The 113,660-nt window shown below is 34.6% G+C and overlaps 2 protein-coding genes and 6 non-coding genes across 8 annotated transcripts; 4 read left to right on the top strand and 4 right to left on the bottom strand.

Moving 5' to 3' along the window:
* Positions 1-3,096: 3,096 nt before the first annotated feature.
* On the bottom strand, positions 3,097-22,391 carry LOC117316775 (titin-like). The gene is made up of 11 exons (XM_033871546.1): positions 22,247-22,391; positions 21,383-21,598; positions 15,603-18,058; positions 13,423-13,660; positions 13,097-13,233; positions 12,438-12,632; positions 10,048-10,185; positions 7,608-7,743; positions 7,246-7,337; positions 6,425-6,555; positions 3,097-3,635 (listed from the first exon to the last, which is right to left on the bottom strand). Exons 1-11 carry the CDS (start codon positions 22,305-22,307, stop codon positions 3,485-3,487), a joined length of 3,951 nt encoding a protein of 1,316 aa, XP_033727437.1. The 5' UTR covers positions 22,308-22,391; the 3' UTR covers positions 3,097-3,484.
* A 454-nt stretch (positions 22,392-22,845) lies between these two features.
* Positions 22,846-59,321, top strand: LOC117316140 (sodium/potassium-transporting ATPase subunit beta-1-interacting protein 3-like). The gene is given in 8 exon segments (XM_033870644.1): positions 22,846-23,042; positions 24,243-24,338; positions 24,340-24,381; positions 28,330-28,410; positions 37,840-38,055; positions 38,363-38,423; positions 48,580-48,639; positions 53,810-59,321. Coding segments are annotated over 8 exon segments (1,011 nt in total). The 5' UTR covers positions 22,846-22,970; the 3' UTR covers positions 54,193-59,321.
* Positions 59,322-104,369: 45,048 nt separating this feature from the next.
* Trnat-ugu lies at positions 104,370-104,442 on the top strand. Its single transcript has one exon. It is a non-coding gene; the product is annotated as a tRNA-Thr (tRNA).
* A 697-nt stretch (positions 104,443-105,139) lies between these two features.
* Trnay-gua lies at positions 105,140-105,229 on the top strand. The gene is given in 2 exon segments: positions 105,140-105,176; positions 105,194-105,229. It is a non-coding gene; the product is annotated as a tRNA-Tyr (tRNA).
* Positions 105,230-107,172: 1,943 nt separating this feature from the next.
* On the top strand, positions 107,173-107,245 carry Trnat-ugu. The gene has a single exon. It is a non-coding gene; the product is annotated as a tRNA-Thr (tRNA).
* A 2,174-nt stretch (positions 107,246-109,419) lies between these two features.
* On the bottom strand, positions 109,420-109,492 carry Trnat-ugu. Its single transcript has one exon. It is a non-coding gene; the product is annotated as a tRNA-Thr (tRNA).
* A 1,517-nt stretch (positions 109,493-111,009) lies between these two features.
* Positions 111,010-111,099, bottom strand: Trnay-gua. The gene is given in 2 exon segments: positions 111,010-111,045; positions 111,063-111,099. It is a non-coding gene; the product is annotated as a tRNA-Tyr (tRNA).
* Positions 111,100-112,798: 1,699 nt separating this feature from the next.
* On the bottom strand, positions 112,799-112,871 carry Trnat-ugu. Its single transcript has one exon. It is a non-coding gene; the product is annotated as a tRNA-Thr (tRNA).
* Between the last annotated feature and the right edge of the window lie 789 nt (positions 112,872-113,660).

The following is a 113,660-nucleotide window of genomic DNA, read 5'->3' as shown; positions in this document are numbered from 1 at the left end:
GCCACTTTATATAACAAGCGTAATAATTTTTGTTCATTTTTTCAATATGCCACGCTTTATATAACAAGCGTAATAACTTTTGTTCATTTTTTCAATATGCCACGCTTTAAATAACAAGCGTAATAACATTAACATTTGTTCTTTTTATGATATTTCACACTTTATAACAAGTTTAATAACATTTGTTCAGATAAACAGTTTAACAATTTTTCAGTTTTACAACATGTAAATCATACATCCCAGCTAATCATCATGTATACCTCTAACAATCAAGAATATTTAAATGTTCGTAACATTTCTTCTGAACTCGGGTACATTAACATCACAATAACAAACCCACTATAACGGTTTATTTTACACGTCAAGTTTCAACAAATACTGGTAACATTCAACTTTCTGTGTTGTGTTTTTAATTTACACTGTTATCGTTTGTTACCTAAAAATATTTTCCAAAAATTATGAAATGATTTAATACTTGAAAAAGAAAAGAATTCACTCACCATTACAGAAATGTCAATATCCTTCCTGAATCCTATTTTAACATTATATTAAGATTATATCATAAACTACATGTACAAAATTTCACATTAAAAAATACTTTCCTGTAACAGGAGAAAAGAAAAAGAAAAAAGAATTTCATTTATATCGCAAAATCAAAATAATTCTGAGTAGTCCATTTCCAAAGTAACTACCAGGAAAATTTTATATTGCTTTAAAAACAACTTTCTTAGAATGCATCTTCCATCTTGTCAAGACTTAAGTTTTGATGACAATTTGTCAGTGTTCGATTAATTTCATAATCCTCAGCACTAAAGCGTTGAGTCATCCGGGGAAAACATATATAAATACATAATCCTCACTCAACAGGTTATCAATAACCCCGTAAGACAAATTATCCATCAACTAATTTTCAATCCTAAAGAATGATTGTTTTGATATGAACTGTATCCTATAAGTTGTTGGATTTTCTAGGCATTGCTCTGTGAGAATAACACTATATTATTTGGCTTTTTTTTCTTATTATTTGTAAATTTTTGTACAGTGAAACCTGACTTTACTGACCACTGACTTTAATGACATCCTGTAACATCCAGCCATATCCACCAAAACGGTGACATGCCCCACTGTTATTGTGGCCACTGTCTTTACAGACACACTGTCATATCTGACGCATTGTCCCTTATGGATCAGTTTTCTTTCTTTCTTTGTTTAACGTCCTATTAACAGCCAGCGTCATTTAAAGACGTGCCTGGTTTTGGAGGTGGAGAAAAGCCGGGGTACCGGCCGGAGAAAAACCACAGACCTTTGGTCAGTACCAGGTAACTGCCCCACGTGGGTTTCAAACCCGCAACCCAGAGGTTCCAACGGAGGGCTAGTGAAAAAGTGTCGGGACACCCTAACCACTCAGCCACTACGGCCTCTTTATGGGTCAGTAAAGTCAGGTTTCACTGTATTCCTCAAACAGTTCATGGAAAATATCTTCAAACTGAAATTTGGCTTCTACTTCTGAATAAGTACTGGTAAAAATTTCCCTTAAAACTTGTACAAGAATATAAGGATAAGCATATATATATATGTTTATCCTCAAATTAGCCCCTAGTGTTAAGCATAAGCAAAAAAGCATGGAAAGGGCTAATTTTGTAAATTGAAGATTCTGCAAGATGAAACAAATAAATAAACTAATTTACAGTGTAGACAACACTCTGCCAAAAAATAACCAATAGATAATTTAGAACAAATCTTACACTACAAGATAAAAATTCACGGATACTTCAGTTACATATCAATATAATTATATACCTCCTATTCACATTTAACTTACAATCAGATTAAAAATAGAATTTCATCTTTTCCAATCTGTTTTCTATTAATAATCAATAAAAAAAATGCTGTAGTTTAAGTTAAAATGCATTTTGCTGTTCTCTTTTGTTTACAATATAATTTAAAAAATAAAAACAAACCAACATACATGCTGCCATGGTTTTCGTCCAAACATTTATCAGATCAATTTCTAAACATTGCTGACCTAGAATGAAATTGTCAATACATTATAAACGGCCATGTATATATAGTGTCCTTCATGATGACTGAACTTTCAGTCAGTACTAACATGTCCGTAAAGTCTTACCATATAGACCAATCCTAACCCTGGTAAGTTGTTCTAAATATAATCCCCTGAAACAAGTATTCATACCCTGCCTATACACTAGTAATGCTCTCCGGCAGGGTATGAAGTCCCTCCCATTGCCTATATATAGTGTAGCAAGGCCCGATGTGATTCACATTGAGCAGTAATTAGTTATGATTATATTTTTCTTGGATAAAAAACACATTGAAATTGATGATTCTGGTATATATCATTAAAATTCAATACTCAAACAATATAACTCCAAAGTTACACGACATCCGCTATTTGTAGCATTTTCGAGGTTCATTGATTTGCGACACGATCTTCAATGGGAGGGAATCGTAGCTCTGACAACAACCATCTGTCAAAAATTGTCCGTCCGTCATCCAGAGCTACATTATCGCAGCTATAAATCAACATGTAGATGTTACTCGATAAATTCTTAATGTTCATACATTGTTGTCCCTAATCATGGGCGGATGATAGATTAAAATAGAAAATTGATTGGTTTGTCGTTTCCAATTCCGATTACTGGGGTATTAATATAAATTCTGTAATCGATATAATCAGTCTGTCAATGAAATTAAAGTCTTCAGTATAAAGTATGCATTTAAAGTCCTACTGATGTTGGAACTTTACTGTATGTCAGATAAAACTGGATAAAAAATGGTTGAAATCCATTCATTATAACAAATTGACAACAGCAAGTATCTATTTTACAACTCGTCCTATTACTGCAAAAGTAGTAGCCTCTCCTTATTTGGATGTACAGTCCCATAAAACTATAAACCAATTATGTATTTCATAATCAATCACATAAAACTGTAAACTGATTATGTAATCGCTAATCGATTACATAGATCGATAAACCAATCATGCAATCGATAATCAACCGCATAAACTATAAACTGATTATGCAATTGATAATCAATCATATAAATCTATAAACCGATTATGCAATTGATAATTAATCGCATAAACTATAAACCGATTATGCAATTGATAATCAATCATATAAATCTACAAACCGATTATGCAATTGATCATTAATCGTATAACTATAAACCGATTATGCATGAGATCAATCGACTCATTACTTCCGATTACAAACCTATTATCAATCATGATTTCAAACTGATTGCCAATCACTAGCTATTTAAATTTGCTATTAAAGTAGAAATACATGTTACTGCAGATCCATTAAGACCGATCTAAATTTTCACATACAGATATTCTGTACTCCAAATGTTGATGTTTAGCTGTTGTTTCTACTCAAAGATATTCCGTACTCCACATTTAATACTTTCCTTCGTTGTTCAGTAGATATCAGGGTCAGAATAGTCAGTAGACGTTCGATCAAATTGAAGAAAGGCCCTGCTTTGTTTCCTTGTCCAGCTGTGGATGCCAGAAATCCACAATTAACACCATCCTTGATTTATTCCCATCATGCCACACTTCATGTTCAAATGAATCATCAAACACAAATACTTTGCCTTCCTGCCATTGTCTGCAAACACAAAAAGAAACATTTTACAACTTAAGATGTGTAGGTGGTACTGTACATAGGGTTGCAAGCATACTCGTCTTTTCCCTGAAAGTCTGGTGCTTAAACTAAGTTAATGTATGCCACTTGGGCCAAGCAGGAGAAAACTGGTAGAATTTAATGAAATTCTGGACCTGCGCGGGTCATTAATTTCAAACTGGAGAATTTGATTTCTGAATTGAATATTCGGGAGTCTCCAGTCCAATGCGGGAAACTTGACAGGTATGCCGTAATTCGTAAAAAGGGCACCTGCCAAATCTGTTACTGTATCACTGCTGTAATCAAACTATCCAAAATCATAACATCATTTGTTAGAACTTGTTTCATATACATGTATTATACGAGTTAAAGTGGAGTAAAACTTTTAACTGATATAACAATTTGATTGGTTTGTTAATGAAATAATGATAGATGTAGTAATATCAAGCCTTGTCATAGACCCCCCCCCCCCCCCCCCCCCCCCTCCCAAAGCTTGTTTTACTCTCAAAATAATTTCAAGCTCCCATTTCCCCACTGTCGACGATAAGCTGACGTTATTTAAGTGCTGATTTGTTTAAAACAGCACCTACATACAATTATCTGATACAACAATGACATATAAAATGTGTTCAAGAGTATTGAAACAAACATTTTGGTTTCTAAATATATGTTTATTTTGTTCTGGTTTACATTTGTTTTTTACTTTAAGAGTAATAGGTGATATCTTCTCTATAGGTTTTTTTTTCAGTTTTAAAATCTTTTTATTCATCCTTTTGCATATTATAGGTACATGGAATACATAGAAAAAAACCCATCAATAATAGATACAGTTTTACAGCAGCACAATATCATTTTGAGAAGAGCATCAAGGGTGACAATGATTTGGTATACATAACAGAAACATTTTAGAAAATGTGTACATGTATATATATTGAAACAATGTTTAATGGCTAAAAGAAATAAAGTGTGTATTGAACAATTTAGATAAATATGTACCATTGTTGAATTATATTTAGCTTACAGTATGAAGAAGTTGATAAGTGTACATGTATAGTATTGAAGAGTTATGACATATATATTTGTATAGTTATTTGACCATCATTTGCATAAACTGGAGGTGTTGCATGATTGTATAGTATAGAATATATATAATGGTTTTAAGAAACAGCAGAAATGCAAGCTACCTGAGTATTATTTTGAGACTTGTCTCCCTTTGATTAAAAGCTATATCTGTATCTGCATATAATATAAAAAGGCTAATGAAAGTAGCTATTGTTAATTATTGATTTTATGGCATGTACTTATATAAGGCAAGTAGTGAATATAGTAATAAAACAAGAAATAAAGGATTTTGTTTCTTATTATTTACAACATTTAATACAGCTTTCACACTCACTTTCACACATTTACTGAATGCATGTATATATATATACTTATACAAATAAAAGGTGTATTTTCAGTAAGAGAAACAAATCTATTTTATATGGACCATTTACTTTCAAACTTATTGTACTCCATCTTATTTCTAAATACTACTTCTTCTATTTTCAGGTAAAAATCTAATTCGTTTTTGAATCCATTTATATTAGGAAGACAGTTTCTAAGTCTTTGTTTGTAAATATGAAACTTTGCTAATAGAAGTAAAGTGTTGAGACATTTTAAATCTTGTTCCTTGGGTAATTTACCCAATATATATATTACATCAACATTTTGTAGTTGTATAGTTCTAGTTGTCTTATTGTATAGCCATACTTTAAAATCATCCCAAAAGTTTTCAACTATTCTGCATTCCCAAAACATATGCATAATTGTTTCAATGTGACGGTTGCAGAAAGTGCAGAGAGGGGAGCCTTTTATGTTGATCATATGTAAAAATTTATTTGTACTAATTATGCTATGTATTATTCTGTATTGAAACCATTTAAGTTTACAGTCTATGGTGGATTTAAATGGGATTATATTAATTTTTTTCCACCATATTGTGTCTTTCACCAAATCAAGTTCTTCGGACCATTTAGTTATGTATTTGTTGTTTGTTTTGATATTTTTTACTAATAAACTATATATAGAAGAGCCTCTTTGTTTACTTGTTATTATATGATATATGTGAGTTGGACAGTGTGGTAGTGAGAAAGTATGGTATCTGTTTGGGAGTACATTCCAATGCTGTTGTGATGGCATTCCGAAGACCGTAGAACTGAGTAATTGGTGGATAAAATTGATGTTTTATGCAGAAAGCTTCATAAGACTGGACCAACTCTCCATTTTCATCTAATAAGTCATATACATATAAAATATTTCTTTTTGCCCACTTCCTGAAATATACTGGTTTATTATCTATTTTAATATTGTTATTATACCATAAGTGTTGATATATGTTATCATCTTCTCTATAGGTTGTTAATGTATACATATGGCGGCTTGCTACATTATCATTTTAGATATCACTGTCTCGGACATTGTATGGTGTTCAATGCAACATCTAAATCTAATTTAGTTAAATATTTCTAAATAACATATGAAGATAACACTAACTTATGTGTTTCTATATGAAAAAACAACACACCAAAAATGTACACATATTCTACCAATTTTTTTTTAAATTGTGGGGCGAGCCTAATAACTACTTCCAATACAGAATCCGGAAAGAGCACAAAGTACGGAAATAGATATCATCTCCAAGTCCATTAAAACTTATGCCTGAAAGGTCACAATTTATGAAAAAGTTTGATCAAATACAGGAACAAACCATAGTCTTATTACTAATACTGTACCTTGTTTCATTAGCGACCCGGATTCTGGGGCCAGGTGGCACCACTAGTCCCAGGTGGGCACGAAGACGACAGTTTGTTGGACCACAGTGGGGCCAGACATGCACTCCGGGCTGCATCACAGAGAACTTCACCTACAGATAGATTATCTAAGTAACACATATGTGTAAAGGTAAATTTGTAAGGTAAATTGTCTAAGTAACACGTGTGTACAGGTAAATTTGTAAGGTAAATTGTCTAAGTAACACATATGTGTACAGGTAAATTTGTAAGGTAAATTGTCAAAGTAACACATATGTGTACAGGTAAATTTGTAAGGTAAATTGTCTAAGTAACACATATGTGTACAGGTAAATTTGTAAGGTAAATTGTTTAAGTAAAACCTTTGTGTACAGGTAAATAATTTGTGAAATCAAATCTTTGTGTACAGGTAAATTATTTTGAAATGTGAAATGTGTGTACAGGTAAATTATTTTGAAATGTATGATGTGTGTACAGGTAAATTATTTTGAAATGTGAAAAGTGTGTACAGGTAAATCATTTGTAAAGTGTAAAGCATTTGTATACAGTTGAGTTATCTAGATGTCACCCTTAAGTTAAAGTTGATGTGTTTGCTTATTACAAGATATAAATGCAAGTAAAAGAAAGGTAGGCTTTCCAATATGAACTCTCTATAGTATCATCCAGATTGATACAGTATATATTTCATATCAAAGCTAGAGTTTAAGATGTCTTTAATATCATAATGTGATGATTCAAAATGATACAAACTTCATCCATAGCTACACTCTCAATGCACACTCTGTGTACTGATGAATTTGTACCTGACCACGGCGACATTCTTTAGAATCAGGAATCTGTTCAATTATTTCACAAGTCTTCGGAGCCTTGTTACAATTATTTTTGTCTTTTTTTCCTGAAATTCAAATAAAAAATATTTTGTCAGACATCTCGATATGTTTTTAAAAGATGTATAAATTGTTGTTTATATAATTCATAAACTTCTGTTTTATTTGCTGTTTATAATTCTGGCTAAAAATGTATTTAGACTGCTAATGAGATCGTGTTTATTTTTTAGGATCTAAACACAGTTAGTTGATTATGTGATTAATTACAACATCGGGATGTGGATACAATCCCTGAAATTCTTATTATAACTGATAATGAATTAACAACCTATACCTACCTCTACTGTATAAAGTTAACTGTTTCCAGTCTCCGGTTTCCCGGAGATTCTCGTCCTCTGGAAGGAAATCCTTGGTGTTAGAATTGAGTAGGCTTACAGCTTCATCTCTAATGACCTTCCAGTTATCTTCTAGTAGCTGCGAAAATTCACAAGAAATTATTGGATTAAGCTTTCTAATAATTTCTGATGCTCTACATCTGCGCTCAGTTGTTCAAAAAGTGATTAGGCTAATCACAGTTTAACAACAATCTTAAAACACTGATAATATCATTTTTGGTAAAACAAACTTGACAAAATTTAATGAAACTGTAGAACTTTTATAATTTTTGCGTGGTTCATTAATAGTCAGAATTAGTTCTCCGCCATTTTGTATGCATGAATTGTTATATGATATATATGTATCTTGGAATCCTATATGCGATGTAGCATTTGGAAATAAATTGAATTGAATTGAATTGAACTAACCTGTCTCTTCCTACCTCCCTATCTTAAGGAATACACACACACACACACACAGGATTTGAAGTAAAGGAGAAATGGGATTTTATTTTAACTAATCAAGTGACCGACCTAATTAACTTTTGAACAACTGAGAATACAACATCATGAATACAGATCTAGAGCAGATTGTGATATTCGATATTGAATGTGAAGTTAATCCTGAGTCTGTCAATCCTGATGTGATATAAAGAGTGGATTTTTCATGGATTTGGTTTGGTTTGGTTTATTTTGTTTAACGTCCTATTAACAGTTAAGGTCATTTAAGGACGGCCTCCCGTGCATGTGACATGTGGTGAGTGCGTATGTGTGTTTTGGGAGGCTGCAGTATGTTCGTGTTAAGTCTCCTTGTGATAGGCCGGAACTTTTCCCGGAATTTTCCCATTCAATATAATCCATATGACATAGCTACCAGTGTAAGATTCAGATAAAAGACAGCTGAATTTTGATTCAGAATTCTTTTAACAATGACAATCAAAGGATTTTTTTTAAATTATGTGTACGCACTTGCGTACCCGCGTATAGGAAGCTACGCCCCTGATAGGGTAAGGGCTATTCTAGTAATAAGCAATGAGAGGAATCCAAAAAGAGAAATTCTACGCATGCACAGGAGGGTACTGGAGAAAATGCATAGTTACATAGTTCTATTCGAGTTAAATCGCTTCTAAATATGAGTAGTCCCTATTTGACAACTTGGAGTCCTCCTTTTGGGTAGATATTAGCCAAACACTCAGAAAGCCTCGTGCTTTGATGATGATGATGATGATGATGGATTGTGGGAAATATACTGATATTCAGAAAGCCTCGTGTTTTGATAATGATGATGATGATGATGATGGATTGTGGGAAATATACTGATATTAAGAAAGCCTCATGTTTTGATGATGATGATGATGATGATGATGATGATGAATTGTGGGAAATATACTGATATTCAGAAAGCCTCGTGTTTTGATGATGATGATGATGATGATGATGATGATGATGATGGATGGTGGGAAATATACTGATATTCAGAAAGCCTCGTGTTTTGATGATGATGATGATGATGATGATGATGATGGATTGTGGGAAATATACTGATATTCAGAAAGCCTCGTGTTTTGATGATGATGATGATGATGATGATGATGATGATGGATTGTGGGAAATATACTGATATTCAGAAAGCCTCGTGTTTTGATGATGATGATGATGATGATGGATTGTGGGAAATATACTGATATTCAGAAAGCCTCGTGTTTTGATGATGATGATGATGATGGATTGTGGGAAATATACTGATGATGATGAAGAATCCCCCCCCCCCTCTTGGGTTGAGATCCCTCACCCAGGATTGAAGATTCTATTTATCTGCAACTACATCAGAGAGACACAGAGAACATAAAAAGTATATAATCCCATTTCTACCACAATATGTTGTGTTATTCAACTCTCCAACCATTGTATAAATGTGCCAACTGTTGGATAAATATATGTTATACCACTAGTGGTATATGACCTTCCAGTCTTTTGATTGGTCAAGAATTCGAACTTTGACCCAAGCTGCAATTGTTATTGACGTCATCAATAATCGAATGACGTCACATTACCAGGTCCCGGACGTCACCAGTACACTTTGTTTGCATACGCGAAATTATACTTGGTCACGTTTCCTTTTGATTCAAGCCGATATTATTGTGGTAGAAACAGGTCACACGACTCGTGATTGTTGGATATGGCATTTATTTCACACTCGTAAGTTATTTTGTAAAAGTTGCAAAAGACACTCGCTAAAGCTCATGTCTTTTGTAACTTTTAAAAAATAACTTACGAGTGTGAAATAAAGTCCATATCCAACAATCACTCGTTGTGAAACCTCTATCTATATGGTTCCCAAGCATATATGATATACATTCAATTTGGTAATATACCTGTATTGCGTGCTGTTTACTATACCTACCTTTATATGTCTACCATATCCGGTTTCCTCCACTGTCCACCAAGGTCGACTGGTCAATGTCCAGACATTATACAATGACCTTTGGTAGGCCGACAGGAAAAGACGTTTGGCAGCTCCTTGGTGGTAAATTTTGTAGGCCTGAAAATGGTCAGTATGTACTTAGTAACTACTTTGAAATTGGACAGAATTTATAAACTTCTAATATGAATATTGACTGACCAATCAGTAACAGATATTAGGTTACTCAAACCACAATTAGTTTATTGTATAACCCTTCCTCCATTTACTGCCAATATACATATAACCTCAACCCCCCCCCCCCCCCCCCCCCCATTAATCTGTTCAGGGATTAATGAGATAATTTTACAAACCAACTTTATATTTTTGAAAGCTGGTTAAATGTGGCTTATGACTCCCAAAATCTAATCAGTGTAGATTTTCATGCTATTTGCATGTGGTGTAAATATAAATTAAATATGTCCAGATTTTTCAAGTACTAAAAGTACAAATTTTCAAACTTACTTTTTTTTTATTTCAAAAGTGATAAAGTGTGTACAGTCAAACCTGCTCTAACGACCCCCTGTATATAACGACTGCCTGTCTATAACGACCGGTTTTAAGATTCCCCGTGAGATTTTACTATATAACGACCCTCTGTATAGCGACTACCTAATGTGGCTAACGACCGGTGATTTCGGAACGGCGGTCGCTAATTTGTTTTCTATAGCGACTGATTTCTGTCAGCCATTTTCTGCTCTCGGCAGTCATCCCTCATAAAATCCCCGGAAAATTCAGACACATCGACCCTGGCTTGATTATACAAACAAAGGAGCACCCCAACCCTGGCCTGAGTATATAAACAAAAGACCCCTACCACCTGTTAGCCTATAATTACTGTAGCTGCCCTGGCCTGGGGCTCAGTAGGAGAGGAGTCGGGTCACCATGCGTGTCGGTATTACATTACAACTGTGCACAGGTGGCTTCATTTGACCCGGTCAGTTAATTTTATGATTACAACTAGGATACATCACTTCAATAACAAACACTGGTCATATCTGTCAACAAGATTTACTCACATGAAAGCCAATAATGCCTTTCTTAATCGTAGCTGTCGGTACTAGCGTTTATACTGCCGCCATATTTAATTAGTCAATACTAATAAAAAGTCGTAAACTGACACAAATATCCGGATTTCAATTTGGGTCAGAAAAAAATATTTTGGTTTTAAGAAGTAAGACTATAACATAAAATAATTAATAGTAACACAAATATAATTAATTAATTAATTATTGTGTATTCTTTTTCTTTATTTATGAAAGAAAGGGAGATAATTTGATAGATACATATAGCATTATTTCAGAACAAAATAAAAAAAAATAAATCTATAAGACCATTTTGAGTTATATTTTGTGTGTGGGTCCACAAATCATTAAATATTAAACCCTTCAGATTTATAAAGTTTATGCATTTATTTAACTTCTGACCGGTCTTCTGAATGCCCTGTTCAATGACAATTTATTTATGGCAGTTTTAAGTAAATTGGTTGGTGCAATAATTTTGACCTGTCTATAAAGGCAACCTGTCTATAGTGACCGTTTTTCTGCCTCCCCTTGGGCGGTCGCTATAGACAGGTTTGACTGTACTTTGACCTTTAACCTTGACCTATGACCACCAAAATCTAGTCTTGTGTAAAAGTCCATGCTGTGATGTTATGGTGTGAATATGAACCCAATATCATGAGGGGGTCAACTTCAAGAGGTCAAGCTTATCATGGACAGCCAGACAAAGACAAAGTGATAATTATATATATAAACCAAGTTTACTAAGATTTCTTAGTTTTACTCATCAGCCAGATTTTGACATTTTTTGGATCAATTTTGAGTTTCCTCTATCAGCTCCTAGGTATTTGGATCTACAACCTACACTATTATATAACATCACTGAAGAGTCCTAGAAGAGGGGCAGAAATTATCCAAAAGGGAAAACAATTACATTTTGTATGCTCTCATTTTCCTCTTTTGAACTTTTAGAAAAAAATGTACCTTTTTTTTTTCCATCTGATATGCAGCAGTATCGGATTCATATAAGAACAACAGTTCATAACTAAAGAATTAAAATCTAGAAAAAGCTGTAAGACATAAATGTCCCCACTGCCAGTTGACACCCTGAAACACAGTTTGGTGAGGATCGCATCAACAGTTCTTGAGATTAGCTAGTTACATTGCATTGGGACAGGACGGGACGGGACAGGACAGACATGGGTAACACTATATGCCGCCCATTTCATGGCAGGGGTTTAAAAATAAATCATTAGGTACCTCATCTCCATCTGATACGCAATGACTAATTTTTTTTAAAGTTTAATGATTTTTTTTTTTTTTAATTATTACCTCCTCTGTATCACCTATCCTTTGTAGTGCCTCCCCTAAATGGAAATAGAATCTCCCATCTTCTGTCCCAGGCTCCCCTGTTGATATCCCCTCCTGAAGCAATGGAATGGCCTCCTTGAAGTTCAGGTCAGTGGATTTCAATATGAAGCCAAGATGAACCTTTGCAAATCCATCAGTGGGATTGATGGAAAGAACCTAGAGAAGAGACAAATCATCATGTTTTCTAAAACATCATTTAAAAATAAATGGACATATAGAATCTTTGACAAGTTTTTTGTTTCATGAGAATTAATCAAATGAGTCTAAGAAGTTTTTGTTTTTGAAAGCTTAGGTGAGCAAATTAAAACTAAAAGACAAGTTTCATAAAATCTCATTTGAAATGAAACAAATACTTTTCATCATATACCTCAGAAAACCTCCATTTTGACAGCTTTGAAGTTTGAAATGTTTCAGCTTTAATTACTCTATGGCCAGTTTAGGACGGCTAAATATGTGGAGGACAAAAGCAAAAGGAGGCAGTCTTTTAGCTGTGTTTTAAAAATTTGCCGCTCTTTTTTATGATGATCATAGTGTCGAAAATTTAGTATTACTCTTCATCAGAATGTATATCTTAAAATTTTATTTATTTTACCATTGGAAATGCGATATTGTGACCATACCTCAGAGAATGCGTTCTTGGCTGACACCATGTTCCCTGTGAGGATGTAGCTTAAACCCAGCTGGTTCCGTATATTATAGTCCTCCGGGAATTTCTCCACCAGGTGGCGCCAGGTCTTTGAAGCTTTATCTCCCCAGCCTGTGTACAGAAAATACCGGTCAGAAAACACCATATAGATGTAAACTTATTTTGAAATAAGCCCTAGCCTGTCCCCTAGTGAAAATTTCTAGTTTTGAAGTTTGTGGAGGGCTCATATGTGAATCAGATTTTCACTACTTAACTACTAATTATAAGTTGTATAAAAAATCAACTTTGGACAAAACTGACCTCTAAACTGTTGTCTCTCAGCCAAATATCTGCCACCAAGGATCAGTAGCCTGTCAGGAACATCGGGAATGTTAAGGAGTTTGTCGAGACTGCTGATGGCTTGCTCCAGAAAAGCATTACTCTGCATTTTTTCAGCCATTTTGTCCAGAACTAAACCCTTGCCATAATTAGCCCGTGGACTGTTGGGGTAGCTCTGCAAAACCTTATCATACTTTTCCAGTGCTCCTTCTAAATCTCCCTGTAAAAATAAACACAATTGCACCGGAGTGTTGGTACACACATTTCTCCATAAATTTTGCAGAGAGAAAATACTAGCGGAAGCCGCTTTCAATAAGGAAAGTGTCCCTTTAGCTCATTGTTAGGTTTGTTTATTGCCCCATAAACAGCCTTGGTCATTTTGAGGCTGGTTCTTCTTGTAGTAGTTGGTGACTACCTCATAGAGCAACATACGGGAGTCCTGACCCATGTCATTCAGAGCAACTAGGGTTAAGTGTCTTGCCTAAGGACACAACCATGACAGCACAGACGAGCCTGTTTTTTAGCTTCCGGAGAAAGAGAAACCAACAAGGGTAGGGAAAGTCAAACCCATGCGACTTGGATCAACAGAATATCAAGACTAGTAAACAGCAGTTCAGGATTTGATCCCTAGAACAGACATTGTGTAAACTAAAAGCAATACCCATTGTTCAAGTGGTCCTTGATTGAAGATCACCAGGTGTGACTTGACCTTTGACCTTGACCATCAAATCAGGTGTAAAACTGTGTGCTCTGGTGATTATGAATAACTGTATCAGAGGGATAATGATGTGACCTTTGATCTTAATCTTGGCTGATGACCACCAAAATCTTATCAGGCATAAAAGTTGATAGTATGAGGTAGTGTTGTGACTCTGTACTCAATCTGTTTAGAGGTTTATGATAAAATGAACTTCAGGACTCTTTAGCATCGGAAGACCTCTGCTAAATTATTTTTGCTTATTGCAGATTCCATGTACTGTTTTCTATGGAATGCATGTTCCACAGGTGCCTGACTCGTTTTTATAAAATAATAACATATAGAGTACATATAAATGAGAAAGGTTCTGAACTCCCCCAGGCTTGAAATCTGATGTATTTATTTCTAAGTACCGTAGCTTCGGTTGTATTGGGTGGATTTTTTCGAAGTAGGACTTAAATTAAAGAGAAATGGTCAATCTTTAAAATAAGCCATAACATGTTGTCGATTTCTCGATATTAGTTTACCAAATCGGGCGTGAAACTTCAAAATCCCCTCGATTTTGTTTAGTCGGACAAGTTGACGTAACGGGGTCACCACACTTTGACTCTATTGGACATAGCTTTAAATACGAAGTCCACGGGTTAATCACGAGGTACGCTTCATCGGATCACCGAATACAACTATTACATACACTTACTTTATGTATACGAGCACCCTATCGACGGCCCCGGGACTTTTTATGCATACTGATAGCAGATTTTCCACTTGAGTAGCCATGTTGTGTCAGCCGCGGTAAATTTGAACAAGCATTCTGATTGGTTATAGAAAATGTGTTGAACCAATCAGAATGCTTGTTCAAATTTACCGCGGCTGACACAACATGGCTACTCAAGTGGAAAATCTGCTATCAGTATGCATAAAAAGTCCCGGGGCCGTCGATAGGGTGCTCGTATACATAAAGTAAGTGTATGTAATAGTTGTATTCGGTGATCTGATGAAGCGTACCTCGTGATTAACCCGTGGACTTCGTATTTAAAGCTATGTCCAATAGAGTCAAAGTGTGGTGACCCCGTTACGTCAACTTGTCCGACTAAACAAAATCGAGGGGATTTTGAAGTTTCACGCCCGATTTGGTAAATTAATATCGAGAAATCGACAACATGTTATGGCTTATTTTAAAGATTGACCATTTCTCTTCAATTTAAGTCCTACTTCGAAAAAATCCACCCAATACAACCGAAGCTACGGTACTTAGAAATAAATACATCAGATTTCAAGCCTGGGGGAGTTCAGAACCTTTCTCATTTATATGTACTCTATATGTTATTATTTTATAAAAACGAGTCAGGCACCTGTGCATGTTCTAGTTGCCAAAATCTTATATATATGTGTTCACATAACCATGTAAGGGATATATAATGATTAACCATCATATCTACATCTAATCATACAATGTACCTACATCATCACTCAGTTGGTCAGCACTGTCTAGTCTCTTCCTGTTCCTGTAGTCACGGCTGTTAGTGATCAATAGATTGGGATATGCTGCTTTCTCCTCTGCTTTTCTTTTTCTCTCTTCTTCCTTTTCTGACATCTTACCATCTGTCTTTGTCTCTCCACTATCTGTCTGAACATCTTCCTCTTTCTTGTGTTCAGGTGTAACCTCCTCTCTGACTGGTTCTGGTGCAACCTCCTGTTTGACTGGTTCAGGAGTAACCTTCTCTCTGACTGGTTCAGGTGCAACCTCCTCTCTGATTGGTTCAGGTGCAACCTCCTCTCCGACTGGTTCAGGAGTAACCTCCTCTCTGACTGGTTCAGGAGTAACCTCCTCTCTGACTGGTTCAGGAGTAAACTCCTCTCTGACTGCTTCAGGAGTAACCTCCTCTCTGACTGCTTCAGGGGTAACTTCCCCTCTGACTGCTTCAGGAGTAACCTCCTTTCTGACTGGTTCAGGAGTAACCTCCTCTCTGACTGGTTCAGGTGTAATGCCCTCTCTGACTGGTTCAGGAGTAACCTCCTTTCTGACTGGTTCAGGAGTAACCTCCTCTCTGATTGGTTCAGGAGTAACGTGCTCTCTGATTGGTTCAGGAGCAACATGCTCTCTGACTGGTTCAGGAGTAACCTCCTCTCTGACTGGTTCAGGAGTAAACTCCTCTCTGACTGGTTCAGGAGTAACCTCCTCTCTGATTGGTTCAGGAGTAACATGCTCTCTGACTGGTTCAGGAGTAACCTCCTCTCTGACTGGTTCAGGAGTAAACTCCTCTCTGACTGGTTCAGGAGTAACCTCCTCTCTGACTGGTTCAGGAATAACCTCTTCTCTGATAGGTTCAGGAATAACTTCCTCTCTGACTGGTTCAGGAGTAACCTCCTCAATAATTGGGTCAGACACACCCTGAACATCTAACTTACCCTGATCATTGACATCAAAATGATCTTCAATGTCATCATCATTATCTAACATAGATGAGATTTTCTTTTCTAAACTGTCTATGCTTGGTTCATTTATTGTCTCATGTTGTTCAATTTGATCCTGCTGAAGTTGTTCAGATAACATCTGTTCTTTCTCCACAAATTCTGAAGGTTTTGAATCTTGTTCTGGTTTTATGGCTGGGTCTGGATCCACGACCTGTAAAGGCTCTGATTCAGTTATTTCTGGCTGTACTGGTTCATGTTTTTGTTCTTGCTTTGTTTCGGTAATTTCTGGTTGTTCTGGTTCTGGAACTTTCTTTGTTTCTGAAGCTCGAACAAGATCTGGCTCGGTGAATTTGTCTAGATCTGGTTTAGTTGCTTGAGGCTTCACTGGTTCAAGAATTTGTTCCCCTCCAGTAGCATGTACCGTTTCTGGTTCAATAGCATGAGTTAGTTCTGGTTCAGTGGATTCAGTTATTCCTGGTTGAGTGATGTCAGGTTGTTCTTGTTCATTAACTGTTTTTGTTTCATATTCATGTATTTTCACAACATCAGGTTCATCAAATTGGGCCAGTTCTGGTTGCTCAGGTTCATTGAATATAACATCTTCTGGTTCATGTATTTGTATTTCTACTCCTAATTCATCTAACTCTGGTTTCTTGGCTTCTGGTTCTACAGGTTCAGAGACCTCAGCAACCTGCGGCTCTTGTATTTCAGCTTCTGTTTCTACATGTTCATGGACTTCTGACTCCGTTATCTTGATTTCTGTTTCCATAGGTTCAGGTACATCAGCTACCTTAGGCTCACGTTTCCTGGCTTCTGATTCTACCTGTTTAGGGACCTCTGGTAGTTCTGGTTCTGGCTTCTCAGCATCTGGTACAGGTTCAGGGATATCAGCTTCATCCTGTTTCAGTTTCTCATCTTCTGGTACTACTGGTTCATGGACCTCTTCTACATCTGTCTCTCGTTGTTCTGGTTCTTTAGGTTCAGGAACCTCCAATGCTGGCCTCTGGTCATGTTCAGCAATATCAGCATTTAACTGTTCCATTTCAGAATGTTCCAAGGATTCAACATGCTCTGGTTCTAAGGTTTCCATTTTTTCTAACTCATCAGTTTCAAAATGTTCTGGTTTGAAGTCTTCAGCATATTCTGGTTCAAATTCTTGAATAGGTTCAGGTTCAGGTTCATTTATATCCATCTCATCTGAAGATGCAACTTCTGATTCCGCTTCAATTTTTCCTGGTTGTTTGCGAGCCTGTTGAACATCTTGTTCCATTATTATTTCTTCATTAATTTCTTCAACTACTTCCTCTTCTGTCATTTCCTCAAAATCTTCTGTCTTTTGACCTGCAGAATCTCTCTTCGGCCTTTGACTTTTTTCAGATTCAGGCTCTTCAATTTGAGACTTAAGCTGTAAGAAGGCTTTGTGTAGTTGAAGTTTTAATGACTCAAGCTGGTCATAGGCCATAAGCAGCTTATCTTTCACTTCATATTTCTCTAATGTCCTTTCTGAAAAAAAACCCAAAAAAACAGATGAAATCAAAATGATATGAATGAATAATGGATTGCAACATATACATTCCATCTCAATGTATACCTGAACGATATTTTACAGGAACAATTCAGTGAAGATTAGCTATAGGGTTTTATCAATCATGTTACAAAATATTTCATAAAAAAGTCTGATTCTCCTATGATCAATTCATATATATATACCAACATACACAAAAAGATGTAGAGTACACTCTATGTGAAGTTACTTAGCTATATGCCAAAAATGATGACAAAATTATCACACATGATAGCTGTACATTAGTTTGTGGCTCATCGTACATTTGTTTGTGGCTCGTTAAAACATTTGTTTGTGGCTGGTTGTAAATTTGTTTGTGGCTTGTTAAAACATTTGTTTGTGGCTCATTGTACATTTGTTTGTGGCTGCTGGTTGTACATTTGTTTGTGGCTCATTGTACATTTGTTTGTGGCTTGTTAAAACATTTGTTTGTGGCTCGTTGTACATTTGTTTGTGGCTCGTCGTACATTTGTTTGTGGCTCGTTGTACATTTGTTTGTGGCTGGTTGTACATTTGTTTGTGGCTGGTTGTACATTTGTTTGTGGCTCGTTGTACATTTGTTTGTGGCTCGTCAAAACATTTGTTTGTGGCTCATTAAAACATTTGTTTGTGGCTGGTTGTAAATTTGTTTGTGGCTCGTTAAAACATTTGTTTGTGGCTCATTGTACATTTGTTTGTGGCTGCTGGTTGTACATTTGTTTGTGGCTCGTTGTACATTTGTTTGTGGCTCGTTGTACATTTGTTTGTGGCTGCTGGTTGTACATTTGTTTGTGGCTCATTGTACATTTGTTTGTGGCTCGTCGTACATTTGTTTGTGGCTCAATGTACATTAATTTTGTTTGTGTCTGTTTGCTGGCACTTTGAATATAACTGAAGCTAAAAGATGATGGAATATCTGCATCCGACAGATACCTAGACCTAACTTCTTTTCAATGTATAAATTTGCATTTATTTTAAATGAATAGAAGCTATAAAAAATCTCTCAATTATCTGAATGAAATAATCGATTCCCCTCAGATAAGTCAAAATTTAAATATTGTATGACTTAATTTGAATTTGCAATGTAGGTATATTATGTGTCAGCAGTCATTTCTGTAATTTCAATCTCATGTTATCAACAAAATGCCCATGATTCCCTTGATTGGTCAACATTTGAATATGGTTGCATTTCAGTGAAATGATACATAGATGTGGTATTTGGCATCATGAAAAAATTTAAGTTGGTGGATGTAGGGGTAGACTAGTTGTGGGTCAAGAGAATTCTGATATTGCTCTCAATTTCAATTCTAGTTTATTTTACAGTTAAATATACTTAGATCCTGAATGGTACCAAAAGTTCAAATTCTCCCTACTGGAAGATCGTTTATTGGCTAGCTACACATACCTTGCATTGGTGCAGTGATTTAGTGTTTATATACTGAAACGAAAAAGAAACGCAACTTCAAATTGTAGGTTTAATAAAATAATACTTGTGAGCATTATGTTTAAATTTCATATGTAATAGTTAATATTGAATATTGATGTAACATCCTTTAAATGTTTAGAGATTTTTAAGAACAGGTCACTTTGCTAGAAGGTCATGATTGGTAGTACCCTACGTGAATCCAAGTTGAAATGGCAGCAGTTTTGAAACCGTGCCCTAATATCGTGTGTGTCCTCCTCGAACAGTTATCACATCTCTAATTCTTTGTTGCATTGAGTTCATCAGGGCATTGACTTTCCGTATTGGAATGTTATTCCATTCTTGGACGAGTGCATTTGCTAACTGAGGGAGGGTATTTGGGGGGTTACGGCGATTTCGAATTCTTCTGTCTAATTCATCCCACAAATGCTCGATTGGGGACAGGTCGGGGCTATATGGAGGCCAATCTATAGGAACAATGTTCTGTGTCGCAAGAAAGTCTCTACAGACTCTTGCAACGTGTGGTCTCGCGTTATCTTGCTGAAAGGTTAGATGATGCTGCCTAACAAACGGCACAACATGGGGCCTAAGGATCTCATCCCGATAGCGTACGGCCGTTAAATTCCCATTGACTATCACCAAAGGCGTCTTCAAACCATGGGAGATTCCCGCCCAAACCATAACTGATCCACCCCCAAATCGGTCGTGTTCCAAAACACAGGCGTCAGCAAAACGTTCGCCTCGACGCCGGTACACACGTTGACGGCCATCTGCTCGAAATAACGTGAATCGAGATTCATCGGTGAAGAGCATAGACCTCCAACGTCTCATAGGAAAACGTCTGGGCATATGTGCCGTTGCCCATTGCATACGACGTGCTCGACGTTGCGGTGTTAGTGGTAAACCAACGTACTGTCGCCTTGCACGCAAATTAGCCTCACGCAGTCTGTTGATCACTGTTTGGGGATGAATTCGACGGTTATGATTATCAATCGTATTCCTTGCCGTTTCAGCGGCCGTTAATCTCCTGTTACGCAGGTGTGCCAACCTAAGAATCCGGTCTTGACGTCGCGACGTTACGCGTGGACGTCCTGATCTCGGCTGGTCATCGACTCTTCCTGTTGCGTTAAGACGTGAAACTAATCGACTAATAGTCGATTTGTGAACTCTGAATTGTCGAGCGACGTGAAGTTGCGTGTTCCCTGCCAGAAGCATCGCTATAGCACGTCCTCTATCAACCTTTGATAACCGTGGCATAATTGTAAAAGGAATTATTGTTTGCAAAAGTATTGGCGATGATGTGGCTCAATGTTAGTGATGAATTGATACTGGTTTGAATGAAAAAAGAACGCATATGTTTGTACAGGCACGGTTTTTGATGTTTTTACCGCGCCGGAAGTGCATAGGTCTCTAGTCACACTTGGGTGATTTTGAAGATTGGTATGGGTGTTAGGCAGGGTGCATGTTTATTTCCGCGATTTGTATACAGATATGTATATTTAATACAAAATTAATCACAATTTTCCATGTTGCGTTTCTTTTTCGTTTCAGTATATATGTAAGTTTTCTTTCATGCAAATAAAAACATGTCTTTACTTAGATTATAAACAAAATATTTTTAATATCAAATTCTCATTTTTACTGGCAATTATATATATATATATATATAGTTGTTCCTCATGATGACACAGAGACCAAAAAAGCCATAAAATGAAAAAAAACAAAACAAAAAAAAACACCGTTGATCAAACTGCCATATGGACTATATCCTTCACCTTTTCTCACAACTTTCAACCGAAGGTTCACAAACAAAAATTATCTTTTACATTTTAAGCTAAACAGACCAAGATTGAATTCTTACCTATCAAAATTTGATATTCTTCATTAGCATAAATAACTGCGCCCACAGCCACCATTGAGGAAACGATAAACAGTACACAGATAAGTGGGAAGCATGACCGACTCTCATGCTTTTTGGTAGGTTTTGACCCCTTTTGAGGTGGATCCGCTTTCTTGGCCCCATTCTGTGTAGGTTTCTGTTTCTCAGGTGTCACCTGCCTCTTCTTACTGTCATTTTCTGAAAAAACAAAATGACAAAATCTGTGACATATGTACACTGCGATGACAAAAAGTGTGCAAGAATATTTATAACATAAACCAGATTTCCTAATCTGTATTTTATAAATGTTAATTGGCAACCAATATCACTCATATATATTTCAGATGTATGTAAGTTGAGTATTTTGGGGTTAAAGCTGGAAATGATATATATTACATTCATGAATTTAATATCATTTTACAATTAGAATTTTTTGCAGAGTAAAGTAATTTAGATTTTACTAATGGAGAGGGGAATAATTGGTACATTGCATAACTGAATAGAAGAATGACTGGACCTATTCCCGTCTCACTGCAGGCTGAGCTGCCTGCCATTAATTGCTGTTAACATACAAACACCTCCATTCCAATCGTAGGACATAGCATTGAAGATAATACATGGATAATGTAAAACAGAACACGTTTGGCATGTATTAGCAAACAAAGGATGTTAAATATAATAGATCACCTTCCTGTAACGTCAAGGTTATGAGGCTACATCAGAAAAAAGATGACAAATTGTTCGATCAACTTCATCACTCAGTTTGACATTTCATCCGAAATTCATGTCAAATTTTATTGATGTCTATAATCAACAATGCACCCTCAAAATGTAATCGATTATTACCGTGATAGTAACTATTCTTCTGAGGTTTGTTTTTTGCTGCCTTTTTCTTCCCGCCTGCCATTTGTCACGTTTTGTCTTCCAACCTAACACTTAATTTCAGTTTCAGCAACTGCTGATGGACCGGTTTTCAACGTGTACTTTAACCTCGGAAGTTTTTGTCAGAGTTCATCACGCATGTGCATTGAATAAAAACTGTCAGTCCTCATTTCCGTAATACCAGAAGACGTATCCAACCTTGAAACTTTCTTACCCATGTTATAAAAATGTTATTTAAAAAATCTTATCTGAAAGTCAATCTACTTGTCGTTTGTTTTGTTTCTTTTTATTTTCGTACTATGCTGAAGGGCTAGGTCAGTGCTCCCATATATTCATACGCCATAAGATTATTTGCTTATTTATTTTCGAAATATGTTTTTATGTGCTTGGATGAAAAACATTATTGGTACACAAAGACAAATGATTTGTTCACTTAGGTTAGCCAAATATTTATGTTGCATGTATGTGTTATGGATAAATAAATATTTTAGGGAAGCTATCGTGATAGAACTATTTTTTGAGGTGCGGGCTCTTCCGATGACTCAGTGCATTGTTCGGTTCCGTTTACGATAATAATGACAGCAACTCGTCGGTATATCCATCGAGTTTATTTCCTTTTGGCGATGTAATCATAGATGGATATCGGTTCTAAAGTGATGTAATACACACAGAAAATAACTTTTAAAAAATGGGGAGGCACGGGAAGTGTTTCAATGCTGCCTTTTACACAACTCTACTAATAATTCTGATTCTTCAGTTGGTAAGTTATGAGTCTAGTCAACCGTGTTGTGTATTCAATAGTGTGTCGTAAATCCAGGAAAATATTGTTATACAATTAATACAATACATATCGGATATCAAATAAACGAATAAGGATTATCATACCAATGATAGGTATGTGTTAGTACAACGGTTACAGTAGTATATTGTGTTGGTGCTCTAAAACTGTCGATGTGACTGATATGCTCTGCTGACAGAAACATGTATTTCCCCTTGGTTACACAGTAATCGGATTTTAATTTTTGGTGTTTGAAATAAGAGGAACATTTAAACCATCAAGTAAGGCCATGTGAGCTAAACATGTACACTATATTCAACAGCTTGTAGTTTTTGTTTCAGATAATTTCTACAGGTTTGAAATATTGCCTAGGTTCTAAATATATAGATCTATGTACATGTACAGAACAGCAAGGATTTCCTTATCATGAATCTTTATTCCTTCGGTTACAGAGAAGATGTCTGATGAATATTTGATTGAGATACGTCAATAGCCATAGGCCTATTTAAACAAAGCTTCAAAATACCTATTTTGTTTGAAATATATATTTCTGATGAGATCCAGTAGCTTAACGCAGCAAGACCACAGGTTTTTGCCTTGTCTGTCATGTACACCCATGCCATATATAATCATTTATGATATAGACAAAATAGATTGATAGGACACATATATACTTAACTTAATATAAATGGATAAATCAGAGATATTTATTGATAAGCAATTGTCCCATATAAATGTTTCTGAAATCGAATCACTATTTCTAGACATTTGAAGGGTCTGACAAATAAGCAAGTCCCTTAAGCTTTAATCCCATGAAGTGTCTAATCTCATTCTGGTGAATCAAAAAATACTCTCAATGGTCGACTGCCAAGGTGTCATCCATTGTGTTTATTGATATAAGTAATCTGAACCTTTGCAAATCCGGAAACTAAATATACCGTACATCAACAATACAACTGGACATATATATTCACATTATACATGTATGTACTCCAAACTAATTTCAATACATGTTCATTTAAAAAAAAAAAAAATTCTGGTTATATTTGTTCAATGATGTCATTTTAATTACTATATGTTTGACATTTGGTTGTCAGTCTCATATTCATACATGGAACATTTTACATCATTTGCGATTTGATGCAACTTAACACCAAGATGATAAAATGTTTTATTTTACAGCTGAGCACCCTGGAGAGACAGGTGTTCGATTTCCTGGGATTTATGTGGGCGCCCATCATTGCAAATTTCTTTCAACTAGTGTGTGTTATTATCGGAGGGATTTGGAGCTTACCAGTACAGAACAAAGTTCATTGCAGTGGTAAGTGTGTAAATTTAAAGATGACATCGGTCATAGACACTACAATATTGATGGGGGTTGGTGTCTAGGACTTGTACACAGTCTGTCAGAATATATATTTAAGTTAAATAAAATTATGTAATGATTGTAGTGAAGGTCAACAAAAGACTCATGTTATGCATCTTTATAAATAATTGTAGCTCATGCAGTTTGGATACATCCAAAACAGTGGATGTATATGATATGAAATAGGGCATGCAACCCTTGATTTTCTGTAATTTCAGAAGTCTTAATCAGAATTAATGAAGTGTATGTTGAATGAATGAATCATGAAATTAATGAATTACAGAATGAATGAATGAAGAGTGAAATTAATGAATTATAATTACAGATTTACAGAATGATATGAATTACAGAATGAATGAAATGTGGTGAATGAGAGCCCTCTTGCAAGAGGATCACTTATTTGTACTGATGTATATATGTAAACTTTATTTATTTTACATCAATTGCGAAACAAGTTATATTAACATATATATTAATCATGCTTGTTGGCCCGGATAGAAGCGTGCGAGGGGTCTTACTGTGGGAGGAAACCGACTACCTATCTCTATATGAGATCCAAAAACCCACGTGGTCGGGCAGGTGACCACAATACCTTTTCACTTCCGATCGGCTTAAGTCAAATCACTATTTCTCTGAAATTTGAAGGGTCAGGACACATGCCACTTCAATCTCAAGAGTCAAATATCATTTTGGGGAGTCAAAACATATTCTCAAAGGTCTACTAGATGCCCTGTTAAAAGAAAAATCAACAAGCAAAAAATCAAGGTTTTTACGAGTCTTGAATCATTTCAAAGTGCAATGATCTGATTACAATGAAACCAGTTACCTCATGATCATATTAATTCATATTATAACAATGCATTGATTATTTGATACACATGCTGTGATTACTATATTGCACCATAATATATATATGTAATACACAGTCATGCATATATCACTGGAACAAAATCTGAGATCTTGCAGATTTTGTTGCTAAATCAGAGAATCAGAATCACCAAAAAAAACCACAATGCAATATATTTCCTTGGAGATTAAACATCAGTCCTGTTAGACTGATGATCCTGATCTTACAGATGATAATTGATGAGCTCTCCCATGGAGTATAGATATCATACAGACTAGGGGTCTCGATATTAGATGATAGATCATTGAGTCTTTTTTTCAATCCTCAAGCAGCAAACTTTGAATCAGGATCTTGGAGTTTGAAAGGTCACATGTCTATTTCACTATTTGAGTTAACACATATTTTGACTCTAAATTAAAGGTGAATTTTTATGTGTCCCATGAAATGTCAGATCTTGAGGTTAAGTAGTCAACTGAAACCAATATCACAAATTCAATACATTTAATACATTATAATAATGTAAGGGTCATTTCAGCTTGTAAGCTTATATATAAGTATTATCTTAATCAGGATTGATGCACTGGCCGCTGGTTGCATTTTGAAGATGAAGATCTGAAGGATATAAGTGTTTGAGCCATCTTCTATTTGGTCTTTATCAAGTGCATGTTGGGTACAAAATATAGATAAATATACGTTTGAGAATATATATGAGAGAGAGCAGGGGATTGAATTGGTTATCTAATAAATTTGATCATGCCATCTAGTTATAACTAGCTGGTGAAAATAATTAAATGCAATTTAAACAAATTGTAATTATATATTTGTTTAAGAATTATTTCACAAAATTTGAAAAAAGATGTTTTGAAGTTATATCATTTGATCTAGATCTTTCGCTGGAGTCTTGATCTGACGAAACATGTACATGGTTGTTTACATGATTATATAAATTACTGTGCCATTTATTTTGTATGTGTGTAGTTCACACATAAATGATATCATGTAGAAGGAATATGATCGTTATATATCATGTACTGATCAATATCACAAAGGTCGGCTGCTGATCATTGAACACAAAATCTTGAGTTGGTGATTATTCTAGCTATAATCAATCACTATACTATTGTTGCTGAATTGAAGTGGATCTAATTACATCAAACACCAAAACTTTCCGTTCTGTTTTTGGGCCACGAAATACAACTGGAAACCAATTTTCGTGAAAACTGAAGATTCTAAAGAATTTTAATTTGAAACGAAATACAACTGGAAACCAATTTTCATGAAAACTGCAGATTTTAAAGAATTTTAATTTGAAATTCAATTGATAAAGACCATGCACTGGAGTCCAAAGTAAGTGTTTGAATGATCAGAAAGCAGCTAAAGTTCAGTACGTATACTGAAGCCTATATAGTTAACGTTACAGCCATGTAAATATGTGTGATGTAATGTTATGCCTAGAGACCGATATATGTACAGTATGTACTCCAATCCCCCACAATATATATCTGTTAATGTATTCATGGGCATGGTTCAGGGGTCAAATATGTGATGGAATTGGAGCATTACCTATATTTATACAAAGACTATATATATATATATGTATATATAATATATTTAAATACATACAGAGTTTCTGTAGTAGAGAAGAAATTGGATACACACAGACCAGACTAGTTGATACCTATATTGTAAAGAGTTTAGTTCTACTCTGGAGTTATCTAAAGAATTTAGTGATAACAGCTATACGGTTACTAATATATATACCCTTGAGAGCTAATTTAACAACTTTGTTTATGGACAGGAAGCTTAAAGTCACTGCATAGGAAAACCTGTTCATTTCAAACGTCTGCTACATAATCATGATCATGTACATATACGTACTTTCAAATTTTTAGTTGATCATGATTTTAATGCATAAATGCATATCAGTGTTCTCAATCTCGATCTCCCCAGGCTGTTCTTGTGGTATTTATATATACAGGTATACGTATGTTACATGAAGATTAATTTTATTCATGATCAGATATGTATATAACTCATGATCATTAAAAGACATCAATATTCCCTTATTAAGCTCCCGAACTTAAAACTTTCCATATACATGTATATAGGAAGCAAATTAAACTCATTACAGAATTTAAGAACGTTCAGGTTCCTTAACTAAGATTTTTTCCTTAAATCTTAAGGAAAATTGAAGTTAAAGACAGGGTTAACCCTGAGAGTATAATTTTGACTCCGATTATAATTAGACTCCTAAATTGTAAGGATTCAAAAGATTATGAAGTCTTAAATTATTTTATGATACTCTAAATTTTGTGTTAAGGGACTTTATCACTAGCCCTCCACCACTGGGTTGCGAGTTCGAAACCTACGTGGAGCAGTTGCCAGGTTCTGACCATAGGTCGGTGGTTTTTCTCCGGGTACTCCGACTTTCCTCCACCTCCAAAAACCTGGCACGTCCTTAAATGACCCTGGCTGTTTATAGGACGTTAAACAAAAACAAACCAAACCAAAGTGTTTACGGTTCGTAATAATTATAGTGTAAATGGAAATTAACCTGCAGGTCGCATGTGGACAGATCCCTTAGGCCTGTAGTAATTAATATAAACCCAGAGTATATGCAGATGTGACAAAATAATGCAGGTCTATGTATATGAATGTTTGTGAACTGATCATGATACATGTACAGGGGCCAGGATGTCTTTTTCCTGTTTGTTTTTTGTAAATCTGAAATTTATAAATTTCCCATAGAAAACATTTGAAAAGGTCTGTTTTTCAGACTTTTTAAAGCTGATCTTACCTCTTAGACTTTTTGATCTATATTTAGTTTTGAAGCTTAAAGGTGTCCTTAAATTTTATGATCATTATCGATATCTAAGTGCACAAATACCCAGCTGGCCAGTACTAGTGTTAATGGCTTAAATAGATTGAACCTTTATTGTTTAAACAACTTTAAAAGTATTTTTAAAGTCATTGTTCAGGCTTATTATGCTGGTGTAAAAATACTTGTTGATTTTTAACACAATGAGTAAAATATTGATATTTTTGATTGTTTACAGTACAGCACCTGGTCGTTAATTTGGCTGGGATGGAACGTATTTGTGATCTGTCTCTACCTGGAAGTTGGAGTTTTAAATAGAGTAAGTATTGCATGAAATCAGGTTTTAATTACCTCATTGTTGATTAAATAACATGTATTTTTTTCCTTCAATGGGGAATCGACTTGTAGATTATCAAAAAATGTCCTTAATTGAAAAACAGCAAACATTGCTATGTCCGACATTCTTGCAATTTAATTACATAAAAATATCTTTTGGCTATACTAAATTAGTTAATGTACATTATAGGCCTACAGGGAAAATACAGTGTATGGCAGGAAGCCTATAGCTTTAAATGGACGTGTACTATATACAGTTCACATGGTGCCGGCCATGTGATCAGTGCATGTACAAGGACATGCTGTAATTATAAGGTGATTGCTTGTCTGGGGTGATCAGTATTCATAGGATGATGTATGTAGCTAAATTTAGACAAATAACCGAATGGTAAACCGTAATCCATTATTAATGCCATGATCAGCTGTTTAGATCGGCTGGCCCAACAAGGAAGCCCTAAACATCTATAAAACACAGCTGACACAACTAATAATGCTCTTTTACTCATAATTATGTGCTTATATATATATATATATATCGATTGTAAAAGTAATTATTAACATGTTATGTATAATTGTAGGTATTCAAATGTTTTAATACTTGCAACTAAACATACCGTTATATGTATCTGTATACATTGTACAGTAAAACTCGGATAAGTCGAAGTCGACGGGACCAAGCAAAATATTCGACTTATCCGATGGTTCGACTTATCCGTGTTTGTATACGGAGACAAAACTCGACTATCATCGGTTGTATGCAGAACAAGTGCTTGCATGATAACCTAGTCGAAAATAAGCAATACATAATAACAAAGAAATTAATTAATTGTACATGATAACAATTATTCCTTTATCTAATAAACAATATTGTGCACAGTTACAGATAAAAACAAAGTTCATGCGTAAAATAGTCTTTGACATAGACACACGATTTACACATGGGAGTCGCAAATGACAGCATAATATTCTATGAAAACGTTACATATATTATAAGAATATAAATGTATATATTGTACTCATATTATTTATCTTTAAATCCGTTTATATTGTTCTCCAATTTAACAATATTAAACAATAAACAGTCCGGGAAAATTGATTGACCGTACGCGTGCTGATTTTGTATCAAAGGTGAAGGCCGCGGTCAGTGTTTTATCGGCTGCATAATCATGCATTGCCACAATCTTTTGAACAGAGTAAAAACATCCCGCATATCATTGTTACTATTGCATCTTCGTATTCAGAATTTAGGCATATATAGATAAATCAATGACAGACAGGTTTTTTTCTTTGCATTTTTCGATGGAAGATATGTAATTTATCGTTTACTTTTTCCTTATTTTTTCGGCGGCCTTGTGCATCAAAACAGTAAACAGAACACATATTGGTTTGTAGACTAAAACGTGCACATTTTATTCTTAGTTATGTATACCTGAACGTTTTACTTCACCTGAGCACCTGTATAAACAATGGGATGATGCGTAACCGACAGCCGGAAACTAAAAATAGGCTCTGGTTACACCGTTACGGCTGATCGGTCACACTCGGTCAATCAGACGAGGCCAGCAAATTGTACCTGAGACAGCATGACGCCTCGATGTTCGACACAAAATGGAAATTTTGGTATAGTTTAGAAGGGAGGGACCCACAAAATATATTCGACACAACCGCAGTATTCGATTCAACAGTGTTCGAGTCATCCGTGCTTAATTTACTAAGATAAAGAAGGGAAAAAATCGGGACCGAACGAAACGTTCGACTCATCCGATGTATTCGATTCAACCGTGTTCGACACAAGTGAGTTTTACTGTAATTACTTTACCAGGAATCCAAATCTTATATATTTGAAATTATACTCTCAAAATTAAAGTTCTATTCGATTCTGTGGTAACACAATTTCAAACATTCTTCATCTTTGTTATTTACCAGACCTGTATTAATTTTTTTTTTTTTTTTTTATTATAGTAAAATATGGAATACACTATAGTACTTCTAAAAAGAATTTCCAATTTTAATTAAATACATATCTTACCTTCCGAGGTAGTCTTTTTTCTCTGGTTGGTAATAGGGCCTTTTCATCATTTTGATTGAGAAAAGTATTGAATCAAAAAGGAAGATTTTGGGAATTTGGAATAAATTTGAAATTATTTCAGTAAATGGAATAAGGCCAATTATTAGTCCCTGAAAGCCCTCAGGGAATGCTCTCCTGTCTCATTGAAATTTGAAGTTAAAATTATTATGAAAGTGAACATCTTCTAATTTAAATTTGGGACACTTCACTGTAGAATATTAATGAGTACCATATGTCAATCTTTAGTGTTTTGGGTTCGAGGGAGTGTGTATACGTATGGGGTCATCAGGGATGTAAATTAAAGGTAAAATATAGCTATAGCTGCAGCTGTAGCTAGCTTATATAGGATGTTGGTCAGTCTATATATATGAGATCCAAAATGATTTTAATTCATATACCTAGCTAATTTTAAGAGGTAACTTACAGTCTGTACACATATATATATAAATGTCCATTTTTCATGACAATTGTTGCTGAACCGTGTTGTGCTTATTTTTATAACAGCCGCTATATATACTCCCTACAATGTTTGTATACCTTTATAGTAGTTAAATAAAAACTGAGGTGGATCAATATTGTCTGGACTTTGGACCCTTAATGCTTTCTGATCATATCGAGCAGCAGTAAAATGTGTGTTGTGTTTGTAAGGTTTCTGTGGTGTTCTATCTATAAATTATACATGTAGGTGGCTAATTACTCGGGGATCAAGGATCATTTTAGAGGCGGCCATATGCATTGGCCCACAATTTTCCTGAATGACCCACGAGATTCAGAAAAATCCTTTAAATTCTATAAATGGCCCATAAATTGTATATAACATAGTTCTTTTATAGTTCGTTTTCTTGAAAATGACCCATTCATTTGGTAATTAAAGGGACATCACGGTAAAAACGTTGTAATTTTCAATGAATGTACGTGTTTTGTTCCTTTCCAGTTATGTTTCTGTGCTGTCCCAATGTTCACAGTCGATCCGCATGTCCAGCTTGACCACTTGATTTAGTTGGGAATCCCCCTCTAAATTTAGCGCGGAAATTATTTTTAAATCATCACGTAACTGTTTTGAAATCGAGGCAACCCAAACACACGATAGTTTACAAGGCGAATTGGATTAGTTGGACAACGATATTATACAGTGGTTTAAATGTTAAATAACACGTTCTGTATATATTCCGGCACATATATTTATGTGTAAATAAGTGTAAACACCGTACATATAGTATAGTGACAGTAGCGATGTACTGGTACAGACTGTATAAATATTACCGAGTTGGTGTAAATATTACCGAGATTGTCATGACCTACTATCCAGCAATCAAGCAGAATACGAGCGGCGTCCGTATTACTGCTGTTTTCATGTTTGAACTGTATTGTACTGCTTCCCCAGTTTAATTCTAGGATTGTGTTTGACCCATTTTCCAATTATTCTCTTCATTGCGGAAGCTGTTATCGTTTTCAACCGCAGTCGATTCACATTGGAAGCCATTTTTGTTTTCAGGTGTTTTAGTGTGTTGTGCGCATGCGTGTTATCGTATAATAACGTATATGTCACAAAATTTGCATATTCAGACTATTGATCAACGAATTGTGATAACCTTTTTATAATTAATAATTGGTGTTTTTTATATACATATATCATCAAATTCGAATGGTTATTGTTCATAAGGATATTTTTTTTAAAGATATACCCAATAATATGAAAAAATGCAAAATAAAAATTGGTTTACCGTGATGTCCCTTTAACCCAAAATAATCCCTGCTCCAGATATATATGTATAAATTAACACGTAAATCTAAAAAAATTGTTCAATGAAAAAAAATCAGTGACGGTTTTCACCTATCATGATTAATTATTGCTTGGTGTTAATTTTTATCATCAGAATAACATATATATAATCAAAATTCTAGTATGTTATATAGATATGTTAAATTCTGTTGTTGAAGGCTTTGGTCTGTAGCTATATAGGTAAATTGTAACGGCTTCATCGATATCCCAGATCATTCATGTATAATTTGTTGTAGACATGATCAGAGCAACTAGATATAAACAATTTTTAAAAGTATTTTTAAAGTCATTGTTCAGGCTTATTATGCTGGTGTAAAAATACTTGTTGATTTTTAACACAATGAGTAAAATATTGATATTTTTTATTGTTTACAGTACAGCACCTGGTCGTTAATTTGGCTGGGATGGAACGTATTTGTGATCTGTCTCTACCTGGAAGTTGGAGTTTTAAATAGAGTAAGTATTGCATGAAATCAGGTTTTAATTACCTCTTTGTTGATTAAATAACATGTATTTTTTTCCTTCAATGGGGAATCGACTTGTAGATTATCAAAAAATGTCCTTAATTGAAAAACAGCAAACATTGCTATGTCCGACATTCTTGCAATTTAATTACATAAAAATATCTTTTGGCTATACTAAATTAGTTAATGTACATTATAGGCCTACAGGGAAAATACAGTGTATGGCAGGAAGCCTATAGCTTTAAATGGACGTGTACTATATACAGTTCACATGGTGCCGGCCATGTGATCAGTGCATGTACAAGGACATGCTGTAATTATAAGGTGATTGCTTGTCTGGGGTGATCAGTATTCATAGGATGATGTATGTAGCTAAATTTAGACAAATAACCGAATGGTAAACCGTAATCCATTATTAATGCCATGATCAGCTGTTTAGATCGGCTGGCCCAACAAGGAAGCCCTAAACATCTATAAAACACAGCTGACACAACTAATAATGCTCTTTTACTCATAATTATGTGCTTATATATATATATATATATATCGATTGTAAAAGTAATTATTAACATGTTATGTATAATTGTAGGTATTCAAATGTTTTAATACTTGCAACTAAACATACCGTTATATGTATCTGTATACATTGTACAGTAAAACTCGGATAAGTCGAAGTCGACGGGACCAAGCAAAATATTCGACTTATCCGATGGTTCGACTTATCCGTGTTTGTATACGGAGACAAAACTCGACTATCATCGGTTGTATGCAGAACAAGTGCTTGCATGATAACCTAGTCGAAAATAAGCAATACATAATAACAAAGAAATTAATTAATTGTACATGATAACAATTATTCCTTTATCTAATAAACAATATTGTGCACAGTTACAGATAAAAACAAAGTTCATGCGTAAAATAGTCTTTGACATAGACACACGATTTACACATGGGAGTCGCAAATGACAGCATAATATTCTATGAAAACGTTACATATATTATAAGAATATAAATGTATATATTGTACTCATATTATTTATCTTTAAATCCGTTTATATTGTTCTCCAATTTAACAATATTAAACAATAAACAGTCCGGGAAAATTGATTGACCGTACGCGTGCTGATTTTGTATCAAAGGTGAAGGCCGCGGTCAGTGTTTTATCGGCTGCATAATCATGCATTGCCACAATCTTTTGAACAGAGTAAAAACATCCCGCATATCATTGTTACTATTGCATCTTCGTATTCAGAATTTAGGCATATATAGATAAATCAATGACAGACAGGTTTTTTTCTTTGCATTTTTCGATGGAAGATATGTAATTTATCGTTTACTTTTTCCTTATTTTTTCGGCGGCCTTGTGCATCAAAACAGTAAACAGAACACATATTGGTTTGTAGACTAAAACGTGCACATTTTATTCTTAGTTATGTATACCTGAACGTTTTACTTCACCTGAGCACCTGTATAAACAATGGGATGATGCGTAACCGACAGCCGGAAACTAATAATAGGCTCTGTTTACACCGTTACGGGTGATCGGTCACACTCGGTCAATCAGACGAGGCCAGCAAATTTTACCTGAGACAGCATGACGCCTCGATGTTCGACACAAAAATGGAAATTTTGGTATAGTTTAGAAGGGAGGGACCACAAAATATATTCGACACAACCGCAGTATTCGATTCAACAGTGTTCGAGTCATCCGTGCTTAATTTACTAAGATAAAGAAGGGAAAAAATCGGGACCGAACGAAACGTTCGACTCATCCGATGTATTCGATTCAACCGTGTTCGACACAAGTGAGTTTTACTGTAATTACTTTACCAGGAATCCAAATCTTATATATTTGAAATTATACTCTCAAAATTAAAGTTCTATTCGATTCTGTGGTAACACAATTTCAAACATTCTTCATCTTTGTTATTTACCAGACCTGTATTAATTTTTTTTTTTTTTTATTATAGTAAAATATGGAATACACTATAGTACTTCTAAAAAGAATTTCCAATTTTAATTAAATACATATCTTACCTTCCGAGGTAGTCTTTTTTCTCTGGTTGGTAATAGGGCCTTTTCATCATTTTGATTGAGAAAAGTATTGAATCAAAAAGGAAGATTTTGGGAATTTGGAATAAATTTGAAATTATTTCCGTTATTGGAATAAGGCCAATTATTAGTCCCTGAAAGCCCTCAGGGAATGCTCTCCTGTCTCATTGAAATTTGAAGTTAAAATTATTATGAAACTGAACATCTTCTAATTTAAATTTGGGACACTTCACTGTAGAATATTAATGAGTACCATATGTCAATCTTTAGTGTTTTGGGTTCGAGTGAGTGTGTATACGTATGGGGTCATCAGGGATGTAAATTAAAGGTAAAATATAGCTATAGCTGCAGCTGTAGCTAGCTTATATAGGATGTTGGTCAGTCTATATATATGAGATCCAAAATGATTTTAATTCATATACCTAGCTAATTTTAAGAGGTAACTTACAGTCTGTACACATATATATAAATGTCCATTTTTCATGACAATTGTTGCTGAACCGTGTTGTGCTTATTTTTATAACAGCCGCTATATATACTCCCTACAATGTTTGTATACCTTTATAGTAGTTAAATAAAAACTGAGGTGGATCAATATTGTCTGGACTTTGGACCCTTAATGCTTTCTGATCATAATATCGAGCAGCAGTAAAATGTGTGTTGTGTTTGTAAGGTTTCTGTGGTGTTCTATCTATAAATTATACATGTAGGTGGCTAATTACTCGGGGATCAAGGATCATTTTAGAGGCGACCATATGCATTGGCCCACAATTTTCCTGAATGACCCACGAGATTCAGAAAAATCCTTTAAATTCTATAAATGGCCCATAAATTGTATATAACATAGTTCTTTTATAGTTTGTTTTCTTGAAAATGACCCATTCATTTGGTAATTAAAGGGACATCACGGTAAAAACGTTGTAATTTTCAATGAATGTACGTGTTTTGTTCCTTTCCAGTTATGTTTCTGTGCTGTCCCAATGTTCACAGTCGATCCGCATGTCCAGCTTGACCACTTGATTTAGTTGGGAATCCCCCTCTAAATTTAGCGCGGAAATTATTTTTAAATCATCACGTAACTGTTTTGAAATCGAGGCAACCCAAACACACGATAGTTTACAAGGCGAATTGGATTAGTTGGACAACGATATTATACAGTGGTTTAAATGTTAAATAACACGTTCTGTATATATTCCGGCACATATATTTATGTGTAAATAAGTGTAAACACCGTACATATAGTATAGTGACAGTAGCGATGTACTGGTACAGACTGTATACATATTACCGAGTTTGTGTAAATATTACCGAGATTGTCATGACCTCCTATCCAGCAATCAAGCAGAATACGAGCGGCGTCCGTATTACTGCTGTTTTCATGTTTGAACTGTATTGTACTGCTTCCCTAGTTTAATTCTAGGATTGTGTTTGACCCATTTTCCAATTATTCTCTTCGTTGCGGAAGCTGTTATCGTTTTCAACCGCAGTCGATTCACATTGGAAGCCATTTTTGTTTTCAGGTGTTTTAGTGTGTTGTGCGCATGCGTGTTATCGTATAATAACGTATATGTCACAAAATTTGCATATTCAGACTATTGATCAACGAATTGTGATAACCTTTTTATAATTAATAATTGGTGTTTTTTATATACATATATCATCAAATTCGAATGGTTATTGTTCATAAGGATATTTTTTTTAAAGATATACCCAATAATATGAAAAAATGCAAAATAAAAATTGGTTTACCGTGATGTCCCTTTAACCCAAAATAATCCCTGCTCCAGATATATATGTATAAATTAACACGTAAATCTAAAAAAATTGTTCAATGAAAAAAAATCAGTGACGGTTTTCACCTATCATGATTAATTATTGCTTGGTGTTAATTTTTATCATCAGAATAACATATATATAATCAAAATTCTAGTATGTTATATAGATATGTTAAATTCTGTTGTTGAAGGCTTTGGTCTGTAGCTATATAGGTAAATTGTAACGGCTTCATCGATATCCCAGATCATTCATGTATAATTTGTTGTAGACATGATCAGAGCAACTAGATATAAATCTATTTTAGATATATATATATGTATAAGTTATTCATGGTGATCCATTTATAGACTAATTATAATTAGAAGCATATGCATATGATCATGAGGATTATAAAGTTTTGGGTCAAAAGTCTTTCTGAACAACCAAATCGCGATTTCTTTGTAATTTCAACTTTTTTCAATCACTTGCGTGTCTTGCCTTCAATCATGCATGATTTCATTTTATTGAAATTTTGTGTGTTGAAAAAGAAATATTTAGACATTCTTCATGTAAAATTTCTGTGCATCTTATGGTTGATACCTCATATATATATGTAGGTAGAAATTAAATGAAAAGTAACAATAAAACCAAATTTCCCGTGACATGTGCACTGTCATCATTCATTAACTTACCAATTGCAAATTACCATCAAAAGGACGTTACAAAAACTCATATTGTAAAATAAATCTGAATTACTCAAATAAATGACAATTGCTAAACATGACAATAATGAAAATATTATCAGATGGAATTTAAAACTCTTTCAGCATATATATACAAACTTTTGATAAAATCAGACCATCAACAAATCTAGTAGCTTTATAGAACTTCTCACATACCAAACTTTACATTTTAAACTAAATGAAGTAACTGCAAAATGGTGGCATGATATGAATTACCTAATATATAATAGCTTTTCAAGGAATTCCCAGAAATTCAGATAATTATTTTATAAGCTGAGCTAGTACTAGTATATATACATATCATGCAGTCATCAAAAAAGTTAAACCATGTTAATTTTTGAAAAAAAATTGAAAGATTTTCAAATAGTTTTATGTCAATTTGATTTTATTTTAAACAAAGGTGACTGGAGGAAATTTTTCATGAAAATCTTTCAATTTTAAGGCTTAAATACTGTAATAATTTTACATGAGAATTAAAAACTGATGCCGTGATGAATTTGGCAGATATATTTTTTTTAAATTAATTTGTTATTAATTTCTTTTGTAGAAAAGAGACTTGTATATTCTTAGTATTGGTACGAAAAACAAAAGTTGGTGGTTGGAGAATGGTATTGGCTGTAAAATTACCAACACTTCCTGGAAGTTGTCAAATACCGTCCAGGATTCTAGTCGTAACATTCCACCCGAGGACGTCATCAAAGGCTGTCTCCTCGAATACTACTACGTAGAGGTGATACACGCTGGAGTACAATGTTTGCTAGCGGTGAGTATTATTTATGTAAACCCCTAGCCTGCTTGTTTTGCTTTTTTCGTTCAATATTCCCCCGCCGGAACTGGGCACATTAAAGGTTAATGTTGGGTTCGTCACTCCTTCTGTTGATTTGATTCTTTCTTCTTATCTATTTTTTAAATGGAACTTCATTCTTAAGTTCATCTAGGTGAGGTATGTGCCATATATAAAAAAATAGGTCCCTCAACTAATTGAAAAAGAAAAAGCAATAGATCATTATAATATTTAATGTGTGTTTTGTTTCAAAGTAATCAAATAATTGTTTTGTTTTTCATTTCAGTTGATTGGTTTTGTTTTTTCCTGCATCAACCTGTACATGTATGGAGATGAGGAGGAGAGTTGTAAGTACCTCGCTCAATCGAGCACATACTCACGTCCAACGTGTGTGTACGTCAATGAAGACAAGTATGCAACAACCAAATACCAACCAATACCCTCGCGTAACAGTTGGTGTCTCCCAACATACGTGTCATATACCGACAGTTTTGATTGGTCAAATTCCGGGCATGCCAAATCAGTTCCAAATATCCATCAATCGTCCACAGTTCTGACAACACTGAGCTCCGATCATTCACCTGCAGAAGTGGATGGGGTCGTTGTACGACGACAGTTCAACGACTCTGATGTATAGAGTTGTCTCCCTTTTGACCAGGGGAGATAACCAGTTGTTTCTAGTCATAAAAAGGTCGGTGTTAATTGGGTATACTCTGTAGTGGCTATCCGTGCTTCTGTCTATCTCACCAGTAACTCAAGACTCCTGCCTGTGTCTCAGACAGTTACTCACATTTGTAAGGTAAAATGTTATTTAGATAATGTTTGTAATGTTAAAATTGCTTTTACCCCACAAGATTTGAAAAAATAATGAAGATGAAGAGTTAGAGGTTGAAATATGAGATTTGTATTTAGTGACAAATGTTAACAAATATAATGTCTGTTTTCCCGGCAGGGAACAAAATTGAACAATTTGCATTACATTCCATAAAGCAATTGAGTTTTGAATGTACAGTTTTGATAACCTTAATTGACAATTGCAATTTTCAGTTTATTTGAGGACTTGGTAATATAAGGATGTTATAGCTTCATATGATATTGGATAACCTTGAACTTGTGAGTAACTGCAGAGGCTGGGCTGCTAGTCTACTGTCACTTCACTACTCTCTGGATCTGTGTTGTTGTCTGCCCTTGTTGTCGTGGAAACATGATAGATGTATGTCCAATGTGTTTCAGAAGGCTAAGAATAAGGGAGATAATTCAGTAACTTTGATAATTTTCTGCAAGCATTACAAAATGTCCAATAAAACCAGTTGATATATATATAATGGCTCAAAGTTGTGTACCAGAATTGGTGATCTTAACTTTCATTTTGGTAAAAATTCAATCTTTCTGATAGGTACTGATCATTTGTGTCTATTTAATTTTGTACATGTAGTGAAGTAGGTATCGCAGTGGTGCTGAAGGAGAAATTGCTTCTTTGCTTCAAATGCTGCTTAGTCAAAGAGCCAAATGGTGTAGTGGTAGGCTGTGAGTACTCGGATTCAGGAACAGAATTATCAAGCAAAATCTGCTGCATGCATATGATCTGTTGTATTTCAGTGAAAATTACTTAGCCATATTTTATTCGAACCAGTTGATATGTTTTCTATTGAGATGATTATAAATTTTCTTGACACTGATATTGATGTGTAACCACACTTTCCCTAATGTTGAGCTGTGTGCACATGACCCCATCCTACTGCACTGACATATGGCAGAAATGTGGTGTTCTCAGTGAAATGATGCAAAGGGAGGCACAACATCATTATCAAATATAGTCGCGTCACCTCACCAAATATTTTTCACATGGAAACACATTATCAAATCAGCTAAATATACTATCTGAGCTAGGACACAATACAATTAATATAGTCTCAGTCACTTAACATTACATCATCTCAACAAGGAATCTTCACCAAGACACTTTGGTTTAGAAACACAGCCATTATACGTAGTGTATAAAAGCTATATATGAAAATTTATTAGACAATTGGTCTTCAGAAAATTGAAATCCCATAGCCCAAGTAATTTTTCAATAGAGCCCTTTTGTAAACACATATTAAAATATTGTTGAAAGTAGCATATAACTATGTCACGAAAACGCTTTGCATCTTCCAGTTCATACTCGCTCAAATGTTTGAAGCCAATAATGCACTGTTCTCGGTAGAAAATTATCTTGATTGTAAGCTCTGATTTCATATGATGGTTTGTCAGAAAATATAGGAATGTTGTTTACATGAATTGTAATGTATGTTAGGACTCAAACTTTTCATAGCCAATCGAGCCAACACATAGAAATTTTACATAGACCGACCAGGTTTTCTATAGCATGGGGCCATCGGACCACCTTTACTTTTGAACACTAGTTTACATAAAAGTGGCAACTGGAAGATAAAACCTCAAAAACAAGTTGAAGAATAACTGTTTTGTCAATTTTACATAGACCGACCAGGTTTTCTATAGCATGGGGCCATCGGACCACCTTTACTTTTGAACACTAGTTTACATAATAGTGGCAACCGGAAGATAAAACCTCAAAAACAAGTTGAAGAATAACTGTTTTGTCCAGATCTATAAAAGTATAGTCAGCATTTTGATAGAATTTTTACTTCATGCTTCACAAGGTAATTATGGGTATACTATACAGTGAATGTAATGTATTTAGGAAAATGTAGAGAATATTCTGGCCATGAAAGTTTACATTGAGGGTCATGTGATGTCAAAACTGATGCCTGGTTTAATTTTAGTATTATTATTATTGAGCGACATGATCATACACGAATAGTTGCTGTTCACATTTCTAATGTTTTAATTTTATAACATTTCTTTATTTCAACTTCCTAATTTATATAACTTCCTTTAATATTTTATTTGATTCTTGCTGGTTTTGATTTTTCTGTTCAGCCTCCTGTGTATATCTGCATGCTGTGTTTTTTTTTTTTTTTTTTTTGTTGTTTTCTTTTCAGTTTGCTGTTGGCATTTCTTTTTCAATATTGTATTTGACATTATGGTATTACATACATCTAGTAATTAAAACTACATTTTATTTCCTTCATTTTTCTTTAACATTTAACCTTTTTAAATGAAAATGAATTTGTTTCTGTATAATTAATGCATAATTAGTATCCAATTAAACATTATTTACTTGGTTATAACATGTTTTTTTCAGTTGAATATTGCATGATTTATTTTATTTTATTTATTTTATTTTTGTTAGATTTTCACTTTTATATCAATAACCATATGAATAGTCTGACTTTTGTTATAGTGTTTTTTAGGAATATGCTCTTAATATTTAAAAAAAAAATTCTACAGTATCATATTAAGCTATATTCTGTATCAATCAAGGTCAATGGGAGGGTACGTATTTGAGGTAATTGTGGTATAATACAATATATTTGTAACTCTGGTACATACCCAAAATGCATGGGAGATAACTCTGATATGTTCAATGAGAAAGGGGAAGTAACTCTAGTATGTCCTGACATTAATGGGGAGATAACTCCAGTATGTGCTTTGAGATTTAAGAACTATATATATATATATGTATCTCATAAAAATAGTCAGGAGTACTGGTGTTCTGGAATTGTGTTGGGAGTAATATTACTATAAGGGGTGGTAAATCTGGTATGTGATTTAAGGTGTGATTTGGGAGTGAAGGGGTGTACTAGATATATGATAGGAATTGGTAAGTTATAGCTAGGGTTCAGAAAGGGTACATGCATTGTGTACATGGGGTTGTACTCTGCTGGTCGACCAACAGATAGGAGGCTTAGGGAGTTAATTTGCTGCTTGCTTGGAGGTTTGGGGAAGGTAACTCTAAATCTGTGTTTTCTTCTAAGAATGGGAGCACTGCTCTGGTAACCAATGTGTTTGTAGGTCATGGAAGGGAACTCACCGACTTCTGTGAAATGATAAACAACTTATATATATTAGCCAACAGCATAAACATGCAGCATCCAATGCATGAATATGTGTATTGAGGGCAGCCTCCCACACACACACACCAACACCTCCAAGTCTAGGTATGACAGGTACTATAGGGTTATACATGTGAAGGATATATCAGACATACCTCATGCCATGTTCTTATCTATGACAGCATCTGGACACATCAGAATTCAGACTGTATAGTTAGACACCAGACATATAGCAGCCAGTGCCTTATATATATATGAATGTGAATTTTCAGACAAATATCTCTCAACATACATGAGATACAAGAGTGAATCGATTCATAAACAGGTAAAAATGTAATACAAGAACATCAGATATTCAGTTGTATGTTTCTGTGTCTTAAATTCCGAGTGAATCGATTCATACATCTGTATGCAGGTAAAAATGTAATACAGGAAAATCAGATACTTTAGTTGTATGTTTCCGTGTCTAACATTCCGAGTGAATCGATTCATACATCTGTACGCAGGTCAAAATGTAATACAGGAACATCAAATATTCAGTTGTGTTTCCGTGTTTAACATTCCAAGTGAATTGATTCATACATCTGTATGCAGGTAAGAATGTAATACAGGAGTACAGACCGACATAAACCCAGCCTCTATATGATCCTACTTAGTGCAGTACTATAAATATGTCCCACTAATTAATCTGGACAACAGATGTGTCCGTTCTTTCTTACACTACAGTATATGCCAACATCTCAACAGCCATGCAAAATCCTAATCAAGACCTTTATATAAATGAATGAAATTTATCTCCACCAGATCAATTTTTATTTTATTCAATAAAGTTTAGGCTTTGTCTTTAAGTTCGGCTAAATAAATATCTATTAATTAAGCTACGATATATATATATATATATCTAGAAGTTTCTTTTTCCCCTTCCAATGTTGCAATTTGATTATGGTATTTGTGTGTGAAGTATTAATGTTATTGATATTTAATCAAATGTCATATTGTTTGTTTATTGATTAACATAGGGTTATTTAAACTGAATTTATTAAGAATAAAAGCATGTCATCACATAACAGTACATTTTGTGAGAGAACTTTTTCTGGGTAGAAAAAGTTTGATAGTGAATAAGGATCTATAAATTATTGTACCACATCAAATGGAAATTGAACAATTTGTATTGATATCAGAATTTTGAATCATTATTTCAGATAAATGGTTACTCCTTGTTCTCAGGTATTTTTGGGAAAAAAACTATTCTAAAAAAGGGATCAACTGATTGCTGGATTTCATGTTCTCCCATCAAAAATACAAGATTTTAATATTTGGTGAATTTTGATGACTTCATTGAAGAAGATAAACAGCACACTCCGTTGGGGATAGGGCCAAAATTTGAACCCAAATATATGGACACAGGGCATCCAGTTGACCCTTGACTTTTAGCAATTCCAGAAGTCAAATCACCTTTTCTGAGAAATCTGAAGGGTCAAAACATGTCAAATAGACATGTACATGTCCCTTCAAACCCAAGAGTCAGAACAAATTTCTGTTCATGTAATACTAACAAAGACATCAGAAATCTCCCCACAAGTATATTAATAACCAGCTTCACAAAATATGTAGGTAATATACTTATATTAATAATCTTGCCGACCGGTTTTTAGGTCACCTGAGACGAAGTCTCAAGTGACCTATTCTAATCGCCTTTTGTCCGTCGTCGTCCGTCGTGCGTCGTGCGTCCGTAAACTTTTTACATTTTCGACTTCTTCTCCAAAACCACTTAACAAAATTCAATGAAATTTGGCAGAAAGTTTCTATGGCTGAAGGTCAACCAAAATTGTGAATTATATGGTCCCCACCCCCCAGGGGCCTGAGGGGTGGGGCCAAAAAGGGTCAAATTGACTAAAACTTCAAAAATCTTCTTCTCTACTCTCAGATATGGTGGAGTCAAACACTCTTTATAGATGAAAGGGTCTTGTGGTGCTTTACCAAAATTGTGAATTGCATGACCCTGGGGTCTCACGTTTGCCCCTGGGGAGGGGGTAAACTTTACTATAGTTTATATAGGGAAATCACATTTTTGACTATTATTTGTTTGATTTGTATTGGAATTCATTCTAACTTGTATCAAATTATCGGCATGGGATGACACTTTGATGGTATGTACATGTTGGCCCTGGTTGACCCCCAGGGGCTGGTGGGCGGGGCCAAAAAGGGTCAAATTGACTAAAATTTCAAAAATCTTCTTCTCTACTCTCAGATGTGGTAGAATCAAATACTCTTCATAGATGGAAGGGTCTTAAGGTGCTTTACCAAAATTGTGAATTTCATGACCCTGGGGTCTCACGTTTGCCCCTGGGGAGGGGGTAAACTTTACTATAGTTTATATAGGGAAATCACATTTTTGACTATTATTTGTTTGATTTCTATTGGAATTCATTCTAACTTGGTTCAAATTATCAGCATGGGATTACATTTGATGGTATGTACATGTTGGCCCTGGTTGACCCCCAGGGGCTGGTGGGCGGGGCCAAAAAGGGTCAAATTGACTAAAATTTCAAAAATCTTCTTCCCTACTCTCAGATATGGTAGAATCAAATACTCTTCATAGATGGAAGGGTCTTAAGGTGCTTTACCAAAATTGTGAATTTCATGACCCTGTGGTCTCACGTTTGCCCCTGGGGAGGGGGTAAACTTTACTATAGTTTATATAGGGAAATCACATTTTTGACTATTATTTGTTCGATTTGTATTGGAATTCATTCTAACTTGGTTCAAATTATCAGCATGGGATTACAGTTTGATGTTATGTACATGTTGGCCCTGGTTGACCCCCAGGGGCTGGTGGGCAGGGCCAAAAATGGTCAAATTGACTGAAATTTCCAAAATCGTCTTATCAACTATATGTTAGAATCAAATACTCTTCATAGACTGACCCCATTAGGACGGATGGATGGGGCCAAAAAGGGTCAATTTAGTTGGCCGAAATATTTCAAATCTCAGGTGACCGTTAAGGCCCTTTGGGCCTCTTGTTCTAGTTATCACTCATCAGGGCAAAGTAACATCAAAATCAGACCCCTGTATAAAAACATACAATGGCCTATTGTTGTTTTCAATCATTTTTATTAATCTTGTTGCAAATGTAGCATCTTGTATTTTAAAAATTTGTGTGTATAAGAGAGTAATGTATAAATCATTGTTGATGTATGAGAGGTAAGATTTTTGTGTTCCAGTTGAATTCATCGGAGGATTTGACACAATGTCATCGTACCAACATTCAGAAAAGACATCACATCTAACCCTTCAACCTCTCTATGTGTATGTAGTGATTCAAAAGGGGAGATAACTCTTGTAATCTGTCTCATATCAGACTTTAAATAATATTTCTACAAAATAATGTATGTAAAATATTTTGAAAAGGCAAAAATTACTACAAAAGATTTTGAATTGTTATGATTTATCATTATAATCATTGAAATTTTGTGTAAAACCTCGAACAACACACAAAAGATATTTATAATGATAAGATATGATGCACAAAAGACAAAGATGTTTGTTATAATCATGTTAACTGTTGTATGACAAGTCGGGATCATTTGACAGATTACATTCTATCCTTTTATAAATGAATGGGGATAGAGAACATCTCTGTGAATTCAGACAGGTACACACAGACAGAATTCAGAAAAAGAAGTTCGGTAATGTAAAAATATAAAACTTCAATTAGCTAATTGTGACTTGTAGTGAAAATCAAACAACTGATTGTGTCTCTCTTCATTAATTGTCTTGTTTAATGCTCAAGTACAACTGCAATATGTTTTTGAGTTATTTTCGGCGTGAATGACATGATTGTTGATGAGCTGTAAAACCATATGAAAACTGGGTTAATTACTCTGTTAGGTAAATTATGTGAAGATATGAATTTGATCAATGAATTACCGATTATCAATATTTTATTTTCTGTAATTCCTGTCCTAGTTTGTGCCTGTCTTTCTTAAACATTTTTGTCATTTTATATTAATTGTTACACTTATGCAGCTTCTTACATAATATGTTAGAATGAACAAAAAATAATTAATTGATCAATCAAAAATTTAGGTCAACATTCCAAAAAACAAGAATTTTTTAGAAGCTGTACAAAATGCACTAATTAATTTCATGCATGAGTGATTTTTCACCTGTAAGTGTTTATATAATTGTTTCTTTGTTTAGTTTATTTTTTCAACTTTCCTGATTATTTGGACAACATATATTCTTAACATTATTTGTTTTACAACATAATGTCAATAACAAAAAGACATTAAATGTGTTGAAGGTTATAAGATGACATTGACAATACTATAAAAAAGAAACTGAATTTTACACAGTATAATTAGGTATTAGTGGAAGATAATGATAGAAAATGATATAAAGTTTTATGGTGATTTTGAAAGTTGTTGACAAAGTATACCAATAAGTTTAAAGGCTGTACTATAATAAGGATATGATAGCGGAAATGGATTGTAAGATTTTTCCTGCTTACTCCCAGATAGAATAGCAGATGTACTGAGGAACTGGACAATTGGTCAACAGCGAGTGTGAGCACAGTGTTACTGTTAATGTATATCAGTTTGGTCATGTTCTGGTCGAGATTTTATTGTTAAATTGTGTTATTTAAAAATCATAGTTATATTGCCCAACTCCAATCATATAACCTGTTAGCCACTTTATCTCACCCGCTGTGCATTTCATTGATTTTCTAGGTGAAATAAGTGCTGTGTGTCATTACTTGTATTTGGGAGAAACATGTTCTTCAACTTTTGACCATTTGTTTTTGATGAATACATTCTTCGGAAGATAATATAGCTTTATTTTTAAGTGTGAGGGTTTTGATATCATCAAACACTGGTGAGCAGCTTCTATGATGTGGATTATATTGGCATAGGATGTTTGTGATAGCAGATTGATAACTTCTCACTGTAGAACATGAGAGCTTGAGGTTATTACAGATTTCAGACATGTTGTATATATACAGGCTTGCAACTGATTCAATTGATTTTGATATTCCATAATTATATAAGTGATCTTAAATTGTGGCTTCATGATTTTATTTCTCATATGACTCAGTATAATGTCTAACTTTTCACAGGAGGTTTATAGAGAGAATACTAATTATGAATACTGGTAGAGTTTAGATTTCTGTCATCATAAACTTTATTTTCAGAAAATGTCTGCTTGTTTTGTTCTTGATAAGGAAACTTTAAAGACTATAACATCTGGTGCACTCGATAACCACAGATGAATTCTTATCACTAACATCACACAGGTCTGTTGCATTCAGCTTTTAGTGTTGGCCTTTTAAATCAAATGCCATCTGAGATTGAAGTTTGATAAATTGTGTGTATATTATTACATCAGAGTTAGTTATACACTGTTATATAAGCTGAGTTATGGAAGCAAAGGGGCTGTATTAGCTCAGTTAGTTGGAGTACCAGTCATATAACCTGTTAAGATTTGAGGTGCGTGGTTCCAAGCTCCCTACCCGTGTTAGTTTGTGTTTCTCGGAAAGCTGAGAAATGGACCGGTCTGTGCTGTCATGGTTGTGTGTTGGACAAGACATATTTTACTCTTAATTGCTCTGGATATATAGCATGCAGCGGGCCTCTCGGGCCTCTCGGGGGCCCTCTCGTATGTTGTTCACTGATCATGAGTTAGTAAAACAGCTACATGTATATATCTGCATGGGGTCCATGCCTCAAATTGACCCAGACTGTTAGCGGGAACATTTTGAAACTTCAAGAATTTTTAAGTAGAAAGTAGTCAAGTATTTACTGAATTATTTCATTCATCGGTATTTGTTTATTTCATGTGATGTTTATAATTTTAAGCTACGACACTTCTATAAGATTTCTTTTAGTGGCTGGTGAGGTTATGCTGTTGTGTGGCAGTCATTGTCATCAGTCTGGGAGTCAACTTTTGCGTATCTTTATCTCAAATTCCAATCCAAGAGGCCCGGGGACCTGATATTGGACCTGTAGCATTCTGGGTTACAGAGCTACTATAAGTTTGTTCATATGTTGACCTAGACCTATTTTCAAGATGATATGTGTCAAATGTGAAAAAAAAGGCAGGAGTACAGGGTTCATGAAATGGGTCAGGAAGACATTAGGTTGAAGGGCTACAAAGTTTGAGGAAAGTTTGTCACTTAGCCTTCACTGTCTAATTAAAATGAAGAGGTAATCACCTTAGCAGCCACATGAATGACATATATATTCAACTTCAAATTGTATTATATTAAACAGATGAGTGGTACAGGCTCATTTGGCCTTTTGTTGATTAATGATTATCCTGTTTGTATATAATTATCTCACCTTAAAAATCCAAGTGAATAGGTTCGCGATCAGATATCTGCAGAGTTGAGGATGGCGGTGACACAGTTTATTTGGTTGATTTTCTGTATCAGTTCTGTTGTTTATTTTAACTTTAATGTTATTTCTTCCTGCAATTTTAATTTTTACTTTCCTGGTATTTTTAGTTAGGAACTCACAATGGATGCTTTTTTGTGTGTTTTCAGCCTTTTTGTTTCAAGTACACAAACATTTAAGCTGTGGTGGCCCTCCACTGTGGGACAGAGGTAAAACCAGGGCCTGATTAAGTACAAGTGATCATTTTTGAGATATTCTACAAGATTGTTTTGTGTTCTTATAAAATTTGTATTAGGACATTCTATGATTTCCCCCCCGTTTAATTCTATTTGGTATTGATCATAATCTAGAAGAAAAATAAAACAAATTCTTATAATTAATCCCCATATTAATATCATTTCATTAAGGACTTGATTTCTTTCTCACCTAGATATTATTTGTAGCATATATGTCGTTTATTGATTATTTGGTATCCATGAATTTGAACAATCAAAATGAAAAGATTTTCAAAAATGAGCACTTGTACTAACACTGGTTCCTCTGCTTTGATATTTAGTCCTATATATAGCTGGATGCATATTCATTGTACTTAAATTTCTGGTTCAAATTTGTTAGAAAGTTAAAAAAAAATCCTAGAAGGTGAAATATATTTCATTTTTGAATGAATGCTAGTTCACTTACATTATAGTACATTTATCTTGATACCGTAGCACATATTGTGGTAATTCCTAGATGTACATACCGTAGCTATATTTCTAAGCTAAACTTGTTTTTAATTCTGCATTCTAAAAAATATATTTAAGATTATATAAAAAGATAATTTTGCACTTTAGGCATTACTAGTCTTTGCATAAGATTTAAAAAAAGAAATCTTTTCAAATAAGAGACCAATTATGCAACCTTATAGAAATTAAAGCTATTGGTGGAAAGATCTGTGTTTGAAGGGAGATAACTCCTACAATTAGTGGTCTTTTCTGCAAGGGTCTCACACAACTAATTCAGCCAATCAGCTGGTGAAACACAGCTGTTGGACCAAGTCCCTGAAGAAAATGTGTTTCTAAGGTTTGTAGCTAATTCCTGAGTAAATAATACATAAAATAGGTACTTTCTATATACAAGAATAAAGAGTAGGGTCTTGAGATTTTGAAAATAAAAGATATACACTCTGGTATAAATAGAAAAAAGTATGATTCAAGGTGTAAAAAAGCAGAATTCCCCATGTGGGGGTTCCCCAGTCCACTGATAATATCATGATTACTGTCTCCCATGTATTGGTGTGCTCTTATATGCTTTAAACCTATTCAATGATATCATTTTTCTGGTAAGGAAATCTTCAAACTTTAGTTTGATATAAATTGTACAACTTCAAATGAGCGATTGAGGGGATGGAGTCATTGGTAATAACATTCACATTTCTAAGGTCTAATTTCATTTATTTGTCAATAGCAGATCTAAAAATGTGTAATTTTCTTAGGCTTGAAATTTCTACATTCCAATCCATAAGGCCAAAAAAGAAAAGTATAATTGGTTTTGCGTAACCCGCCCTACCAAGAAAAAAAAGTCTAACTCAGAAAATTTTATTGTGAAAAAAATAAACAAAATAAACCTTCAAATAAAACAATGTGATGATTAATTTCCAAACAGTTTATAGTCTGGTTTGTTTTCATATTAAAGGTTGAAAATCTGTTTTTATAACTGAGTAAAAGAAAAATAAACCCTATACTGCTACCTACCTACCCATATGTAAGACCCCATGGTCGGGTTACAGCAGACAAAGACATTTTTAAAGATTGCTTAATTCTCCCCATAAAGATGTTCAAAAATTTGACAAGCATTTATTTTAACAAGTATGCTTGACTTTTGAATATCACATGAAATCATTAAGTTACAAATGATGTAAAAATATATATCTGTCTTTGGAATCTATAATTAGGTCTTATAAAATCTGTATTTTTTGTTAAAAAACATAAAAAAAATTGTTTGTTGTATACAAATGTATATTATATAAAATGCATGGTAGAAATAAAAAAACATTAACATGTATAGGTATTTGTATGTTTATTCAATAACATACTATTTAATTTAACATTGTATTTATACTGTAAAATTGAATTGTATACATAAATAGTAGTACTTTGTTTGTATTTACAAGTATGTACATTATTTGACATTGTAAACAATGTACATGTTGAATTATATAATAGCATTGAACACTTTGTTGCTATAACATTGAACTCTTTGTTCTAATAACATTGAACTCTTTGTTGTTATATCATTGAACACTTTCTTGCTATAAATAGTACACTTTGTTGCTATATATAACATTGAACACTTTGGTATTATATATAACATTGAACACTTCGTTGCTTTATATAACACTGAACACTGTTGTTATTTTTAGCATTGAATACTTTGTTATAACATTGAACACTTTGTTGTTATAACATTGCACATTGTGCTGTTAGTTTTAACATTGAACACTTTGTTATAACATCGAACACTTTGTTGTTATAACATCGAACACTTTGTTGTTATAACATCGAACACTTTGTTGTTATAACATCGAACACTTTGTTGTTATAACATTGAACACTTTGTTGTTATAACATCGAACACTTTGTTGTTATAACATTGAACACTTTGTTGTTATAACATAGAACACTTTATTATAACATTGAACACTTTGTTGCTATAATATTGAACACTTTGTTGTTATAACATTGAACACTTTGTTGTTATAACATTGAACACTTTAATTTGTAGCTATAACATTGAACACTTTAATTTGTAGCTATAACATTGAACACTGTTATGATATTGAACACTTTGTTGTTATAACATTGAACACTGTTGTTATAATATTGAACACTTTGTTGTTATAATATTGAACACTTTAATTTGTAGCTATGATATTGAACACTTTGAGCTATCTTGTGTAACTTTCTCTTACCTTTTATTTCCATGTCTTCCATCTAATGACCCATAAAACAGGACTGAATGTAAGATATAAAACAATGGGTTGGCTTTGTTATTTTACTGATATTGATTTTACATTGGGTTAACTACAAGTTGTGTTATGTTTTTGATGTTGCAGTTTATTAGAGTTTTATTTTATTCAATCATTGGTTGTTATAACATCACATAAATCTTTGTTCACCTTTATCTGACTTGCTAGCTGTAGGTGTATAGTGTTTATTGCCCTTCTTAGATAGAAATCGATCTCATATAGGATCATATATATACCTGCACAAAATCACTGGCTGCTTGCATTGAATTGCATCGTACAAAATTTCCGTCCAGTGTTGTAACATTTCTTAGCTTTAGGAAATTCAAAACTTCTAATTTGTCATGGAAAGGCCTTTCAGAATCTTAAAGTTCCATATACTTTTCATCCAACAATTTGGTATAGTGTATTTTTATCTTGATCAGTAGAGCATTAGCCCATAAACTTAATTAATCATAAACTAAAGTGAAGATCTGATGAGGTGTCCGCACTATCACTTTCCCTCTCTAAATCTAACTTTAATCTCTGTTCACTCTTCTGCTCCAAAAAATAATTACCGTAATGTCACTATTTTTATGGCCATAAGAAATTAAAAAAAGGAATACATACAGTATGTTTTATGTCACATTGTAACCATGCATTGATGCTGAAAATAACCTTTTCCTGAGTGCGAAAAAAAAAAGGAAAAAAAAAAGATCTGAGGTGTGTGGTCCGACACTCCCCACCTATGGTAGTTTGTGTTTCGCAGAAACGGGCCAGTCTGTGATGTCGTAGTTGTATCCTTTTAGCAAGACACTTCACTGTAAATTATATGACATGTATAATGTGCCTAGTATATATGTTAATGTTGTTTGAAGAAGTTAATTATAAGCTTAACTATTGGAGTTACTCCACCTTAAAATAACCCAGCTGGCTGTTCATAGGGCAATACATTACACCCAGTAAACAAACAAAACTAACCAATAATATGTATGTACTTTTGTGAGATTTAAATTAATAACTTTCTTGAAATCAAGGATTATTAATAAAACCATGGACGGGTGGTTAACACATCTAGATGACGAATTCTATCAACTGGACAAAAACAAAACAACTCAACAAATAAATATTGACACAGCCTTGAAGGCCAGCTAGCTGTTACAAATGTTATCAGTTACAAAGCTATAAATTAAACAAACAATACATTTATAATGTATAACTGCATGACTTTGCACAATATTAAATGCACCAGGTATATATTTCTCAATACACTCAATATATACTCGGAGGATTCCATATATGATACCACATACACAGCCTGTGACAGGGACTTCACTTTCCCCTTGATTGTTGGAATAAATTCAAAGACTTTTTAAGGGATAAACATGTAATTAATGTAATGATGGAACAAAATTACCTTGTGTACATATATGCATGTACCCACAATTTTTATAGGTAAATATGTACATGTGTATAATATTGATTCAATGGATTCCTATATACTGTATGTACGTATACAAAATTTATAAAGTTACAGTGTTTTTAACTGTACATGACATTATGTCATATTTGGAACTTACCCAGGATGTCAATTGCAACTTTATCTGTAGACCATATCTAACCAAGGTTAAATCATAGTTAACATAAGCCACACGCAGTTACAAGCAGATAAAACCATGTCTAACCATGGTTAAATCATGGTTAACAATTGCCAGGCCAGGAGCCATGGTTAGCCATACAGCTATAAGCAGATGAAACCATGTATAACCATGGTCAGACCAATGTTTAACATGGTTAAGGATACATGCTTATTGTAATTATATATCTATCTCTAGATCTGCTCCAAAAGAGTTGCGTATTGGGAGACTTGAAGAATTTCTCCACGATTGAAGCTTTTCAATAAAATTCAAGATATTAAGGGATAATCTCAAAAAGTCTCTAAAATAAATATCACAGTTATAAATAAAGATAGTAGTATATAACTGAATTCTTACACCATGTTTCCATTCTTAATGGATATAAAAATATATATTTTACCTTCTTGGAAATATTTTGAGTTAAATGGACAATTGAGAGTTTGGAAAGATACTGACAAAATACCATTTAAAGCAGTTCATATATTCATGTAGATAGTATTATGGTTAGTGGGTTTAACTCTATCAACCCATTAAAAATAATTTTGTGATTTAAGGAGGTCAGAAATAAAAGGTGTTTGAAATTCATAGATTCAAAACACTGTATACGTAACTCTTGATTGGAATGACTCTCATTCATATAGATTCAAATCACTTTAACCCTTGATTGAAATGACTCTCATTCATATAGATTCAAATCACTGTAACTATTGTTTGAAATGACTGCAATATTTTCAAACGTTTCCTTTTCTGTCATTACAGCAAGTCCTGCAAACGACGAGTTGGAGTTTGTGAAGATGTACAAGTCTCCGTCACGGTCCTCGGGTGTTGATGTGCAGAATGCAGGCCGCAGTAGCAGTAGTTATTGTGATAACCAGACATTTGACGGAGTAGCCAATGAATACCCAACCATAGAGAGACCTCCGAGTTACGAGACAAGTATGCGCGACGGTACTGTCATTAACAACTATTATGGCACATCTGATCGACAAAGTGTTCGCAGTTTGCGCAGTGTTAGAAGTAAAGCGAGTACAAAGTCAAAGTCGAACCGAAGAAGAGAGGATGCAAGACCAAAGGATTTGCCGTGGGTCCAAATAACGCCCTCTTCTAGTAATATGGATGCACCATTCAGACATTATCCATAGAGCAGCTAGGTATATAGAGATGAGTGTTGAGACATTGTTAATGATTAAAGTATACTGACACTTTATCGATGGAAAAAGACCTCATCTCCTAGCCTGATTGTGCAGAAAGATGATCACGTGTATTAAGGGTCGGTGGTATTCGGAGTATCGCTCCTGATCTCAAGCCACTACAATATATATACAGGTACCGAGATCTAGACGTTTCATTGGTATACTACGACGCAGAAACATGGGAGCTAGACTTGTGTAATACATGTCACGGCATTTCATGTTCAAATCACTTGTGTATAATGAACAGTTATTGGTACACGATATTCTTTTGAGGACTATTGGACGGAAGTGTACGTTTTTCATTGGCTGAAATTCTTTATTTTGTTGTCAATGTTTGTGAGAAAGAGAACATGGCTGTTGCTCATTGGACAATGAATGTGTCCGTCCATTCAAAACGGTGATGTCATGTGACAATATCATGTGACATATATACAGCAGCATAACAGTATCATCATGTGACAACAATACTGTGCTGTGATTGGTCGTGATTGTTGTTGAGAAGATTTGTTTGTTTCTTCTAAAAAAGAAACAGTATTTTTTGTGGTTATTAGTAGAATATTAGTACAACATTATTTGTTTTGTCTAGTGCATGTGTATGCATGAATGAATGAACAATGTTTTGAAATGTTTGTGATGAAAAATACACATAGCATGAATTGTGTATATGAACTTGTTATAATGTAAGTCTGATAATCGTTGGTTAAAATCATGAAAGTTTGATGATTTTCAGAACACGACCAAACATAAGAAGTTAATAACATGCAAATATTTACTATTTTTTTCCCCATAAAATGATAATTATGAAATCGTATGCTAGGATTGTAAGTCGTGTTTCCATATAAAATACTTGTTTATTATCTAACTGCACTAATTCAAATTATTAAAGGTGCCTATAGCTATTAATTGTTGATATTGAGATACCAGTTTATTAACTTTTAAAGGTGACATATGCAGGAAGATAATGTGACTGGCCTGTGAATGAGAATGTATAGACTTGACTGTCTTTGTTTAAGTTTTCATTTATTTGATCACTGTCTCATCACCCAAGTCTAGTTAATTACAGCTAATCAAAAACTTAGATGAAATAAACTTGTATCTTGTTTGTATCCCGGTAAGAGAATTTTCTGAAAAAAATGACTATATGATTTAATTGAAATTGAAATTCTAAATGCTAGTTCTGGGTATAACGTACAGCACGATGAAAAGTGTTGCAGAGGTGGTTGTTTTAAAAACAAATTATCAAACGTAACTCAAAATTCAAGAAAAATCAGAATAAAATGAAGTTAATCCTAGAAAAGGTGCCAGTGTACATATTTTGTGTCAAAACTTGCTGCTTTAAGTATATGGTGATAAAAAGACAGACAGGTTGTCATAAGGGAGTACAGTAAATGAAAAATAGTCAATCAGTTGGATTATTTGTGCTCTAAAATTCTGAATTGGACATGTACCTTTAAAAAAAATACTGAACCAAAGCTGCAGCTGCATCATATATTGTATAGACTGTTTAGCAATTCTTACATTCTCAGTATCAGTTGGAAGTAATTCTTATTTATAAATGTCTTTTTTTATCATTTTTCAATGTAAGCAACAGAATTATTGATAGCATCTGTTTACTGTATTCTCCAATTACACCAAAAAAGTTTGTATTTATCACTATAAGCTAGTTAGTTGGATAAAAAAGGAACAGAGAAACATTAAATGGAGTTTTAGTTTTAAAAGATTGGGGCCAATTTCTTATGATTAAACCAAAGGGAGTTAGAGAGAATGGCTTATATTTAAATTCTTTAATAATAACAAGACGTGACAGCTTTAATATAAAGAAAAATATCTTGGTTTATATATATGATTTCATTTAGTACTTGTAGATATAGCTTTAACAAATATCGTGTAAAGACGTGGGTTAATATAATTTAGTGCTAATTAAGTAATACTTGTTGGGTTTACCTTTACAATCTCTGAGGTATGTAGTGCTTTTCTTTTCTTTTTCCTGCTTATTATTTTGAGTGAGATTAAAATAATTCTGCCAATTACCAGCTATTACTTGTGTAAGTTTCACCTGCCAGCAAAAATGCCATATCCATTTAAATATTGAGTTGTTGCTCATCTCTGCACAGTCCACAGGGCATTGACACATTCCTATAACTCAGAACGAAAAAGCAAAGCCCCAGGGTCCATTCTCTAGATCATTTATCATTAACATGATCAGAAATGATCTAGGGGTCAGACCATGTTCTTAATTTTTCATTCTTTGTCATATGTAGGAACGTGTCGGGGCCCCTGTGCTAAAAGTCTATATGTTGAATCTCCTGTACAAAATCAACTGTACAACATAGATTGTGCATTATGCTTTAGAAATAGTTTTAAGAATATTTTTGGTATGGTTCACAATTTACTTTCTATAGAGCAGAGTGTATTATATATTAGGTTTAATATTTACTAAGCAGTGTCACTGTTGGCCTTAGTCAGCAAATCTTACTGAGAAGGAAGTTTACTAGGAGATACGTATACATATTAAGATTTGATACCTTCTGTTTTCAATTATATATTCCTATACTAGCTATAGCTACTTCAATAAAAAATTATGGTTATATTGAAACTAAAATAATTCCTTCTTATACATATCCTTATATACTGTCATTCTGTTAATATATACTTTCGGATATATCATCTGTTGATAGCAAATATAACCAGAAATGTGAACACTTTCTTTGATGGTGTAATAGAAGTATTTTCACCCACTGGTATCAGTTGGGTGAGTTAATATAACTGTCAGTGGTTCTTTTAAATTAAATTGTTCATACATATGTTGATTGCACTTATGTATTTTGTTGTATTGAAACCACAAAAATATTTTTTTAAAATTATTGAAGTTTTCTGTCTGTCATCAGCTGTGGCTGTTAAATTAAGTCGAGAATACAAATACTGTTGATGTTGACCCAACTACCAATGTTTGTATATCTCAACACTATAGTATACATTCCTACTAAAATATTTGATGAAACAAAATAATAATCATTTCCACTCTCAGTATGGTAGCTAGTTAAACTATTTTATTCACGAGGAAAGAGTGGAATCATATTTATACTTTAGTCTGTTTTTGAATCTCTGTCAAAATGTGTGCTCTCTTATATTATTACTGCCATATATATAGGCCATGATCAGTGGCTGAGGAAATTGGAAGATGAGGGGAATTGTAATGTCTGGGTTATATTTAGGGCTCATGGTTACTAATTCTTGCCTGCAAATATTAATCATATGTTGTTAGAAGCTGCCAAAAGTGAGGAATGATTGATTTCTGTGGTTTGTTGTATATTAATTGTGATATAAAGAGATTCGGTGACTATATATATAAATGTTTCACTATTGCTAATTCTTCATCAATGTCATATCATTGTATACTTTCTAAACATCTGTCCACCTCTTCAATGTCAAATCATTGTATACTTTCTAAACATCTGTCCACCTCTTCAATGTCAAATCATTGTATACTTTCTAAACATCTGTCCACCTCTTCATGTCAAATCATTGTATACTTTAATTTCTAAACATCTGTCCACCTCATCAATGTCAAATCATCATATACTTTCTGGACAAATCTGCCCAACTCTTCAGTGTCAAATTACCTTATACTTTCTTGACATCTGTCCAACTCTTCAATGTCAAATTATCAAAAACATACTTTCAGGACATCTGTCCAACTCTTCAATGTCAAGTTATCATATACTTTCTGGACATCTGTCTAGCTCTTCAGTGTCAAATTATCATAAAACTTTCTGGACATTTGTCCAACTCTTTAATGTCAAATCATGGTATACTTTCTGGACACTTGCATCTGTCTAATTCTTCGTCATCAAACCCAGACTAATGGTATATGGTGTCAACATCAGTTATTATTTAGTTTAAATCATATACTTTTCAGCACAAAACTAGAACTATGAAGTGAGTGAGAGAATGTATTCAATGATTTCAGGATATCATAGATTATAGGGTTATATTGTTGACTTAAATGTGAAATATTGTGTTCAAACCAAAGGTGTTTAGCACCCAAAGTGTTTATACATTCTTCATCATATTGTTGATTAATGAGTGTGCTAAACACCTTTGTTCAATCCTTAGAGTTGAGAGACACTAATGTAATTCCAGCACTGATATGTACAAACTAAATAATGGTGGTGAGATGATGTTGGAAAATTCTAATATAAATGTTTCATAATTATTTCTTAATTTCATTAATTCACATCAACTAAAAATTAAGAAAAAGTGTTGTGATGTACTGTACTGTTAACAAGAGATGAGGCTTACAAAATCAATGCTTACCCATTGTAGATATGTATGTATTTAAAAACCAGTTTTTGATTTCTCCGAGACAGGAACTAAAGATGGGGAAAAAATTCTATTATTTCAGATAATTGAATATGCATTACTACTCATTGGACCTCAGAAAGTATTTACCTTTAGACTCTTAACGCATACTTTATTTCTTCACAATATTCCATGTTATTATTATTTGAAATCTGAACATAAAATCTTTTCTCACGAAGTGGGCATGCCTAAAAATCAGCCAATGAAAACAGGCGGCGTATCTCCATGTATAAGTTAATTTCTTTGTACTCTAGATCTTTCCTCTGTATTAAAACCTAGATAACAATTTTATTCATCTGTCGTCCCATAACTTTCAAAGTGATGCCCTATAGACTGAAATTTTATCACACAGCAGTATTTATTAACAATCATTTTGATGTGTTTAATCATGATGATACTGCAGACAAGCAGAAGTAATTGTTTGTCGGTAAACACTTTTCTGATGGGTCATCAAATTGAAAGAAGCATTTTGTGAAGCAAGGGAGGTAACTGGTACATTATTTTCAAGCACTATATATGTAGTTCAGTCATTTTGTGGCGAGTTTTGTTTTCTTCACTTCTATATAAATAGACTGTAGTCATTCAGTCACGTGATGTATATAAGAAAACATTCACTAACTAGTGTACATGTAGTTTAGTGAAAACAAAATATGTTGAAGAAGATAATTTTTATTTTAAATGAACCAAAATGAAAATAAAAAAATGTCAGAAAGCAGTTTCATTGTGTTTTCTTATTTAAATACTAGCACATTGCTTGTGTTGTTCCAACTCTTTGGGTCATTACTGCTGTAAACAGGTGAGCGCCTTAACTGTTCAAATGTTTTATCCATATTGAGCAAATATATTATTTCAAAAGGTTGCCAATCTTATTATTTCCAGTGAAGTCGACAGAAGATCCATGTTTTACATGATAGCATTGAGTTTTGCATAAGCACAATCTGATATACAAAGAAAGCATTGAGATTTACATTTCTAATGCCAATCGCACCAGGACAGAAGCTCAATCTGCTATACATAGAAAGTATGGGTTAACATTTCCAATGCCCGTCACACCAAGGAATGTTACATCTCTTAAAGAGGCTTACCCGCAGACGGACCGGTAAACGGCACATCTCCGATCACTAAATAAATGAAAACAATTACAGAATATGTATTTAAAAGACGTTTTAAAACTCAACCTGAGAGGGAAATGTATGGAATATAACGGCAAATCTTCTTTGTAAATCGCCGCTGCCTTTAAAGTTATCACTGTGCGGCACTGTGCACGTGCTTGTTTCTTTGATGTGTCAATCAAATTAGACTCCACTTTATAGCGGGGACTTATTGCGGGTTGCGATTAAATAAATAATATTTAAAAAATGAGGTTTTAATATCACTTTTCAGCGTTTTATAAGGAAAATAAAATGAAAAACTCAACAATTCCAACAATCTGTCATGTGTAAAAAAATCTTTTTCTATTAGCCAATTTTTCTGATCTCTCTGCGGGCCAGCCTCTTTAAACTTTGGCTCATTGAGGTTTACATTTCTAACGCCCGTCAAACCAAGACAGATCTCTTGTACATAAGAACTTTTTCCAGGTTTACATTTCCAATGCCCGTCACACAAGGGCAGATCTCTTGTACATGGGAAGTTTCGAGGTTTACAATTCCAACGGCCGTCACACCAGGACAGATCTCTTGTACATAAGAAGTTTCGAGGTTTACATTTCCAACGCCCGTCACACCAGGACAGTAGCTCCATCTTTTGTACATAGGGAGTATGGAGGTTAACATTTCCAACGCCCGTCACACCAAGGCAGAAGCTCCATCTCTCTTACATAGGAAAATAGACTCGAGGTTTACATTTACTAGAGAAGTAGTACTCTATGTGCCACTGCTGGAGTTTGATCCAGTATATTCAATGAGATGCAGTCTCTCCTTATTCTACTGGTGGCGATAGATCGAGTAATAATCATTTTGTTTGTTGTCCCGTCTTCCCCAACAGCCTTTCCTCTCATGGAAGCAAGCATCTGTGGTCTCGGTGTGTCTGTGGCTTATTTGTATCACACTTGCAGTCATCTCTGCAATGTCCATACAGTCTTGCTTCAAGGAGAAATATTGCTCTCAGTCAAGGGTATGTCTCGCCTTACCATTGACAGGCATTGAACACTCAGGTACGGAATATTCTTTTGCAGTATTTGTTTGTCTCAACTGTTTCGTCTTTCTTGCTTTAGCCATATGGTATACGTAAATGCGCATGCTTAAAGGCTTGATTTCTAGTCCAGGGCGTCGTATGGCCTCATCACAGTCTCGTCAACGGGATATATCTGTTACAAGAACAGGTATATAAAGTGTATGGTTGCACATATGGACAGCGATAATCGAACTATCCAACACATGATTTTAGTATTAAGCCGTTCACAAATGCAGTTCAACTTCGTTAAATGAACTCTGATTATTTCAACATCATGCTTTACTCGAAATAAAAATCAATTTCGACAGTAAAAAACATATACGAGATATACTCAGTTACCTCGATTAGTCGGGCTATCTCGAAGTTGCTCTGCGACCTACTGACATAACAAAGTTCGAATGTATGATCCGCAAGTGCCTTATCTTATGACAGATATTACGAAAGCCGTTTGGAATCATTTGCGTAGGAGAAAATAAAATATGTTTTCGCGTTACTACGCGAATCTAACGCGTTATATCGCAAAAATGTTCGCATTATTACGTGAAACTAAGTAATTTGTTGTGAAACAATTTGGAAGGGCAATTATCTTTTATAAACATGAGGCTGGTATGACCGCTAGGGACAGAGGGGCGGGCCCAAAAAGGGAACTTTGCTGAATTTTTGCTTTAAAACCCTACTCCTTCTTAACCCTAGGTTGGATTACATCCAAATTTGGTGTGAAACATCATTAGGGGGAGGCCAATCATATTTTATATAAATGAGGCTGGTGTGACCCCTAGGGCCAATGGGATGGGGCTGCAAAAGGGAGTTTTGTTGAAATGTTGATTCTTAACCCTTGAGTGGATTACAACCAGATTTGGTGTGAAACATCATTGGAGGAGGGCGATCATGTTTTATATTGATGAGGCTGGTGTGACGCCCTGAGAACAGTGTGGTGGGGCCCAAAAAGGGGAACTTTGCTAAAAGTTTGCTTGAAGACCCTACTCTTTCTTACACCTTACAACGAAATTTGGTGTCAAACATCCTTGATGGAGGATAATGCTATTTTATATAGATGAAGCTGATGTGGCCTATGGGGCTCTAAAAGGGTAACTTTGCTGAAAGTTTGCTTTAAAACCCTACTCTTCCATAATCCTTGGTTGGATTATAACCAGATTTAGTGTGAATTATCATTAGGGGAGACCAAAGATATATTATATAAATGAAGCTGGTGTGACACTTGGTGTGCGAGTGGAGGGACCCCGAAAGGAGAACTTTGCTGTTATTTTGCTTTCTATATATTATGATTCAATTGCCAGGTGACCGTTAAGGACCATTGTTCTTTTGTTCATTTATAAGTACGATAAAGTAAATGAACACCGTGTGTGGATTAATAAATTATCCATTTAGTAAGACATCACGACCATACGCACATCTCTAAATCCATGATGCACGTAACACTTTTCAAAACACTAAACCAGCCAGACACTGAAGGTAGGACGTAAGAATTGGCATAAGCGCAAGTGGCGACTAAAATATAAACAACTTTCATCTTAATTTATCCCTTGATAATGTCTCGCGTTTAATCTTTAGTTGAGCATTCGCCCCAGTGAGGAAGGCTTTGGGTTCTGTCCCCTGGTCGAAATAAACCAGAGACGCAAAAATGGTATTTGCTACTCATGCTCAGCGCTCAGCCTTACAGAATTGGGACGACTGGTTCTCCCGTTGTCAGTATAATAATCATAACCGGTGGGGTGTCCTGCTGGGTGTCTCTGGCAGCTCGTTTCAGTAAGGTTGCACTATATAAAGTCGGCATCAGTTCCGCGCTATCACAATGAGACAAATATAAAAAAAAAAAAAAGCGCAGCCTGCCTTCCACACGCATACACATCATGCATGCATCTCGGGCACGGGGAGGTCGTCCTTAAGTTAAACAATACATAAACCGAACCAGTCACTTACTTTCAGCTTGTACCACATGACTACGTCTTTCAAGTCAGTCTTTCGCGCAAATGTCTGGTCTTGCCGAAATTTGACATACGGTGAACTAACTGTAGTACGTCTTTGCTGAGAAAGCACAGTGTATCCCGTGTTTAACACCGTGAAAAAAGTGTACGCAATCCGAGTTTATTGGTGACAAATGAAACATGATCTTCAAAGATGTCTTAGTTGTATTTAATCTACCTTCGGTGTATAAACTGATACGTTCCCGGAAACACGGAAACTTCCTACGAAATCCAAGGCCCGTTGTATCCAACTGCAAGCTTACCATACAAGGTGACTTAAAGTTGGCCCCCAGAAAAATCGTGGATTTTATTTCATGGCTTCTATTGGGGGACATTGCAACACTTGGTATCTTAAATTTTTCTGTCTTGGCTGCTCTGTCTGTTTGTGTTTTATTTGCCTTTATAGGTATCTCCTTGACTCCTGTCCTCATATGACCCTGGTTGTTGGTGTCTCCTTGACTCCTGTCCTCATATAACCCTGGCTGTTGGTGTCTCCTTGACCCCCGTCCTCATATGACCCTGGCTGTTTGTGTCTCCTTGACCCCCGTCCTCATATGACCCTGGCTGTTGGTGTCTCCTTGACCCCCGTCCTCATATGACCCTGGCTGTTGGTGTCTCCTTGACCCCCGTCCTCATATGACCCTGGCTGTTGGTGTCTCCTTGACACCCGTCCTCATATGACCCTGGCTGTTGGTGTCTCCTTGACACCCGTCCTCATATGACCCTGGCTGTTGGTGTCTCCTTGACACTCGTCCTCATATGGCCCTTGCTGTTCCGATGACGTTACATCCCTAAAAACCAAAATAAAAAACGTTTTAAAAAATTCTTTTCTTTGATGTTTCGTTTTATTTATATTTTTGGTCACCCATTCTCTGGCCCTTATGACTTCTATATTGTCGATGGGATAACTAACTGACGATATCTTCGGATGAACAGCGTAAGGCATTTGTCCCACACACCGATATGTGCACGTAACACAGATTGAAACGGAGACGTTACGTAGTCCTGGGTTCTATTTTCATAAATTATAGCAAGATATTATTAGCAATGTCAGATTTGCAAAGAATTGATATTGCTTAATAGAGATACATAGGGTCGCAGAAGGAACACAGAAGAAACAATAATTCCTCGACTTACGAGTTCGTAGCAGATATCTGTTTCAGAAATGTACTTAGCAAAAATTAAAAAAAAAAAAAATAGATAGATAAATAGATTAATAATATTTAAAAAAAAAATTAGCATTACATTTTTCTATGTTCTTGAATGATCAGTACGTCCTCTGGGTTTTCAGTAGAAAAACAACCGCAATGTAAGAAACACATGTTTCAATTAGAATGTATCTTTTCTTGCTGTATGTAACGTTGACACGAACATTTGATTTGTCAAGTTATCGTATTAAAAGGAATTTTATTTTGAATTTGATTGGTCAGAATGTTGGATTTGAAAAGTTTAAAGATTCGTCAGGTTTCGGATAATAAGTGCAGGTGTATCATTTACAACTGTACAACAGGTACTTGCATATATACATTGCATATTGCTTACATCATAGAACTTGATATTTATTTCCAAGAACCTAGGATACATATGACAACCTCAACTTAAAACAATATTAGAATTGCCGGATTTCTTTCATGTAAACATCAATGGTATATCTTATTCTAATGTCAGCGCTAGAGATTTCCCTTAGGCATACACGTTGGCATCAAAGCAAACTAAACGAGTCTTTGAAACTTGTTTGCGGCTTTCAATCACTTCGGCATATGCAAGCCTTTGTAAGGATCTCCATTAGGTAAATCATAGAGATTTTTTTTCAAGAATTGAAATAAAACTTATTTGAAGTTGAAGTACATTATTATATGTATGCATGTTATGGACTTGTTATTACAGAGTTTAATTGAAAACAGTAGGGATTGAATACATGAGCACATTCATCATTTGGAAAATTTCACAAACTTCAATTTACAGTAATGGATACCTGCCCGTGGTTAAGCAAGTAAAAATATTCTGGTACATATTGATAATATACTGTACAACCTAAAGATCAAATCAGATACGACATGGCTCTTACAGCAGTGAGCATCCTCCTCCTGCTTTTTGGTAAGTTACAATGCCTTTGTTGTCTACTATGCTGTTAAAATTGATTCATTTTATCTTAAAACATGTACCGATGTATTGTTGATTACTGAAAGGCGTTTGATTATGCAGATTAAGGAATCTTTGGGTTAAGCTTATAAATAATATGTTTTTGTATTTTTTGATATTAGATTTTCTTTGTGTGAAATTCTGTGTCGCTGCTAAACTGCTAAATGATTTATTTCAGCAACGTTTCATAATTATTATGGTTTTGCGTGCGAATACTGATGATTTAGTGTTAATGCATTTAAAAAAGACTACCGGTTTTGTTTTGGTTTTGTATTCTTTAACGAACTATCAACAGCTAATGTTATTATGGACGGTCTCCCCTGTGTGCGAGATGCTTGCGTGTTGTGAGTGTGTGTGTTTTTGGAGGCTGCGTTATGTTCGTGTTTGACTTCTTGCTATTGTGTGAAATAAATGTCGATTTTATAGTGCTACCTCACTGAACCAGACTGCAGAAGACACCTAGCAGGTATCAGTCTATTTTTGGGGGTCTCTCCTGCGCTGACAAGGTTTCCGTTCATTCATTCCCTTTATCAAAACACTAAAAACAATAAATAATATCCGTTAGTTAGATAGTCCGTATTTAGACACCAACTGTAGCTTACACATTAAAATGGAATCGTCCATGTACAATAACGCAACAGATAAACGCACCTGTCGCATGTTGCCAACGTTACGCTTCACTATAAAATTACTATTTAAACGCTATACTGAATAACTCAAACGTTATTATTATACCAATAATTGAAAACGGAGCTAACAGTATGTAACAAATATCAGATATACATGTACATAGATACTAGAAATAACATTACTTCAAAGCATTCCTCCTAGCGAAAGAGGACATTAATCCAGGAAAACAGGTGTGGACGTGACCAAGTGGTTATAAATGGCTATTTATGGTTTGGTAAACAGCTGATGTCGTTTAAGGACGGCCTCCCGTGCATCAGACTTGCATGCGTTTGTGAAAGTGTGTTATGGGGCGGGGTTCTGCAATAAGATAGTATTCATTCTTGTGATAGTCCGGAACTTTAGCCGATTTATAGTGCCACCTCACTGAAGCATATTGTGGGCAGGTCACTCCATCCGGTCACATTATACTGGCATTGGGAAAACCAGTCGTCCCACAAAAATGCTGAATACAATCCTACAAATAATAAGTATCGATCTTTTAAACACTTATGAAGTAAACAAAAATCATTGTGTATAAAAATATCGAAAAAAAATGGCAGGGAAATCAAATTTCTAATAACGGCACTAATTAATTGATCAATATGAATTAATATATAAATATATAATTTACAAAACAACCGAACTGTATCAAAATAATTATCACAGATGATCATTTATAATCACAAAGATCTTAATAAAGTTCTTAAAATTTGTAATTTTACTGCTCAATAGAAAGCATTTACTATGTTCATGAGTTAAAAAAAAAACACGCCCAACACTGTCAAAAACGTGTACGGGATCGAGGGACAAAGTCCCCAAAAACGCCGGCACACACTGACCCATGGTTAATTTTACATAGAAAATAGATTGACCCTTGACACTTGAGAACAGGTTTGCACGGGCGTCATTTAATAAAAAGTGTATATGTATAAAGATACGCAGTGTAGTGGAAACAGCAGAACAGGCATAATGTGTTCTTTATGAATAATCCAGTTCAAAAACGAACAACAGTTACAAGTAAAAATGTATTATTGTCATTACATAATGACGCTGCTTAGTGTACCTAGTGTCGACTTTATAGTGCTGCCTCACTGAATCATACTGCCGAAGACACCGAGCAGGACACCTCACCCGGCAACATTATACTGCAAAGGGCGAACAAGTTGTCCTCCTCTTAAAATACCAGATGTTAAGCAGGAATAGAAATTAAACTACCATATTTAAAAGACGGATATGTCTTCATCACAGGGGACAGAACCCCAAAGCCTTCTTCAAAGGTACGAACATTCAACTACAGGCCATGGTGAGGTATTGTCAAGGGAAATACGGAAGAAAGTAAGAGAAACAAAAAAGATCCCAAATTCCATGCGATTGAGACACCAGGTACAATTATTTATTCTTTTACAATATTTGAATAATTTTGAATGCACTTTGTTCCGGGTTCTTAGGACGAAAGACTCGGAGCCCGGTTACAACAGCCAACCATTTATTTAGCACATGTTCTACATCCGGACTCTCATCTTATATTACTTGACCCAAGCATCATACACTATTACTTTGCTCAAGAACAAGATACTTGAAGCGAACCATTGAATACATATCAACACACTTAGCACTTTAAATTGGCAAAAGTTCCGGCCTATCACAAGAAGACTTCACACGAACATACCGCAGCCTCCAAAAACGCACATTCGCACTCACCACACTCATACATGTCGCACGCACGGGAGGCCGTCCTTAAATGACCTTAGATGTTAATAGGACGTTAAACAAAATAAACCAAACCAAACACACTTCTAATGTCAAATGATGATCTACTAGATCATCAACAAATAACTTGTTTTACTAACCATTATTTAAAACAAAAATGTTTAAGCGATCTTTTACAACCCAGGGTCCATCTACATGGAGTGTTTTAACTGCACATGTCAGAAAGGCAACTTCATTTCTATCTTTTAAACACTTTTTTATGGACTCATCTTAATGTACTTATGCTTATTTCATCATATCAAATGTGCGACTGTTTTCTTATGCGACTCTCTGTGATGTATTTAAGCAATAAACTGCCTAGATGCGGCAGACCTACTGGTATAACTGCCACATGTGTCACAGACAAACTGAATGGTGCGCGCTTTTGCAAGTGAGATATTCATACGCCCTCAGGGCAACTTCAGTTATACTCTCATAGATGAAGCTGCTTTTGGTAGGGATTTACTAGTAATATATAAGGGCATTGCCACACCAAATGTAAATATATATAATTTGTAAATACTGTATATTTTAAGTCTACTTGACCAAAAGCGAGTCTTTGAATCATTTTATCAATAAGTATAAATATAGACTATTATTATTATTTATGTATATATATTTGTTTTATTTTCCATTAAATTAAATCATCGTGAACAGTCATCATGTTCTTTGACATCATCATCATCATCATCATCATCATCATCATCATCAGATATATTCACAATCATAATCAATATCTACATTGTTAATATCACTGTAGAACTCTTTGAGCCTAGACATATTTGCATATCTTTTAACTCACCCAATGTCTCTCTTAAGGAATTTCTAGATCCATCAACAATAACTGATGTATCATCTGCTTATTGAGAATATTTGAATATATTTCATATTCATTCCACTAACATTATCGGTATTTCTTATTCCTAATTGGTAGGACTTCAGCACATAAAATAAATTAATTAAGAGGGATAGTGCCACGTTTTTGACATTCACGTTTAATTTTAAGAAATGAAGACCTTTCTTCGTCTCTTCTCAATACCTCATCTTTGGCGTTTAGTTGAGCGTTCGCCCCAGTGAACTTTGGGTTCTGTCCCTGGCCAAGACTTACCAGAGTCTATTAAAATAGTAGTTGCTGCTCCTGCTTAGCGCTCAGCATAATGTGATTGGGTAGGGTGTCCTGCTATGTGTCTTTCGCCGCATGCTTCAGTGAGGTAGCAGTATAAAGTCGGCATCAGTCCATTGCTATCAGGAAAAAACACGGACATACCGAAGCCTCCCAAAACACAAACAGAAGCATGAATGCATCGCACACAGAGGAGGTCGTCCTTAAAAGACAATAGTTGTTGATAGGACGTTAAAGAATACAGAAATAAAGCAAATCCTGCACTGGTAAAAGGGTTTGCGAATTTTTTTTCTCACACTGCTGTTGATGGGACGTGTACAATACAATACCAAACTACATACAAATAAGAGTGGTTGTAGTTACACCTGTAGGAGGAGTGTAAAGAACAACTCTGGCCATATCATTATATTTCAATTTGTACTCAAGTTGGACTCAATGAAACTACCAAACTTAATCTGTTTCATTTGCTCATGAATTTGACCAGATTAACACTGATCAGTGCGTATGAATACATGGTTTAAATCCTTCCGCGGAACGATTTCACTTTTTCTACATTGTTGTTATAAACATGGAATAATTATTACAATTATCAAATTTATCATGTATTCTTGTATTTTATGAAAACCAGATATGCTCGATACTTCTATTTTGACAAAATAATGCTGTTTTTAATCCTAAAATTGCGGACTATTTTACTCGACCGACTAGACATGCACAATCCGGAACTCCTTGGGCTTTTCCGCATTTGGGCTTGCACAAGCTTCGAGACATTAATATCTAGACCGACTTTTTTTATTAGAAAGAAAAAACCAAACAATTGAAATATAAGGATTGAATCTTGATTTGGTCGATTTCATGGGGTCATGAATTGAGTTGCTCTTGAGACAAATTCAACATGAACTGCTTCGCAGTTCATTAAATTTGTCTCAAGAGCAACTCAATTCATGACCCCATGAAATCGACCAAATCAAGATTCAATCCTTAAATAATTATTTTTTCTTCGTTTTCATGGCAAATACTCAAATGTGATTGGTCGAAAAATTCTTTTCATTCTTCTAGGAAAGAATTTCCGACAATGGCGCGAAAAATGTGAGGTCACAATACGACAATTGACGTTGCGTATTGATTTGAGAAAAAGAATCCCATTTAAAATTCAGTAAAATTGTACATAAAACATGTTTTAAATTAGAAAATCATTTTCAAAAATTAATTATAAGCGTTGATGTTGATGTTTGCAAACAAAATTTGTTTTTTATACCCCGATGAAACTAAAAAAAGAAATGACATCAATGCTTAAGTATTTTATCAAAAGCTAGATTGTATCGTTTCAGTTGCCAGTGCCTACTCCCAAGTTGATTCTTCCTTAGCGTTTCTAACCAATGATACAGAAGCTGGGATATACATCGGCAAGTCCTTATTGATGGACCTCGATTTGGTCTTCTCAGCTTCATCGACCGCTTTAAATTCCGTGAAAATTGAATTACTGACGTCACAAGCTGCCACGTTGACTATATTAGCGATTGTAGACGCAGAGGTTGTTCGGATTGGCTCCGCTCTAGATGTTTTAAAAATAGTTCGAATGGATAAGGAATCAAGAGAGGTATGCATTATCAAATATGACTCTTTTGATTTCACACCAAGAATTCCTCGAATAACATTGGATACTAAGATATATGGTGTACATCTGTTAAGTTCCAGAGGTTTAGCTTGGAAGATATCGGAGCCTGACTTCATAATTCAGTTATATAAAATTTAGAGAATAGGAATGTTTATTTGAAGGAATATATTTACTTATGGAATGGACATTGTAATAGCCATTGTCTCAGCGCCCATTTTTATACGCCCGTCAATTATAACAGGAGTGTTATGGCATGGCGTTATCCGTCGGTCCGTTCGGCGTAAACTATCGTACGTCCAGCAATCTCCTTCATTTTTTGACCGATCTCTTTCAAACTTTGTATACATTATAGTCACGATATGGTTATAGGTCCCTGAAAAATGGATTTGACTGTTATTACCACAGAAATCCCCTTTATTTCAGTATTCATTTTGTTTGTCCGGAGATCTACATTTTCCATCCGATCTCTTTGAAACTTGGAATACATTATGATCCTGATACGAAGCTTGTCTCCTGATCCAATCGTTTTTTAAAAATGCAATTGCTCTTTGTTTATTTCAGTACTCGTTTTTTGTCCGCACTATTGCTGTCAATTTCTGATATTGAAGACTGGAGTACTTGTTTTCCTGAAACCGTCAGAAAATTGAATATTGACTTTGTAGTGAAAAGGAAGATTCATAGCATGTCAGATATCCTCTCTTAGGGTGATGTAAATATTACGTCCATACATTATAGTATGTAACAATACAAGGAAATGAATGACATATATTGTTCCGCACTAATATACTCTTCCATGCGTACCAGTTGTACCGAAAAGGTAGGGTAACATAAAATGGAACACAATTGAGCCTTAAGTGAGTTTCCAAGATGGCGGTCGTCTCCACAAAGTATAAGTTTCAAACATAAAAAGCGATTATTTTTCTTTTTACAATGTTACGGATGTAATATAAAAACCTGAAAAGTTCCGTTGTGTAACAATACGTTTAATTCATTAAATTTCATTGGAAATGACGATTCCTTGTCTCATTAGTGTGACAAATGAAACATCACAGTTCCGCCATCTTGGATCCAAGTGGTGCCTCTCAGGAAACAAAACAGCGTGAACCGGTTCTACTGGTGTGCCGCGTTCCATTACGAGTACAGCAGATCCGTATCGGTACAACTGTTATCGTGACATGACATTCTGACACAATTGTATTGATAAAGGATTTTCACTAGAAACCGCAAAAGCATTACAAAACTGATGTGTTTAATGTACATTTGAAACATCAATGAAATGAAAGATGTGTAGGCTATTTGTGGAAGTGTTTAACAATACACATTTTAGCATTATGCAATATTCTACCATGTTTGCTATGTAACGCCAGTTTTGATTGGTTTAAAACCATGTATTATTTTCAAATAACCCACGCTCGTGCCAATAATACACGGTCGTGAGTCACGGCTGTTACAATTTTAAATATCTAATATTCACCGGTTTCATAAAAGGTTACTATAGACGAGTGGGCTAATGGGTTAGTCTTTCAATATATTTTTATCACGACGCGAGTTCGAATCCTACGGAGCCCCCCTCCCCCCCCCCCCCCCCCCCCCCCTCTTTTTTTCTTCTTTTTTTCTTCTTTTTTTTTTATCCTTTTTTTAAAATTTTCAAAATCAATGCCATATGATAGATGCTCTTGATCGTAGTACTGTATTGCCTGTATATTTCATCAACAAATAATGCAATACTCAAGAAATAAATTACAAGGTTTTCCCGGGGTTTCTTTGCTGTTTTTCTATTAGAAAGAGGTCGATCTCAGAACTAAACAGTACATGGTAGAATAGAAATAATCAACTTTGACTCGTGCATTGTTGCAGGATATACAACTCGGACTCGGATATTTTGCAATTTTAATTAATAACTCAGGCCTGCGGCCTTCGTTATTAATTTAATTGCAAAATATCCTCGTCCTCGTTGTATATCCTGCAATAATACACGAATCATCGTTAATTATTTCTTAAATACACACCAGAGTCGCATTATTATCCGAAGCGAAAAGTTACAAACAAAAAAAATAAAAAAATAAAAAATAAGCATTCCTTGTATTTTTAGGGGATCGTTGTGTATTACCGCCGAGGTGAAATATATCTTGATATAATTGGAATAAATAGAAACACAAGTGTGGAAAACAGGACGATGACGATTCGCTTTGAAGCAATACTGGTTCCACCTGTAGGAGTTAGTCTTGTCCTTGGTAGAGCATACCAGGTTTTGTGCACGACCTATTTCAGTGTAGACAGCGCTAACTTCAAGGTGACAAGCACGTTGTCTTACAATGTTCACAACGCAATATACCAGGTGAGTCATTTGAGCTATAGTAACTGTTACTCCGCATATCAGTAGCATTGATTTTAATAGTTAACTCCTGTCATTCACAAGTAGGGTGTAAAGAACCTCAAGTTTGTTATGCCATATTCCGAGGATACATAACAGACAAGGTGTATTCGAAACGGAAGCTTTGGATGGCGAAAATGTCTCTTTCTGTTAGACTAGAATCCTGAAAAACCAAATCGCGCCTCAAAAGCGGCATAATGACTTCCACCAACTGATTTTGAACTGCATTTTACTAATGTTAAACCATTTGTACAATGTAACTAAATTTTGATTATCACTGTGAATTTTTTATTTACATGTTAAATATATTTCGTTTTTTTTTTTATAATGCTTCGTTTTATGTCCATTGTCCTCACTTTTTGGGCCTTATGCCCTTTACACTTTGTCAGTCGAGTGCTGTTTGATACATCTTATGATTAGTAACACTATCTCATGATTTAGTATTCTGATTCATCGGTTGAAATATACATCCACCAATTGCTAGTTTCAGTGTGATTATCGCGATCACTGAATGTATTACAATTGCTTAAGAAATCCATGAACAAATATCAAAATTTCAATAAATTTTTTCAACACGGCAGAAATCGGAGAATGCATCAACAGAGCATGAAGTGACCATGGCGGTGGATAATCCATACGAGGATTGGTGTCCGATAGAAACTATGGTAAAGATACACATCAACATCTCCTTAGCGATTCCTTTAGCTGAATTATCCATTTGGTTGGTTGCAGAAAGTGATGAGCTCCATATTGTCGATTTACGTCTGACGCATGCCGGGAACAACTATAATCAACTTCTAGAATACGCGCCAGTCTTACCGGCATCGGTTCCTTGCACGGACCCACGTGCTTCCGGTCACGAGAGATCATTTAATGTCGGGATGTTATACAACAAAGGTAGATGACAACTTTTTTTGTTTGTTTCAGAACATGGTTTTAATACTTATGTTAAGTTCAAGAAACAAATGAGTTATGTCGTTATAACTAATTTAGATGTCATCTGAATTGTGGTTTACTATTTTGCATTGGTGAACTAGTGATGGAGAAATTTCAGTTAAGAAAATATATTGTGAACAAATTGTGTTATATTCATCATTTTATTTTACAGTCCAAAGACGATAACATTTTTATTTATATTTTCTTCTTAAATAGACACTTTATCTGGTTTCGAGTCAAACCTGTTACAGTTTGCCGGAACAGTTTATCTGGACCAAACCGCCATTCCCGGCCATATCTTCGAGGCTAAACTCACGGTTAAAGTAAACGGAAGCAACCGGATGAGCGAAGATATCAGATTCACGGCCATACATGTAACATTGGTAAATAAAGAAATCGATAATTAGATCATTTCGTATAACAACTGATTTAACAGTTTTTGATTCGTTTGGTTTGGGTTGGGTTGGTTGTATCAATATTTCTTAACGTTCCAACAATAGATGTTGTCATTTGAGTACGGCCTCCCATATGTGTGTGCGAAATACACGTATGTGGTGACTGTGTGTAATTTTAAAGGAAATCTTTAGATTCTGTCCCCTGGCCCAGATATACCTGACGCTAAAATAGTTGCAACTCCTACTAAGCGTTCGGGATTTTCGGATTGGGACGACTAGTTCGACCGTTGTCAGTATGTGACCGGGGGTTGTCCTGCCGGGTGTCTTCAGGAGTACGCTTCAGTGAGGTAGCACTATAAAGTCGTCATCAGTTCCGCGCTTTTACAATGGGACAACACGAACATATCGCAGTTAAACAATACAAACAAAATAGCCGACTGGCAGCCATTTTTGAAATTGATAGTTGAATTGTGTTATCGCTATTTCCCGAGGATTTAAAAAAAAAAAAAGTTTAAAATCAACATTTTTTTTTATCAATTTAGAATTAGAATTACTGTCCATATCTATATGTCATTACCATGATCCTGTTTTGGAAAACTGCATACGATTGCGCAATCGTCATCATCACTACTGCATAGCACATAAATCTACTTACATATATTCGGGCAACCATCTCGTAATTTATAAGTTTAAGGTCATGTAATATGGGTTGTGAACATTGTTTTTTTCTCGAGCGAAGAGGTATCTATTGACAAATATAATTTAACAGCAGATACATGTAGCTACTACAATTTTATATCTTTTAGCGTAGCATTTGATCACGGTTTTACAAGTAATCACATATATAGAGGATATCTAACAGTGTCTTCAGTAATACCAAATATATTTCACGAGTGGTGCTAATATTTTGATATTTTTCACGAATGCGCAGCACGAGTGAAAAATATCAAAATATTAGCCACACGAGTGAAATATATTTGGTATTACTGAAGGCACTGTTAGATATTCTGTTTGTTACATTTTTTATCAACGAAAAACCTACCCCGTATGCTAACTAGGCCTACAGTTCCCTAAAAAAAGTAGTTCCCCCTGTCCAGGTGCTGACATATATGTCGGGCTTTCTGATTGGTCAATTATTTTGGTATTTTCTAATCATTAATTTGATTGGTAAAATCAGCAAAAGTGATATTTTTCATTAGTGAAAGATATCACTTTTATAGAATGAATAATTTTTGATATTTCATTGGTAAAAATGTCATAAATTGTTTTTACTTTTAGACAAATCCAATTAATGTGATATGTGACGGGCCATTTGAATTAACCCCTAAGACGTTGGAGTTAGAAAACGTTACAGAAATTAACATTCACGTGACGAATACAACGGTCAATGCAAGACCTACATTTTTAGTGGAAGCTCGAACAGATCAGTTACCAGAGTTTGGAAATGCCCTAGAACTGGTTTATATGGGAAAGGCTGAATGTGACGCGAAAATAAACCGAACTTTCTGTAAGTACACGTGTAAAAGTGGTACAACAGCCTCACTGAAGCTATGGGCATCGGTGAACCCTCACAGGGCCCGACCAGGAGAAGTCAACAGGATTCATATAACCGTCACAGTCCCCGCATCTGACTTCAGACAGAATTATTTTGTTGACTACACAATAGTCAATCGATACATCGTAACGGTAAGTCAGAAATCGTGTCATTTACTGTTAAGCGCGTAATATTCGCGGTGATTTAATGTATTCATATTTGCGGTCATTACAGTTTCAGAAAAATAATAACCAGCTAATATGTGTACAATGAATTTTAATCTCTAATGTCTTCTGAGAAATTTTATCAAGCGACGTGAGCGAAATAAATACATAAGAGATTTAAAAACCTACAGAAACACCGTGACATAATAGCGAAATTCAACTTGACAGTTTTATCGAGAGAAAAACTTTTGTTAATGGTAGCTTTTCATATTGTTTTTTTTTCAATAAGTAATCATTGTAAAATTGTCGTGATAAAAAAACTTTTGAATGAAATTTAATTTACAAATTCGCAAATAATATAACCAACTGGAGGGATATTCCATACCATTCTGCTGCAACTTGTCCAGACGCCTTCTAAGCACATATCATAACTGTCCGTGACTTTTGTTTTTTATTATCCTTGTTGCACACTCATAAAACTTGGGTGTGATTCCATCGTAAATCAGGGGTTGAACATATGGTTTGAATATTCTATATGTTTATGCCCCATTGTTGTCCAGACAGTTCATGAACGTATCGGTTGATTTCATTCAAACTTTACACATATTAAAGTATGAAACTGGGTATTATTCGTTCACTGTGATTGATGGGAACGAGTGTATTAGTAAGCTTGCAGTTGACATATCCAGTAACACTTCTTATTTTATTTTAGACGTTACTAGATAACAAGAACGGCATTTTCGCTGCATATCATAATATTCATGGACTTGCATTGACCTCGGATCTCAATATCGGACTACACTTGGGAAAGGATGTTGATTTGATGACTCCGTCTGCATATGGAACACTCTTTGTTGAAATACATACCAGCAGCAAACGACATCTAACTGATTTATGCAAGTTTAAATACGTGAAAGAGTTTCATCTGTGGCACCTGGGTAACTTTTCACAATCGTCGGAGGTGTATGAGTAAGTATTTCATTAATTCTTGGTAAATGCCATCACCAAGAGAAATCTAGTTGATTGTAAACAAAATATAATGAGTTTTTCGTCAGAGGGTCGCGATAGCTCAGTCTAGTACATAGAGCAACATTATTATTACATTCCTAAATGCACATCAATACTGAAAAGGTGATTAGGGCAAATGAATGGTAAGTTAAAGTTCAGTATTAAACGAAAGAACTTCAAATAAACGACATATTACCAAAACAAATGTTTAAAATTTTCTCTGGTCGGTTTTTTCCATGTACGCCGCGGTCACAGATCGCTCTATAGTGTTGTGGTTGTGTTCTTCATCTAAACATGTTGATCATTACCTTTCAAATCGTTCACCTCTCAATATACACACCCGATTGATGAGTGACCTAAGCGATCAAAAGAACTCGAAGTTGTCCTTTAAATAGCATGCGCGGGGGTCCGGTATGTTCGTTAGAAGATCACCCTATCTGTTAATGTAGCTAAAACCCTATCAAACAAATTCGTCACAATGTTTAAATCACTGTTAAGCTAAATCAGTAGCACTAAATGGTATGCTTATATTGTGGTATGGAGACCATATTCCTGTGAAATTGGAGGTGAAATAATTTGATTTATTTGCGATCTTTCTACTTTCCAATGATGACATGAGGGAGTTATGTAAATGGATTATTTGTCAAAGAGAACGTTCAAATTCAAAATAATTGCATACACATATATTTTTTTCATAGTAATCGAAAGACGTGTGTTCACTGAAGGAGGAAGAGGGACTTAGATCTTTCGGATTTATCATACTTTATATATATGTACATCAGAATAGATTCCACAGACATGAAATGATATTTAGTCGTTTAATATCGGCCCAATTGAGTATCTTTTCTAACTTTTAAATTTCCATCCATTCGTTCATTAATCTCTACGATTCGCTTGATCCTGACAATATTTAGCGCCGTTGTTTATCCCAAACTGGCTGCTAGTTTATGAATAAAAAATCTTTGAGAAGATGACTTTGTTTCTTTTGTATTCCCATTTTTTCCATTTATTTATTTCAAAAATGAAATAACACTAAACTATACTTCATGGGTAGCTTCTGCGGGAAAACGATCCCATATCTGATAATCAATTTATGTAGCGAAATGTATTGCTCATTGGTATCGTAAACAGTTGATTGGTATAATCTTTAAAAAAATCTGTGGTCAATAACCTTTTTTAGTTATGTGTGGTCATTGAAATTGGAAAGAAAAGTTTTGTTTATTGTGTTGAAATGAAACCTCAGTGCCTCGAACCATTTATAGTTATATACATTTTATTGCATCGACCTACACACAAGCAGTTTCTTTAACAGCATTACAAGTTTGAAACTCCCAAACTGTTAACATATAATACAGTGTTTTGAAATATCTAAAAGCTTTCAGTCTGTACCACAAGATTTAAGTAACAATAGCCTATTATTCTTAACTATATACATGAATGTATCGATATATTTCTACATGTGATGTTTCGTTTTCTTTCCATTTTTACTCGCCATATTTTGGCAAAATGACCTTGACAGAGTTGACGGGTCGTTAGTTAAGTATGTAATAACTAACTAGTTACATTTCAGATTTGGCGGAGAAACATACAACAAAACAATATTTGTCATCGAAAGACTGACTTATTTTCCATCAAAAGAAACAAAGCAAAACCGCCTAGCCATTCGTGTGTGTATGCGATACACAGGTGAAACAACTTCATGGATCGCGAAGCGTGGAAGTTTTATTATACGAATATCTAATATATTCAACGATACCTTAGATATCAGAACGCGTAATATACGATACGACATACGATTTCAACAGGTAAGTTGTTTTCCTAATTACAATGCATTAATTGTAGGTTACTTACGAGAGAAAAAATACTACATACAACAACTGCAGCTTGATGTAAAGTGCTTTTACCACAATAATATTTAAAATTCCGTCCACATGGACTGGGGTTCTGATAGGAAAGTATCGCTTAGACTCTATAGAGCAGTTTTTATTCTACATTTGACTATTATGGATCCTTTATATACTGGCCATCATCTTGAAAACCACATTTTAAATCTATCCGGGTGTAATGCAGCCATTTAGCTGAAAATTGTTGAGGACATAAAGAAAGGAAAGCATTATATTTTTGTCTTGTACAGACTTCGACACGGCAGTCAGGACGGTCATTTTGTAAAATGATAGCACAATCATGGGTGTTTTAAACAACAGCCATTATAAACTTCCCTTAAGTGCCACAAACAGGATTAATCTCTTACTTTCCTGAAATGATTCTGAGATGGACCTGGCGAAGTAGTATTTTCCAAAATTCTAGATGGCCATCAATGCCGCCATTTTTAAACGCACATTTCAAACCTCTACAGCTCCATTCAGATACCATTAAGATGGAATTTGGCGATAATGTTTAGGAAATTTAGCCGACCTACAATATAAGATTATCGCTTTAGCCGCCATCTTTAAAAACACATTTCAAACTTCCACCTGTGGGGTTTAGCTTCAAACTAAAATGATCTTGATATAGCCCTGAGCAAGTATTAATATTCGTTGGTCCAAAATACAAGATGGCCGCCATGGCCAACAGTGCCGGTATACTTTTTACTGCGTATGTATACTACAAGAGGAGAAGGGTCTTTAGAGACGGATGGCTATTAAGACCCATGGGCCTCTTGTTAAATAATATTTGATGGAATTCACTTTTTGGTGCTGTGTTTTGTAGAAAAGTAGTTATGCTTACAATTGTTTCTGGTATTCTTGCGTAGGGACAATAACTACGCATAAACATCCATTCATTTTTTGTTGGGTTTTTATGATATTCAAGTCAATCGTTTGGTTTTAAATACTGTACACAAGAAGTCTACTTTTGCTAATAAGCTCTTTTTTTAAATAGCACATCACTCTTTACATCCTGGTTTTATAACATACACTTTTAAAATACTTGTTTTAAGCAAGACTAAACCATTAAGATATACATTTGAAGCCAGATATGCTGATGGAATGATTTTTTTTTTACACAATTCAGCTTGGAAATGGTGTGTCTGAATTTAGTGCTGTTTCCAGTATAAAGCTGGTAGACGTTGATGAAAGGAACCAACTGATGTTCCATTATACTGCCAATGGTATAGATACTGACAATATTACGGTAGGTATATAGATATAATGTAACGCTGTCCGATAATATTTTGTAGCTCGTCCATGTATTTAAAAGTCCTAATTAGTGATCCGGAATGTCCGATATATTTGATAAACGCTGGCAATATCGTTCTAAAGATTTACATTTAACTTGTTCTGATGTCAGACAAACTTCCGGCATTCGCCGAATTCTCTCACACTGAAACGGCATTACAAGTAAACCGTGAGACTATGACATATACACAAAATGGCCTGTTATATCACAAACTGTGACATATACACACAATGGCCTGTTATATCACAAACTGTGACATATACACACAATGGCCTGTTATATCACAAACTATGACATATACACACAATGGCCTGTTATATCACAAACTGTGACATATACACAGAATAACACAACATATCACAGACTATGACGATTGCAAATAGTTACCCAACATATCAGACTACGCCGTGTACAAATAATGGCCCAACATGTCACAGACTATGACGTGTACAAATAATGACCCGATGTATCACAAACTATGACGTGTACAAATAATGGCCCGATGTATCACAAACTATGACGTGTACAAATAAAGGCCCAACATGTCACAAAATATGACGTGTACAAATAATGGCCCGATGTATCACAAACTATGACGTGTACAAATAAAGGCCCGATGTATCACAAACTATGACGTGTACAAATAAAGGCCCAACATGTCACAAACTGTGACGTGTACAAATAAAGGCCCAATATATCACAGACTATGACGTGTACAAATAATGGCCCGATGTATCACAAACTATGACGTGTACAAATAACGGCCCGATGTATCACAAACTATGACGTGTACAATTAAAGGCCCAACATGTCACAAACTGTGACGTGTACAAATAAAGGCCCAATATATCACAGACTATGACGTGTACAAATAATGGCCCGATGTATCACAAACTGTGACGTGTACAAATAAAGGCTCAACATGTCACAAACTGTGACGTGTACAAATAAAGGCCCAATATATCACAGACTATGACGTGTACAAATAATGGCCCGATGTATCTCAAACTGTGACGTGTACAAATAAAGGCCCAATATATCACAGACTATGACGTGTACAAATAATGGCCCGATGTATCACAAACTGTGACGTGTACAAATAAAGGCCCAATATATCACAAACTATGACGTGTACAAATAAAGGCCCAACATGTCACAAAATATGACGTGTACAAGTAATGGCCCAATATATCACAGACTATGACGTGTACAAATAAAGGCTCAACATGTCACAAACTATGACGTGTACAAAAATGCCAAATATATCACAGACTACATGTGTATATAGAACAACCCAACATATCACAGACTACAGGTGTTTATAGAATAACCCAATATCTCACAGACTACAGGTGTATATAGAATAACCCAATATCTCACAGACTACAGGTGTATATAGAATAACCCAATATATCACAGACTACAGGTGTATATAGAATAACCCAATATCTCACAGACTACAGGTGTATATAGAATAACCCAATATCTCACAGACTACAGGTGTATATAGAATAACCCAATGCAGCACAGACTACAGGTGTATATAGAATAACCCAATATATCACAGACTACAGGTGTATATAGAATAACCCAATATCTCACAGACTACAGGTGTATATAGAATAACCCAATATCTCACAGACTACAGGTGCATATAGAATAATCCAACATCTCACAAACTATGACGTATACAAATAATGAGCCAACATATCAGAGACTATGACGTGTACAAATAATGGCCGAATATATCACAAACTCAAAGGTGTGCATAAAAACATGAGCGAACATCGACAAAACAACAGAGCTGTAACTCTAACTCAAAATTGATCAAACAAGGAAGAACTACGAACAATTCAGCTGATGATTATCTGATTGTATTGTTCAGACAGCTGATCTGTATTTTTTAGGTTTTGCTTTTTTCAGATTAATAGTTCCCAAAAGTTTACCTTCAGGCCTTCAAAAATTATGAAGTATTGCCGATTTTCTTGGGATATTTGTCAACGTATTGGAAGCTCAAACGTTATCATTGAAACGGAAGGTATGTATTTCGAATGCTATTATAAATGTACGTTGTCAATATGGCGTTATTTCTTTAGTCGTAAAGACGGACTGAACCGTCAATTTTGATCAATGGTAACGAGGAAAACATTTCCTTTTAACACTTTACCAGAGAAATAGTTAGCATCTATTCATCATTGATAGACTTGTAAAAGTAGATTCCGGTTTAAAATTTAGAATTGAAATAAAAGTATCGAACATTGATTTGTCAAATTGAAATAGTCTTGAGAAAAATTCAACAGGAGTTCGCGGTGTACTTTGGTCTCAAGACCAGCTCAATTTATCACTCCATGAAATCGGCAAAAGCAAGATGTAGTCATGAAACTAATGCATTTTACAGATTTGTCTGATTATCTAACGGTAATTAACGATGACGTAGATGATACATACCTTGGATACTTAGTAGATCTCCTGCAGCACCGCGGGAACTGTTATCGTCTGCCTGTCCTGGATGACACACCTCCAGTCGTTATGGCAATAGCGAACATCTCCCTGCTGTCATTAGCTCCTATTTCGTTTCAACAGAACATCACTGGATATGGTCTTTCTTGCTACGGAAATGGTGACCAGATTATTAAGGTATAGCGTTTATATCATTTATATCATTCAAAGCAGTTGATATGATATTTATGGGCATATTTGTATTTATAAATATAAATGTGGTCATTCTAAGAAACATGTCATGATTGAACGAGATCATTAATTAGTCACGAACATATCGCACACAAACGCACTCACCACACGAATGCAAGTAACATGCACGAGAAGCCGTTCTTAAATAACCTTAGTTGTTAAAAATAAAAATATTGGGATTGAACGGTGTTTTTGTTGCGTTAACGGTGATATGAACGCAATAGGATACGGACATATTCTATAAAGCGCGTTATCCCAGTGCGTGCATACCACCATAAACGAAATCCAAACACAATTCAATGCATATAGTCACATTACAAAATCGTTGAAATACCGTAGGAAGAGAATATCAGTTGGGGTGTGTTGCGACGTTTTTAACTACGGAAACTGTGGTTGGTAAGATAATAGAGTTCCAGTGAATCTACGTTGAGACACCGGTATTGTTAACAAAATTAAAAGAAATAATACATTTTACGACTTAAATTAATTGAAATATTCACAATCCACAATATCCGTCTCGAATTAACTATGGCTGTTTAGCAGTGACGTGGTCGAATGTTGGCCTTCCTTGTTAAGAGGCCAAACTTTCGGTATCCGGTCTACCTCACTATCTACCTCAACCTTGAACCCATTAATAGTGACAATGTAACATGAGCAATTATTTATTCTCACTCTCTATCTTTGTTACAGAGTATTGTTTGGTTTGGTTTGGTTTGGTTTGGTTTGGTTTATTTTGTTTAACGTCCTATTAACAGCTAAGATCATTTAAGGACGGCCTCCCGTGCGTGCGACATGCATGCGTGTGGCGAGTGCGTATGTGTGTTTTGGGAGGCTGCGGTATGTTCGTGTTAAGTCTCCTTGTGATAGGCCGGAACTTTTACCGATTTATAGTGCTACCTCACTGAAGCATACTGCAGAGTATTGACAATAGAAATCTGGAAACTTTGTCTATAAGAAAGATACTGATTTTATTACATTACCTTGCATCAAGTTGTGCATACGGGAATACCCGATAATGAAAAGGCAGATTATGTCTCTATAGCGACATCATCGCTTCCATCTACAAATATTATCCTCCATTTAACCGATTTTAAACCATTCGTAACTGGATTTTAATTATCACGCTGGCAAAATGAATGGATATAAAGACAATATCGGTAAATAGTCTTCTTGCTACAGAGACTATCGCCGAGAGGAGGCTTCATACATATATAACGCAGTCCTACTTTTTGAAGCGTTAGGTTTGGTTTGGTTTATTTTGTTTAGCGTCCTATCAACAGTTAAGGTCATTCAAGGACGCCTTCCTGTGCGTGCGACATGCATGCGTGTGGCAAGTGCGTATGTGTGTTTTGGGAGACTGCGGTATGTTCATGTTAAGTCTCCTTATGATAGTCCGGAACTTTTGCCGTAGTTGTAGTGCTACCTCACTGAAGCATATTGCCGCAGGCAGACACCCAGCAGAACACCCCACCCGGTCACATTATACTGAAAACGGGCAAACCAGTCGTCCCACTCTCAACTGCGTAGCGCTAACCAGGAGTAGCAACTACATTTGTAAACAATATATAACATTAACCTGCCAGCTTTATACTTATCCCTATCAGCCTTGCCCATAGCTTCATATACGTGCTGAAAAATATCTCTGCATGGCCTTATGGTTCTTCAATCAAAATACAAATACAATATCTCAATACATATCAAAGCACATAATTCCAAGGCAAAATACAGGACATACAACATAATACCATCCTAAATCTATCCAATGACATATGTTCATCCTATAAATTGTTAACCAATATGACATGTTATCACAGTAATATCAGCAGAGATTTCGCTCTTAATTAATAGTGTATTTCTGACATAATTAATCTGAGAAAACATTCATAGTATTTGATAACAATCATGTTTTGCAATATAAAACTGTCTGGATATGGATAGATCTAGGCAATATTGATCTTAAAACAAAAGTGAATCAAGGGCTAGATAAAAGGAACACAACTTTTTTCTTGATAATCTAAACCATAGCTAATGTTAGCCATTCTCAATATATTTGTAAATTTAGGAGTAAACAAGTTTATTATGATCTTGCTATATTGAGGCATTGAAAGTTCAAAGTTCTGTATGGGTAAGCTTTAGAAACTGGAACTGTTCTTCTGAAAACGGTGATAAACAAGGATCTCATCAACTGTCCTTGTGAAATAGGCAACAGGGAACAAAAACTTCAAAACACATCTGGTCCATATCCACTGCATACTGGACAAGTTGGCATCCGCTTCTCAAATTATAACATGCGTGTTATTACATATCTTCACCAGATGTCCGTGTGTTCAATGATGATACATATATTGAATTGTAATTATAATTCAAAAAGGAATTCTTTTCCTTGGAAAACAAAACTAGTATTATACGGCACGGGCAAGCACAAGTGTCATCCTTCTCATCTCATATTAGAGGGATATCTTGGCCCAAAACTCCAGTGACGAACTTCGAATCGCCGATAAATGTTGGTGACGTGAATTTAACACATCCAATGTTTTCTAGATTCACATGTAGTCGTTCCATTGATATATCAGTATCAACATATAAAAGTTATCAGTAATAAATGATGAATATAGTGAAGTTTTAAATATTTCCCGCCAAAAAGGACATGGCAGCAATATATAATGTCTGACCGACGAGCCGGGACGAGTACAAAGACTCGCCGGTCATACGACGAAAATACAATAAAAAGTTACATAATGGCACAGGGTCACGTAACTAACCGCTTTGGATTCTCCACCATGTAATGTTGTGAGGTATGGGGACTCGCTGTACGTTACATTATGATATCGTCAGACAAGCAAAACCACAAACGTCTTTCCAGTTCCAAGTCTTTATATGAATAATCAAAATGTATCTCACAAACGAAAATAATTACAACAAAGGGGAATAACTCATATACATACGGAGTTGGATTATCTCCCCTAGACTGTACAATTATGTGATCTCGTAACACCCATACAACCTACATACACAACAATAGTTGAAACTGTATGTGATATTACTGTAAACGTCGCCTTTTGTACGGACTCAAATTTGAGCACATACCCCAGGTATCTGTATTCAAACAAATTCACACAAAGATGAATTGTAGACAAAACTTTACTGCACTCTGCATAGCGCAATACTAATTTAGCGGGTTGCGTTCAGGGCTGAAAGCTCTAACATGAGGTTAACAGCAAGTATTCAGATCGCCAGTTAGGAGCAAAGGACAATCATTAACGTCTTGTACTTCTGGAGGATATTAATATCGACAAAAACAAACGAATTGTAAGTTTTTATCGCATATGTACATTTTATTTTCACATTTTCCAGGTTTACCATTCAGCAGGAAACAGTGATGGCCAATGTGGAACTGACGTCAGGTTTTGCAATCTCGGTAGTGTGTTTGATAACATGGATGACTTATACACGTGCTCCTATGTTTGTCAATGCACCATGGATATTCCGTGCTCTTCTGTCCACTTCCTGTTTGTGAATTCTGGGACTCTCCCATGGAGTTTGTGTGACATTCGCGCAGTCAATATATAACTTTAGATGGTTATTGAGATCGTTCGAGACTGCTTTCATTGGTGCATTGTCATAGTCATATATTATTTACTTCAAATGAATTGCATGACCATGAGCTGGTTTGTAATATAAGATTAGTGTTCATATTTCGAATTTGCTAACACATTTCATGTTTCTTTTTAGCCCTCCAATTTTCATAGGTTAGTTCCCCGTGGTTCTTTGTTGTGCATGATTTGCTTGGAGGTTAACCAGAACAAAACTAATTTTGATTAATTAAATCAAAAATGGATATGATTCACTGCATTCGCTTATACCTGTGTTAAAAACAACGCATTAATCCACATGTTCCTCCCACGACTTATACTGCTGTCGTCGTTACCTGTATAAAGACTACCGCATTAATCCACATGTTCCTCCCACGACTTATACTGCTGTCGTCGTTACCTGTATAAAGACTACCGCATTAATCCACATGTTCCTCACACGACTTATACTGCTGTCGTCGTTACCTGTATAAAGCCTACGGCATTAATCCACATGTTCCTCCTACGACTTATACTGCTGTCGTCGTTACCTGTATAAAGTCTACCGCATTAATCCACATGTTCCTCCTACGACTTATACTGCTGTCGTCGTTACCTGTATAAAGCCTACCGCATTAATCCACATGTTCCTCCCACAACTTATACTGCTGTCGTCGTTACCTGTATAAAGCCTACCGCATTAATCCACATGTTCCTGACATGACTTACACTGCTGTTTTTGCTGTCATTATGCTATAAACCTCATAGTCGACCGTTATGTTGTATTCCATGTTGAATGCTTACGAAATCCACGTCTTCAAACTATACGTTTAATTTCAACTTTTTGAACTCATTGACTCATGTACATGAACTAATTTTAATACCATACTGAACTTAATCGTCTGATAAAACCACCAGAAGACACTTTAATCCTTAAATGGATAAATACTTTTTAATAGATCGATTGTTTAGAGGAACAAGGACGTAATTCCAACATGGCGTGATTAGAAGTAAAGGGCCGTATCTCAAATTTATCAATTTTTAGATTTTGATAAATTACAATTCCGACTGAGCTTTTCTTATAGAATATGTTCTTTATATCAAAGGAAATTGTCTAATTCTTTTAAATCACACAGTATTTTAACAGAATAAGACCATTTCAATTGATATAATGTACAAATTCTATAAGAAAATCTCACTCGTAGTTGTAATTTATTAAAATCTAAAAATGGATAAATTTGAGATACGGCCCTTTACTTCTAAGCACTCCATGTTGGAGATACGTCCTTGTTCCTCTAAATAATCGATATACCTGATCCTGCATGAGTTTATATATGGTGTAAACCATTTGTCTTTAGTAAGAGACAATGATTTATTTGAAATTTAGCTTAATGTGAAACAGAAAACCTAATTCGTTGACATTAAATACTTTATATAGTTTTAATATGTATGAATATGCAGGTTAATTAACTGATATTACGTAAAACAATACAAAACCATAACACGATACTGGGTATTTGTAGAAGCTTGTCGTACAGGTTTGACGTAAGGATTGAACTTCTTCCTCATGTTCCCATTGACACTGTCCCACTTTCGGCCTTTGATTAAGGCTTTTAACCCCCTGTGAAGAATACTTCAGGTTGTATCCCTGGGCTTACTTTAATGTACCATTTAATCAGGTCCGTCAGGATCCGTAAAAGACTACATGTATATTCTGTAGATAGTTTTCATTGATACTGCAGGGGTTACGTTCACCTTCTCTCTCTGTTCCCCCATCCTCGATACCACATGGGTTACGTTCACTTTCTCTCTCTGTACCCCAATCCTCAATACTACAGGGGTTACGTTCACTTTCACTCTCTGTACCCCCATCCTCGATACTCCAGGGTTTACGTTCACTTTCTCTCTCTGTACCCCAATCCTCAATACTCCAGGGGTTACGTTCACTTTATCTCTCTGTACCCCCATCCTCGATACTCCAGAGTTACGTTTACTTTCACTCTCTGTACCCCCATCCTCAATACTCCAGGGTTTACGTTCACTTTCTCTCTCTGTACCCCAATCCTCAATACTCCAGGGGTTACGTTCACTTTCTCTCTCTGTACCCCATCCTCGATACTCCAGAGTTACGTTCACTTTCACTCTCTGTACCCCCATCCACGATACTCCAGGGGTAACGTTCACTTTCTCTCTCTGTACCCCCATCCTCAATATTCCAGGGTTTACGTTTACTTTCTCTCTCTGTACCCCCACCCTCGATACTACAGGGGTTACGTTCACTTTCTCTCTCTGTACCCCATCCTCGATACTCCAGAGGTTACGTTCACTTTCTCTCTCTGTACCCCCACCCTCGATACTACAGGGGTTACGTTCACTTTCTCTCTCTGTACCCCACCCTCGATACTCCAGGGGTTACGTTCACTTTCTCTCTCTGTACCCCAATCCTCAATACTCCAGGGGTTACGTTCACTTTATCTCTCTGTACCCCCATCCTCGATACTCCAGAGTTACGTTTACTTTCTCTCTCTGTACCCACAAACCTCGATACACCACGGGTTATTTCACTTTCCCTCTTTGTACCCCGTCGTCTATAATCCAGCGATTATGTTCAATTTCTGTCTCTGTATCCAATCTTTGATAATCAAATGGATTTAATGGGAAGTAATTGACGCAGGCTAAAAGCCATATCAAAAGACAAACACAATAATAAACCATAAAAATGGGTTACGTTCACCTTTGCTCTCTGTACCCAAATATATTCCAGGGATGACATTCACTTCTCTCCCTGAACGAAATTGTTTGAAAATTGAGTGAGGATCTACACAGCTAAACTTTAAGGGCATAACATATTTGGATCAATATATCATGGTTATTAAGCTTGGTTTGGTTTATTTTGTTTAACGTCCTATTAACAGCTAAGGTCATTTAAGGACGGCCTCCCGTGCGTGCGACATGCATGCGTGTGGTGAGTGCGTATGTATGTTTTGGGAGGCTGCGATATTATTAAGCATACTAAAGAGATCTGTTAAAATTGTGGGAGCCAAATCTTGACAAGATTCAAATACTGCAACTATCAATGCGCAATAATGTTCGCAAAAATAGTACACATGCCGCACAGGAAAAACAACTTAATATCATAAAGTATAAATCCTACTTTTAGAGGAAGCAGATACTGATTTTGTTTGATATGTCAATCACGCATTGAAGACCAGTCTGTAGTGTAAATTCAATGGAAAATAACAACAAGTGCTCATTAGTTTTAGCCGAAAAGGCCAGTAATTTTTCTTGTAGCAATGTCTCAAATAAATCTCATCACGTCTAAATTTTACAACATCCGGGCCTTCCAGCAAACTTAACAATGAGTATGATTTGGCGGGAAAAGTCCGAAATGTATCTATCATCATCAATGAATATATGTTTGTCACATATAACTAGCACGTCCTACCCTGTAATACAGCCTTTTAACACTGCATCACATAATGCACCGTCTTGTATACGATGAAACTGAAGACGGTATTATTGCATTTACGCAATAGATATTGTTTTTCTCTCAAACGTTAAAAGTTGTCTTACCACCAGAAATTACGATGTGAATGAGAGGCAGGAACGTTGATAGAACCTGTCAAAATGAACATGCAAAATGCACGGTTTATCGAACGCCTACATTTTCATAATTTGATGATATAGACTCAGTAATGCTTATTTTACAAGGATAAATATGTACATTATTTAAATTTCTTTACTTTGATGTCAAACATACGTAGTTATTGTAATTCTGTCAATACCATTGTATTTTTCAAATCAAATACAGGATAAGATTTTAACCGTGAATTATCAACGGGTTTTGTACGACAGATAGTATCATTCCATAAGAGTACTGACAGTCTCATGGAATCAATGTTAGTAGGGACACTTCGGTTTCAGTTTTTACTTATCACATGTTTTCTTTCTGAATATAGTAAGGTTTGACTGCAGCCTGTATCTATCAGAATAAGAGCTATCATTTAACGGCAGACAGAAGAGGACAAAGAAGAATCAGATATTACATTCGAGTCGCATCCCTTTACACGTCGTGATTTCTGTACGAGGTCATTTCAACTCTGTTAGCCAGGGACTAATACGATTTTCAAGCTGATTTTGTAATGTAAAAGACGTGGATCCTCCACTACCTCCAGGTTATAAATTCGGAGATGATGATAATGATACAGTGTTTTCACGTCCCCGTCACTTAATGGGGGATGGTGAGAATCAACGGTAAGGCACACCTCCTTACTTTACGCCTTTAAAAGCTTCCACCCATTTTCTGAAAATATTTTGATTTATGTCTACAGGAGCATTGTCTTTATGCTTTTCCAAGTGCCCTGCCGCCCATGTCGGTAAGAAATCAGTGTTGACGGCAACAAATTCACGCTTGAACTTCTGCGGACAAGAACGCAAGACATGCTAAATTATCTAAAATTTAAAATGTGTGCAAAGATTTTTAGTTTAAAAAGCAATTATTTGATTCCTCATATCCAGATAAAAATTTGGAAGTTTTCAATCTCGTTCTTGGCCTGTAAAATTGTTTTAAAAGCCTGCACTGGACTCTCGAAGTTAGGTATTGTCTAAACAATCTTAGCGCAGTGATATTCGTTCTCTTTGTAATAGCAGAGTCCATACCAGTTATTACTTTATCTATTTCATTTTCAGACAAAGTCGCAAACCTGCTGGCAGTGGCAATATTTGTTTGGTTAGCAAGATAAAATTCGAAGTGTTCAAACAATCGAGAAAATTATGTTCCAAAAAAGTCTCCCTATGAAAAACCTGGTTTACAATGTTCTTTTAGCATGCTTAATGACTTTCTATACTTTGTCATGTGTGTTTCTGAAAACGCATAACTACAACGAAAAACTAGATTTAATCAAGATGACAAAACATCCAGGAAATTATCTTAGATCAGTTATCGATCTGACGGTCGCTTTAATACGTTCCTCCTACGTTTTCCCTTCGTCTACCGTTGCCTTGAACTGTCGAAGGTCAAGATCAACGATTTGCATAATTATAGATTTGTTGATTACCAAGAATCAATCTGAGTGATGGGATGAAAAAAATTAAAGTTCCTCTTTATCATTGTTATTGATACTTCGTCAGAAGTACTGGAAGGTTTTTTCTCAAACATGATATGTAGTTTCCCCCTGGTCTGTAGCTGTGCCCATTCAATTTTGAGTCTGATCGGGGAAACAAAATGGTCCACAGGCAGCCATCTTATATTTCAAATTTGAAATTTAGGTGTGATACTACACAGAAAATTGTTTATTAATCTAAAAATTATACATACAACCAATTATACACTTTTGTAAATGTTGTATCAGTATTCATACAATGTCATTTGCAATTTCCCAATCTACTTATATGATTTATTGTTTAAGGTGAAAAAGGGTAAAATAAAAGAATATAATTGAAGGTTATTAGGGCTTTCTAAAATATTAATGTTATTTCATTGTGTGTTTTTTTTCAATATTTAGCATCATTTGTCCTTGGGGGGAAAGTACGTATCCTCTTAGATCAGTATTCACAACAGTTATTGTTAAATTATTGGGTTGAAAAAGAGCAAATACATACATATATAACGTTTAACCTTTTTCAATAAGTTGACACCGTTTATTTTAAGATATTTACATGTTTTAGCAATGAGTTTGTATGAATATTCATACATTTAATTAGTATTTTCCCAATCTATCTATGTGTATAATGTATTATTCAAGCTGTCAACTTGGAAATGAATTGAAGGTTGACATGGTCTCTCCAGAGCTTATTTTCATTGTGTCTGTTGAATATTTGAGCATCATTTGTTCATGGGGTCATAAATTTGACAAAGACAAATGTGTACCGGATAACCTTATCCAAACACGAATTGAGTTTGTAGAAAATTTATCGAAGTTAGTATCAATTCTTCATATATTCTTTCAATCAGCACCAGTATTTGACAAAATGTATTCCAGATATCCATCTTAAACATATCTCTATATTTCGACTTTGAATTTTGTAACTTGCAACTGCGAACACACGTCGCTCTGGGATGACTCCTCGTATTTAATGTTTCACAAACATTTCTAAATTACAATTGAGAAGTACATGTATATACTATCAGATTAATTGCCATGGCTACACTCTTCATAAACATTAAATAAGAATTAAAAAGACCACTTCCTTTATACTAAGAACATACTCTGGAGTAGAGATTCATGATGAAATATAAACCCTGAATACTTAGCACATACTCTGGAGTAGCGATTCATGATGAAACATAAACCTTTGATACTTGGCACATATTCTGGAGTAGCGATTCATGATGAAATATAAACCCTGAATACTTAGCACATACTCTGGAGTAGAGAATCATTATAAAATATATGTTCAGTTCTTACTATAATATTTTTGATGTATTGAATTCCGAAATAGATTATAATATAAACCAACGATATTGATCTTTGCCTTCGGTAAAATGATATTCATTCCTTTCAAACGAACACTAATAATTCATCATCATAACTCGACACGGTCCAGAAAGCACATACGCAAAGGTATGTATTTCGATTTATATGTATGCCATCAGTCTTGAAACCCCGTCTTCTGTCTGAGGTTTATGGTTATCGTCCAACCGGAAAGTACTTAAGCTTAGATGCCCCAAATAGATAATTTTCGTAGGACGGTCGACCTTGGAAGACCCTTAAAATATGATGCATTCCATTTAAAGTCAGCGGTCACAAAAAAAACATAAGCTGTTGTTACCCTTTTCGCTTTTCTTGACTTAGGCTACAAAGGTAACAGACGAAAGCTTGAGCCTGTCTTGATGCTTATGTATATCGTATATTGGTTGTCTTACAGGGGAATAAGTTCCTGCTTTTAGTGACGGCCTACTGAAAAATAGTTGAACAGTATTTCGCCTTTAGTAAAAATGGACAATTTGACGGTAGGATTAACCTGGTTGTCAAGCAAGCCTCCGTTTCTAAGCAGGAAATATAATAGTGTTTACAGACGAGAATCAAAATTAATTATTATATGCTTGAAGTGCGGACACAACCATAAACTTGTCATTTGAATCTTTAATAATGCTTTGACATCGGAATCAACAAATACAGACTTTTCATTTTTCATAAAAGCTTTCGTCGCTTATCGCTTGTAAAAATACGAAGATCACCATTTACGTATTGCATTTGCTCTTCTGTCAACATAATCTGAAATCATCATGTATACATATATAATCTTTAGCCTATCTCTGTTATTGATTTTACAGCAGATACTGCATCCTATCAGCGATACATTAACAACGACTCCCATAGCAACAGCGCCACAGCATGTTTAATGTTTAATATGTTAGAAAAAAATATTTCTATCCAAAGATTTAAGTGAGAATGTTTTTCTGTTAACGCCTTTTTGTTTTCGTCAGAATTTTATATTTTCACTATGAAGGTAGTACCAGTATTCTGACCTAGTACAGAGCGGATATCACTACCAACAAGACACGCCATAGAGACAAAAGGGATGATGTTTTCAACTGTTTTAATTATTGTTTCAATCTGGAGAGTGAAAGGTAGATATAATTTTGAATCATACTAAAATATTGTGTATTAACACTTAAACATTTTTGGCATGAAAAATTGTCCAATTACTTATTCACATTTAAAAAAAAAATTGATAATAAAAAAATAACGGATGCATGGTTGAATCAGTAGAATTGATTTCTATTGTTATATTTGGCAATGGGTTCTGTTAAAGTCTGTATATATTTTTTTCTATATTTTGAGGGTTTCTGCTGTCTTTTTTTAACTTTGAATGTAATATTTTTTTTTGTGTAATGTGTTTCAATTTTATTTTTTTTGTTCCTGTTTTTTATTCTTAATTCTATTGAGTCTACAATTTAGTTCATATTTAATCGATTCCTGCTGCAATTTTAACGGTTTCTGTTGTCACATCTTCCGCCTTTGTCTTCTTACTAAATTCTTTGTTAAGTGTGTACATTTTTCTTATTTATTTTGTGAGTTGCCGTTTTTGTCTTCTCACTTAACTCTTTGTTAAGTCTGAATATTTTCTATATTTTGTGCGTTTCCGCTGTTGTCTTCTTACTAATCTCTTTGTTAAGTCTGTTTATCTTTTTAAAATATTTTTTGCGTTTCCGCTGTGGTCTTCTCACAAATCTCTTTGTTCAGTCTGTTCATTTATTTAAAAAAAAAATTTTTTTTTGCGTTTCCGCTGTTGTCTTCTCACAAAAATCTTTAAGTCTGTATATATTTTTCTATATTTTGTGCGCTTCCGCTTATGTCTTCTCACAAAAATCTTTGTTAAGACAGTATATTTTTTCGCTATATTTGTGCGTTTCCGCTGTCGTCTTCTCACAAATTTCCAAAACACACATACGCACTCGCCACACGCATGCATGTCGCACGCACAGGAGGCCGTCCTTAAATGACCTTAGCTGTTAATAGGACGTTAAACAAAATAAACCAAACCAAACCAAACTCACAAATTTCTTTGTTAAACCTGTTTTTTTTTTGTTTTTTTTTTTGCGTTTCCGCTATTGTTTTCTCACGTATCTCTTGTTGAAGTGTATACTTTTTCTATATCTTGTGATTTGCAGCTTTTGTCTTTTTCAGTGATCTCTGGCTTAGTCTGCAGAATTCGTCTTTTATTCCCTCGATGTCTGCTATCTTTGAACTCTGATTTCAAATTTGTTTCTGTGTCTTTCTGTTTCTGATTTTGACTGAATGATATTTGATATCGATTTAGCTGTTGTCTTCTAACTACCATATATTTCGGTTTATTAATGATATCTAAAAAAAAGTATTTTTATTTTAATATTCACAGCAGCAGTCCCCGACATCCAAATCACCACCCCTTCAAGTGGTTATAGCTACATTAGTTTGACAGAATATGGATATATTTATCCGTCGGTACTGGACTGCCTCGCACACTTTACATTCCAGGTGAAAGCTTGTCATGATGTGCATGTGAGACTATGCAACACTGCCCCTGATGCCTCAGATAACTTTTTATACGAAATTGCTCTAGGTGGTTGGACAAATGTCAAGTCGAGAATAAGGACATCCTCTACCGAAATTTATAATTTGGAGACCAATATGGTGGATTGTAACGTCTACAAGAGTTTCTGGATATCATGGCAGAACAATGTCATATCGGCGGGAAGGGGCAACTCAGTCAATGTTGACACGTTATTGTCATTTTCTGATCAATACCCACAGCAAATACGATATATTGGAGTCGCGACAGGATATGGGGCCACGGGTGAATGGAAAATACCAAATAAGCGTAAGAATCTTAAATAGCATCATGCAAAAATGTATATCTTCGGTCTATATCTCTTATTTTAAATAATATATAAAACTGAATTCTCCAAATTGAATGGTAAAATACACGCATCATAAGATTTTTAATCTTGATATTATATGATTGTGTTATTACACACCTTTTCTGTAATCACTATTTTAAAGTAAATTTAATGTTTAAAATATATGTACAATCTCCATTATGTGGTTATGTATTCAAATAGATACCGAAAAGTTTTCCGTTTTATCCTTATAAAGATTATATATGTTGTTGTACAGAGATTGATGGGTGTTTTTATTGCGTTTAAGTGGTATCAACGCAAAGGGATACAGACAGATTATATATAGCGTATAAGTTGTATCCAATTGCGTTCATACCACCGTAAACGCAATAAAAACACAGTTCAATGCATTTTCTTGGCATGAAACAAATCGCTGAAAGGCCGTAGGAAGAAAAAAACAAGTTTAGATGTGTTGCGACGTTGGTAACCACGGCAGCTGGGGTTGCTAAGAAAATATTGCTCCAGTGAATCTACCTGTAATGTTACAAACAATAAATGAAACAACTCCACATTTTTGCTTAATGCCTTTTACATTTTAAATCAATTGATAGATTCACAATCCACAATTTTAGTTTCGGCTTCACTAAGGTAGTTAAGCACAGCGTGTATTGACATAGATTTAGTAGTGACTTGGTTGAACGTATTATTGAAACTGCACGTTCCATCAATTTGTTGCTAGCTTAGCTCGTGGAGAAATTAATTATGCGCCAATTTCCGCAATATTCGGTTTGGTTTTTGACAAAACACTCACTTGACGTTAGTTTTTTTTTTCAAATAGATCCACGGGTAACAGGAGAAAACGTTAAAATGCATTCATCAGACCTTTCAAAATTGCACCGTCTAGTTGTCGTTTTTAAAGTCACAAAGAGACGTCATGATAATGTTACCGATTCCCGCGCTTATTAAACCGGTGAGTCCTTTTCACTGCGTTTAAGATAATGTATCAGCAGGCAGAATGTACATAGCTTAAGAAGAGAGAGATGTAAACATAAATGTATTAAAAGACAGAAACATTTTGCATTTTTATATGTAATGAAATAAAAGAAATGTTGCACATGTATGTATTAACAGGGAATAAAACACTTTTTTTACTATTGCAGGTCCACCTTTACACTGCTATCAACATGTGTTATGGTCAGTAAAACCAGGGCTTCAAAACACAAACATGACAGCTAGCATCACGTGGTCGGTGAAAGCTAAGAATCTTGGAGAGTGCGCTGTGGCCTGTCAACAAAGTAATTCGTGTGTGTCCTTTGTTTATAACAACGGGAATCATGTGTGTCAAGGTCATGGGCTGGAGTTTCATAATATCACCGAAGGTCAAGGTCAGACACACAAAGGAAGTCACTACTTCACCACGGTGTAGATTTTAAAACAATTTTACTTGAGAAAAAGAAGACGTCCTGCAACTTTCATCAGCATTGTTTTCAACAAACACTGAATGGGTCTAAAATCAAGTATAAAGGTTTCCATATATGTTCGACCTGTAGACAAAGTTATCGTTTTACAAAGTCAAACGCACTGTCTGCCAATTGGACCTTTTTGTGACGTCACGAATACACGCATAACTGTTTTTGGCGAAAAATATAGTTCTTTGAAATCAGTTCGATTTAAATAGTTTAATTATTATCTTTCTATACTAGGATATTAATCTTCTATACCACAAATGTGTAGTGGAACGTCCTTAAACCAATCCCTCACGGTACATATATTTTGAACGGTTTAGAGAGTGTTCAGTTTGGAGAAGTGATCCAATTTGAACAGTCAGGATCCGAGGATAATGTTGGTAGAATGACGTTTTGTATCTCAAGCATTATTGATATAATGGAAGTGAATGAATACATAAAATGCATTATTGATAAAAAAAACAACTAATTAGTTAAGTTATATAACTGATTGAAAGCGTATGTCATTATTATATTTCATTCATCATTAAAGGAATGATTTTTGATTTTTGCAGCGGCATCGAAGTGTATTTACAATGGGGTAAGTACATATTGCTTGTAGCGCGAAAGTGCGACAAGATAATACACAGCTACAGAAACACACAAAAAAGAGGGTCGATATATAGGGGAAAACACTAGATTGATATATGATGTAGTGCAATATGCAGAAGAATATGATATTCCTGGTATGTTTTTAATGATTGATTTTGAAAAAAGCATTTGATTCTGTGTCCTGGTCATTTATTGAAAAAGTATTTTTTTTGGTTTCGGTAATAGTATAATAAATTGGATAAAAACTTTACATAATAATGCTAGTGCTACTATTAATCAGGGAGGGAATCTGTCTTCATTTTTTCAAATAAAAAGGGGCTGTCGTCAAGGGGACCCGATTGCCCCATATTTATTTATTCTTTGTGCTGAAATTGTAGCTATTAACCTCAGAATTAATCCGAAAATTAAGGGTATTAATGTTGATAACTGTCCTATACTTCTGTCACAATATGCAGATGATACTTCACTTGCACTTGATGACACAGAAAGATCACTACAGGAAGCTATTACTGAACCTAATTTTTATGCTACTATATCGGCATTAAAAATAAATATTTCAAAAACTCAAGTTGTTTGGATTGGCAATAAAAAATTTAGCTCAGATAAATTTCTTCCAGAACTGGAGTTGCAATGGGGCAGGGAAAACTTTACACTTCTTGGCATTGAATTTTATACACGAGATACCTAAACTGAACTTTGATAAAAAAAAACTTACAAAACTTAAATCACTTATTAGATCATGGAATAGGAGAATATTGACACCAATTGGTAAAATAAACATAATAAAATCAATTTTGGTCTCACAATTTAATCATTTATTTATTTCACTGCCAAACCCCGAGAAAAGTTTCTTTGTATATTAAACTCTATGCTATATGCATTCTTATGGAATAGTAAAGTGGATGAAGTGAAAAGAGAAGTAGTTGTTCTAGAATATATTAATGGTGGGTTAAACATGATTAATATAAGAACTTTTATAGCCTCACTCAAATTAGGTTGTATTAGAAGATTATTTCAAAGTACATCTTAATGGCAATCTATTTTTAAAACATATGTTAACGTAGACATGTTGGCAAATTGTGGCTCAGACTATATAAAGTTATGTGAAAGTAAATGCAAAAACAAGTTTTGGATTGATGTTTTGAAAGCTTGTAAAAAACTAAATTTGGCAAATGAAGTAAATATAAACAAAATTGAAACATACCTAAAGACCCCTTTATGGTTTAATGACAAAATTATTATTGATAGAAAGTCAATTTTCATTAAAGACTGGTATAAACAGCGAGTAGTTAATATATGTGACCTATTCAAAGACTATAACTCAGGTACATTTTATACATTTCATGAGTTTACTGAAATCTATCAAATACAGACTAATTTTCTTCAATATCACAGTGTTCTCTCTGCAGTGAAACATTTCAACTCTAATCTAGATTTTTCTAAATTGAAATTAACATGTCCCTTTATTCCTGTCAACATGGAACCATTCTTTTAACAGTCTGAAGGTTCCAAACATTGTTATAGTATCCTGTTAAAAAATAATGTAATTCCGTCAGGTCAGAATAAATGGAATAGAGTCTTTGATTTTAGTAACTTCTCTTGGCAACAGATATTTAAGCTTCCTTTTACTATAACTATCAACACAAAATTTCAGTGGTTCCAGTACAGAATAAATCACCATATTCTAACAACAAATTCATTCTTATTTAAAATTCGATTAGGTATATCTCTCATGTGTACTATTTGCAATTCCGATATTGAAACCATTATCCATATTTTATGGGAATGTCAAGAGGTCCAGAAACTTCTTCTGAGTTTTGAAAATCTTTTAGATGCACTCATTATTCCTTTTGATTTTAGTAAAGAATCTTATCGTTTTGGATTCCTTACACAGAATGTGAATGGTAAAATTGATAATGAAATACTTATAATAATTAAACACTATATATATAAAGTGTGTTGTCTTCATAACTCCTTAAATATAAGTGCATTGGTTAACTTAATCAAGGACTACCATTATATACAAAAAGTTATAGCGAATACAAAAGGAGATACTTATAGGGAAAAGTTTAACTAGAAATGGGAAAAAACTTATTGCTTTGTAGTTGTCTCCTGGGTGTTGAAATATGTTTGACTCTGTATTTTTCTTGTAAAAATTATTTATTCATAATTTCATAACATTGTGATTTGAGTTCTGAAACCAATAGTCCATCCCCTCTCTCTGTCTGTCTCTATCTCTCTATCTTTCTGTCTATCTCTATCTCTATCTCTATCTCTATCTCTGTCTCTGTCTCTCCTTGTGCATATACCTTAGTTATTTGTCTAAATCTGGAATTGTAGGTTTTTACCTTTTTCTTTTGTTTTGTGTTTATCCCTATTCCCAACTAAGTTGATTGTTTTTTCCTCTTTTTTCCCGGTGGGTGTATAGGTATAGTATGTAAGTCTAAGTAAGGATGAGTGTGAGCGTGTATAGATGATGGGTGTAGAGTGATGTGTTAAATATATATCTGCAATGAAACAAATGTATATACTTTAATCTTATATAATATGAAATCAATTGAACTGATAATAATTGATGATGGTATGTCTGATTAATTGATGATGGTGTTCAGTGCATATAAAGATGGTTTAAAGTTTTAATGTGATATTTGATTTTCTGGTACATGATGCTAGTAGTTGATTGGATGATGATGATGTAATATGTTGTTGATGAGTTGATATGATGATGATGATGATGATGATGATGAGTTGATATGATTATGAGTTGTTGATGATGATGATGATGATGATGATGATGATGATGATGATGATGATGTAATATGATTGTTGATGATGATGATGATTGATGATGATGATGATGATGATGATGATCTGATAAAATTGGAAAAATAAAAAAAAATGATGACATTTGTTTAAAGGAAAACAATCACTTAATACACACGGTAGAAACAACGGTTAGGTTAATAGGACAGCCAAAATAATTGGAAAACTAGATGGCGCTGCAGTGGTGTCATTGACGACAAACAGTAAACAAAATAGTTCGTAAAGAACACATTGCTATCAACATGTTTTACAACATTTATTAAAACATTTAGACAGTACCTTTTAATTTTGAGAATTGACACTTCATCATTGATTTTATATTTCTTTCATCATATTGCATAAAATCATAATTTATTACCGCGCAGTTATTATAAGGCCACTCGATGTCGATGCGCAAGCCTAATCACCGTACGTAATTATCGAACTTTAATAACATTGGACTTGATAAGCTTCATCTAGTGAAAATGCAACGCAAGTATGATGTGATATTTCGCAATTCTGTCATCGGCACTGACATGCATCCGCCTGCCACTTAACCTCTGTGCTTAATAATTGAGCACAACTAAGGATGTTTTTTTTTCATTCCATACTAGAATGATTTCACAACTAAAGATAAGTATACACATCCACTTTTTTAAAACATTAACCAGTTCCTTCAGACATCAATCGTGCATTTCAAAATGAAGTCTTGTCTACGCATTAGTTTCCTTATCTTATGCAAATTTGTCCGCAAAAATAACCCGTTCGGGGCCTCATGCAATTTAGATGCTAAACTCCGGCTTTCTAGCCCTATAGAAAACACACTTCACCGCTTCGATGACCCATGGTTATTTGCATGGTTTCATCTTGTCCGTTTTGATTAGTACAAAATTAAATCATAATATTCCCCTAGTTGCAGGTGTTATGTACTAATTCGGTCCTGCTTTGATTCACTTTGTTGTGTATCTCAGTGCTCTCTGCCGACCATTGGGCCTGTTTAATCAACTTTTCGTAACTTAAGGGAGTTTTTCAACTTATTCTTTATTTTTTTTTAATTCAAGGAAGGTTCCGAAATTAAAATTCTATTAAAGCTACTTATGGTAATTTTGTGTTAAGAAATTTCCTTAAATTAAGCAACGTCGATGAATCCGGGGTGAAGTATTAAAAATGTAAGCAAAATATTTATGCTTAATTCTGAATAGTATCTTTTTAATTTTCTCTGCAGGCACTTTTCATGTATCCTATCAACCGTGACATTATTCAATTAGTTTATGTTAATACTCGGCGTGTTATCTTTCATATTGTATATTCCACTTAAATTCAGTAGTTTAAAATTTGTATTGTATATCAGTATTTTTCTATACATTATATTGAATATCTATTTCGATCATTTTTCTTGTGAATTTTTTTTCATTTTTATTGCATACTTCAGCATTTATATTAGGTATATCATAATTGTATTGTATAACGTTATTTGTATTCTACATTTTTAATTACTATTTTATCCATTTTCAATGTGAAAAGTATGAATGAATCGTGTGGAAGATGTGTTAGTGTGATATTTGTTTGTTCTGTGTTGCATAAATAAATCTACTGTTTCGTTAAACTTACACGTTATCGAGTTCTCTTTCCCTAAATGGGGATCATCCTCGCTTATCTCCGATTTCAATTCGTCGCCAGAAAGTTAAACTCAGTGAAACCGACCAGATCAGAGTTGCTGGGCATTAACTTATTTCTTTGGTCTAAGCCTATATATTTTACGCATGTTTTGCCGAAAACAACATGTAGCTTAACAAACAAATGCCAACAGGAAGACCAATGGATTGCCATGATCGTATTAACAATTGGTTACTTCTGTTCAATTGCATCAGAATAGTGTTTCAAATGATTGTAAAATATCACTGGATTTGCTTTTGATATAAATCGCAATAGAAAATCACTGTCCAAATACATATTTTTTTATTTACGATGTTGATTGCCAATGACGTAATGCTTTGTGGTATGTTGGTTTACAAAGATAAAACATAAAGCCAAGAGGGATTAGCTAATCTATGTGATCGATTAATAAATGTGAACATGACAATGATACTTGGTAATGATACCAAGTGTACTTTGACATGGAATATTGTTTAATCACGTGGTTCAATGCGATTTAAATGGCGAACACTTAAAAGCCGTTTCACGATGTCCCGGAAAGGATAACACACCAGAAGTAATTCACTTTCTTTTTTTTTTAGATATACAAATATCTTTCAATTTTGGTTTATAGCCTTACACAACTTAACCGATATTGTGAAAAGAACACACTTTGACACAAAACAGGTCCATTCATCATAATAATAGCGTTTCTGTTGTGATAGATACAAGCAACGTGGTTGTAGTATAATTGTATTTACTTTACTCTCGTTAGTTATTTTTACAACCTCTCATTGTGCAACCTCTACAACCTCTTTTATGCATACAATGTATAAATATTGTCTGTCTTTGAGCATTCAGACAGGACTCATGATAGACACAAATTCAAATGTAATTATTACGTTTGTCATCAATACAACTTTATCAAAGCTAATAAATTACGAAGTCGAGGCGTCGGTAAAAGATTATTTGGAAGTAATATCGAAATAATGTTAAATCTCCATATATGTTGACCCTACCTTTAACAGTAATAATTACGTTTATCAACAATACAGCTTTATCGAATCTGATAAAGAACGAAATCAAAGTTCATTAGCATTGGTAAAAGACTGTATGGAAATAATATCGAAAATGACTGACGCCATTGTCTCTGTTGTTTCAATGTACATGTACGTTGTGTATATACTAAATGTATACGAGACATAGTGTTGAAATGGAAGATCTCAACAAAAAGACATCGATTTCTATCTATTGTGAAGTACCCTGCGGGTAACAGCTGTTCGATAATTAAAGTGATATGAATGCTATTAAAAATCAGCTGTATCGCCTCCATAGCTCAGTGGTTAGAGCACTGGTCTTGTAAACGTGAGTTCGATCCTCACTGGAGGCTTGAAAACATCGTTTTAAACGAATATCTGTTGATTTTTTTTTTATTATTATTGATGAACTACCCACGTAGACTTGTTATTGTAAAATCCTCCAAGCTTACACGTGTCAAAAATATAACCTTCCTATGGTACACAAGCAAAATTTTGTCAACAAATATTTAGGTCCAATACCAGTTTCGGATTGCGGAAATATGTCACTCAAAATTAAAATTTAAAAACGTCATGCCGTCATCCAATACGAAGATCATACTTCAGACATGTTTAGTAATTAAAATAAATTATCAATAAGTTTTTTCGTTCTGTTTTTAGCCATCAAATGACAATTGTGATTGTAATACGAGGGATGATTGATATGTTGTGAGCGTCATATTGAAGGATTTTAATTTTGCCGGACACACTGTATTACTTTTCAACGTAATCTCCTTCAGTATCTATATACTTTCCAGCGGTGTTTAAGGGCCTCGATGCCACTTTTATATAACTCCTTTTCTTGGCTGTTCAGAAAGTCATCCACTGCATGTATGACGTCATCAATGGACTGACTGAAAGTGGGTGCCTGAAATAGCAGTTTTTGAAATAGATGAAAGTCTGATAGAGCGAGATCAGGTGAATAAGGCGGATGCTCAATCAATTTAAAGCCACAATCGTGAATGGCAGCCATGGCAATGACATACTTGTGAACAGCATTGTCCTGGTGGAATAACACACCTATAGTGAGCTTTCCGCGGCGCTTAAGCTTAATATTTTCCCGTCATTGCCTCAGAACTGAAGCATAGTATGTGCCATTGATTGGTTGTCCCTTTTAGAGATAATATATCAGCAGAATACCATCTGCATCCCAGAAAACCGAGGTCATAACCGTCCCAGCTGATGGAATAGTCTTTGCCTTCTTTGGCGGGGGAGAGCCAGGGTGCTGCCATTGTTTCGATTATTGTTTGGCCTCTGGTGTAAAATGATGGACCAATGTTTCACCCATCCCTGAAGAAAGTTGGAAGGATCTTCATAAGACATGTTACGATTAGCATGCTTTAATATGCGCTTGGTGTGCTTCTGATCAACTGTCCGAAGTCTTAGTACCCATCGGGCCGAAAGATTTCCCATTGCAAGCTCCTCGGTCATAATGGAATGTATGCTTTCCTGTGAAATACCAACTCTTCTGGCTATATATTTTCTGTGACACGTCTGTCAGTCATAACAATAGCATTGTTTACTCATTTATTCTTATATCAAGATAACACAACATATATCGCCTCCATAGCTCAGTGGTTAGAGCACTGGTCTTGTAAACCAGGGGTCGTGAGTTCGATCCTCACTGGAGGCTTAAAGTGCAGTTTTCATCCTTGAAGGGTTGAAACGCTCGATTCATTTTAGAGATTGTAATTGAACATAATAAAGGATACGGCGTTCACCTTTAACTTATCCAATAGGATAAACAGCACATAAACACATGAATGTATTTCACAGCGACAGAGGTATCGCACCATTTAATCAAATCAAATAGCATTTGTCAAACAAATATTGACCATTTCTTCTGGGGTTGCAAAATTGACAGGCCTTCCAGGACGGGAGTCATCCTCAAGGCTCTTTAGGCCGCGCTTAAATTCCGCAACCCATCTTTTCACTGCAGCATATGCAAGGGCATCTTTCCCCAAAGTGTTACTACCATATCATTATGGATATCCTTGTTAACCTTTTTTTATGCAAATCACTGCTCTTTTAACCGATTTTAATAACGTTGTATTCTAAACAATTATAATTAAATCCGGTGTAAATAATTCACAGTAGACAATTTTCACAACTAATTTTGCTTTTTCATCCAGAAGTATGAATGCGCATTATATCTCACTATTTAATTCGATATCTATGAATAGAATTAGGTAAATATATCCGATTTTTCGATCTTCGTTAAATAGATCAATACCTAAATGCCAACTTCCTGATTCCTTATACAGTCCACTCCCAATGCATCTTAAGAGTCCATAGATGTTTAGAAAATGTTTTATTAAGGATGTATGTCACCCGTGATAGCTCAGTTGGTAGAGCGGAGGACTGTAGTGGTTAACCTAATAGCTATCCTTAGGTCGCTGGTTCGACTCCGGCTCGCGGGATTGTTTTGTTTTTAGATTAGATAGAATGTTGACTTTCAGTGCAGAATCTCAGATCTAAGCATATGCTTTTTACTGTTATCCAATTCTCGATCCATTATTTTAAAAATAGAACAAAAAAACATATATTTATTCGTGTCCACTTTCCTTAAGAATGGTATAAAAATCTAGTACGAATAGGTGAATCAGAAACATTTGCGGAATTTATAAGATATGAAGTGTAGTTTTGTGTAGACGACTTTCCATATGTGTTTTTGAAAAATAATTTTAATTTGTGTATTTACACTCAACGTGGAACTCGAACGCTATTGTGGTGATACATGAATCTCGTATCAAATTGATATAACTTTAATTTATAAAACCTTTGTGACTCGAAACTTCTTTTACCAATCTAAATTACTTTTCAAATACTGATTTTTTCATGGTGAAGATCTATCTTAAAAGATGTAAAGATTTTCTTGTACATATTTTAAGATTAAAATACTTGATAATAGAGATTAGTTCATGTATACATCACCAGGATTCCCACACAGGCTACCTGATAATTGACATGAACACGTTCCTAAGTTTATAATGCTAATCAGTTTGTGTTCACCATACAATGTACACGTGTTACTAAAATCTCAAGACATCTACACGTGAATGTTATCTAGACCAGCTGTTAGGATGATATCAGTTGAAAGTGTGTCATTATTGATTAAATATAGTATACTGTGTATATAAATGCACTAGATACACAGACAATGATATACATGAAATCAATTTGAAAAAAAACCCAAACAAACAAAAAACATGAGACGAGAGACAGGCTTTGTCAGATTCGTAATATCAAAAACCATATGTTCTCCACACAAAAGGATAGCATTGAAACTTTTTAACGATGTCTTCCTTTTCCTATATTTTTCATCTTCAAAAACAAACCCATCCAAATCGTTGAAGATAGCCATCTGAAATGTAAAATTCAGTATTAAAACATGAGACGAGAGACAGGTTTGTAAAATCTTTAACACGAGGTCAGTACTTTCATACACCAATAAGTATTCTATTTAAACTTAAATATCAGATAAGGATTGCCCCTATTTTCAACACAAACGATATATTATTTACAACTGGTAAGTATGTAATAAATGTTATAGATGATATCACTTCAAGAGACCAACCAACCAATTGTTTTCCCATAGACCTTAGTGTTAACGTTTTGGATTATTTCATTCAAATTCTTGAATTGAATATGACGATTATGGTTTATAACAAAAGTTTAGGGTCTGATATAACACTTAACCAAACAAAAAAGTTGGGTCCTTCAGCTCAAATTTTCTCCAGGGTAGCCATTTTGAAAATAGGTGAATTTCGCAGTAAAAATTCTCAAAAATCTTAAATGTTTACCTGTTTACTATTATTACGTGAACTTTTGGGAAAAAAACCAATCGGACTTGAGAAATTTATATCAACATTTCTTATTGATAGTTACCTATCAGGCTACATATCTATTTTCTCACTTCATAACATACTGGCCAATCAGTGGCTGCCAGACATTTTATCCTTGGCTCAACGTTCTATACACAAGGGCTGTTTCAAAAATATATTTTTTCAATTGGTTGGTTGTTCCCTATAACAGCTGATCTAGATATAACACAGGTGTCAGTGTCCATATCGGATTTTTATCACACTGGTGAGTTGTGAACACTGATTAACCTCACTAAACCATTGTACCTATTATTATGTACACATTTCTAAATTGATGAAATTAATGAGATAATATTCCCTTTGCTACATTGTATATTATTCATCTTCGCGAGCATACCATTACTAACCATTACGTCATGGAAGATAGACATCGCAAATGAGAAATTCAATATTTGGACAGTGATTTCTATGAAATACAAAGCCTCGGGTCACAGATGTTTACTCATTTATTCTTATATCAAGATAACACAACATATATCGCCTCCATAGCTCAGTGGTTAGAGCACTGGTCTTGTAAACCAGGGGTCGTGAGTTCGATCCTCACTGGAGGCTTAAAGTGCAGTTTTCATCCTTGAAGGGTTGAAACGCTCGATTCATTTTAGAGATTGTAATTGAACATAATAAAGGATACGGCGTTCACCTTTAACTTATCCAATAGGATAAACAGCACATAAACACATGAATGTATTTCACAGCGACAGAGGTATCGCACCATTTAATCAAATCAAATAGCATTTGTCAAACATTAAGACAATTTAATTAATACTATCCGTTCCATCAAACTATCAAAAGGCCATTAGATTCCAACAAACTAAATGTACTCACATTTTAATGATTTTCACACATTCTTAATAAAACATTTTCTAAACATTCGTTAACTTTTAAGAATGCTCGGGTATACGGACTTTATAAGGGATCAGGAAGTTGGCATTCAGGTATTGATTTATTTAACTAAATCAACAAATAAAGTATTTTTACCTAATTGTATTCACAGATACTAAATAAAATAATGAAACCGAATAATGAGTTGTGAAAGGCTTCAATAACAGTGACTGGAACACTAGCGTCTAGACATGAGTCTCACGCTTTACATTCAGGACGGAACAGTGAAAACTAAACTAAAAATCGATAAAATAGGGATTATATAACAGAAGGCAAAATAGATGGAACATTTTTAAGAAAAATACATGTAGGTGTTCCGGAAAGTATCTTCCTCTTCACTGATTTATTTTCATTATGTTCAATTACAATCCCTAAAATGAAAGGAGCGTTTTTCAAGGATGAAAAATGCACTTTAAGCCTCCAGTGAGGATCGAACTCACGACCCCTGGTCTAACCACTGAGCTATGGAGGCGATATATATTGTGTTATCTTGATATAAGTATAAATGAGGAAACATCTGTGATCCGAGGCTGTGTATTTGATAGAAATCATTGTTCAAATATTGAGGGTTTTTTTTTCATTTGAGATGTCTATCTTCAATGACGTAATGGTTTGTAAAGGTATGCTTGCGAAGATGAATGATATACAATTTAGCAAAGATACTTTTATCTCATTCATTTCATTGATTAAGAAATAAGTACATGATGATATGATCAGTGTTCACATCTCACCAGTGTGATAAAACTCCGATATGGACACTGACACGAGTGTATACCTAGATCAGCTGTTGAAGTGATATCATCTACAATGTATAACACTTATTCTATACTTACCAGTTTAAATAATATATATATTGTGTTGAAAGTAGTGACAAACCCTATCTGATGTTTAAGTTGAAATAGAATACTTATTGGTGTGTGTAGGTACTGACCTCGTGGTCTAAGATTTTATGAATCTGCCAAACAAGTCTCTGGTCTCATGTTTTAATACTGACTTTTACAATTCAGATGACTACCTTCAACGACGTAATAATTTGGATGTGTTCGTTTTTAAACATGAAAAATATAGTTAAAAGAAGATATCGTTGAAATTGTTCAATGTTATCCTTTTGTGTGGAGAACATATAATTAAGTGTTTGAAATAGTGACGTTGTCTAATGTTTTAAGTTTGAATGGAACACTAGTTAGTGTGGGATGTTACGAATCTGACAAAACCTGTCTCTCGTCTCATTTTCTTCAATCGATTTTACGCATTTCATTTTCTGTGAAAGTACATTTTCATACTTGCATGCTACAAAGGATATTGATTTGTCCGAGTGCCTTCATATTACAATAAACGCTATCAAACATATATTGAAGCATATTATATTTTCATAGCCTTCGTAACGTAAAATTGTTATGTTTTTGAAAACCTGTTTACTCACAGTAATCCTTGCACAATCATATGATACAAATATGGACGTAAACAACTAGCTCTATTTCAGATAAAACAAAACTGGGATAGAGAGATATATAGAAATCTCACACTGATACACAGATACGAAATAAAATAATGAGACCGAATTATGAGTTGTGAAAGCTTCAATGACAGTGAGGGGAACACTAGCGTCTATACATGAGTCTCACGCTTTACATTCAGGACGGAACAGTGAAAACTAAACTAAAAAACGATAAAATAGGGACAAAATAACAGAAGGCAAAATAGATGGAACATCTTTAAGAAAAATACATGTAGGTGTTCCGTAAAGTATCTTCCTCTTCACTGACTTACTTTCCTGATATTCAATTACAATCCCTAAAATGAAAGGAGCGTTTCAACCGTTCAAGGATAAAAACTGAACTTTAAGCCTCCAGTGAGGATCGAACTCACGACCCCTGGTTTACAAGACCAGTGCTCTAACCACTGAGCTATGGAGGCGATATATATTGTATTATCTTGATATAACTATAAATCAGTAAACATCTGTGACCCGAGGCTGTGTATTTGACTGAAATCACTGTACAAATATTGAGTTTTTTTTCATTTGCGATGTCTATCTTCAATGACGTAATGGTTTGTTATGGTATGCTTGCGAAGATGAATGATATACATTGCAGAAAGGGGAATATTATCTCATTAATTTCATCAATTTAGAAATGTGTACAAAATAATAGGTACAATGGTTTATATAGTGAGGTTAATCAGAGCTCACAACTCAGTGTGGTTAAAATCCGATATGGACACTGACACGAGTGTATACCTAGATCAGCTGTTGGAGTGATATCATCTATAACATTTATTATATACGTACCAGTTGTAAATAATATATCGTTTGTGTTGAAAGTAGTGACAAACCCTATCTGATGTTTAAGTTGAAATACAATACTTATTAGTGTGTGTAAGTACTTAGCTCGTGGTCAAAGATTTTACGAAGCTGTTTCTCGTCTCGTGTTTTAATACTGACTTTTACTTTCAGATGGCTTTCTTCAATGGCGTAATAATTTGGGCGAGTTCGTCTTTGAAGATGAAAAATATAGGGAAATGAAGGTATCGTTCAATTTTTTTCAATGTAACCTTTTGTGTGGAGAACATATTATCAAGTATTTGAAAAAGTAAAGTTGTCTAATGTCTAATATTTGAATGGAACACTGATTACTTTTTGATATTACGAATCTGACAAAAACTGTCTCTCGTCTTATGTTTTTTTTTTTTAATTTTCAAATTGATTTTATGTATATCATTTTTTGTGTGGCTGGTGCATATGTATACACTGTATATTATATTTAATCAATAATGACACACTTTAAACCGATATCATCCTAACAGCTGGTCTAGATAACATTCACGTGTAGATATCTCGAGATTTCAGTCACACATATACATTGTATGGTGAACACAAACTTATCAGCACTATAAACTATTGTACGTGTTTATGTCGATAAGCATGTAGCCGGTGTGGGAATCATGGTGACGTATACATTAACTAATCTCTATTATCAAGTATTTTTATCTTTAAAAGATGTACAAGAAAATATTTACGTCTTCTAAAATAGATATTCACCATGAAAAAATCAGTAATTGAAAAGTAATTCATATTGGTAAAAGAAGTTTCGAGTCACAAAAGTTTTATAAATTAAAGTTATACCAATTTGATACGAGATTCATGTATCGCCACCATAGCGTTCGAGTTCCACGTTGAGTGTAAATACACAAATTAGAATTATTTTTCAAAAACACACATGGAAAGTCGTCTACACAAAACTACACTTCATATCTTATCAATTCAGCAGATGTTTCTGATTCAACTATTCGTATTAGATTTTTTATACAATGTATCATTTTTTTCTATTTTCAAAATAATGGAACTAGAATTGCTTAACCAGTAAAAAGTATATGCTTAGATAAGAAAATCCACACTGAAAGTCAACGTTCTAGTTAATCTAAAAACAAAACAATCCCGCGAGCCGGAGTCGAACCAGCGACCTAAGGATAGCTATTAGGTTAACCACTACAGTCCTCCGCTCTACCAACTGAGCTATCACGGGTGAAATACATCATTAATAAAACATTTTCTAAACATTCATTGACTCTTAAGAGGCCTTGGACATGGACTGTATGAGGGATCAGGAAGTTGGCATTCAGGTATAGATCTATTTAAGAAAGATAGAAAACTCAGGTATTTCAACTGATTTCATTGATATATTTCATTGATATATATCGAATTACATAATGAGATAGGATGCGCATTTTTCGCATTTATACTTCTTGATACAAAATTAGATTGATTGAAAATGTTGTCTACTTTATTTTATTAAGACAGGATTTAATGATAATTGTTTAGTATACAACGTTATTAATCACGTGGGTATACAATAATTTGTGTTGCCCGTAAGTTATTGTTCAGTTAGTTAGTTAAAAAATATATATATAAGCCTCACAGTGTCGGCCATCACCGCTGCCTTTCAATCAGTCGATCCGGGTTCGAGTACCTTTTGGGGAATCTGATTGAGGTTTACACGTATCTTTTTATTTTGGTATTATCCTCTCCGATCTAATGATGATTTCATTTTTGTTACATTTTTGTTTTAATGATTTATACTAACGTATTTGCGCATGTTTCAAATAAACAGATTACGTATAAGGCGCTTAAAAACGACTATTAATATAGAAGTTATAATTGTTTTAATCATTGTCGGTAACAGTACACATTGTATGTGTTCAGATAAGCGTGCGGTATGATGCAAAACTTCTTAATTATACGAAACAAAGTGTTAGGGGTTTTATCACGAAGTCTGTGATGAACTTTCAATGGGATGTATTTAATACAGATCTCAATAAGGAGTTAACCGAGTGGTCACAGCACAGCACATGTATGAACTTATACTGAAAGAAAGCAACTTATTCAATGGCAATGGTATAATCGAAATAAAAATCTCGCGAGTCGAATGATAATCTACAAAAACCGCTACACGTCACAGAAAATAATTGCTGTCCACAAATACATTTTCATTCTAGAACTCTACATAGATTATATAACTGACCTATCGCTTTCATACTATCATTAACCCGATCAAACATCTATTGAAGCATATCAAATTTTCATAGCCTTCGTAACGTAAAATTGTTATGTTTTTGAAAACCTGTTTACAAACAGGAATCCTTACGCAATAATATGATACAAATATGGACGTAAACAAATAGCTCTATTTCAGATAAAACAAAACTGGGATAGAGAGATATATAGAAATCTCACTGCATATCAAACTTTCACGGTACCACACATCCTTAATAAAACATTTTCTAAACATTCGTTGACTTTTAAGAATGCTCGGGTATGGACTTTATAAGGGATCAGGAAGTTGGCATTCAGTTATTGATTTATTTAACTAAATCAACAAATAAAGTATTTTTACCTAATTTTATTCACAGATACATGTAATTAATAAAATAATGAGACCGAATAATGAGTTGTGAAAGGCTTCAATGACAACGACTGGAACACTAGCGTCTAGACATGAGTCTCACGCTTTACATTCAGGACGGAACAGTGAAAACTAAACTAAAAATCGATAAAATACGGATTATATAGCAGAAGACAAAATAGATGGAACATCTTCAAGAAAAATACATGTAGGTGTTCCGTAAAGTATCTTAATCTTCAATGACTTATTTTCCTTATGTTCAATTACAATCCCTAAAATGAAAGGAGCGTTTCAACCCTTCCAGGATGAAAACTGCACTTTAAGCCTCCAGTGAGGATCGAACTCACGACCCCTGGTTTACAAGACCAGTGCTCTAACCACTGAGCTATGGAGGCGATATATGTTGTGTTATCATATAACACTTATAAGTCTTATAAGTATAAATGTGTAAACGAGGCTGTGTATTTTATAGAAATCATTGTTCAAATATTGAGGTTTTTTTTTTTCATTTGCGATGTCTATCTTCGATGACGTAATGGTTTGTAAATGTATGCTTGCGAAGATGAATAATATACAATTTACCAAACATACGTTTATCTCATTCATTTCATCGATTAAAAAAATGTGTACATGATGATATGTACAATGGTTTATATAGTGAAGTGAATAAGAGTTTTCATCTCACCTGTGTGATTAATATCCGATATAGACACTTACACCTGTGGTATACCTAGATCAGCTGTTGGGCTGATATCATCTATACCATTTATTATATACGTACTAGTTGTACATAATATATCTTTTGTGTTGAAAGTAGTGGCAAACCCTATTTGATGTTTAAGTTGAAATATAATACTTATTGGTGTGTGTAAGTACTGAGCTCGTGGTCAAAGATTTTACGAACTTGTCTCTCGTCTCATGTTTTAATACTGACTTCTACATTTCAGATGGCTATCTTCAATGGCGTAATAATTTGGATGAGTTCGTCTTGGAAGATGAAAAATATAGGAAAAAGAAGATATCGTTCATTTTTTTCAACATAATCCTTTTGTGTGGAGAACATATTATTAAGTATTTGAAATAGTGACGTGGTCTAATGTCTAATATTTGACTTGAACACTGATTGGTTTTGAATCGATGCAGAACAATGATTGAGTAATATTTGGGATATGAAATCGTACATT

Source organism: Pecten maximus, chromosome 18, assembly GCF_902652985.1.
Source record: "Pecten maximus chromosome 18, xPecMax1.1, whole genome shotgun sequence".
NCBI classification, from domain to species: domain Eukaryota; kingdom Metazoa; phylum Mollusca; class Bivalvia; order Pectinida; family Pectinidae; genus Pecten; species Pecten maximus.
This window is presented reverse-complemented; position numbering and strand designations above follow the sequence as displayed.

Coding starts and splice junctions, on each gene's coding strand:
- LOC117316775 (XM_033871546.1), bottom strand. CDS start 22,307: ATGGCAGGCGGGAAGAAAAAGGCAGCAAAAAACAAACCTCAGAAGAAT. Junction 10,186..12,437: donor GGATAGGTGATACAGAGGAG/GTAATAATTAAA, acceptor GACCATTTTCAG/GCCTACAAAATTTACCACCA. Junction 7,744..10,047: donor GATATGGTAGACATATAAAG/GTAGGTATAGTA, acceptor GAATTTTCGCAG/CTACTAGAAGATAACTGGAA.